The 122024-nt window shown below is 36.7% G+C and overlaps 10 protein-coding genes and 1 pseudogene across 11 annotated transcripts; 4 read left to right on the top strand and 7 right to left on the bottom strand.

Moving 5' to 3' along the window:
* Positions 1-2494: 2494 nt before the first annotated feature.
* On the top strand, positions 2495-2824 carry LOC137742914 (uncharacterized). Its single transcript, XM_068482853.1, has one exon. The coding sequence runs from the start codon at positions 2495-2497 to the stop codon at positions 2822-2824; it is 330 nt and encodes a 109-aa protein (XP_068338954.1).
* Positions 2825-3482: 658 nt separating this feature from the next.
* On the bottom strand, positions 3483-6522 carry LOC137743526 (pirin-like protein). Its single transcript, XM_068483438.1, has 5 exons — positions 6339-6522; positions 6163-6212; positions 5897-5964; positions 5457-5623; positions 3483-4125 (listed from the first exon to the last, which is right to left on the bottom strand). The coding sequence occupies exons 1-5, from the start codon at positions 6452-6454 to the stop codon at positions 3627-3629; spliced, it is 900 nt and encodes a 299-aa protein (XP_068339539.1). The 5' UTR covers positions 6455-6522; the 3' UTR covers positions 3483-3626.
* A 2466-nt stretch (positions 6523-8988) lies between these two features.
* LOC137742913 (exopolygalacturonase-like) lies at positions 8989-12407 on the bottom strand (annotated as a pseudogene).
* A 2187-nt stretch (positions 12408-14594) lies between these two features.
* Positions 14595-19555, bottom strand: LOC137742658 (glycerophosphodiester phosphodiesterase GDPDL3-like). Its single transcript, XM_068482581.1, has 9 exons — positions 19311-19555; positions 18397-18690; positions 17792-17907; positions 17174-17675; positions 16809-16847; positions 16379-16663; positions 15787-15929; positions 15154-15637; positions 14595-14995 (listed from the first exon to the last, which is right to left on the bottom strand). The coding sequence occupies exons 1-9, from the start codon at positions 19408-19410 to the stop codon at positions 14700-14702; spliced, it is 2259 nt and encodes a 752-aa protein (XP_068338682.1). The 5' UTR covers positions 19411-19555; the 3' UTR covers positions 14595-14699.
* A 20230-nt stretch (positions 19556-39785) lies between these two features.
* Positions 39786-41031, top strand: LOC137742912 (uncharacterized). The gene has a single exon (XM_068482851.1). The coding sequence runs from the start codon at positions 39826-39828 to the stop codon at positions 41029-41031; it is 1206 nt and encodes a 401-aa protein (XP_068338952.1). The 5' UTR covers positions 39786-39825.
* Positions 41032-62160: 21129 nt separating this feature from the next.
* Positions 62161-66211, top strand: LOC137742740 (sodium/hydrogen exchanger 4). Its single transcript, XM_068482681.1, has 14 exons — positions 62161-62360; positions 63015-63133; positions 63249-63346; positions 63494-63553; positions 63684-63730; positions 63823-64017; positions 64127-64173; positions 64281-64347; positions 64549-64649; positions 64798-64899; positions 65014-65158; positions 65225-65287; positions 65393-65476; positions 65645-66211. Exons 1-14 carry the CDS (start codon positions 62199-62201, stop codon positions 65924-65926), a joined length of 1572 nt encoding a protein of 523 aa, XP_068338782.1. The 5' UTR covers positions 62161-62198; the 3' UTR covers positions 65927-66211.
* Positions 66206-67074, bottom strand: LOC137742742 (putative lipid-transfer protein DIR1). The gene is made up of 2 exons (XM_068482684.1): positions 66479-67074; positions 66206-66385 (listed from the first exon to the last, which is right to left on the bottom strand). Exons 1-2 carry the CDS (start codon positions 66969-66971, stop codon positions 66378-66380), a joined length of 501 nt encoding a protein of 166 aa, XP_068338785.1. The 5' UTR covers positions 66972-67074; the 3' UTR covers positions 66206-66377.
* Positions 67075-67202: 128 nt separating this feature from the next.
* On the bottom strand, positions 67203-71075 carry LOC137742741 (upstream activation factor subunit spp27-like). 2 transcript variants are annotated; one of them, XM_068482683.1, is made up of 6 exons: positions 70555-71075; positions 69649-69760; positions 69379-69550; positions 69063-69253; positions 67759-67887; positions 67203-67559 (listed from the first exon to the last, which is right to left on the bottom strand). In XM_068482683.1, the coding sequence occupies exons 1-5, from the start codon at positions 70983-70985 to the stop codon at positions 67765-67767; spliced, it is 1029 nt and encodes a 342-aa protein (XP_068338784.1). In that variant the 5' UTR covers positions 70986-71075; the 3' UTR covers positions 67203-67559; positions 67759-67764. The 2 variants fall into 2 exon arrangements, with proteins under 2 accessions (XP_068338784.1, XP_068338783.1); XM_068482682.1 differs by having other exon boundaries at positions 67203-67507; positions 70555-71073.
* An 8768-nt stretch (positions 71076-79843) lies between these two features.
* Positions 79844-86230, top strand: LOC137742329 (fimbrin-1-like). The gene is made up of 15 exons (XM_068482169.1): positions 79844-80053; positions 80668-80834; positions 80987-81157; positions 81610-81848; positions 81950-82121; positions 82206-82244; positions 82379-82447; positions 82568-82684; positions 83117-83325; positions 83726-83881; positions 84019-84218; positions 84653-84810; positions 84911-85007; positions 85121-85212; positions 85557-86230. The coding sequence occupies exons 2-15, from the start codon at positions 80748-80750 to the stop codon at positions 85848-85850; spliced, it is 2100 nt and encodes a 699-aa protein (XP_068338270.1). The 5' UTR covers positions 79844-80053; positions 80668-80747; the 3' UTR covers positions 85851-86230.
* An 834-nt stretch (positions 86231-87064) lies between these two features.
* Positions 87065-91020, bottom strand: LOC137743662 (pentatricopeptide repeat-containing protein At1g33350). Its single transcript, XM_068483591.1, has 2 exons — positions 88451-91020; positions 87065-87689 (listed from the first exon to the last, which is right to left on the bottom strand). Exon 1 carries the CDS (start codon positions 90463-90465, stop codon positions 88909-88911), a length of 1557 nt encoding a protein of 518 aa, XP_068339692.1. The 5' UTR covers positions 90466-91020; the 3' UTR covers positions 87065-87689; positions 88451-88908.
* Positions 91021-107343: 16323 nt separating this feature from the next.
* LOC137742654 (abscisic-aldehyde oxidase-like) lies at positions 107344-117275 on the bottom strand. Its single transcript, XM_068482575.1, has 10 exons — positions 117096-117275; positions 113916-115595; positions 112657-112913; positions 112304-112513; positions 111834-112052; positions 109766-110731; positions 109115-109210; positions 108837-108935; positions 108262-108451; positions 107344-107989 (listed from the first exon to the last, which is right to left on the bottom strand). Exons 1-10 carry the CDS (start codon positions 117256-117258, stop codon positions 107772-107774), a joined length of 4098 nt encoding a protein of 1365 aa, XP_068338676.1. The 5' UTR covers positions 117259-117275; the 3' UTR covers positions 107344-107771.
* Positions 117276-122024: the final 4749 nt, after the last annotated feature.

The raw sequence follows: 122024 nt of genomic DNA, 5'->3' as shown, positions 1-122024 counted from the left end.
GGAAAAAGTAATCTAAATTTCTAATTATATGGTCATCTAAAATGTGTTAGAAAAAAACCAGGTTAACTAGGTAAAAAACAAATTCAATAAATTAAATAATTGATTATGGCGATCCACCCATATTTGGGGTGAAGGAACCCATATTAAACTCCATGATTTGCAAGTGGGCCTTTACTGAAATGGTGGAAATGTGTTGAGCTCTTATATGACGACGTGGGTTCGAACCCCGTCAATAGTTAATCTAATAAAATCTATCGTTTGAAAAAACAAAAAAAAAAAAAAAAACCTATGATTTATCAATTATGATAAACCAAACATTTTACGTCCTTTCTAACTTTTTTGTTCTAAGACAATAATATATTTACACCAAAAGCGTAGGAGAATAAATTATTGGCGAACTTACCATTTTCGATATTTGAACTTAAGATTTCTCACTTACAAGTGAAGACATATCACTAAAGACTTATTTTTTAGCTACACCCCCTATAACTCGATTTTAATCTCACTTTACTCCATGTAACTCAAAAGTCGCAACTTTACTACTCGAAACTCAAAGTTCGCTCCACTTTGCCCATTGAAACTCGATTTTGATCCCATTTTGCCCCCTAAAACTTGAAAGTCGTCTCTATAAAACTCAAAATTTGCTCCACATTGCCTTAGATCTATTAATTTCTTATGTAGATTTGATTTGGATGCGCCAGGCTAATCAATTTCTTTCTTATTTTTTTCATCTCTTCAATTTCTTTTAAGCTTAATATTCTCTTATTGTTGGATGTTAATGCATAATGGGGATTTATAATCAAATTTATTGCAAATGTGATATAGTCTCAGGGAGGAGAGAGTCTACAAGTCAAATGGAACAAATTTTGAGTTCCAGGGAGTAAAGTAGTGACTTTTGAGTTCCAATGGGCAAAGTGAAATCAAAATGAAGTTCCAAGAGGTGTAGCTAAAAATAAGCCTATCACTAAATTGTAGTGCTAAGTGGCTACCTCCCTTCGAACCTTAATCTAACCAGTATATAAGAGCAACTCCAACTATCCACACACCCCTTGTTAATTTCTATCCTTTGATCTTCTTCAATTTATCCGATCCGACAGTTGAAAATTAGAAGGATGTGTGAGAAGTAAAAAAGAGTGTGTGGATATCACACCTCGTACACCGATTGTAATGACAAGGGAGAGAAGAGGGAGAGGCCACCTCAAAGCCAAAAATATCATCCTTATGTGGAGAAACAAAGTGCTTCAGCACCTCCCACCCTCTGCCCCCTCCAAGTTACTTTCTCAAATAGTTTGATCACCTTTTAGAGTTATCACCTAGAACCTTTGGATTTGTGGAGGCGAAAATCCCAACCGGACGACCATCAAGACACCTATAACTTTGTAATTGCGAAGAAAAGTTGTGAATTACTTGCCTTTCGTACCTATATTTGTCTTGTACAATATGCCCACTAGCAGAGCCAATGTGGGGACATTGGGCTCCCTTGACCCCAATAGCTTTGTAACTTATCCCTTTAAAAAAAATTTGACCCTTTTAACAGCACTGCAACAACACTAGCAACGATTGTGTGGCCCATAATGGCCAACAAATATTGACCCAAGTTGGGTCACCCAACATGGAACTAGTGAGCCCACATGTAACCTCTTCGGCTAAGCAGCAACAAAATATAAGAAAATAAAAAATAATTTTTAATTAATAATTTTTCTATTTTAACATTGAACAGCTGCTCCACCACTACACATTTGAGGTTTTCTCTCTGAGCGAGCGACTCCACCATAGCACTAGCGCTGTATCCATTCAAATTTCAAGTTTCTCTGTTCATCAAGTTTAATCAGGTACCTCCACTCCAAGTTTCCAATCATTGACAATTTTGTTATCTTAGATTTATTGTGGTTTTTAGGGTTTCATTCCATTTCAGTTATGAATAAAATAAGGATTAGGTTTGAGAGTAATTCCAGTTTTTCATTCAATTCTAGTTTAGAATTAGGTCTGAGAGGGGCAGAGTGTCATCCTCGTATCCATTTATAACATCGGGCATGAAAAAAGTTCTTGAATGTAGTATAATTTAGCCAAATTATATATTCTTTTAGTGCATATGCAAATATGCTCATGATTTGTTTATTCCAAATTTCATTAGTTAATTATATAATCCCTAATTTTTCATTAGTTAATTCCAAATTTCATTGGGCATTGGACATAATTTTCCATTAGCCAAGCCTCAATCACTGAAGACAAAAATTGCCTAATAGTGTGTTTTATTGCTTATAGTTTGATTGAGTCAATTATTGTTAATTTGATCAAATTTATATTATGTTGTTGATTCTTTTTGGTACTATTTAAAACAGTTATAGAGAGGTGTTTTAAGAGAAAACCAGCCGAAGATAACCTCTCACCCTCTACAACGGATATTCTTGAAAGTCCAGTTGACTCATTCTCAACTTTTAACATTGAAAAGTTAGTTCGTCTTGCTCAATTTTATCCAAAAGATTTTTTTGATATGGAGCTCACACTTCTTGAAGATGAACTGAAGAATTATATTTTTGATATGCGTTTGCATACTGAATTTTTTGTGTTGAAAGGAATTAGTAGCCTTGCACAAAAGTTGGTGGAGACGAAGGATAGACAGTATCCCTTGGTGTACTTGATAGTGAAATTAGCATTGATTTTACCTATTGTGACTGCTTCAGTTGAAAGAGTTTTTTCAGTGATGAAAATTGTGAAGGATCCACATCGTAATAGGATGGGTGATCAATGGTTGAATGATAGTTTGGTTGTGTACATTGAGACAGAGATATTTGATTCTATTGATAATGATGTTGTAACATGACGTTTCCAAAATATGAGAACACGTGTGGACAATTATAAATGAAAGTATGATCGATGTTTGAAATCTATTTTTTGATCTCATTGTCTTAAATTCCTAGCTCCACCACTGAATTTGCCATGGATATTTCTTGGAAACAACATGAAGACAAGATTGGGAAACCACGTTCTATGTCGCTTTGCTTTTTGTGTACTTTAATGCATAATATTCTTTCTTTTGCCTAGAAAACTTGAATTTAAAATTGGAAACTTTCATGAAAAGGCTTGGGTTAAGTTTATTTTAATAAAAAATCATGTTATAACTTTATTTAATGAAAACAAAATTAAATATTAATGAAAAACCCTTAAATTTTTAGGGTTTTTAAAAAAAAAAAAAAAAAAAAAAAAATCTTTTGTCCTTATCATTAAATAAATTAGTGAATGGTTTTTTTTATTTATTAAAATGTAAAGATTTGAAGTCATATTCACTAGTTTTCCTTTTAAAATTTTGTGAAGAAACTCTAAGAGGGTTGGTAAAAAATTGGACCAAGAGAGCTTAATTGTATTGTTGACCAATGTTAATATCATCTCTTGTGAACAGAAGTACTCGCTTGGTTACTTCGATCGCACCCTTTCTAATGGATTTTTCATGGACTTTTTACATGCTTAAAATTTGACCAAGAGGGCTTAAGTTCATATTTCCTGTGTCTTGGAAGTCTTTTGTGGCCCAGAATTTGATCTAATTAATCAACTACTTTTATTTCCATTTAAAGGAAAAACCCAACAACAAATAAATTCTCAAATAATACAGTAACTAAAAATCAAGGCTAATCAAGTAAATGTCCAGATCTCCAATGTCTAGCCTTCTCAAATCCATTGACACAATTGTCAAAATCATCAATGGTCTGGTCAATCTCTTCCTGACTGTTCATCACAAAGGGGCCAAATTGCGTTATAGGCTCCCCCAAAGGCTCACCTCCAACCAAGATAAATCTTAGGGTTTTCGAAGACTTGTTCCATGTCTCCAAGCCATCCCCAGATATTCCAAGAAGAAGAAGGTGGTGGGCAGTCACGGGCAAAGATTTTGAACTGCCAAAAATTCCCTCCCCCTCCAACACATAGACAAATGCATTCCATGATGTTGGTATTGGTTGTTCCAAGTGAGCTCCTGGTTTCAGTGTGAAGTCTAAGTACATGGTTGGGGTCCTTGTGTAAATTGGTGACTTTGTTCCCAAGGCTTCTCCTGCTATTACTCTAACTTCGATCCCATCTTTTGAAGCCTCTGCAACGTCCTTGCTCAGCAGTTCTTGATACTTTGGATCAATCCTGTGTTAATTTGCACAAATTACGTCACGATCAAACAATGATAATGTTATTTGGACTTCATTTACCGACTAACTTACTCAACGTAATCAATAAAAATAGAATGCAAGTAGCAACACCCTTAAAGCTAACTAATTGCAAAGGATGTATGCTAATTGATTGTAATTTGAAAGGGACTTTCTGCCACGTTTGGTTTGAGTAAAAACTAAAAATTCCGGGGACAAAAAAGCTAGCCAACCATTATAAAAGTCTTGACTCTGGGTGTCGAATCTTATCCAAATTTCCCAAAGTACCATGGAATATGAGTAAAAAGGGCCATAGTTTCACAGCATCCAAGATATTTTAGGTTGATATGCACAAAAATACACAAAGTGTGCGCAGCAATCAAAGCACTTTTAGAAAAGGATAATATCCTATGATGACCAACATATGATGATTGCACATGCTTATGTAGAAAAAAATTTCAATGTATTTAGAACACGAAATTTTACTATATGTTATTAATTTATGAATAATGTTAGGGAAATCAAACTTGCAAATCAAATGATGTGTCATTAATACGAATTAAACACGTTAATTAACACTTAAGTAATAATTCACTCATCAACATCAACATTATTTGGTTTTAGAAATTTGATCTCTTTAGCATTATTCTTAGATTATTATACAAGTGAAAGAATTTTTCTTTTTTTTTCAAGTGCCACTCCACTTATACAACGACATATGTCTTATATGTCCATGTTCTGGGCATAATAAAATATCTCTCACTTATTTAAATAGTTGGAACCTTGTCACTATCAATCCTATCTATGTAAGTATATAAAGTTCTTTAACGAGACTTATATAATCAAATAATATTTATGTTGTCGATCTGTAACTAATCTTATTTTACACGGAAGAGGATCCTCTCCTGAGCATAGGATGAGGATCCTCCTGACCACAAAATTCGAGCCGTTCAATTTTAATCCAACGGTTGTAATTATTATAACTTTTTAAGAAACCTCCTATTTAGAACTGTTGGATTAAAATTGAACGGTCTGGATTTTGTGGTCAGAAGGATCCTCATCCTGAGCGCTCAGGATCCTCTTCCATTTTACACAAACTAACTTAGAAGGTATTTATAGATTCAATTGTTACACAATCGTCATTATACTGTTGGACTGTCTGGAAATAAAAAGGGTCAAACATATAATGATTATGAGGCTTATAATGTATGATGCCCAGATGACATCAAGCGTATGTCATGCAGCCAAACCATACTAGTTTGTTAGCACATGGTCGATGTGGTCCAAATGAATTAATAATTAAGGTAGGTATGGGTAATGTATACATACATTTTATGCTTGGAGGAGAGGTTTATCCACAACTGTAAACCCTTTTGGGTTCCCTGGGCGGCAGGCATTTCCGAGTGAAGGATGCCTCTTCCGGCGGTCATCCACTGTAGGTCACCGGCTCCTATTGTCCCTTTGTGCCCTTCAAAATCTTCATGCGTCACAGCTCCCTAATCACCCCAAAAACAGCAATTGCGTTCAACTAAGGTAATTAATTAAGTTCAGTACTCATGAATCCCATTAGTCAAAATGGCTATTTCACTGATTAAGGTAATTCAGATGTTAATCGCAAAAAAAATAAAAATAAAAAAATAAAAAAAAAAATAAAAAAAGAAAAGAAAAAGAAGACAAGGTTTTGGAATAAATAAGAAATGGGTTAGCTGGAAATGTAAATGATGCACCTTTCCAGCACAGAGAATGAATATAAATAATGGTTTCTATACCTGCAACATGTAGGTCACTGTCTCAAAACCTCTGTGTGGATGATCAGGGAAACCAGCAGGAGCAGTAACTGCAATTGGAAGAGCAATATTAGAAAATAATTAACTACATATTGAAACAAAAATTAACAGTTTTCTTTTACGGAATGATATTGGGGATGAGAATTTTTTTTTTATGAAAAATCGAACATAAGACATTTGACTTACAAGTCGAGATTATAGATCTACATTCAATAAAGAAACATGGAAAAATTAACAGAGATACCCACCTGAGAACTCATCCAAAACAAGAAAAGGATCAAAGTATTTCAGCTCAAACCTGCAAAGAACACAACACCCCATTAATTCAGACATCTCAAATCCTTCAATAGATCTTACATTTAATAATCTATGAAAAACAGGCAGAAACTCTACAAACTGGCTTTAGAACTCAGTGATCACTTACCTCCCTATGCTCCTTCTAACAATGGCTCCAACTCCTTCAAGCTGAGGCCTCGCCAAGAACTTCCTCACCACAACACGAGGTTTTTTCAGGACACTTGAAGCTTCCTTCTCAGGCATTTTTTCAGTCTCTAAAACTTTGGCTTGAAATTTGAAAACTGCTGCAAAATAATGTGAGGACAAATGAAAGATATTTGCAGCTCTATATATAGTAGTAATGAGAGAGAGAGAGAAAGAGAGAGAGAGAGAGAGAGAGGTCGGTGTATTTTTGGAAGGTCAAAGTGAATTGTTATTGGCGGCCAATAAGACCAACATGGCACAAGTTTGCTTGAGCTCCAGGGACTTTTATGATACACCTCTATAATATGTATGACCTCAGTATGACGTTGTGGTGATGTTGGGGGGCTAAGGATTGAGGTTTGGGGAACCTTAGCTGTTTTACATGAGTGCCACACCTCATCACATGGTCAAACGTCAATGCCACTATTTTAAGTTTTGAGGGAAAAAGAAAGAAAAGACTAATGGCTTATGGGATCCCTGGGTCATGCTTACGCATGCTTTGTATGGTTGAATATATTGTGGGGGACACGCTATTTCTGGGAACAAATCTTTGATGTAGGTTCATAAGAAAACCATGGCCATATATTTTGTCTTTCCATTAAAGAACCTTCCTACGAGGTGATTCTGTTGATTCATTGAACTTGAGGGTATATTGTTAGCTTTCTGAGATCGTATAGTTGATGTGGATGCAAATTTCTTTCTCCTTACTCCTTGAACAAAATTGTACTTATAAAACAAATAACACTTTAGGTCAAGGTCAAGAGTTTCACGCACCCATGATGAATTTTTTTTTTGGGGGGGGGGGGTTCCGATGCCAAAGTTAGAATTTGAGGGAAAATTGTTTGGAGAATTTAGAGAATTTAGCAAGAGAATTTGAATTGAGTTTTGAAGAAAATGAAATGGTATTTATAGGGGTGTGGCCGCGGGCGGCGGCGGCGGGGGGGGGGGGGGGGGGCGCTTTGATACCAGAGTTAGAATTTTGAGGGAAAAGTGTTTGGAGAATTTAGAAAATTTAACAAGAGAATTTGAATTGAGTTTTGAAGAAAATGAGATGGTATTTATAGGGGTGTGGCCGGCCCCTTTGGGAGGATGGGGACCGGCCACGTGGATGGTTTTTTGAGAGAGATTCATGATTTGTTTGCTAATTAATATAATTAGAAATGAATGATTTGGAGGTTACAACACCGGCTCACCAACTTCAAAGCCCAAGCTAGGATCCTATCCTAGAGCTCGGCGACTTGCTCACATCACTCCACAGCCATCCGAGGGCTCGAACTCATCTATCTTCGAAGCGTGTATGCCACGCAGACGATCATATCTGGGAATATCTCGCCTCCTTAAATGTCGATGAATGCGTCATTCAACAGACTAATGTCACCACAAAAGTAGTGTAAAACGCCACAAGACATAGTTGGAGGCCACCAAACAGGATTACAGTAATTGACAGTGAAAAATGAACGAAATCTAATTGATGGGATCAAGCTATTACTCAAATTCATTACTTTCCGATAGCAAGGCACGTGCCTTAGACACTAAGCTCACGAACACTCAATGTGAAACATAAATGGATAGCCAAAAACTTCAATCCGAATAGGTAGATGACATGAACCCTAATAATTCGTATACTTACGATGCACTCTTTATCATTTTGGATTGAGAGGGACTGCCGGAGCTTATGAGTTGCGTCCACGATGATTGAGTTAATCACCCATTTTTTTCTTAACTTTTCTAATTTAATTTGTCATGTTAGACAAGAACATGACGTTGAAAACAATGTTATCCATCTTGCCAACAGGAAGGCTACATATGCTTCTTTCCGACCAATTTCGTATAAAAGGTAAGTTCTTTAGCTAATGGAAACATCCGAAAAGTGAACTGATTACCAAAAGTGCGAAAATAGTTCTAAATGTGAAAGCCATTTTATGGAAAAATAGTTTGTGAAATGTGATAACTATCGTGAAAATATTTTATATTATATATTTATTCACGAAACACATATTCATAAAAATATGTGAAAATCGTACTCAAGCTTAAATAAGGTGACCAATATCGATAAAAAATATATAATAATGATATCTTTCTAACTACTGTTCAATTACCTAATCGTATATGGTGGACTGCATTTATCATGTGAACAGAAATCTTGATTAAGGTCACATTTCAAGTCATTAATGAGTAATATAACTGGAAAACCTTGTTTACTGACATCATTCATACAAAAGCATTACGCGAGGGGCAACCTTTGAAAAATGGGAATAAAGATGGAATAGAAACTGAGTTAAAGAAAGTGAGGAAACAGAGAAAAATTTCCCTTTGTTCTATTTCCTTTTCAGACGTTCACGTATCATGATTTAAATTGACTCATCGAACGATAATGATTTAAATTGATTATTTTCTAAGATTTTTTCGATTGAACCTTTATTAAGTTTATTTAACTCATCCAATGATAATGATTCAAATCGATATCGTTAACACTGAACTACAACAGATTTATTAGGGAATGATTGGGCGTAGAAATAAAAAAAAACTATGATATATATGGTTCAAAGAGTTGCATAAAGAGTAGTTATACAGTGGACACTATTTTTAATTAATTAATCAAAGATTGAGGGGTATAACGGCTCTATCTTTTCTGTGCAAGGATGTGGTTGTTGTTGGCCATAAGTTACAACATCTGCGTTTGTGCATGCCGAGTGAGCTGGTCCTTCAGGACCGTTGTAAGCTAGGTTGATGTCCCTCATCTCAATCTTCTGGCAGGGGTTAGTTTGGCTACATGTCAATGTAATAGCGCTCTGTGTGGTTGAACTACTCCATATATTACTGAACTTAACATCTTGAATCTGTACCCTCGAGGATTCCTGCACACAGTAAAATCAACTGACCCAATTATAATCAAAGTTCTACATAAGACCTAGATAATCATACATATTAATAAACATGTTGGTCTAATATCCAAGTGGATAGGGTGTTGAGTTTCTAACCATGCGCCTCGGTTCGAAACTTCTTCCTCCTTTAAATTATTGTAATAGTTTTGAATCATTCTTTTTCCCCTAAGTAATAATATATATACATACACACACACACACACACACAATACATATTAATAAGGATCATATTGTATATACAATGCACATCTTTAATTTTGTTATCAATTAATATACATCTTTAGATGGTCGTACTCCGATTAATTAAAATAATTAGATTTTTTGGATGTGAGTCGCACTTGTATTAGAAAGTGGCTAGCAAGAGTATCAACTTTATGTGTTCAAACAACATCACTTTATTATTAACCTCGTGCCAAAGTAGATTTTGATTTTGATATTTCGTTATAGGGACATTTTCATGTAATTATCAACATGTATAATCATAATAAACGTAACTAATCAAATGGCCAAAATCAAAATATGATCGAACACTTAGGCTTAGTCAAGAAAATCATCTTACCAAAGAATAAAAATGCAAATGCCCCTAAACCCTTTATATTTATTATTTTCCGTTAAAAAAAAAAAAATGTTGTTATTATTACGTACCGTTGTACTGCAACCACGTGCAGGGCAATATTGTTGATCGATGATGATGGGGTTATCGACCTTATCGATTCAAACGTACTCAACGGTAAGATGTGAAACAGCGCCTGGTTGGGAGGGAGCCCATGTCTTGACTCTCACTCCATTTGTAGTACCAACGAAGGTGCAGTTTCTTATGTCCACGAATGACACATCGTCACCAGCACCCTTGCCAAGGCTTCCAATGCTGATTCCGTGGCCCGGACCGCAGTGAACTCCGCTGATTTTTATCTTGTTTGATACAAAACTGAAGGATATGCAATCGTCCCCGGTGGCGATCATTGAATCCAAGATTTCGATGTGGTGTGATGTACCAATGTGGATTCCGTCGGTGTGAGGGTTGTCACCGGGAGCTGATATGGTGATGTTGTGAATCGTTATGTCATGGCTCGCAAAAAGGTTAATGTGGACGTTGTTGCTGTTGATCGATGTTATGTCATGGATCTTTGAATTTGTGACGAAATCCAATCTCAAAATCTGACATAAAAAAATGAAAAGGAAACAAAAACATTAAAAATCAGCAATATCCGCACATTCAACGTAGTACCATTCAAACAATATTATACAGAACTCGTCCATTCAAAAAGATTGATGGTATAATAAGAAAATCAACGTACCAGTCACATATGTAAGTGAAAAGTTTTATATTCGAATTTCACAAATAATAAATTTGATACCAATTGATTGTTGATCTATTATGAAGCTGACATAAATTTTTTTTCATTATTATCGTTGTATTAAACAATAAAATAAAAACCTCTTTTTCTAACTAATATTGCTTGCTCATTTCTTGTTTAAGGAGTTATCTCATTACCTACAAATTAGTCGCACAAATTACTAATTAAAATGGAAGAAGTTTTACGCACATATCAAACTGTAAATGGTAGGTAATAATTAAGAAAGCAATCATCTATTATTCAAGAAAGGGGCAAATTATATTGCTTTTGACTACATTTATTTACAATATCTTAGTAATGATTGATTTTTTAAGAATCACTTTTGTCAACTATATCTTTATAATAAAAGCACGACACTTTTAAGAATAATGTTAGGCCGATCATTTAAAAAAAAAAAAAAAGTCTTTTAAATTCAACCCAATTTGAGCAATGATTTTTTAACTAAAAATTTATGATCTTTTCGTAAACTCTATTGGAATCCCCGTCAAAATAAGTTATGTGTCACGCATATGAGGTTGAATTAAGGGGCAAATATGAAAAACCAAATGAAAAAAATTATAGCAATGGTTCCTCAACTTTAACCCAATTGTAGCAATGATCCCTCAACTCTAGTTCAATTGTAGCAATGATCCTTCCAACGTGAGTCATTTTAACGGAATTTTGACGGTGTTGACGAAAAGGACCATAGATGCATATTTTAATGAGTTAAGGGACCAATGATCATGAATTTTTAGTTTATGAACTATTACTCTAATTGGGTTAAAGTTGAAGAACCATTGCTACCGTTTTCTCTATTAAAAAAAAAAAAAAAAAAAACATGATACTTTTATGAAAAAACATAATATTTCTAGCATTATTTGATTAGATCCAGAAAAAATGGCCAAGCAGCATGAGGCAAGACTTGACCTGTTCTCATGCAAGTTCAAAATATTATATATTTAACAAACCCGGCAATGGAACTTACGGTAGGAAGTCGCTTGCAATGTGGATCGTTCTTGCAGTTGTTATAAGACCAAGCAGAGGGACCTTGGCACTATAAGAAAATAGGGCTTATGTGACGATCGATATTTGTCACAAAAAGAGAAAATGTGTCACATTTGATAATATGTGACGCATTTTCAGCATCACAACGAGCGTCACCTATGAGGCGTCATCGAACGTATACGTGGTGAATGTCACACTCGTCACATATTTTATGTATATGTGACACCATTTTCGCCACCTATTAATTGATTTAAATACCAAATTCAGGAGATATGTGATGAAGTAAGCGTCACAAAGAACATAATTGGGTGACGTATAAATCCGTCACGTATCGTATGTATCAATGAGGCTAAAATCGTCACCTATTTATTTGATATGTGAGGCGTGGTGCGTCACATATGTCAAAGTCAGATACCCATTTATTTCCAATATGTGATGAACTAATTACCACATATTCCTTTTATAATTTGAAATTAGAATTCATAACAAATTAAGATAATACTTGAGTAAATCACATTTTTATTAATCAAGAATTTAATCACACAAGTCGAAAACATACACCAAGTGACGTCTCAAAATCTAACATGAACATGCACAAAACTAAAAGGTTTTAGTAGGATACACTCATGGTCTCTCATTTCAACTTAATAGCAATTCAACACCTTTAGACATTGAGGTGCTTGCTAACCAAAAAAGTCTATCCTGTGCTATTCGTCTACCCCTGACTTGCAGCCAAAAGACCTTCAATTGTGCGATAATATCTTCATTCTCCTTTTGCAAATCCATTGTGCTCTCAGCTCTTTGTTCTTCTTTTACGGAGCTCTTATAAACATACTAGACACTTCGTCAATATTATTCAACTAGCAATGCAAGAAAAATCAATTACATAACTTGTAGGTTCAGGTTTTAGTAGATAAAGTTATACCTATTTATATAGCTGCAGTAACGGGGAGCGCAGCTTGGCCGTACGAGAGAGAGAGAGAGAGAGTTGTGTCCAGGGCCCTTTCTTTTTCCAGCCTCTGTGTAGGGTGGGAGGGGTGGGGGGCTTTCAAGTGCTCCACCCGTCGATGAAGCGTAATAGACTTCCCCAACCCAAACCTCGACTTACAAGTGTGAAATTAACTTCTACAAGATGCAATGTGGAACCTAAACACCACTATATTAAATTCAGCCCCAGACTCAGGACACAAGATGACTGGTGAGGTTTTTCGTTATCCACACGTTAATACCACTATTTTCACAGCATTTGGGAAACTGAAGTTGACTACAAGGTTATAATATATATCCAAAGATTAGCCACAAATGCAGATAAAGGGAGGGCTTCTTGAAAAATATGTAAATTAAAATCCATATAGGATGCACGCATAGAAAGCCATTGATGGTCCATTAGCTTGAATGTGATGCAATAGATAAGATTGAAAGCTGATTCATTTTCTGTCAAACGAAAAGAAAAAAACATGATTACATTGAACAAAATACATGAAATGGCACATTCAAGCTGAAGACAAAGACACAGAGGAAGCAAGCACGTATAATTAATTTGCAATTAATCATGCAAACAAGCAATCGACCAATCGAGATTAAGAATTTAACAAGGGGTGAGTGTCTGTCCATCACTAATCTAGTTAAAATCCTCCACAGAAAACAAGACCCAGCACATGAACATGTATGTAAACACCGACTTCGAATGGTGATTATATTGAGGAAAAGATCTGGACCTTCCACTTTTGACCTTATGGCTGTGTTTTTATTATGCAGTAGGAAAAACCAAGATGGATATTCATCCGAGACAAAGGAAGAGCAACAAAAAAATAAAGACAGTTAAACTTGGAGTTTCCATCAAAAGCCAAGGGAAACTGCACAAATCCGCACAGCCCCTAGCTAGTTCCTTACCATGAAATCTAACCCGTCCACATGCCACTTAATTATTTTCCTCCAAATTACAAAAGCATGTAAAAACATATAATATTGCATATATGAAGATGTAGTTGCAATAATTAAATATGGTCATAGAAATAATTAAATATTTATTTTTTGCTTTGAATTTTGTACAGACGACAGGCCACAATGGGGGAGGTGAGTTGTGCATAATTCCTAATCTACCATGATCATAGAAACCGTTCAGTACAAAAAGGGCCAAGCCATGCACCCAGGACCCAGTAGGATTCCCTGTATCTGCACCACCATTGGCCCCTTGCATCCACCTGTGAAAACCACAGGCTCCACCTAAGTATTTCCCTGCTGGGAATAAAACCACACCACCTCCATTGTTTTGACAGGTTGAGTCCATGCATCAATGAAAGCCTAGAAATAAATGAAAGAGATTGAAAAACAAATCCAACAGGTAAAGTTGATTTAACTAAACATTGATGTACGTGACTCATTGATGTAGCGCCATCATCGGCATGAACTTTGGTAATGGAGCTGCGCCACCAAAAATTGCCTTAACAAATGTAATTTTATCTTGGGTTTTTTGAAATGGGTTCAAAGTAACTAAAAATTGGACATATTTCAAAAGTCAAAAGTCATTAAAAATTGGACCTATTTCAAAATGTAGTCTATAAAATTAGATCTATTTCAAATTTTTCTTTTTATATATTATTTATTATCTATTACATAACATAATATGCCGATTTAATCAATGGTGTATCTGGACCAAAATTATATATATGCTTTCAGTTTAGATCATTTTACCTATCTCTCCTAGTTGTAACGACTGGAATACGTGCAATTGAAGACAGAGTGCATACAATGGGCCTTAATAAAATTCTCCCGAGAATTTCAATCCGGTTTAAGGGAAAAAGAGTGTCCAATTTATTGATATTTGGAATAGAATCAAGATTTATGAGTACAATTACATCCACGAAATACGAAAAAAATACGGCATAAATTTACGAGGAGAAGAATGAGGAATTTAATTTCCTACAACATCAAAAGCCTGAATGCACAGCTATCCAGTAATCGAGTTAAAAATAAAATAATGATTAACCCCGGTATATTCATTCAGCAAAATGCTCCAAAGCAAGAGCAACAAGATGTTTAAATTACAATATATGATCAACTCGTGCCTCAACAGTTTCAGACCAGGAAAAGAGCGGCAATTGCCATAGCCAGATACGAGAGGAAGAAGCGTACGGCAATCTTAGGCTGACCGGAAGGTCGAGGTGAAACTCCCGCTGTGGATCCACCGGTTGGCGCATGAGCCAGGGCTGTAACGGAAGGCAAAGGTGGCTCAATCACATCACTCTCCGTCAGGACTGGATTTGGAGCCTCTGCAGGTGGCAAATATGAAGGGGTAATGACTTGTACCAGACTGGCTGGCTGAACAGGACTCATGTAGCTGGGTATTTGCTTTTGACGTAAACACAGGTTCTCTGCAACAATCAAGCACCAAATATTAGTCGCTAACGTATGTCCGGTAATCTTAGTAGCTAAAAGAAAAATGGACTTGCACTCTGATTATAATCTTCAAAGCGCTAATGTATCTAACATCATTCAGACCTGAAAAAGATGTATAGACGTACACACTTACTTTTGTATCTTGCGGCGGTTTTGGGAAAGTCTGTGATAACGCCATCAATATTGGCCCCTAAGACAAATGAATTGATCTCCACAGTTGGATCTGAGAAGAAGTCCCATGCTTGAGTTACAAACTCATTGCTGAAAAGTTCAACATAAACCGGAAGCTTAGCGGCTTGTAGTTTTGATACAACATCTGTTACTCCAGTGATAAATGCCTCGCTTTCGGGAAAGATAGAGGCCTTGTTGACGACCACAGAGTCCGCAAACTTCTTGATGTCCTCAACAGTTGAACTAAGGGTATCACCAATATTCTCTTCAATTTTGTAAACAAGTTCGTAACTGGTTTTCTCCTTGAACTTCATCAGAACAGAACTATTAGTGGACTGAATCTTGACATTTAGCGCTGTCTTATTATCAAAACCTGCTTTGCTCAAGGTATTCATGACTGCATCAGTTACACTTAATCTCTGCTCCTCTGCAAGATACGCTGCATACTGAAAGAAAGCAGTACAAAATGTTACCACCATAACGACATGGTGAAATTGTATTTGAAGTTCCAAATTGGAAAAACAACTACTGAAGCTTCCAACAAATAAAGCATGAAATCATAGGCCAAGCAGTGAAACATGAAGCAAATACCCACCTCTATGCCGATCAAGACACCAGAAAGAGAGTTTGACTTCTTTGCCAAGGCCAAGAAATCAGATAATGTCAAGTACTTGCCACCAGTTTTGAACCTTGGATTCCGGAACAATGTATACGTTGATGAGGGATTTGATATTGTCGCTACAGTTACAATATGAAAAAAATAATAGAGCAGATGTCAAATTATTGTTCAAGAAAAGTGTTCTTGTTTGTGAATTCTTATGAAGTAACAGTTAATAGCACTGGTGACAAATGTTCCTAACAAGGGTCTCCCTACATGGCATATAAGGATTTAGGATGTCAAGGGAAGTGGTTATGTGTAAGATTAAAACACAGTGACACTCAAGAAATTTAAGTGTATTAGAAAGTTGGTAAACTTTTACCATTGTCTTGTTTAGAAGAAAAAAAAGGAAAAATATTTATCACCAGTCTGAGTTATAACATAATCTGTGAAATGGATGTCTTAAAACGAAAATCTCGTACAGACTTAAAGGTTCTATGGTTTGTGAAGAGATCATATAAATACGTAAAACAATAAAATTTGAACGTCGCACTGATAAGCAAGCAAATGACACTCTATTTCTACTTACGGGTCAGGCCTTCAATGTCTTTCCATGCTAGGCTAAAGGTATATATTCCACTGCCAGCCTTAATTTCTGGAACAAACGTTGTAAGGTTGCTAAAACCTGATTGAGCAACTGTCGTGCTATCTATAAGATTTATAGAGCTTGCGCAAAATGGTATCCCATCCTTGGATATTTGTACAGGACAATCAAGTACATCTACCCCATCTGCAATTGCTTTTGTGTATGCCAAGTCAGTACAACCAGGGAAGTCTCCACTTGCTCCGTATTTTGAGATAACCAAGGGCTTGGCTGGATCATAAGATAGATGAAAGAAATACATTATAGCAAAAATGCTCAGATATTTGCGTATATCAGTAAAATAAAGTCACAATTTATGAATATCAACTCAGCAGGGCCAATTTTTAAATCTAAACACCACAAAACAATGATGTACCTTGTCCTGAAGCATTACTTGCAAGGTGAGCAAAACACTCTGCGGTAGTCAAGAAAAATCATCGTCATCAAGACAACTTTAATGTTTTAAATTGGAATAAGCAATAAATATTAACAGCTAAATCAACTCTCCAAGATTTTTCCTTGTGAACCCCTGTGAGACATTTCTAAATAACATAGATCAGTTAAAAGGGATCATAGTAGAAAAAAAAATGTTCAGATTAGAAGATATGTTGAATTCAGTTCCTAAAAATGTTAAATCATTCATAAGCATCCTATCATGCATTAAAAAATTTAATCTTCTTTCAAACATATAGAGTTACGTACTAAAAACTAAATCTTACGAACAGGAAAAAGATAAGTTACCTATGGCCTCTGATGGTGTTATTGGGAAGTCAGATAGTACACCATCAACACTGAAGTCACCATTGTCAACAAATTGCAGGTACTCAGACACTGGATCGTAACTGTAATTGTAGGGTAATGGAACGTCATTCACAAAATCTGACGCAAATACTGTTAGCCCTTCTTTATGAGCATCCAAAACAACTGAAGTGTGAGGCACTAAATAATTATCATTCGTGACAGGCCATATGTAAGTTTTAGGAATTAGAATTCCTGAGGCAAATGTCTTGATAAATGTGAGATTCTTCAATAAGGAACCATAAGTTTGGTTGGTTGAAGGCTCTGTCTCATCTTGTGCCAAAAACCGAAAGACCAGCTTTGTTACACTCGGACTAACCCGTGATTTAATACTGTTCAGAAAAGCCACCTCCGGTGATGAGATATAACTGACAACCACTTGTCTAGATACAGAAAGCACATAGCTTCTCATGCTCAAGTTGTGTTGTGAGAAGAAAATATCATGCTGCAAAAGCATTAGAGAAAAGACATCTCTTCAAACAGATAAAGAAATCTAAACGAAAGGTTAAAACGTGACTTCACAATTCTAAAGACAAGAGAAAGCTATAGTTTATCTTATACCTGAATATTCAACCATAAGCCTGGAGGTTTGAACTGCGTAGCAACATCTTCGACAAGGAGAATTGGGTACATATTGCCATCAAACCTATTAGCTCGAGAATATATCCCCTGAGTAACTGTATGGGTGACAAAAAATCAGTAAGACATTATAGGAGTTAACGTGCATTGTTTCTCTTACCAATAACAAATAGTAGTTAACATATACATTGTCTTTTGCTTTCAAAGTGATATATACATTCTATGCACATAAATATATCTAGTGTATGCGGTGGTCGAGCTAGCATGTTATCTCAGATATACTTTTAACATTGTATGTGTTACTTATTAAATTGTACATATGAAATAGTTTATACGACATAATAACATATAGAATGTCAGAAGTGTATCTAACATGACATGTTTGGATTGTAAAGTTTATACGACATAATCTTCAAATTCAGCAGTCACCCTTTCATAAAAAATTAAATAAACAAATAAAAAAGGGGAAAAAAATGCAAATTCCTTTTTAGCTACTTCTGTATTCAAGTAACTTGACATGCACAGCCTTGTTAAAATCATGGCCATTAACAATATAGCAGAAACAGTTTCAGACAATCTGCACTCACCAGAGATATTTACTAGGCCATCCGAAGTATAATCCACGGTAAACCATCCTTTGGTACTAACTCCATTAACTAGGTAAGCTTTCTCCTTTTGCGGCAAGACCTCGTTAATATTGGAATTATTATTCAACAAGAGATCTGGAAAGCAAATTCCAGCTCCATCCTTCGTCAACTGAACATCACACCATAAGATCACATCGGGTACACTTGTGATCAATGCCAAATCGAACGCCGCGGAACTAAAACCTGGAAAGAGCCCTGAAAATCCACCGCGTGCTACAACCTTAGGTGCATCTCCTGCAAACCAGATCAATCCAGTTAGCTCATTGAACATATAGTTGGGAAAAATTGTCCCACAATAATACAGATTCCCAATTGGGAGCACTAACAGATTCTAGCAATTGTTCCCATTTCAAACCAATGGGAAATTATGAAAACTTTCAAAAAGATCATCGTTTAAAAGCGCCGAATTTTGAAACCCATGTTTCACATTTCCTTAAGTTAATTTTTTATCATACATCTCCTCAAAATTAATACAGTCGGGATAGACCAATTCTCCTAGTCCGATTTCGAATTCAATCTCAGTATCAATCAAGCGGCTTTTCAGCTTCGTAATCAAAAGCAAGGAAAAACTAGTACAAAAAAGGAAGGCCAGAAAGCTTTTTTCTCCTTTCTTTAATGAAATTGCAAACTTTCTTCCCCTATTCAACAAGAAATACACTTAATTCCACTAAACACGTTACATGCACACTCACTATATAATACGCAATTAAGCAACTACTTTCTATTTATAACTTCCGCCGTCTCAATATTTCCCGGATTCCTCCATTTTCTCAGCAACCAAACATAAAATTATCAAAAATTCAAGAAAAATTTATACATGAAGCAAAACAGAGGCCGGTGGTTTAGAGGATTACCGCTAAGTGTTTTCCATTGACTAGATCGCTGAGCAGAGACGAGAGCTAATACAGAGTGAAGAAGCAGAGCAGCTACAACCAGAGCGCGTAAGTTACACATTGTCCGGAAATATTACAGAACTGGACAGCTTCCGGCGATCTCAGAACGGTGTCGTTGAGGCCTTCTTGGGAAATGTGCGAGATTTGCTCAGCTGAGATGGAGAGAGAGAGAGAGCTCTGAGCAGCTCTGGAACCTTTCAGGCTGGCTTTTCAGTGTTTATATTTATATTAGTTTAATTCATTTTAATTATTTAATTTAGATTAATTAATTAATATTTGGACTGTGTCTGGGGGTGTTTAATTAATTAAACGAAATGTTAACATCAATGTAGAACCTGGGTCTAACTGTGTAAGTGTGAACTAAATTAATACGCGCTTCCACGTTGTGTTGATTCGAGCGAGTCGGCTAAGGGATCGGCTTGGGTGAACCGGGAGCGCAGTGCGCACCACCGGTCCTAGTCGGAACTCGGCCTTGTCTTTTAGTGGAGATGTGTCTGGGGGAGAGAGGATTCGAAGAGGAAGATCCTACGTGTTTTGCCGTGAGCTCTCGTTAGAGTCGTTACGATTACGCGGGTAGCTGTGGCCTTGCCAATTGTCAACCGTATACAGAAATTTGGTTAGAGGATTATAAAATAAAAAAAAGCAATACTAAAATTTTGTTTCTCGTAAAATGCAAATTTCAACCACATTGTTAGACCTTGGTGAGGCTTACCCCACGCTTTCACCCCTTATTACTAGCTTATTTTAACGGAAGTTTTAACAGAGTTGACGAAAAATACTATAACTGCACATTTTGAAAAATTAAGAGATCAATGACCATAAATTTTTTATTAAGTGGCCACTATTTCAATTAAAATAAAATTAAGAGACTAATGCTACAATTTCTTTTCTCCAAATAATGGAAAACGCTGAAATCGAGATGTTCTCCGCCACAGCAGATCGGAACTCTGCGAATCAATGAACAGGTACATGAAGGGTGGCTCGAGCCGGAAACCGGAAGCTGTTGCTTGGGTGCGCCAATTTGATGATCAGCTGATTGGAGACAGCTAGATTTGGGGCCCACAACATGGCGATCACCCAACTGGCAAATGCCTACGCGGCTGCCGAACGAGGTCAGTGGAACATGGTTCATGTTCGATGTGGGACGCACCACCAAAATCTGTTGTGCGCTGCGCGGGCCATAGCAAACCCAGACTTGGGTATAGAAATGAATTATAATTTAGTTTTAGTTTTAATTTTTCTTTTTGGTACAATATTACTAATATTTTCCTGTCTCCAACCAAAAAATAAACATTTTGCAGTCTTCAAGATTATAGGAATTTATCAACACAATACAAGTGGTAGCAAGAGGATAAAAATTGAGGAATATTTTTGTTCAACATTTTTAAGTGACGTTGATGTTCATCGTCATATTTATCATCGTTAAATAAGTTTAAATTTCGAAATTTTTGTAGTCGATAAACACAAATTTCAAAATTTAAATTCATTCAACTGTTAAATAAAATGGTGAGCCTTAAGGATGTTGAAAAGATGCTGTGCTTTGTTGTAAAAATTGAATGAAAAGTGAAAAGAGATGCCTTCTTACCAATAACAAACTTTATCTAGGTGGAAAAGGTCCTCCATAAAATGCCCATGTCACATACTTGTTTAATTAGTAATAATTAATCAGTCTCAGTTGTATATTAGCAGGCATCTGACAATGACTACCTATTCCCTTAATTATGCTTCTCTATTTGCTTTTGTTAGGTTTGTTATTCACCAAAATTTCAAATTAAAAAAAAAATACAATAATTTATAATAACATCACCGATTAAATTTGAAGATTCTTCGAACTAACAAGAATTTAAATCATAAAAGAAATTCATTTTAGCTATTTAGTCTATGAGTTGTAGAATATAAACAGATTTTTTTAATGTATTTTCTTTGATGTCTACTAAAATAAAAATATCTTCATCATATTACCGTGCTAAAAAAATCGAAGTCTCGCCCATCCCAACTCATACATTTAGCTACCGTTACCATTTTTACCAATCCCAGATGCTTCCGTAGGTATGATCAACTAACCAAAAACTCTCAATGATCTTCGAGGATCCAAATCGCCGTACATTTTCAATCCATGCATATTCAAACCTGTAAATCAACACTACATATTATGAAGATGACAAGTAGAAGCAGGGTCAAAATAGGAGGCTAGCTAGCTGTGTCCTCTTCATGTGAATCTACGATCCTTCTATGGCAATTGCAGTATTGCACAATTTGAGATTTTTTTTTGTCCAAAACCTCACCTAACCCATCTTAAATTAACATAATAATAATAAACAGTCTTACCAGAAGCCAAAGTCAAATAGTGTGACAAGAAGAATGACCTACACTCCACCCCTCCCCTCTTTTTTTATGCTTTTATTTTTGAGATAGGATCCTGATCGTATTTTCTTTGTGAGAATCTCAATGATTCTTTAATTATGTATGTTCATTGTATATTATGTCATCAGTTTTCGTTAGGTAGTGCTTGTGTTTAATTTTAAATAATATAATTTAAATTGATTTCTGACCGTACAATATATGATGAAAAAACATGATTAAAGGATCCCGGAATCCTCACAAAGAGGATCCGGCGAGGATCCTATCTCTTTATTTTTAATAAAATACAAAATTTAAACTCTGTTTAATCTGAATACTATCTGTCTGGATCTACGCACGTCTTATTTGAGCAGGAAGTTCTAACACACCAAAGGAAGTTCCAACAGTCACCAGCACATGGAATGGGAAATTAAAAACGATTAAGATATGATTTTTTTTCTATTAAGAAAATAGTTCGTTTTGGCTCACCCCATAACTAGGTCTGGCAAACGGGTCGTGTCTGTCGTGTTCGTGTCGTTTTCGTGTAACACCTGTTATCTTAACGGGTCGTGTCGTGTCACACCCGTTATGACCCGTTAAGAAAAAAATATTTTTTTTTTTTTAAATTTGCACATATCACACATTACCACATAAATATTACTTCAAAACATTAAAACATTTGTTGTTTAAGTACTATATCTACATTCGAAAATAAGAGCCTAATAAAAAAATAATACATACACTACTAATCTATTACAAATATTAAATGTGCAAGGATATGCAAAATGAAAGAGTTTTTGTTTTCAAGATTGTAAGTCTTTCTCAAAAGTTTACACCTCTATCTACAAAATCTTCAATTTACATCGATCATCATGAAATTGTATTGAAACTTTGGCTTCATCTATTGCCTTGAAGAGTTATGTTGAAGATGTTTTCAGTAAGGTTTTCCACGTCAGAACTCTCTTCCGCATAAACTAAGTATAGAAAAACCAAACATTAAAAATCATTCAAATTATGAGAAGTTTACCAAAATAATTATGAAAAGAAATAAAATAATAATACTATACCATATAAAAATATATTAAAATAACCGTTAAATCGTGATTTTTCGTATATAACCGTCGAAAAGCTTTGTTCCATTCCTTGATCTCTGAATGTTTGTTTTTTGTGATTTTTTGTTGATGTGATCTCCAAGCATATACAAACAAGTTTGACGGTTTGGATCGTTGAAATTAGTTTTGGAGAATTCGTATCCCAACAAAACGATAGATTGACTAACACTTAGAGTTTATTTATACTTTCATCCAGTACAACATAAGATTTTGTGGTATCCACTTGTGTAAATATTTTAAATTGAAGATCGAATTCATTCATTGTATTCATATAGGGTCAGGAAGTGTATCTGTAAAAAAATTATCAAAATCGAAGTTAACATAACCGTTAAATCGTGATTTTTCGTTTATAACCGTCGAAAAGCTTTGTCCCGTTACTTGATCTCTGAATGTTTGTTTTTTGTGATTTTTTGTTGATGTGATCTCCAAGCATATACAAACAAGATTGACGGTTTTGATCGTTGAAATTAGTTTTGGAGAATTCGTATCCCAACAAAACGATAGATTACCTAACACTTAGAGTTTATTTATACTTTCATTAAGTACAACATAAGATTTTGTGGTACCCACTTATAAAAAAAAATTTAAATTGAAGATCAAATTCATTCATTGTATTCATATAGGGTCAAGGAGTGTAGCTGTAAAAAATCATCAAAATCAGAGTTAAAATAACCGTTAGATCGTGATTTTTCATTTATAACCGTCGAAAAGGTTTGTCCCGTTACTTGATCTCTGAATGTTTGTTTTTTGTGATTTTTTGTTAATGTGATCTCCAAGCATATACAAACAAGTTTGACAGTTTGGATCGTTGAAATTAGTTTTGGAGAATTCGTATCCCAACAAAACGATAGATTGACTAACACTTAGAGTTTATTTATACTTTCATTAAGTATAACATAAGATTTTGTGGTATCCACTTGTGTAAATATTTTAAATTGAAGATCGAATTCATTCATTGTATTCATACAGGGTCAAGGAGCGTAGCTGTAAAAAAATCATCAAAATCAGAGTTAAAATAACCGTTAAATCGTGATTTTTTGTTTATAACCGTCGAAAAGCTTTGTCCCGTTACTTGATCTCTGAATGTTTGTTTTTTTGTGATTTTTTGTTGATGTGATTTCCAAGCATATACAAACAAGTTTGACAGTTTGGATCGTTGAAATTAGTTTTGGAGAATTCGTATCTCAACAAAACGATAGATTAACTAACACTTAGAGTTTATTTATACTTTCATTAAGTACAACATAAGATTTTGTGGTATCCACTTGTGTAAATATTTTAAATTGAAGATTGAATTCATTCATTGTATTCACATAGGGTCAAGGAGTGTACCTGTAAAAAATCATCAAAATTGGAGTTAAAATAACCGTTAAATCGTGATTTTTCGTTTATAACCGTCGAAAAGGTTTGTCCCGTTACTTGATCTCTGAATGTTTGTTTTTTATGATTTTTTGTTGATGTGATCTCCAAGCATATACAAACAAGTTTGACAGTTTGGATCGTTGAAATTAGTTTTGGAGAATTCGTATCCTATCAAAACGATAGATTGACTAACACTTAAGAGTTTATTTATACTTTCATTAAGTATAACATAAGATTTTGTGGTATCCACTTGTGTAAATATTTTAAATTGAAAATCGAATTCATTCATTGTATTCATATAGGGTCAATGAGTGAACCTGTAAAAAAATCATCAAAATCGGAGTTAAAATAACCGTTAAATCGTGATTTTTTGTTTATAACCGTTGAAAAGGTTTGTCCCGTTACTTGATCTCTAAATGTTTGTTTTTTATGATTTTTTGCTGATGTGATCTCCAAGCATATACAAACAAGTTTGATGGTTTGGATCGTTGAAATTAGTTTTGGAGAATTCGTATCCCATCAAAACGATAAATTGACTAACACTTAGAGTTTATTTATACTTTCATTAAGTATAACATAAGATTTTGTGGTATCCACTTGTGTAAATATTTTAAGTTGAAGATCGAATTCATTCATTGTATTCATATAGGGTCAAGGAATGTACCTGTAAAAAATCATCAAAATCGGAGTTAAAATAACCGTTAAATCGTGATTTTTCGTTTATAACCGTCGAAAAGCTTTTTCCCGTTACTTGATCTCTGAATGTTTGTTTTTTGTGATTTTTTTTTGATGTGATCTCCAAGCATATACAAACAAGTTTGACGGTTTGGATCGTTGAAATTAGTTTTGGAGAATTCGTATCCCAACAAAACGATAGATTGACTAACACTTAAAGTTTATTTATACTTTCATTAAGTAGAACATAAGATTTTGTGGTATCCAGTTGTGTAAATATTTTAAATTGAATATCGTATTCATTCATTGTATTCATATAGGGTCAAGGAGTGTACCTGTAAAAAAGCATCAAAATCGGAGTTAAAATAACCGTTAAATCATGATTTTTCGTTTATAACCGTCGAAAAGCTTTGTCCCGTTACTTGATCTCTGAATGTTTGTTTTTTGTGATTTTTTGTTAATGTGATATCCAAGCATATACAAACAAGTTTGACGGTTTGGATCGTTGAAATTAGTTTTGGAGAATTCGTATCCCATCAAAACGATAGATTGACTAACACTTAGAGTTTATTTATACTTTCATTAAGTATAACATAAGATTTTGTGGTATCCACTTGTGTAAATATTTTAAATTGAAGATCGAATTCATTCATTGTATTCATATAGGGTAAAGGAGTGTACCTGTAAAAAATCATCAAAATCGGAGTTAAAATAACCGTTAGATCGTGATTTTTCGTTTATAAGCGTCGAAAAGGTTTGTCCCGTTACTTGATCTCTGAATGTTTGTTTTTTGTGATTTTTTGCTGATGTGATCTCAAAGCATATACAAACAAGTTTGATGGTTGTGATCGTTGAAATTAGTTTAAGAGAATTCGTATCCCATAAAAACAATAGATTAACTAACACTTAGAGTTTATTTATACTTTCATCAATTATAACATAAAATTTTGTAGTATCCACTTGTGTAAATATTTTAAATTGAAGATCAAATTCATTCACTGTATTCATATAGGGTTAAGGAGTGTAGCTATAAAAAATCATCAAAATCGAAGTTAAAATAACTGTTAAATCGTGATTTTTCGTTTATAAGCGTCGAAAAGTTTTGTCACGTTACTTGATCTCTGAATGTTTGTTTTTTGCGAGTTTTTGCTGATGTGATCTCAAAGCATATACGAACAAGTTTGACTGTTAGGATCGTTCAAATTAGTTTCGAAGAATTCGTATCCCATCAAGTTCCAATGGTATATATATATATATATACACACACACACACATATACATATATTTATTTATTAAGTAGATTTAAATCTATTTATTTTGTACGTGTAATTGATTGGTACACGGAGTAGTATATCACATGTATCATTATAAAAATAGTGAGATATGTCATATGTGTGATAAAAAGTTAATAACTTAAAAAAAAAAAAAAATTCTCACCACTTCTATTAATTTTCATTTTTCCCTCTCTTTTTTGTTTCCTTTTCAACTTTTCTTATAATTTTCACTTTTCCCTCCAACATCTTTCCCTAATTCCCTCGCTTTTTTGTTTCATTTTCAACTTTTCTTATCATTTTCATTTTCCCTCTATTTTTCTTCAAAAAGAGCAGCATGAATGGAATGGAATCAAATCAATGGATGCATCATGCATATTAATTAATAATTATTATAGTTTTTATAAAATTTAATTCAAAATTAAATATATATATATATAATTATATAATTATATAATTATTATAGATAGTTAATATTTTGGGGGTATAATTATTATAGTATATATAATTAATATAATTATTATAGACTTTATAGTTAATTTAATATATATATATATATTTATTATAGTTTTTAGGGGTATAAAATTGTTAAATTAATGTATATAATTATTACAACATTTTTTTAGGGTTATAAAATTATAAAAATAATATTCTGCTTATCGTGTATCGTGTTACCCATGTGTATACCCGAATCAACCCGTTATCTTAACAGGTGCTTATCGGGTTACCTGATAACGACCCGATTCGTTATCGTGTCGATCTGAACACCTGTTAATTTCGTGTCGTGTCGTGTCGGGTTATCGGATCGTGTTAGGAATTGCCAGGCCTACGCATAACCCAAGATGACCGTTTCACCACTTCAGTTTTTTTTTTTTTTTTTTTTTTTCTTCCTCTTTTTCTGTTATGTAGAGCAGGCATGAACTTTTATTTTTTTTATTTTTTCTGCCCAAAGGTAGAATTTATTATAATCTAATATATATGTTTACATTTTCCATCAAAATATAAACAGAAATTCCAGGCTAATGCAATCTAAATCAAAAGAACGAACCTCATTAAATACGTACGTAATCATGATTTGTTAAATAGACACTTGGTAAATTTTTGAAAACGGTATAAAGTCGGGGTGAGCAAAAACGAACTCCTAGAAAAAATAAAATATGGTCCCTAAGTGTAATTGTGGACCAAACCAATTTTGTATCTTTATTTATTTTCAGTTATTTTTTTTATTTATTTTTTTTGTCTAGGAAGAAAATGGGATTGATGTTTGGAGGAAGCTCACTAGAAGCCGCGTACGGGCGGCAGCTGGGGTCGGAGTACAAATAAACAAAGGGAAAGGGACGTACCGACTGAGACGACTGAGGACGATGTGAATGTTGTATGTTGATGCCAGACCAACCTTCCTTCCTTCCTTCCCTCCCTCCCTTAAAATTTAAAAATTCAAGACGTCGGTGTGCATGTATGTATCTGTGTTAAATATTAAATATATATTATCACGTAATACTACGATTTAATGATATTTTTCTTTATTTATAAGTAATAGGTCTTATGTTCGATTATGGAGGCTTAGCACACTCTCCCATTAATATATATATATATATATATATATATATATATATATTGGATTTTAAGACGTTGGTGTCCTAAAAATCCTCACAGCCTAGCTGTTTATCGTATATTGTGCGATCAGTTTTCGTTAAACACTATTTGCATTTAATTTTAAATAAAAAATTCAAAATAATTTTTTTACACGATATACGATGAACGACTAAGATGTGAAAATCTTTAAGATCCCTACAATTTGGATCTGGATTGTTTTAGTTTTGTTTGTTATTTTGCTTAAATACTTAGAGCGAGAATTTGGTGGTGACTTTATTTTTTTAAGGGTGTTTTACATTTGGAATATCCATACACATTGTTTTTGAAGGATTGCGTGTGAAGCACATGAATTTCCTAACAACAAAATGAATAAAACTGTGTTGTAAGTCGGATATTATAAACAAATTTTATCTCAAGTGAAAAACAATCAGCAAACCTGAGCGGAGAGACGGCGTGGTGGGTGTGCAAAAAGTGGAGTGGCACAGGGCCTGAATTCAAGAGTTGAAAGTGAAAATGGCACATGTAGAGTTTAGGTATGGTGTTCTCTTATTAAAAAGAGGCATGAAAATAAATCCTAAACAAATTGAGGTATGAAAGATGAAATTGATCCTAAACAGTCTATAAGCCTAAAACTTTCGAACAATTTAGTAATCTTCTCATGCAATAATGGTATATAGGAACACAACAAAACTAAATAAAATTTTAAAGAAAAAACGATCGCGATAATATATTGATGAAATCAAACAGCTACACTTGGTATAAAATATGGGATACGTTATCCTATGTGATCAATTTTTTGATATAGAGAATATGTAACACTCTCTTACTAATCGCCAACAACACACGTGTCACCACTACAGATCTACGTCAAAAAACTAACATGATATTTCTATACCATACCCATCATGTTTAACTCACGCTGCTTCATTTTTCCTCTTATTTTCTCATGCGGTGAAAATTAATTTGCATTTTGTTTTCACCTTATTTTTAGATTGAAAACAAAAAATCATCAACAATCACATTTAGAAACTACATTGGCTCATGTTGGGAGATAAAAGAAGTCATAAAAACTTTCTTTTCCCCCCTAATTTCCAGCTAAGGCTGCGTTGCTCCTTCGATTAGAAATCCCTCTAGGCATAAGTTTATATAGGATTCGCCCCACCATTTAATTATTAGCAATATGGTGGTCCAAAAATACCTTTTCCTATAATCTTAAGATCTTAATAGCTTTGTATTGTAGAACAAAGAAAAAGCCCAAATTCTAAAAGAGTGCTCCGTTTTTTGCAAGTTCTTGTTTTGGGTTTGGATGCTGGAATTTGTCTTCGGTGATCTAACCTATCAAATAATTTAACTTTTTAAACAATCTTCATCGTTATTTTTCTAACTATTCAGTAATCCCCGACTGTTAAAGAAAAGTGATGATAATGAAACGAAAAATAGCAATTTAATTGACTGGCCTTTAACCATGAGCGGACCAACTCTCAATAATTCCTACCAGTTGTGTGGAGCCACATGGAAAAATAATAAAGTGGCCCAATAATATCAATAGATTTGCAGTATTTGGCAGAGTGATTTGGTTCACTTTTGTACTACTCACTACTATTATCAGGTTTAAGCATGCTGCACGTAATTGCCAACCAGATGAATGAAAATGAGGATGGTAAATATCATTAGTTTCTTCTTTGATCTGCTGCTTTTCAGTTTAAAATTTTCTTTTAAATTAGTGTAGAATATCATTTGTAATATTATTTTATATTTTTTTTATACACATGTACTTAAGGGTAGGAGATTTAGCATAAGTCATATAATAGACTCATCATAATAATATTGAAATTGAACTCGTCATTAATGTGAGTCAAATCTTAAAATGCTCACTTACAATAAAAAAAAAAAGTACAATTATGTCGTATTACTAAGTGGTCCTAATTATGTTGGAGAAAGCTATAAAAGTCTAAAGCAAAAATAAATAAGTCAAGTTGAAGTGAGATCCTTAATATTATGTTATTACTAGTCCATTATATGTGGTTTAATCTGTTCCCCCACCCTTAAGCGTAAATAATATTTTTTTTGTTCCAAAAAAAATTTGAAGTGAGATGCTCTATACAAAACAGGCCTAGACGAGCCCAAACAAGCAACCGTCAATTTGCCAACCATAGCTCGGCACTAACTTTAAGACCTTTTCTTTTGGACCCGGCTCCAATTTTGTTTTTAAGTTGTGACGACATCACGACTATGCATAAAGCTCGTTATAAAATTTATTGATTTTGTGAGTCAATTTTTATACATCTTCTAATCAACTAGAGAAAAATAACGCATGACTAACTAGAGGTGGTTTTTACAATGATCGGATCTGAAACAAAATTTCTAATTTTCATTCCAAACATTTCATTTCGGATGAATTAGGGAAACAATTTTTTTTTTTAATTTTTATTATTGAAATGGTACATTTTTATTATTGAAATGGTACGACGGCTTTATCGATAAAATAACTCAAATCAAGTGTACATCTTGGTGAAGTATATCCTGAATAATATCCGCGGGTTCCTCAAACCAAAAGAATGTCCCACCACTAGAAAACCAAGACTTAGCAAGGCGATGTGCCACACTCTTACACTGACGTGGGATGTATGAAATGGTACACCCACCAAAGTCAGCCATCAACACCTGTATATCATTGGCAATAAAACCAAGATTTGACAGGTCCATGTTCCTTTCATTGCAAACCGCCATTGCCTCTAAGGAGTTAGTTTCGACCACCACTTGGGTACAGCGAAGAAACCTCGCTAGTTGCAACCCCGCACGGAGAACAAGCAGCTCGACTTAATTAACCGACGATAGCCCCTGAAAACGCCACACTCCCGTTGCTCTGAAACCACCATTACTCCCCTTGATAACTCCACCTGCACCTCAAATCCCCTTCGCCATTTTTGCTGCTCCATCAATGTTCAACTTCAACCATCCATCGCTAGGCGTTATCCATCGTTGTTGCCGAAGCTCCTTAACTAGGGTGGGCAGTTTATTAGTCGCATGAAAGTCATGCAACCAAGACAAAGACCGTTGAACCACGTAGAAAAGGCCGTTAGTACGCCTCTCCCAGACCATACAATTCCTTTCCTTCCATAGACCCCAAATTGGCATTAATACTACCTTAAAATCCACCGTCTTCTCCTCCAAAAGTCTAAACAACCATTCTTTTAAAGGCTCATCGAAACTTGACATTGTACCCAGGCCCAAAGGCACAATAAACCACATTGCACTCGAGAAATTGCAGTCCCCTAACACGTGTCGCTATTTCTCGGAGCCCATCACATCTTGGACAGGAAACATCGAGCCTCACTCATTTGGTAATCAGATTTGATCTCGTTGGTAAAGTATTAGTGCACACATTTTCACTTTAGACGGTACACGGGCCTTCCAAATGACTTGCCAAAGCCTAACGTAAGCACTCCTCCCCATGAGAAGAAGAGGACACCATAACAGATAGGGACGCACAACCAACACGAGCCACCTTATATGCACTTTTGACGGAGAAAAGGCCCTTATTATCGTAATGCCACATTACTTGATTTGTAGGCCTTCGAAGACTAAGAGGGATCAAACATATCAATAGAACTTCTTCCTCCGAAAAAAAGTTGGTGTGGCAAATGAACTCTCTAAGCCATACCTTTTGGTGTAATCTAATCCTTCACTGAAGCTTTACAATATGAGGAGAGGACGGTGTAAGAATCTTAAAGGTAGATGGTCTACGCAACCATCGATCGTGCCATACCTGAACATCATTACGATTGCCAATCGCCCACCATGAGCCCTGCTCCAACACACTCCGTGACTTCAAAATACTCTTCCAAACATACGAAGTTGACACCAATGCCAAGGCATCCCACAATGATCCAATTGGGAAATACTTAGCTTTCAATACTCGAGCTACCAAGGACTCCAGATAGTGAACTAGCCTCCAAACCTGCTTTGCCAAAAAGGCTAAATTGAATGCATAAAGATCCCGAAAACCCAATTTGCCTTCTTGTTTAGGACAACACATCTTCTCCCAAGACATCCAATGAATTTTACGGGGATTCGATATCACTACTCCACTAGAAGCCTACCATTAGTTGTTGCAGTTCTTCGCATAAGGTTTTAGGCAATAAGAAGCTTTATATGGCATATGCCTGAAAGGCTTGGGTCACCACCTTGATAAGTAGCTCCCGCCCTGCATTACTCAACATTTTACCCTTTCATCCATTAAGACGTTTAGCAACCCGCTCATTGATGAAAGAAAAGGTCTTTTTACCCACAAAAGTTGGCAAGCCCAAATAACTCTCATGGCGCTCAACGCACTGGACTCCCAGAAAAGAGGCGAACTGACCTTGCAAGTGTGGTGCAACATTAGCACTAAAGGTCACACTGCTCTTAGAAAATTAATTGCCTGACCGATGATTAAGAGTACACATCTAACACATGTTGGACCACTCCACAGTCCTCAACCGTAGCCCGTGTGAAGAAAAAACTATCATCTGCAAACAACAGATGGTGAAGACTTGGTGCTGATTCTACCAGCCAAATCCCATCAAACAAGCCCTCTTTTTCTTTCGTAGAAATAAGGGCAGATAACTCCTCCACGCAAAGAAAAATGAGATATAGAGAGTGGATCACTATGTCGTAAACCTCTCGAAGGAATCAAATAACCTTTCATATCCTCGTTAACATGGAAAGAGTACAAAACTGAAGACACACAAGCCATAACAAGAGCCACCCAAGCATCAGCAAAGCCCATTTCCTTCATCATAGTTTCCAAGAAGCTCATTTCCACCTGGTCATATGCCTTACTTCAATCCAATTTAAGTGCAAGGAACCCATCTTTCCCACTTTTTTTATTATGAAGGAAATGACTAACCTTGGATGCTAACAAAAAATTATCAGAAATTAACTATCCAGGGACAAAAGCACTTTGAAATGGCAAAATTAGTGATGACAACAAAGCCTTTAACCTATTCGCCAAAACTTTAGCATAGATTTTGTAAAGAACGTTGCACAAACTAATCGGACGCAATTGAGACATGTCTTGAGGTTCCTTCACCTTTGGTATCAGCACCACATGCGTATAACATATCTCTTTCAGTAGCCTTCCTGATGCAAAGAATGACCGCACCGTACCCACTACATCATTGCCCACAATATGCTAGAACTTTTGATAAAATAACGGTGACATTCCATCAAGCCTTGGGGATTTAGAAGGATGCCTTTGAAACAAAGCCCTTCAAACCTCATCTTCTATAACTAGACTAAGTAAGCTAGCATTCATTTCCCAGGTAACACTTGGAAATTAGGGAAACAAAATCTAAATTTTGAATTTTCAAAACATAATTCCAATTCATATGTTTACAAGTTATTGAAACATAATATAGATTTTTGGATTGTTATTTCTTAATACTTGGTATATGTGTTTGTGTATAAATTTATTTAATTTTTTATATGCTACCAGAGGCGGATGCACACTGGGACCAATGTGGTTTCTGGATACCCAAAGTTTGACAATTATACATGTAAAGGTCTTCTGAGACTCTTCGAATGTTTTGTACAAGTCTCTTTTTGTACCTATCAAGTGTTTGATGTAATACTTGCTAGTTTATCTTGACAAGTTATGTCGACAACACTCGACAAATTCTCTTGATATCACTTATCACATTGCTTTGACATGTTGATATTTGTTGGCATGTGTGCATCATTTGACTTATGACAACAAGCCCACCAAGTATTAGACAAACGCCACGGTGAATAAACTGAAAACAAATTTGCATGCTTTGTACTCTGTTTTTATCTAAAAAACTTGAACCTTTCACACTAGGACCCCCAAGATTTGAATGATAGATTTGCCACAATATGCTACAATGTTTATCACTTTTATGAGTATATTCAAACTAACAATGAATATGATGAAAATATAAAGATAATTACTAAATAAATAATTTTAGTAAATCATTATAAGAAAAATTAGCATAGTTTGGAATTTTTTAAGAAATTTTTTTAAAATAGTTTGGTTTGGAAATTAAGAATTCTCTTAATCTCTAAATGCATTATAATTTAAAGGGATTCGACTCTTGCAGTAAATAGTTAGGAAAAGGAAATGACTCGATACTATGAAGATTGCAAAACAAGGAAAGCTATGCTTAGGCAGGCAACATGCTTGATTCAATCAAACAACAAACAACAAGAATTGGGCAACCACGCAATGTGCCAATATATTCAACTCTTAACAGTAGCATATAAAATTGCAGAAAAACAAAGAAAGAACAATAGAAAGAATATCGAATGATAGAGAAAGAAAGTATGAGAGATTTTGTATTTGATGAAATGAAGACTCAATACAATCAATGAGCTGTGATGAGCATTTTATACAAGTCTAATAGCCTAACTAACTTTCTTACAGTGTAAGCTACATATAACAGCTCCAACTAATTCTCAATTGTATTACTGATGACATGGAAAATTATGTGGCATTTCTTTAGTCAATATAAGTCAACATCCCCCCTCAATCTCAACTAGGTAACCTAGCTTGAGATTGAAACAATGATGAGTGAATGTTGGACTATGTAACCCTTTAGTAAGGACATCGGCTGTCAGTTCATCAGTAGGTAGATATTCAACTAACAAACCACCTTTATGCACTCTCTCTTTCTGATAAAATAATAGTCAGTATCGAGGTGTTTTTATGTTTGAATGACAAATATAGTTAGCACTAAGTGCTATTGCTAACATGTTGTCGCAGTGTATAGGTGGTGGAACAGTAGCACTATCCCCAAATCTCTCAAAATTAACTTCATCCATGCTACATCTGTTGCAGTATGCGCAAGTGCCTTGTATTCTGGCTCTGTGGAGTTTCTTGAAACTGAAGGCTGCTTCTTGGATTGCTAAGAAATTTGATTACTCCTAAGATACACTACGTAACCAGTCACTGTGTTTAAGTCAGCAGCCCAGTCAGCAACAGAAAATGTTGTTAAGTGAATATCAGTATCAGATGAATAGGTAATTCCACACTCTGCAGTTCCTTGAAGATATCTAATAATTCTCTTCACAGAACCAAGATGTATATATGTTAGAGCTGCATAAATTTACATACTAAATTCACAGCATAAGCTATGTCTGGGCGTGTAAATGTAAGATATTGTAGTAAACCAACTAAGCTCCTATAATGTAGAATCCTGCAATGGTTTGCTCTCATTAAGTAGCATCTGATTGTGTGGTTTACATGGAGTATTTGCTGGTTTGCATAACTCCATTCCAGCCTTGTGAACAAGATCTTTGATATACTTTGATTGGCTTACAAATATGTCTCCATTGTCTCTGTAGTGAATTTGTAAACCTAAGAAGTATGTCAGTTTACCTGTATCCTTTAAGTCAAGCACACCAGCCAAATCTTCAATAAGTTGTTGTACTTTAGTAGCATTTGACCTTGTAAGAATAATGTCATCCACATATAGTCGGAGAACAATAACATCCTTGTCATCACTTTTCACAAACAAACTAGTATCAGGTGAAGATGCAATGAATCCCAAAGCTGGTAACTAACTTGTAAACTTCGAATTCCATGCTCGAGGTGCTTGTTTTAATCGATATAATGATTTGACTAACTTGCATACATAGATGGGTTTAGATTGGTCAACAAATCCCTGTGACTGTTTCTTATGCACCTCTTCCTGAAAGTTCGCCATGTAGAAATGCATTTTTGATGTTTAACTGTCTCAATTCCCATTTGTGGATAGCTGCTAAAGACAAAATTAACCTCACATTAGTGTGTCTTACCACTGGATTGAAGGTTTCTAAGTAATCAAGCCCTTGTTCTTGTGAAAAACCTTGAGCCACAAGTTTGGCTTTATACCTGGAAACATTTCCATCAAGATTTTTCTTGATTTTGTATACCCATTTCCATCAAGATTGTAGTAATAAAACTATGGACATCGAAATTTCGGTGAAATGAATGTTGACCAATAATTAAAATTTCAACGCTCACGTATCACATAAATTTTACATGTAGCGTGTGACTCAACAAAAAATCGAAATAAATTGGAAAAGTCATCAAATAGGACACATGTCAATACCTGGCAGAAATGATTTATTTCATCTGATTATTTAAATCCAAAAATCAAGTTTTGGAATTCTATAAATAGGAAGCCAAGGCATTCATTTTGGAAAGAAAGAAAGAAGGAAATTTACATTACACCAAAACTTTGAAGCTTTGAAACTCTAAAGCTCTCAAGCAAATCTCAAAGGACCAAGAAAGCTATCTTCGTTCTTCGTCAAATCTGAAGAGAAGCGTTCATCATTCGTTCATCCTAAGATCAAGCCCCAACGGCCCTTTGGATCAACAACCTCAACAAATCCACACATCCAATCGTTCTTCAAGATTAAGCCCAAAAGCCCTTGAAGATCTGCTCATCCATCAACCTTCAAGATCAAGCCCAAAAGCCCCTTGAAGAAATCCATACACCCAGTCTTCAAGATCAAGCCCAAAAGCCCTCGAAGATCCGTTCATCAACTGTTCATCCCTAGATCAAGCCCCGACGGCCCTTTGGATCAACAGCTCATCCACAAACCCATACACCCATTCTTCAAGATCAAGCCCAACGCCCCTCGAAGATCCGTTCATCAACTGTTCATCCTTAGACCAAGCCCCGACGGCCCTTTGGATCAACAGCTCATCCACAAACCTACACCCTACGAAGATAGAATCAGAGGATCAAATTACAAAGAGATTGTAACCCAAAAATCATTAAACACAAAAATATATTTTGTACACGTATTCTTGTTTCTTGTTTCAGGAATTTTTCGTGTTCACAAATTTGGCACGCCCAGTTGGACCATCTCTACCTCTCATCTCTGTCTCCGTTCAAGATATTCAAGCACAGTCCATGGCTTCAAACAAAGAACAAGTCATGACTATCGGCACTACCTCCATTGAAAAACAGCTGGTTCAGATGAAGGAAACAATTGCAAGGCTGATAAAGACTGCAGAGGAGAAAAACTTGCAAACCGCCGGACTCATCAACTGTCTGGAGGCGCAACATGGTGTCATAGTGAAACCAAGCTCTCTTCCAACTAAGAGGACTGAAGAAGGCTTCAACCCAAATGCCTACGAACTCATGTCAAAGGCTAGGCATGACTTTGCTTCCTCTTCAAATCTTGGAAAGAAGGTTTCGAACACCGTCAACGACAAAGATCGCTACCTCACCGAGACTCAAAAGAAGTTGAAGGAGCATGATTATGGAGTTGACAACAACAAAGCTGGACTTGGCTTCACACTAAATGCACCCGTGAAAATTTCAAGCAAAGTGAAGAAAACTAGCGCTCAACACATCAGCGTGAGCATTGAACAAGACCAAGAAGAGCCTAAACCCTCCCCTCGGACGTCGGTCTTCGATAGGATGAGCCATTCAAGCTCCAGAACTTCAGTGCTTAATCGCATTGGTGGTCAAGACCGAACCTCTGTCTTCAAGAGGCTTAACGCGCCGACATCCCAAAGCTCTGTTTTTGAAAGGTTGTTAAAGCCTAAGAAACAAAGCAACACAGCTATCTCTCCTCTGCGACGATCAACTTCAGAAAGATTTGAAGATAATGGTAAGCCTTTTGGAAAGAGGAAGACAACACCAAAGGAAGAAAAGCTCGATGGGTTAGGAGAAAAAGACGACACTCGAAGCTTGATTCCTTCAAGGATGAAGCGCCAAGCAATCCTAGAGGTCGACACAAAAGGACCACTGAAGGTAAGGAGGCGCATCATCATCCACACTGGCAAATCTTCATGCCAACAAACCCAAGAGAACGGCACTGAAGAGGAGATCCAAGATGTTTTCTACATCACGGTTCAAGAAGGTAAAGAAGATGAAAGCCCGAGGAAATACTCAAAGTCCCTACTCTCCGACGCTAATTCGAGCGGCAGTACAACCATGCAAGTCATGACCACTGGAGCAACTTCAATCGAGGAGCAGCTAGCTCAGATAAATGAAGCAATCGCAAAGCTCACACGGACTGTGGAAGAGAAGGACTTGCAGATTGCCGCACTTGTCAACACAACTCCAGTCAAAACCCATACACGAGGCAAGGCGATTCAAACCGAAGCTTTTCGTGATCAAGAGATACGTAGACGCACTTTGAAAGAGCTTGAGGAGAAGACTTATCCATTCCTCGACTCTGACGTGGTTGCCATGTTAGATGACTTGCTGGAAAAAAAGGTGATCGACCTACCTGAGTGTAAACGGCCGGAAGAGATGAACCGTACTGACAGTCCAAGGTACTGTAAATTCCACCGCTTCATTGGTCATCCGACGGAAAAGTGCTTTGTGCTAAAAGATCTCATTATGAAGTTGGCTCAGAAAGGGATCATCGAGCTAGATCTTAATGATGTGGTGAAATCAAACTATACCTCCGTCACTTCTGGCTCTTTGAACTCAAAATCTTCACCGCAACCGCTGGGGGCATGCTCCAAAACCATGTCAGTCAAGTCAAGTGAAGTTGAAGGATGGACTTATGTCACTCCAAAGAAAATGCACAAGAAACATAGGTCTCCTCCACAAGTTCACCAATCGGAAAGGGGGCAAAGCAGCTACTGTCAACCTTCAAAGCTACATGAAAGTGTTGAGGATGATGAAGTTATGACACAAAGATCGTCCGTTGCCATCACGATGCGCGATTTCTTCCCCAAAGACTTCTTCAATCACTCAGTCAAGACTCCTTGCTATGAAGATTGCAAGGAATGCCTCTCTAAGATCGTTTGATAAAATCATCAAAAAAAAAAAAAAAACGCTCCTCGTTCGCACGAGCCTAAAAGGCGATAACCAAAGCTCCTCGTTCGCACGAGCCTAAAAGGTGACAACCAACGCTCATTGCCTGCATGAGCTGAAACTGCAAACGGCAACCAAAAGCTCCTTGTCTGCATGAGCTGAAACTGCAAATGGCACCAAACGCTCCTGGCCCGCAAGAGCATAAACTGTGTACGGCAAAATCATCATCAAAACCATCACTCATTTGAACTACGTTATGACTTGATCTCTTCTTTGGAAGAGTACGTAGGCAACTTGACACTTCAAAACTTCAAGTACAGTCACATCAAAATAAATAAATGTTTCATTAAAGAAAGTCAATTTTATTACAAAAGAAAAGAAAAAAAAATACATATGTTACTATGTATTAAAAAATATATATATATATATATATATATTTATTCTCTACTCAAAAAAAAAATAAAATAATAAAATAATATAAATAAATAAATAAATATATATATATATATATATATACATGTTAAAGTGGGTTTACCTACACTTAAGACCCATGCCAACTCAAAGAAACGGAAGTTGAAGTCCACAAAAAAGGAGCAGCCCAAATCCAGGCCCAGCTCTCTCTCCTCTCAGTCAGTCGCACACAGAAACCAAAACAAAAAGAAATCCAGGAAAACAAAGCATCTCTCTCTGTGTCTCTCTCGCCTTCCTCTGACAGACGAGACGATGCAGCTGCAGCAGCGGTCTACAATTCTCGACGTCCCATTCATCTGAGACGAATAATCAGAGCAACAGCAACCCCTGATCTCAATTTTTCTTCTTTCTTCCGCAAATGGCCAGGAAAGGTTTCGTCTCCGGGGAGGGAACTGTGACCGACGCCGATGCGTCCACGGCAGCGGAGAAGGCGAAGGCCGTGGAGATAAAGAAGCAGCTAGAGAGGCTGGTGAAGGCCATTGTCGACAAAGATGACTACAGGGTCGAGACAGTCGACGAGGCCATCAGAACCTTGGCTTCTTCGAAAGACTTGAAGTCCCAAAAGTTGCCGTCCCTCTACCCATCTTTCTCTTCACCTCCGCTGCCTCTGCTGTTGCCGCGCCGTTCGATTCATCATCATCACTTGCGAGACCCGTACCTCCTCATGGGGAGTTGGGTGTCTTGAGAAGTTCTCCTCGATCTCATCCTAAGTCGCCGTCTCACCACCTTCGTTTTAGCCAACTGAAAGGACCGGCGAGATTCCTGGATGTGTCGCACCTCCATCGCCAAATCCATCATCAAATTCGCTAAAACGCTCGCGTCCACTAGGTATTCTTCCTCGATACCCCACACGACAATCAGTCCTCTCACTTAGTCTCTCATGGCGTCGAAGCTGAAGATTGCAGGGACATGGGCGGGCGTGCTGGAGGTTGAATTGGAGAATTGGACCGTGCCCATGTTGAGAGACGAAGTTGCAAAGCGATCAAACTGCGACCGCAATTCGATCAATCTGATTTGTGCCGGGAGGGTCTTGAAAGACGGCGGCGGCGATGAGAAGCTCGCCCAAGTGGGTATCAAAAACAACGCCAAGATTCTTGCCAGTCGGGTGTGCGTGGAGGAGAGTAAGTCGTTGAAGGAGGAGTTGATGGCTGAGGAGGAACGCTCTCGAAGATTGACTCGAGTCAAGGCAGCTGCCACTGCATTGGCCAAGAGACATGCAGATGGATCATTGCCAATTAAAGACTTCAATATAGTTCTTGAAGATCAAAGTGGAAAGAAAGTAGAGTTGGGATCCGAGACTGATCAGAGGGCAATTATGATGGGCCTGATGCTTCATACGAATGCAAAGCAACTAATTCAAAGACAAAATTACAAAGACGCGTTAGAAGTGCTTACCATGGGAGATGAGGCTTTCTCTCTTTGTGACCCGAAGGTTATTGAGCTTGTTGACAATCCTCCTATACTCCAAATCGATATGGTTTGGTGCTATTTCATGCTCCGATATATCAGCTGGCTTGCAGTGGCAGGAGTTCGCCTTGAAAAAGCCAGAAAAGGTATTGAGAGAGCTCATGGAAATGACTCTTCTCGTGTCAGACTCCTTCAGGGAGGTCGCTATCCAGAGCTTGCACTATATTTGAGACTGGAGCTACTGGAAGGGGTGGTTGCGTATCATAGTGGCCCGTACGATAAATCAAGGAAGGTGCTGACTTCTACACAAGAAAAATTCACCAAGCTACAAGTGCCAGATGAAGCTCTATCGCTTGTTATGAGCATGGGATTTAAAGAACGAGATTCTAAAAGGGCATTGCGGATGAGCAATCAAGATGTATCTAGTGCTGTTGATTTTCTTGTTGAGCAGAAGACAAAGAGAGCCCAAAAACGGGAAGAAGATATTCAGCGACAAAATGAAATTATGGAGCAAAAGAAGTATGGGAACTCACTGCTGTGGATGTGCTTGGTGGTTGTGCTCGGTACTCGTGCTCAGTGGCTGTACTCCTTGCTTGTGCTCAATGGTGATGGTGGAGCTTTTCCCTTTGTCTCCTCACGCTGCCAACAAACCTTGAGCTCGTCACCCTGGCCACCATGATCAAAATCAACGAAGAGCTTCATTGACCGCTGTCAAACGACTAGCCGGTCTTCAAACTCGACGCCTTACACTCTGCCTCAAGCTCTGGCAGCTTCTGCACCTCCACCATGGTTGCTGCCTTTGAATGTGATCAACAAAACCAAAGTTTGTCAACTCACACCCAAAGACCTCACATCTGCTTGCCTCTGCTGCTGCCTTTGAATGTGATTGACAAAACCAAAGTTTGTCAACTTACACCCAAAGACCTCCTCTGTCTTCTCTCGGACTCGGCCTGGGTTTTCACCCACAAACTCAGCCTTGCAGATCACCATATAAAAGAAAAAAATGATGGAATCTGGGTGGACAGCACTAAAAAAAAAAAAAAAATATATATATATATATATATATATATATAATAAAAACAATGATGGTGCTTCTAGAACCATGTGCAAAAAGAAATATATATATATATATATATATATATATATATATAAAATAAAAAGAAAGAAAAAAACAATGGTGGTGCTTCTGGCACCATCTGAAATATATATATATATATATATATATATATATAAAAATAAATGGTGGATTAGTGCCACCGAAAGCAAAGAAAAGTAAAAAATAATAATAATAATAATAATAAATAATAAAAAAAAAATAAAAAGGAATGATGATGGACGGTGATGTATATGTTTTATCTGTATTTAGCACAATACACTGAATAAAATAAAGCATGTCCATTAATCTCCAAGAAATTACAAGTGCATACAAAAAAAAAAAAAAAAAAAAAAAATGGAGCTTTCACAAAGGATGTTCACTTGAAGCCCCATTACTTGGCAAAACTCTCGGAGCAGGAGGCATCGGAGCTAGAGCATTCCAGGCCTCAATACTGGGTGGAACGCTAGATGACCCAGGAAAAAGGTGCCTCTGGAGATAAGCCGCAAGCTTTTGACGGTCACTTTGAATCTGACCTTCAGATTCTTGCAGCTCATCAAGCTTCCTCTTCATGCCCGACGAATAGTTATTTGCAAGCACGTGCAAACTTCTATTCTTGTACTTAAGCTGTTTGATCTCCTGCTTAAGATTTTCCACCTCTGCCATCAATGATTCCACCTGACGGGACCGAGCAAGCATGCGTTGGCCCATGTTGGACACAGAGCTCGCACACTGAACACTAAGAGCAAGGGACTCTTGAACGACCAACTCATCGGACCGTCCTGACAGCAGCCTACTATCTTTTGGAGTGAGGAGGTTCGTAGCTATTATTGTAGCTGTTGTGGCGTCCTGCATTACAGAGTCTTCACCTGTAAGAGGACCGTTAGAAGATAAGAAAGAAGGGCGCCATACGTTACCTTGACGCGGCGCGCCTGTATCACTGCTGAGACTCAATTCTAAGCTAAGGTTCGATGGGTTTGCCATTTTTCAAAAGTGTTCAAAGAGAAGGGGTGGATGGAGTTAAATTTCAAAGGGCCGGAGACGATTTTCACAAACGGGCGATCTTCAAAGTGTGCATGTTGGAGGTGATCGATACCTCTATAAAAAGCCAAGGCGACACGACCACCGATTCAAAAAAACTGGATTTTCCTGCGTGAAGTTCAGCGACGCTTTCGCGGCTTTTCAGATAACGCGTTCAACTTTGTCAAAAAATCTCTGACAAAGTTGAAAACACGTGAAGGTTATCATCCCAACTACGCGCCTTTGCCAACAAGCGTGGTGACAGAGCCGCACCCGTGACTACTTTTTCGAAGAGGCGCTCGCTCAGAAATCGAAGAGACGCTTGTTAAAAAATCGAAGAGACGTTTGTCGACAAGGGTAAAAGAACAGTACCACCACTTGCTGTTGGGAAATCCCTATATATGTCGACCTTCATCTTTTATGGCAAGACAGACCTGAAGAAAATGCCCAACTCTTTCTCACCTCTGAGGGTGCACTCCCAGCAAAGCCTCTCGAAATACTCAATTTGTTCTTCTTCCCCAAAGAAGATACCAGATACCTGGAGTACAGATGAGCCAAGAGGAGATGGTAGATCGAAGCATGTGGAGACAAGCACAACAAATATATGTGCCGATTCATTCGCTGCTTCTTCAAAAGCAAAAGTATCCCATATCATCAAGGGCGAAAGCAAAGGTATCTCATATCATGCTTTTTCCCTGTCTTTTCCTTTGCCCTTGTTCTCACTTACCAGGACAAGGACAGAGAAAGCAATATGTCGGAACCTCCACTCAAACTTGCGCTGCCACCAAGAAGTGATGGTCCATTCAAATGCAAGGTTTGCATTCAACTCCTGCATCAGAGGACAAATACTACAAGAGAAGATGCCAAACCTGCATAAGGAAATACCACTTCTGCAAAGGGAGCAAGTAAGGCAAGTGAAAATGATACATCGAAGCATGTGGAGACAAGCACAACAAATATATGTGCTGATTCATTCGCTGCTTCTTTGAAAGCAAAGGTATCTCATATCATGCTTTTTCCCTGTCTTTTTCTTTGTCCTTATTCTTACTCGCATGGCAAAGTGAAAGAAGCAATCAGCCGGCACTTGGAGTCAGTCTTCTGATCTGGAACCAACTGCCTGGAATCTATTCCCTGGTTGCTTACCTAGCGTTGCTCTCGAGTAGTCATCTTCAACGGTTGATACACTTCCAGAGAAGGGACCACTTCTGCAAAGGGGAGCAAGTAAGGCAAATGAAAATGATACATTGAGGCATGTGGAGACAAGCAACAACTGCATATGCTGAGCTATCCTCTAACCCTCTTCAATACGAATTGGAGAGATTAAACAAAGAAACAGATAAAAGGAGTAAGCTCAGACCTTCGGGGGAGACCAAAAGTATCCTGCTGCCCAGTTCAAGAGTAGCACAAAGGAAAATCAACGATTGGAGGAAACCAGAAAATCTTCCAGTCGAACTTAAGATCAAGCCTCGATGGCCCTTGAAGAAATTTCTAGCCCAATTCAAGATCAAGCCTCGATGGCCCTTGAAGAAATCTCCAGCCCAGTTCAAGGTTAAGCCTGTGGAAAATCAACGATTGGGGGAAACCAGAAAATCTTCCAGTCGAACTCAAGATCAAGCCTCGATGGCCCTTGAAGAAATTTCCAGCCCAATTCAAGATCAAGCCCCGACGGCCCTTGGGTTGACATCTACATTAAGGGACTTCAAAACGCATCTTTTACACGTGACAAGCACATGTCTACGACGCGCCTTGAAGTGGGGGCATTTGTGGACATCGAAATTTCGGTGAAATGAATGTTGACCAATAGTTAAAATTTCAACGCTCACGTATCACATAAATTTTACATGTAGCGTGTGACTCAACAAAAAATCGAAATAAATTGGAAAAGTCATCAAATAGGACACATGTCAATACCTGGCAGAAATGATTTATTTCATCTGATTATTTAAATCCAAAAATCAAGTTTTGGAATTCTATAAATAGGAAGCCAAGGCATTCATTTTGGAAGAAAGAAAGAAGGAAATTTACATTACACCAAAACTTTGAAGCTTTGAAACTCTAAAGCTCTCAAGCAAATCTCGAAGGACCAAGAAAGCTATCTTAGTTCTTCGTCAAATCTGAAGAGAAGCGTTCATCATCCGTTCATCCTAAGATCAAGCCCCAACGGCCCTTTGGATCAACAACCTCAACAAATCCACACATCCAATCGTTCTTCAAGATTAAGCCCAAAAGCCCTTGAAGATCTGCTCATCCATCAACCTTCAAGATCAAGCCCAAAAGCCCTCGAAGATCCGTTCATCAACTGTTCATCCCTAGATCAAGCCCCGACGGCCCTTTGGATCAACAGCTCATCCACAAACCCATACACCCATTCTTCAAGATCAAGCCCAACGCCCCTCGAAGATCCGTTCATCAACTGTTCATCCTTAGACCAAGCCCCGACGGCCCTTTGGATCAACAGCTCATCCACAAACTTACACCCTACGAAGATAGAATCAGAGGATCAAATTACAAAGAGATTGTAACCCAAAAATCATTAAACACAAAAATATATTTTGTACACGTATTCTTGTTTCTTGTTTCAGGAATTTTTCGTGTTCACAAAAACTCCAAGAACTTCAACGATTTACCTAGAAATGCTTAGCGTAAGAAAAATTCTCAATCGATCGACACATGGCTCGATACCATCTTAACAGTAGCATATGGAATTGAAGAAAAACAGGGAAAGAACAACAGAAAGAATATCAAAGGATAGAGAGAGAAAGTGTGAGAGATTTTGTATTGATGAAATGAAGACTTGATACAATCAATGAGCTGTGATGAGCTTTTTGTACAAGTCGAATAGCTTAACTAACTTTCTTACAGTGTAAGCTACATATAACAACTCCAACTAATTCTCAACCGTATTAATGATGACATAGCAGCTTACATGACACTTCTTTAGTCAATACTAGTCAACATCAACCAAGGACAAGCTAAACTCAAAAGCTTGATTCAATCAATATGGTCCAAAACTATAATCATGTATGAACTTTTGAGTGTGATATTTCCAAACTAATATTGTAAAATGTACGACTTTCACAATTATTGAACTCACATTTGTGTAACAATAATGATATAAGTATCACATTCATTCAAACTACTGTAAAGTGTGTGCTCAATATATTTTATACAATCTTCAAAACTTGATTCTCCGTATGACACTTCTAATCTAATCAATCATGATTTCTACAACATACACATGTTTAAAGATAGGGAATGCTAGAGTCTAAATTTTCTGCACCCAATTACCCATGTGGCCCCTATGTGCCCCTCTAAATATCCGACATGTGTCCACCTACTCACTAATCCTAACTTTGTTATTTTTTTTGTTATCCTTAAACTTCTGTTATCTGCTAAATTTTTGGAAAAAGAAATTGCAGAAGGCATGCACATTTGGACTCATTCAAATATCTTTGTCGAACGACTCTCCTTCTTCCTCACTATGGCTTCCAAAGTTCTTCGTTTCCATGTCCAAGCATTGAACCATGGAGCCAAATATTCATATGCATTGATGCGAAATATATTAAGCACACAAATTAAACCCTCTTCTGACAATTGTAGCAAAGTATGTAAGTAGGGATCGTTCAAAACCGGGGATTAGGAGGGATTGCTAAACTCTTGAAAACTGACCTAAGGACTCCAAAACAAAATTAAAAACACTAATTTGGACTCAAAGAATGAAAAACCAAAGTTAAAACACTAAAACAAAACAAAAACTCAAAACAGCAACTAGAAGACTCAAAACTGCCTAAAAACCACTTTCTGGGCAGTTTTGAGCACCTACACTAATTTGGACGAAATTGGTTGAAAACTTGACTCAAAACACTTAAAAACATGAACCAAAACAATTTCTAACTAAATTGAGACTTCAAAGTAAAGGGGGATTTGATTTGGACGAAATTAAAGTTGAGAAAACAGATTGCAAAGTAAAACTGATTTTGAAACATTTTTGGGGTTTTTAATGGATGATGGACTAGTTAGGGGTTCTTTCTCCACACATGACAAGTATGCAAATGACTCGATTTCCAGTTATTCCTTCATAGAATTATGAATGACAATGCCCCAAATTAACCGTGACATCACTAGTTAATTCTCAAGTTTTCCTTGTGTTATTGAATTGGATGACATCATACGACAACCCAAAGCATTCTTCAAAAGTTCCTTACATGACATCATAATAAAGATACAATCAAAGATCATTACGTTCAATGAAAACTATAAGCATTGACAAAGCACTTGTGACTATGACATCATGACACTTATGCTAGGAATTGAACTTAACGCGATTGTGACTAGCAACCTTCACTACTTGTGAATATAAGTGTGTGACAATTATGTGAAACAAACTTATATTCTAGCATCATATTCATGCAAGCCAATTAAGTGTCGACCCCTAATTAACAAACACAAATACGTTATTACTCGCACAGTTAAGCCAATTGCATTCACGATTCAAGAACTCATAACTGGAATTTATCAAATCAACTTGCACACATAGTTATGGCTTCGAAATCACCCCTAACCAATAGGGGTTTAGCCACTCATGTTCATAGCAAAATGAAAGGAAAATAAATTAAACATTGAAATCATAAAACAAATTACACCTAGAATGCACCAACGACGAAGCTTGAGCATCCAAGAGTCTTTCCTTCTTTCTCCTTACTACGGCACAAAGGTGGATGGGATGGTTGGGATGTGTTTTAGGATCAGGGATTATGAAATTGGATGGAGGATAGGCACGGCAAGGTGTAGTGTTTGGCTGGAATTGTGTTTCTAGGATTTTAGGATGTGTAGAGTGGTGTGGCTAGATGAATGGACGAAAATTGGGTGAATGAGTGATCCCCCAGTGCCTTGTTGCAAAGCCTTATTTATAGGGCTAGGAAAGGTTTTGAACTTAGTTGAAACCAAAAGGTTTTTTGTACCAGAAATTCTATACATGAAACACATAAAGGATAAATGTGTGTAGCTTGGACAAGCTAGGAAGGCTAGGAGACAAGGTAGGACGGCTAGGAGACAAGCTAGGACGGCTAGTGACAAGCTAGGACGGCTAGTGACAAGCTAGGACGGCTAGGAGACAAGGTAGGACGGCTAGTGACAAGCTAGGACGGCTAGGAGACAAGCTAGGACGGCTAGGAGACAAGCTAGGACGGCTAGTGACAAGCTAGGACGACTAGTGACAAGGTAGGACGGCTAGGAGACAAGGTAGGACGGCTAGGAGACAAGGTAGGACGGCTAGTGACAAGCTAGGACGGCTAGGAGACAAGGTAGGACGGCTAGGAGACAAGGTAGGACGGCTAGGACAAGGTAGGAATTAGGCACCATGTGTGAATAGATAAAGCCTTCTAGAAATAAGGTTTTTAGGCCCCCTTGTAGCTCCCTAACTGAATTCAAGCCTTCAAATTCGTCCATCCTCATGCCTCCATGCTTGCACTATCCAATCTTGGCCCAAAAATGCTCTAGAATGCTCCAAATTGCTTCTTTTTGCTTCCTTAGCCATATGAACCTAGAAACACACGAAAATGGCATAAAGGACTAAAATAACTAAAGAAACACAACGTAAATGCATGAGAACAAGCCAATTAAGTCGCATAAATATGCTCCTATCAAATTCCCCCACACTTAGCTTTTGCTAGTCCTCGAGCAAAACAAAACGAAAGAAACTAAAAACAAACCAAAACACATTCTAAACCTTCCAACATGTATCTCAGGGATTTCAAACGAACATGACACAATATAGAACATCATTCCCACGACATTTAGCTTACTTTACACTTCAACAAACACTTAATCATAGTTACCACTTATTATTTCACATTTAATCAATGAAAACAACATTTTGAATGTAGTAACATGCCTTAGAGAATTCCCTCAATTCCTTACTAGAATGCACTCAATTTTCACACAAATTTTCTAACTCCACACCCTACACTAGGTATATGTGAGGAGATTGATGAAAATATGAATTCTAACACTCACATATGTTATATCAAAGAAAGTATTTTCTGGATTTATGACAATGACATGAATATGATCTCATGAATGGAATGCTACTACTTAGAATGAGGACCAGTGATTCCATATGCTCATACCAAATTCAAACTCCACAAATTGAACACATAACATCAAGATAGAAGTTGAGGGTTGTAACGGGGCTAAGGGTAATGGTTTAACAAAGAAAGGTAAAGTAAAACAAAGGTTCTTAAAGTAATAGGAAGCAAAGTAATGAAATTGACACTTAAACTCACTTTTAATGGCAGAAATCAACTTTTAAACACAAGGGAAGATTCATGCAACAACTAGGGTCAAATTCACTCTTTTGGACCCTTCCTTCAATAACCAATACTTGTGAGATCATTCTCTCTTATTTTTCAACTCTTTTTCTTTCTTTTCAACACTTTTCTATTTTCTTTTTTTATTTTTCCAATAATTTTTTTCTTTTTTCTTTATTTCATTCTTTGGCCGTGCCCTATTATCTTCCCCCACACTTATTTTCTGCAATATATTGATCAAAAGGAGTTCATGCTAAGTCATGCTTCACTATCCTTTAAGAACAAGGGTATGGAAAGTCCTAATCTAGGCTAGGTGAGGATAATGTGGTTAAGAAAGAAAATAAGCTTGAAAAGGCTCAAAAGGTGTAATCCTACAATACATGTGAAAAGGGATAGGCTTTTTGGCTTTGGCTTGACTAACAACTTCATCTTATTGTATGTTATGCAATCAATATCATGCTTTGAATGAATTGGGCATGAGTTCTAGTATTTGGAACTACAATGAAATGCATTCCAAGTAGCAACCAAGCAAATAATGATGAGATCATGCAACGACTTTAGAAAACAAGAAATCACAGATTTATACTCTCCAAAGAACGTTATAGGCTGAAGTCTCACAAGGATGTAGCTTTAGTTTAAGTTCCTTCGTTCAAGCATGTTACAAAAACAGATTTTCTCTTTGTAATATGTGAATTCATAAGCTATAACCATAACCAAGCATAAACCAAAGCATAAATCAACTTCCAGCCATGTTTACAACATTCTTTAATAGTCATGTAATTTAAAACCAAATCCTCATCATAGTGTTGGAAGGTGACCTAAGACCCAAACAAACACACAAAAACAACTTTAAAACAACTCTTTTTGGGGTTTTTCAAAACTCTTTTGCAATTTTTTTTTTGTAAATTTTCGGATTTTCTGATCCAAACACATAAAAACACTTCAAAACACACTAAAAACACTTAAAAACAGTGAGAAACAACATGATAAGTGATAGGTGATAAAATCCCACGAAAATCATGTAAAATCATACAAAAACACTTGTTTACCCCCCCACACTTAAATCAAACATTGTCCTCAATGTTTCAAGCATAGACTCACACAATTAACAAACAAACAAACAAAACAACAACTAAACAACCTAACATGGCAGAAACGAAATAGCAACAAAGAGAAGAGTTTAGGAACGCAAATCTGGAATTGGAGTGCTTTCTAGGTCTTCCTTTGTTGAATGCATGGGTTGCCTCCCAAGTAGCGCTTGCTTTAACGTCGTACAGCCGGACGAAGAACCCAATCACTCCAGGATATGTTCACGAATCGGATGAGAACTCCGAGTCATAAACTAGTACCTAAAACAAGAAACAAAACAAGATTAAGAATCTGGAATAAAATAAAAACAAACAAAAATAAAACAATCCAAGGGATTAGCAAAGTTGCTAATCCCCGGCAACGGCGCCAAAAATTTGATGCGAAATATATTAAGCACACAAATTAAACCCTCTTCTGACAATTGTAGCAAAGTATGTAAGTAGGGATCGTTCAAAACCGGGGATTAGGAGGGATTGCTAAACTCTTGAAAACTGACCTAAGGACTCCAAAACAAAATTAAAAACACTAATTTGGACTCAAAGAATGAAAAACCAAAGTTAAAACACTAAAACAAAACAAAAACTCAAAACAGCAACTAGAAGACTCAAAACTGCCTAAAAACCACTTTCTGGGCAGTTTTGAGCACCTACACTAATTTGGACGAAATTGGTTGAAAACTTGACTCAAAACACTTAAAAACATGAACCAAAACAATTTCTAACTAAATTGAGACTTCAAAGTAAAGGGGGATTTGATTTGGACGAAATTAAAGTTGAGAAAATAGATTGCAAAGTAAAACTGATTTTGAAACATTTTTGGGGTTTTTAATGGATGATGGACTAGTTAGGGGTTCTTTCTCCACACATGACAAGTATGCAAATGACTCGATTTCCAGTTATTCCTTCATAGAATTATGAATGACAATGCCCCAAATTAACCGTGACATCACTAGTTAATTCTCAAGTTTTCCTTGTGTTATTGAATTGGATGACATCATACGACAACCCAAAGCATTCTTCAAAAGTTCCTTACATGACATCATAATAAAGATACAATCAAAGATCATTACGTTCAATGAAAACTATAAGCATTGACAAAGCACTTGTGACTATGACATCATGACACTTATGCTAGGAATTGAACTTAACGCGATTGTGACTAGCAACCTTCACTACTTGTGAATATAAGTGTGTGACAATTATGTGAAACAAACTTATATTCTAGCATCATATTCATGCAAGCCAATTAAGTGTCGACCCCTAATTAACAAACACAAATACGTTATTACTCGCACAGTTAAGCCAATTGCATTCACGATTCAAGAACTCATAACTGGAATTTATCAAATCAACTTGCACACATAGTTATGGCTTCGAAATCACCCCTAACCAATAGGGGTTTAGCCACTCATGTTCATAGCAAAATGAAAGGAAAATAAATTAAACATTGAAATCATAAAACAAATTACACCTAGAATGCACCAACGACGAAGCTTGAGCATCCAAGAGTCTTTCCTTCTTTCTCCTTACTACGGCACAAAGGTGGATGGGATGGTTGGGATGTGTTTTAGGATCAGGGATTATGGAATTGGATGGAGGATAGGCACGGCAAGGTGTAGTGTTTGGCTGGAATTGTGTTTCTAGGATTTTAGGATGTGTAGAGTGGTGTGGCTAGATGAATGGACGAAAATTGGGTGAATGAGTGATCCCCCAGTGCCTTGCTGCAAAGCCTTATTTATAGGGCTAGGAAAGGTTTTGAACTTAGTTGAAACCAAAAGGTTTTTTGTACCAGAAATTCTATACATGAAACACATAAAGGATAAATGTGTGTAGCTTGGACAAGCTAGGAAGGCTAGGAGACAAGGTAGGACGGCTAGGAGACAAGCTAGGACGGCTAGTGACAAGCTAGGACGGCTAGGAGACAAGGTAGGACGGCTAGTGACAAGCTAGGACGGCTAGGAGACAAGCTAGGACGGCTAGGAGACAAGCTAGGACGGCTAGGAGACAAGGTAGGACGGCTAGTGACAAGCTAGGACGACTAGTGACAAGGTAGGACGGCTAGGAGACAAGGTAGGACGGCTAGGAGACAAGGTAGGACGGCTAGTGACAAGCTAGGACGGCTAGGAGACAAGGTAGGACGGCTAGGAGACAAGGTAGGACGGCTAGGACAAGGTAGGAATTAGGCACCATGTGTGAATAGATAAAGCCTTCTAGAAATAAGGTTTTTAGGCCCCCTTGTAGCTCCCTAACTGAATTCAAGCCTTCAAATTCGTCCATCCTCATGCCTCCATGCTTGCACTATCCAATCTTGGCCCAAAAATGCTCTAGAATGCTCCAAATTGCTTCTTTTTGCTTCCTTAGCCATATGAACCTAGAAACACACGAAAATGGCATAAAGGACTAAAATAACTAAAGAAACACAACGTAAATGCATGAGAACAAGCCAATTAAGTCGCATAAATATGCTCCTATCATGCATATAGTAGAGCAAGACTTTGGAGAAGGAGACACCGTAAGTAAATTTTTGTCTTATTTTATTTGTGAATGGGACATGTGAAGAGGTTAAGATAGATTAGTCAGTGGAGATGGCTGTTGGTTTTTTTTTTTTTTTTTTTTTTTTTTTTTTTTTTTTTTCCATTGTTGGCCTTTGCCCATATTTTGGTCTTTAATTCCATTTCGAATTCTCAGTCTCCATGTCCAAGCATTGTACTGTGCAGCCAAAAATTCACGTACAAAGTGTTGAGCATAACATAGAACAACAAAAGCTAAACTATGGAGCCAAAAAAGCATGTGCAAAGATATTCATCTATTGAATTTCCTCCCACAAATGATCAAGTAGAGTATAAGCATAGAGAAGCGCCATGAAAAGATTCATCGAAACCACTGATGTTGTGCATGGTTTTAATCGAGCACAAACATGTGTTCAATTACAATCGAAGTGTGATGAACATCTATGAACGAAGAGGCTTTAAGTATGTTCAAATTCTGGAGTTTTTATCAAATAATTCATGATCTCATCCAAAGAAACTGAACTACTAATTGATATCGACTAATCTGTGCTAATACAAATTGAAAGATCACAATACCTTGATATAATCATAATAGATGAAAATACCAATAGCTCTGGTAGCAATGAAACTAGATACATGAGTAAAGGTCATGAAATTGCATTTATAAATTGATGGCAACAATTTATGTGCTTGTCAGCTTAGGAATATCACAAAAATATGACAAGAATTGAGTGAAATCCTGAACCCAAGTAATTTTACTCACTCATACTCTACTATGCGTCTAGAACATATTAGCATTACTCTTTGAAAAAGACATGGTCAAAATTGTTAGTGCTACAATCCTTTTCCTCTCATCCTTTAATCTCATCTCACTTATCATCTTGTACGTCCATAGGATGACTCTTATTGGCTTGTAAATTGAGATCCAAGCAAATCTAGTTCTTCTTCCAATCATGTTTGCATTAATAAAACATAGAATGAAATAAAATGTATCATTGTTTATGTACAAATTACTCAAAATAAAGTAGTTTAAGTTTTTAGATTAACTATATTACTTCTGATAAGGTAGCCATGTTCGAGTAACATTGTCGATAACTGCCATCGGTAATAGCCTCTCATGTGGTTTTGCTGGTGTAGATATGTGGGCAAACAACATAAATAAAAATAAGTGCAACAAGTAACATACTTAAAATAATGATAAGGTGAATTACTAAATACACTTTAAAGTGATAATATCTGAGCAAATTGAAATGGTTGTCTAAATTGCATTTGTGGAAGCATTACATTTTGCTCATGGATTGGAAAACTTGTGTTTAAATTATTGCCACCATGAAGCTATGCAGTGCATGGGTTGGACAAAGAAAATAAAAAATGACTCAATAAAATTAAGAAGAAAAAGAAATGATAAGCAAACACATGTTAAAAACTGATAATGAAACTTCATGAATACCTGAACAAAGTTTGTAGGTAATTGATTCATAGTTTGGATTGGCACACTCATGGTTAAATTACAAGCAGTCTGTTCATGGTAGTTGATTAATACAAATAAGTAACTAATTTTAATGCACCCTTATGAAATCATGTCAATTAATTAAAGATCAGGCATACCTGTTGGATTGGGAGGGTGGAAGCCATAACACTTTGTGTGGCTGGAGCACTTAATATGTGCAATGCCTTTTTTCTAGCACTTTTCTTTTTTGTGGCCTTCTCCAAAGCACTTTTTGGCCTACTAGATTCACTGATTGATCTTTCTTTAGTTTTAATTTCTCTTACTCTAGTGTTATGATTGCCATCAACATAAATACTTTCTTCAAGCGGAGACACATTATTAACATCTGGGTAGAGGACTTGAGGTGCTTTTTGAATTTTGTTTTCATTGAAGGATGCATCGATATCTGCCAATGTGTTTGTAAGTTCCCTTATAGCAATTTCATATGCTTGTTGAGATTATGTTGCCCTTGTTGCTAGTTGAATATTCAACTGCATAACTCTCTATAGCGCCTTGCTACTTCTAACTTTGGGTCACTTCACTTATAGTCATGCAAGTAGATTTCACGTTTTTATCCTTAACGTTTCTTGTCCATTTGTTCATAATGTATTGAGTCATGAGCACACAACATTCTGACAAACTTGAACTTCTTACAACTACAAGATATGGTGTTGTTGATTGAGTCATATGTAGACCTGGCAATTTCTGACACGACTCGATAACCCGACACGACACGACACGAAATTAACAGGTGTTTGGGTCGACACGATAACGAATCGGGTCTTATCGGGTAACCCGATAAGCACCTGTTAAGATAACGGGTTGGGTCGGGTATACACGTGGGTAAACACGATACACGATAAGCAGAATATTATTTTTATAATTTTATAACCCTAAAAAAAATACTGTAATAATTATATACATTAATTTTACAATTTTATACCCCTAAAAATTATAATAAATATATATATATATTAAATTAACTATAAAATTTATAATAATTATAATAATTATATATACTATAATAATTATACCCCCAAAATATTAAGTCTATCTATACTAATTATATATATATATATATATATTAAATTTTATAAAAACTATAATGCATATTAATTAATAATTTAATATGCATGATCAATGCATTTGCCAACTTGCCGCCCTTTTTGAAAAAAAAAATGGAGGGAAAATGAAAATGTTAAGAAAAGTTGAAAATAAAACAAAAAAGTGAGGGAATTAGGGAAAGATGTTGGAGGAAAAAGTGAAAATGATAAGAAAAAGTTGAAAAGGAAACAAAAAAGAGAGGGAAAAATGAAAATTAATAGAAGTGGTGAGAAATTTTTTTTTTTTTTTTTAAGTTATTAACTTTTTATCACACACATGACTGTCATGACATATCTCACTATTTTTATAATGAACACGTGACACGTGATGTATGTACTATTCCATGTACCAGTCAATTATAATTTATACGTACAAAATAAATAGATTTAAATCTACTTAATAAATATATATATACACACACACACGGGGAACTTGATTGATGGCATACGAATTCTCCAAAACTAATTTCAACGATCCAAACCGTCAAAATTGTTTGTATATCTTGGAGATCACATCAGCAAAAAATCACAAAAAAAAAACATTCAAAGATCAAGTAACGGGACAAAGCTTTTCAACGGTTATAAACGAAAAATCACGATTTAACGGTTATTTTAACTCCGATTTTGATGATTTTTTAAAACTACACTCCTTGACCCTATATGAATACAATGAATGAATTCGATCTTCAATTTAAAATATTTACACAAGTGGATACCACAAAATCTTATGTTATACTTAATAAAAGTATAAATAAACTCTAAGTGTTAGTCAATCTATCGTTTTACGAATTCTCCAAAACTAATTTCAACGATCCAAACCGTCAAAATTGTTTGTATATGCTTGGAGATCACATCAGCAAAAAATCACAAAAAAACAACATTCAAAGATCAAGTAACGGGACAAAGCTTTTCAACGGTTATAAACGAAAAATCACGATTTAACGGTTATTTTAACTCCGATTTTGATGATTTTTTAAAACTACACTCCTTGACCCTATATGAATACAATAAATGAATTCGATCTTCAATTTAAAATATTTACACAAGTGGATACCACAAAATCTTATGTTATACTTAATAAAAGTATAAATAAACTCTAAGTGTTAGTCAATCTATCGTTTTACGAATTCTCCAAAACTAATTTCAACGATCCAAACCGTCAAAATTGTTTGTATATGCTTGGAGATCACATCAGCAAAAAATCACAAAAAAAAAACATTCAGAGGTCAAGTAACGGGACAAAGTTTTTCAACGGTTATAAACGAAAAATCACGATTTAACGGTTATTTTAACTCCGATTTTGATGATTTTTTATAACTACACTCCTTGACCCTATATGAATACAATGAATAAATTCGATCTTCAATTTAAAATATTTACACAAGTGGATACCACAAAATCTTATGTTATACTTAATAAAAGTATAAATAAACTCTAAGTGTTAGTCAATCTATCGTTTTACGAATTCTCCAAAACTAATTTCAAAGATCCAAACCGTCAAAATTGTTTGTATATGCTTGGAGATCACATCAGCAAAAAATCACAAAAAAAAAACATTCAAAGATCAAGTAACGGGACAAAGCTTTTCAACGGTTATAAACGAAAAATCAAGATTTAACGGTTATTTTAACTCCGATTTTGATGATTTTTTATAACTACACTCCTTGACCCTATATGAATACAATGAATGAATTCGATCTTCAATTTAAAATATTTACACAAGTGGATACCACAAAATCTTATGTTATACTTAATAAAAGTATAAATAAACTCTAAGTGTTAGTCAATCTATCGTTTTACGAATTCTCCAAAACTAATTTCAACGATCCAAACCGTCAAAATTGTTTGTATATGCTTGGAGATCACATCAGCAAAAAATCACAAAAAAAAAAAACATTCAAAGATCAAGTAACGGGACAAAGCTTTTCAACGGTTATAAACGAAAAATCACGATTTAACGGTTATTTTAACTCCGATTTTGATGATTTTTTATAACTACACTCCTTGACCCTATATGAATACAATGAATGAATTCGATCTTCAATTTAAAATATTTACACAAGTGGATACCACAAAATCTTATGTTATACTTAATAAAAGTATAAATAAACTCTAAGTGTTAGTCAATCTATCGTTTTACGAATTCTCCAAAACTAATTTCAAAGATCCAAACCGTCAAAATTGTTTGTATATGCTTGGAGATCACATCAGCAAAAAATCACAAAAAAAAAACATTCAAAGATCAAGTAACGGGACAAAGCTTTTCAACGGTTATAAACGAAAAATCAAGATTTAACGGTTATTTTAACTCCGATTTTGATGATTTTTTATAACTACACTCCTTGACCCTATATGAATACAATGAATGAATTCGATCTTCAATTTAAAATATTTACACAAGTGGATACCACAAAATCTTATGTTATACTTAATAAAAGTATAAATAAACTCTAAGTGTTAGTCAATCTATCGTTTTACGAATTCTCCAAAACTAATTTCAACGATCCAAACCGTCAAAATTGTTTGTATATGCTTGGAGATCACATCAGCAAAAAATCACAAAAAAAAAAAACATTCAAAGATCAAGTAACGGGACAAAGCTTTTCAACGGTTATAAACGAAAAATCACGATTTAACGGTTATTTTAACTCCGATTTTGATGATTTTTTATAACTACACTCCTTGACCCTATATGAATACAATGAATGAATTCGATCTTCAATTTAAAATATTTACACAAGTGGATACCACAAAATCTTATGTTATACTTAATAAAAGTATAAATAAACTCTAAGTGTTAGTCAATCTATCGTTTTACGAATTCTCCAAAACTAATTTCAACGATCCAAACCGTCAAAATTGTTTGTATATGCTTGGAGATCACATCAGCAAAAAATCACAAAAAAAAAACATTCAAAGATCAAGTAACGGGACAAAGCTTTTCAACGGTTATAAACGAAAAATCAAGATTTAACGGTTATTTTAACTCCGATTTTGATGATTTTTTATAACTACACTCCTTGACCCTATATGAATACAATGAATGAATTCGATCTTCAATTTAAAATATTTACACAAGTGGATACCACAAAATCTTATGTTATACTTAATAAAAGTATAAATAAACTCTAAGTGTTGGTCAATCTATCGTTTTACGAATTCTCCAAAACTAATTTCAACGATCCAAACCGTCAAAATTGTTTGTATATGCTTGGTGATCACATCAGCAAAAAATCACAAAAAAAAAACATTCAAAGATCAAGTAACGGGACAAAGCTTTTCAACGGTTATAAACGAAAAATCACGATTTAACGGTTATTTTAACTCCGATTTTGATGATTTTTTATAACTACACTCCTTGACCCTATATGAATACAATGAATGAATTCGATCTTCAATTTAAAATATTTACACAAGTGGATACCACAAAATCTTATGTTATACTTAATAAAAGTATAAATAAACTCTAAGTGTTAGTCAATCTATCGTTTTACGAATTCTCCAAAACTAATTTCAACGATCCAAACCGTCAAAATTGTTTGTATATGCTTGGAGATCACATCAGCAAAAAATCACAAAAAAAAAAACATTCAGAGATCAAGTAACGGGACAAAGCTTTTCGACGGTTATAAACGAAAAATCAAGATTTAACGGTTATTTTAACTCCGATTTTGATGATTTTTTATAACTACACTCCTTGACCCTATATGAATACAATGAATGAATTCGATCTTCAATTTAAATTTAAAATATTTGTAATAGATTAGTAGTGTATGTATTATTTTTTTTATTAGGCTTTCATTTTCGAGTGTAGATATAGTACTTGAACGAGAAATGTTTTAATGTTTTCAAGTAATATTTATGTCGCAATGTGTGGTATGTGCAAATTGTAAAAAAATATATTTTTTTCTTAACGGTTCATAACGGGTCATAACGGGTCGGGTCACTTTACCCGTTGGGTAAAGTGACACGACCTGTTAAGGACCCGTTAAGATAACGGGTGTGACACGACACGACCCGTTAAGATAACAGGTGTTACACGAAAACGACACGAACACGACAGACACGACCCGTTTGCCAGGTCTAGTCATATGTGACAATATGGTATACATGTCTTCCATGAGGAGCAAGTCCATATTTGCTCATTGTACCACTCGCCCAAGAAGTTCAACACATAATCATGAGCTTTACATAGCTCATTCTAAAATACACTGAAATAAAGTACACTTTTAGTGTGTAAATGCTAGTTGCATGCTTCAAGATTTCAATCGGAAATGACAACGCTAGAGAACTTTGACTTGCTTCAAAGTCGACCTTTAATTCTTCATAACTGTGATCCTCAACTAGTCTTTGAAAATGATTGAAAAGACGCCACAAATTATGTTTGTAATTGGCATACCTCTTTAGAGAACTATTCATGTTTTCACTACGTTAGGTGGTGGTGATATCAGCACAAATATGATATCGTCCATAAACCAAAGCCCATTTCTCTTTTATATGAACCATTCCACATAACCAATCATCACTTTTGAGATTATATTTTTCAAGCATGTCACTCCAAGCATTTATAAACTCTTCTTCCTCCTCATAATCATGTATGCAATGGCTAAAATCTTTGGAAAAATCCTTAAACTCTTCAAAAACACTACTAAGGTGCTTCGTAGCATTTTGATATATATATGCCAAATGCATAATCGATGATATGGCCATGTTTCAAGTAATGCTTTAGCCATTGTAGCATCTTTGTCTATAAGAATGGTTTGTGGTCTCTTTCATGACATAACCTTGACAAAAGTATCAAACAACCACATCAAAATTGAGGCAGTCTCAACATACAATAATGCAGCTCCAAATATAATTGTTTGCTTATGATTATACACACCAACAAACATAGCAAAAGTCTTCCTTCTTTATTTTTCCTATAGGTTGTATCAAAACATACCACATCACCAAAATAATCATAATCAAACCATCATTTTTGCATCTGTCCAAAAAATGTTAGTTATCAGATCATCTTCATCCACTTGTATTGCATAAAAAAAAAATTGGGATCATTCAATTGCATTTGTTGCAAATATTCCAACACTCTGCCAGTATCCCCTATCTTTAACCCTCAGGAATAAACCCATGATTTTCACGGCCACTAGCTTGTCTACTCAAAAAACCAATGGTTGCTTTTGGAGGAATTCCTGAACTATCAGCTATATCAGCTAAGGTTTTTTGAGCAACACTAATGCTCCTGTGAGCTCTAAAAAAATGTGTGTTAGATGGACTTGTCCTATGTGTATGCTCGACAGCAAAGTCAACCACATGATACTTACCAGGTATGAGAGAATTTATTTGCAGCTTTGCTTAGCACCCAAATCTAATCTCAAGACGATGATGTTGAACATTAGCATCACGTTTATCAGGTCCACGGTAACCTTAAGCAAGAGCAAACAAAAAGCCAGTCTTTGAACGTGTCGTCTTCCCTTCTACGTGCATTACTTCTTCTAATGCCAAAGCCAACATGATATGCATAAGTCTTGTAAAAATTATATGCTTGAACTTCTGTTTCAAACTCCAAGCCAATTGTTGGAATGAATTCTTTTTATATTTTGGAATGAAACACAACAATCTTTTCACTATCCGTTATATCTTCTAACATTTTGTCATTGCGCGCACTCGCCTTCAACAAAATTCTTTAGGGAAATATCACCTTCAAAATCCAGGTTATGATGTGCTTTAGTTTGATACTCCATAAAGTTCTTTGTGATGTCCATATTATGCAAGTAAAAAGAAAGATTGTGCACAATTAATTGTGATGTTTCTGAGACCATAATCGAAATGGAATGAAAGACCAAAATTTGGGGAAAGGTCAATAATGAAAAAAAAACAGCCATCTTCACTGACTAATCTATCTCAACCTTTTCACATGTCCATTTTTCAAATAAAATATTAAAAAAAAAAATTACTTACAGTAGCTTCTTCGCTAATGTTGTGCTCTACTCTATGCATATGGATATTTGGCTCCATAATTCAATGCTTGGACTTGGGAACGGACAACTTTGGAAACCATAACGGGGAAGAAAGAAAGTCGCGCGACAGAGGGATATTTGGAAGAGTCCAAAAGTTGTATGCCTTTTGCAATTTCTTTTTCCAAAAATGTAGTAGATAAAAGAAATTTAAGGATAAGAGAAAAAAATAACAGAGTTAGGATTAGTAAGTGTGTGGACACATGTCACAGATTTAGAAGGGCTACAGAGGGGCCACATGGGTATTTGGATGCAAAAAATCTGGAATCGAAATGCTAGCACCCTTCTTAGTTTATCATTTTTATTCTAATTTTTTAGTTTTTTTTTTTCTCGTTTAGAAAAATGTTGGTAAGATGATTTGACCTTTATTGGTCTCTATCGATTTAGTCACCTAACAGTTTTTTTGGTACATTGATATAATTTACATTAAGGGGAGGAGGAGTTTGGTTAAACCATACAATGAGCAACTTAATTTGACATCGAATTCGTCATTCACGAGATTCGAACCTACGACCTCTCATTTCACAATAAACAACCTAATTTAGCATCTTACAATTATCCTAATACAAAAGAACCATATTTCTCCTTTAAATATTAAAATTTTAATACCATTAATCGAAGATATTGAACAATTTCTATTTATTTTTTTTCAAACTAATTATATAAAAATGTCTAAAAATTAGACAGTCCCAATTCTTAAGCAACAATGCAACATAAGGAAAGGAAAACAACAAAAAATTGGGGAATCGAGCAAATTGGACAAAAAATATCCAGGCTTAAATAAAGACCTACAGTGACAGTGATCATCGATTTGTATGGGATATGACGTGACATATGATTCTCTCCACTCATCAGAATCTCCATGCATGATAATTTGACCATATCCTAGTCCCCAGACTAATGTGATGGGCTACCTCCACGTGTCACTCACATGCAAATTTTCACCCACGTGTCAACCTTAACTGCGAACACTCAACAAAACTGCGTTTACCAGGCAAAACAACAAACCTCGTCGGCTCATCTCTCTCTCTCTCTCTCTCTCTCTCTCTCTCTCTCTCTCTCTCTCAGACAGTACAGATCACAGACAGTGATCAGATTATCTCACAGGAAAGCCTCTGTTTTTAACAGTTCTGCAGTTGTCATATATACTCACGACGTCGGTTAGTGGGGGATGCAGATGTACTACAGCTAGCTGGTTAATTTTTAGTTGAAGGCTGAGAAATGGAGGCAGGAGCGTCTGAGTTTGCAGAGAACTTGGCCCGGGGGCATGCGCAGGTGATACCAGTCTCACTCTTTGTGGCGGTTCTCTGCCTTTGCTTAGTCGTCGGCCACTTGTTCGAAGAAAATCGATGGGTTAACGAATCCATCACCGCCATTATCATCGTATTTACTTACTTAATTAACCCCATTTTCTTCAATTTCATTTGCGTGTGTGTGTTGGTTTTCAATGGTTAGAATATTTAGGTTAATCTATACTCTAATTAACCTCCATTTTAATTGTTTTCCCCTATGTTATTTAGCCATATCATCAATTTATAGTTTACACTAAATACTACATCATGTGTGCGGATGCCTCGGCTAGACCAGAAAATCACAGTTCGAGATATGTGTACAGGTCTACATATATACATATATATATATATATATATATATATATATATATATATTGTTGTTGTTTTAGTAAGAGTTACTTTTGCACATGTATCAAATTGAGAAAATGTGCGTTGTTAATGTTCACCAAAATGGGTGTACTAACAATTTGCTGCGACCTTCATATATAACAAGCTTAATGAGTACCCTTATTTTTTTCTTTTTCACCTAGTCTACTACAAAATTAAGTTTTCATATATGTAGGTAAAAAAATGAGCTAATGAATTTGAAATGCCTAATTCAGATAGACCAGTAGCTGAGAAGTATATTGGGGATATTTAATTTGCATTTGGAAAGATTGATAGGTTCGGTGCCTGCCCAAGCATGTTCATTGTCTAAAGTGTGTTTTTCCTTTTTTTTTTTTTTTCTTTTTTTTTTTTCAAACAGGGATGCATAACTGGAACAATAATCTTGCTTGTGAGCAACGGAAAGAGTTCTCACATCCTGCGATTTAATGAAGAGTTGTTCTTTATATATCTCCTCCCACCAATTATATTCAATGCTGGGTAATTCAGCTTTCGTATTGATTATAATATTCCTGTTTTAATTAATTTGCTTGCCGGATTCATAGAAACTTTTAGCGACAAATTCGCTTACTTAGTTAATTTACGACCAATGCAGATTCCAGGTCAAGAAGAAAAAGTTTTTTCAGAACTTCTTAACCATCATGATGTTTGGGGTGATTGGTGTTTTCATTTCAGTATTCTTCATAACAGTTGGTAACACTTTAATCTGTTCTTTTTCATATATTTTATACTAGTTTTATTTCGATTCGTTAACTTAATGTCCAACGTTTGATTTTGCATTGTGCTAGCTACTATAGATTTCTGTAGAACTGAACGTTTCTGCATGTTACTTTTGATTAGGAGCCCGGTGGCTGTTCCCGAAGTTGGGGTTTGGTGGCCTGAATGTGCGAGACTATCTCGGTTAGAACTGAGAATCGTTTCGATGAAACAATTAGCTATTTGTATCATATGAACTGACACTTTTATGCTATATAACAGTATAATCGTGTAGACAACTTTTGTTTTACATCAATCTTTTGGCTTGAAACAGCTGTTGGGACAATTTTTTCGTCAACTGATACAGTGTGTACGCTGCAGGTTTGTCATGTTTTAGATGTTCTCTTTCATTTCATTTGGGTGACCCGCTCCTGTATTTGGATTTGCTGAGATATTATATCCACCTTATGTAGATTCTTCATCAAGACGAAACTCCTTTACTGTACAGCCTAGTCTTTGGGGAAGGAGTGGTAAATGATGCAACATCAGTTGTCCTGTTCAATGCAATTCAAAAGATTGATGTTAGTAAGCTTAATGGCACGACTGGACTTCGTGTCATTGGAGATTTTCTATACTTATTCTTCACAAGCACTGCTCTCGGAATTGCAGTAAGTTTACCATGTGACCGATTATGGCAATATAATATCACTAAAGATTATTCAGAATACTCCGCTCACTTATCTGTGGCCTCAAATTGGTTTCGTGTTTTATTTTCAGTTTGGACTTGTGGCAGCATATGCCCTTAAAACCTTATGCTTCGGAAGGTTAGTAGAGCATATTTACAATCCCTCAGGGCTAGGACAGTTCGGATAGATGTTGTAGGGAATCTCAGATGGTACCTATACAAGTCTTATTTTATTCTCTCTTACAGGCATTCAAGCATCCGCGAGATTTCCTTAGTGGTTCTAATGGCTTATCTGTCTTACATGGTGGCTGAGGTAAAAAAGTGTACATAACACTTCACATTTCTTTGAACTTATGTTTCATTATGTATTCCAAGCTCAATAATTCATTCGCACGTGTGGGATTCTTCTCTTATATGTTATTATATATTCTGGAGAAATGAACTTGGAAGCTTGTTTGTCATCTCACCGTGTAGCTGAAAACCTCTCTTATTTTGATTGACGATTGACATACAGCTGTTCGACCTGAGTGGAATTCTCACTGTTTTCTTCTGTGGGATTCTCATGTCACACTACGCATGGCATAACATCACTGAAAGTTCAAGAATCACAACCAGGCATGTATCGTGTATGGACAATTCATATTCAATTCAAAAAGTGCCCATAACATCCTTTCGGGGGCCATCTGATAAAAATTGAAATGCTACAAAGGTTCCCATAATTTCCCAGCTATTTCATCTGACTGCTCTGCCTTCCGATTTTTAGGCATGTATTTGCGATGATGTCATTTATAGCAGAAACATTCATATTTCTTTATGTGGGGATGGATGCTCTTGACATCGAGAAGTGGAAGTTAACTGAATTAAGGTACTCTTCCTCCTGAATTTTGATGAAGTTATTGATTTACTAAATTCTGTATGCATTGGATCATCCAACTTTGTGTACCTTTTCTTGTTTCCCTTGAACTTGTAATTCTTGCAGTTTAGGGTCTTCGTTGGGCATCTATAGTACGATACTCATGTTAATATTGATTGGACGTGCTGCGTTTGTATTCCCTCTGTCAGCAGTCTCCAATTACATGAATAGACGGGCTGAAAGATCATCATCAATTTCATTCAAGAACCAGGTTAGTACCTATGATGTTAATCCTTTTACTCGTTTAGGAAAGGATTTAAACCTGATATTGATGCAGGTAATCATATGGTGGGCCGGGTTGATGAGAGGAGCAGTCTCTATTGCTCTGGCTTTTAAACAGGTGCGAGTGCACGTGCATATTCTTTTTATTTCAAGTAATTGGTAGTATCTGTCATGTGAATAACCGTACTCGTGTGATCACTCGGACTGCTTTTCACTCGTGAAGTTCACATATTCTGGTGTCACATTGGATCCCATCAATGCCACGATGATTACTAACACCATAATTGTCGTCCTCTTCAGTACGCTGGTATGTAAGACATTGTTCTTGTTATGATTTCTATTACAATTTAAACAACCTTCAAGTTGTCGAGAATCTTGTTTGTTTTTATCAGAAAGTTATAGCTAAATGTCAGTAGGTATGAAATCTGCACCTCAAAATGTTTTATGATGTCTTCATTTTGCTTTTTGACATTAGGTGTTTGGCTTTCTGACGAAGCCGCTTATAACTTATTTGCTTCCGCACGCTGCAACTAGCAACATTCAGCGTAAAGAGTCAAAGGACAGATCGGATGACCTGAATCTGCCTTTGCTCTCCTTTGAAGAATCGGCTTCCACGAATATCAGTCGTGCAAAGGACAATTTATCCATGTTGATGGAAAGTCCAGTACACACCATACACTCTTACTGGAGGAGGTTCGATGATGCCTATATGAGACCAATGTTCGGAGGACCAATTCGCAATCACTCCGCATGTTAAAATGAAAGCCTTCGGTTTAAGTTCGTCAGAGCCTTACAATCAAAGCACACAATCACGAAACACAGCCGTGCCCGGTTGCTACAAGTAGGTACATTACCTTTGAGGATGCTTATTTTGTAGAATGGTATAAGCAAAACATCAGCATTATTTGCCGGAATATGAGTTTGAGGGGTTCAATGTTACTTTTGTTGCGGCAGGGATTCAATGTTTACTTTAGTTACAGGGCGGAATTAATCGTCGAGGCTGCGGAATAAATTCGTGGAATAACGTAACGCTATGTGTATATTGAGGTAGTAACCAAACTTTATTCATTGCATAATGCATAAGGTTCCAACAGAGAAAATCACAGAGGTAAGTGACTGGACAATAAAGCAGGTAAATGTTCCCGAAATATACGTTGAAAACATGGTAAATATTTCAATCAAATGAAACCATCGGAGCCTCATGTGCTTCAAACAACTGCAGTGAACCCAAGAAAGTAACAGTTAGAAACCAATGTAATTCAACAAAAATCGACAAATATTGATCACTGAGGAAGCTTAGGCATCTTACCATGGCATTCTCGGGGCGTTTTCAGGCCACACTTCTTAGGCAACGCCATAGCCAGCGCAGGGTTGATCCCAATCGAAGGGAGGACGGACTTGAAGTTGCAGAGGCAGGGTAAGTTGGCTTGGCGGACAACACTGCAACATCTCTTGGTTGGTGGTTTTGGTGATTTGCCGGTTACTGCCGGGCGACACTCCTTCAGTTGGTTGGATTCAATGTTGCATATGGAAACCGCCGTAGATCCGGCAACAAGTGCAAGCAACAAAATCACTGGCGCCCACGACACCACGCTGCTAGTCCTTTCCATTGTCTCTCTCTCTCTCTCTCTCAAAGCAGCACATTTTGTTCTTGTAATTTGAAGCAGATTTATAGCGGAGGGATGAGGGATGTTTATAATTTTGTGTCGAATTTCGGGATTGTCATGTGAACAAGTTGGTAGGAACCAAGTCACGGGACGCCGAACTATTAATAAAGAATTGCAAATTCTCAAGTAATACATTAGACAAACTATAACATATTCTTAAGTAATAATATTGTCTTCCACAACGATTGTAAAATCTTGTTTTATTGAGTCCGTCACGGGAATTTCTGCACATACATGACAAAGACATTTTTTACACAGAAAAGTCTGTTACTTTTATTTTCCCCGGCAACGGTAAAAACAACGGAGATAAGTTCTGGAAGAATACATTGTTAAACATAGGTAAAACAGTGAAGGTAAACTCCGACATCGACTAAATAAATACATTAGTAAACTGAAATGAGTTAAAAAACATGAGTACATTTGGTTCTGTTTTTTCTAGTGTCTGCTATTTTACAGGTGTTAGAAACTCCAGAAGCTGCTCACTCTAAACCTACCTGGCCAAGTCAGACGAACCATGGCGCCATCGGCAAAATAAGACCTGCCGTGCCGTTACTCTACTTACAAACATGACCTAAAAATAAACATATGCTACATAACCGTTCAAAGTACAAGGAGATGCATCACCTTCTAACAAGGTTTGGCGCAAATTTTATCGCACCTGTGACCTCCAACTGCAACCAATGACCAACATTGCATCAAAACTTATGGACCGAGATTTAATACCTAATTAAAAGGAAAGAAGAATGGAAGCAATGATGTTGATGAACGGTCAAAATGAATCTACTAAGAACTAAAGCGGGTAGTACAATTAAGAGATAAATAAGGAACAATTACAACAACAAAACAGAAGAGTGATAAATTTAACATCCACGAACCTACTTGTAAAAAAGAAAAAGCGAAAAAGGGATTATGGACTACAAACCTATTATCATCTCCTGAATATGTGATGACGTTCCAAAATATCAGGTATTTCCAATGCATTGATGGTTTCACAACCAAAGATCTCTTGAAGCTTTGCATCACAATGTATAGCCATTTGATTTTGAGGATCCTGGATATGCGTTTAAACATTAATAATAATTGATTTCTGAACTTATGAAGTCTCAATGAATTAGTGGAGAACGGACCAGCAAAAATTTTCTGATTAGCACAGAAAAATTAGATGCTTGCACAACCTTCATGCCATTAAGTGTAGGTGCAAATTGTTTTGTTTTTCAATTTTGTAATTGTGTTCTAAAAGTATCTTAGGGCCTGTTTGATAACCATTTCTTTTTGTAGTTTATCGTCTTCATTTTTTGTGCTAGTGAGAGAGGGGGAAAGTATATGGGAGATATTCGGAATGGAAAAAGGGAGGTGGTGGGAGGGTGGAGAAAGAAATGAAGGAGATTACACTAAACAAAAACTTGAAAGTGAAAACAACTTAAAATTGTCTTCAGCTTTTGGTTTTTAGTTTTCATTATGTGTATCAACCCATACACATTTTTAAAACTTTTTTCCACCATCCTTCCTTCTCCCTTCTTCCTTTTTCTCCCACATACTATTCCCGTACTAAACAAATAACAAATTGGTTATCAAATGGACCCTTAAATAATCTTAGACAGACTATTAAGTAAACATTTGAGAAACGCAGAAAACATCCCGACCACTAATCATCATGCTTCATATAGAGTAAACAAAAGAGATATCCCACATACGATATAAATATTGGCACTACTCGAACAAGCGATGCTCAAAGAGACCATAGTAAACAACTACTAATGGTGTGACAAACTAGACTAAACACACTATACTACCAAAGGTCAGCAATGGAACAGAGATTCAGTTATTCAGACCATGTTGATTTATTTAGACCTCAAGAAAAATAACAAAGGTAAATATACAAAGCAAAAACCAACTGGAGGATGACCAATATGAACTATAAGATTAAAACACCACCCAAAAGTTCATATCGATTAAAACACCAACCAAGAAATAATTCCATATGCTAAAAATTCTTCAAAACAATTCTTACATCAACTATCAAATTCAAACTCATTTGTATTTACATACACCTCAAGCAAATTTTTCTTAAAAAAGTAAATAGACAAAGACACCCAGCTGGAGGATGACCAATGCAAACTATTCAGATATAAAGACTCCACAAAACTTCAATATAACAGTCACTGAATCAAAATAAATTTATAATTTTCTATTTATTTTGAGAATGGGGAGTCGAAGTCAACTTACCTCCAGATGGTGGACCTTTATGTACTCCCAGATACGCGTTACAACCTCTGATTGGATCATCTCCCTTACACCAACACCAAAAAAATTTGCGAGTGCTTCAGATATTATCAGGGAAGGACTCGGTTCTGTACTTTTCGTTGCAGACTCCACAGCATTCTTGGGCACCTTGGGCTTCTTGGGAACTACTGGTTCTGAGAGCACCAAAACATAAAATCCTTAGGCATGTATTATATTTTATACCCATACCACAAAACACGCAGAAATAGTGTGACCCCCATACACCCGGATAGAGGGAACCGTTATATGAAATACATACTTGATGGTTCGAGTGGAATAATATGTTTAGCAAGCAACTTGTTCATCTTAAACATGTCAGTACAGTCTGTCTCAAAAACCACTCGCAGCTCATCATTGCAAATAATTCTCCTCTTGTTACCGGGATCTTGGAGATTGTTCTTCCTTATGTAAGCCCACAGTTGTTTAACAATCTGTACTCAACATTAAATATAAAAGAGAATAAAATAAAAAATCTCGTGGCAGATAACAAATAAACTTTAACAAATAGCACAAATGGATGAGTCTGAACCTCAGTCCTTGGGAGAGTTGGGTGGCCAACAATGGCCTGAAGCTCAGGCGAAACACCACAAAGTTTGTTTAGACCTCCTGGGCCACCTTTTCTCTTAGCTTTAGGCTTAGGGCTGCAAATAAATGATAAAAAGCACAGAAACATTAACCCAAACATCAAACAACCATTACGCACCAACTTACTAGAATAACTACATCATGTAAGCAGCTTTACCGGTTAATTACTTCCAAACCAAGACTTAAATAAATAAAACTTGATGCATGAGAGACCAAACAGCCTCTGCAAATAAATGCATCTTACATACAATATAAGACCGACGCAAAACATATTATACGAGACCAAAAAACATCTAGAGCCGTACGGGTAGAATTGAAAACGGCATTCTACAGTAAGCCTAAATACCAATGCCGGGCATAGGAAGCAAATGAAAACGGCATACTTTTCTCTGCGCAATTTTCAAGTTTTTAGTTCCACTATTTCCCATGCTCCAAACAGCATAAAGCTTATACTCCTAAAAAGCATACTATCCATTTTCTTTCCATTGCTTAAATTTCATTTCCCAAATGGCATAAAGCTTAAGCCTTCAGCCTACAATATTTTCGCAATTTGTTGCTCAAATTTTATTGGAAACCAAACAGCCGGCAAGAAAATACTAAGGAATTAAACCTAGGAAACTAAATGTGAATGTGCAATTTCCAATTTCCTTAAACCCTAATTGTTACGTAAATACAAAAGTGTCCGAGAAAATGCCAATTTCACGCTAAGCAAGCTGAGACATAGCAAAATTAACCAAACACAATACGACGTGCCAAGCCCCTATAACATTATTCCACTTTCCCCTCCCTCAATTTTCTCGGAAACCAAACAGAAATTATCCAAAAAAAACAAATAAAAGCGGAAACTAACCTCTCCTTGGGCGTGTTAGAGCCGGAAACGGGCGGAGGACCGGCGGCGGAGACGGGCTCGGGCTTCAGGAGTGGAGGCGGGGGCTGAGAGGAGAAGGTCTGGAAGGCGGAGGGGGCAGGGTGATGGTAATTAGGGGGTTGGTGAAGGGCAAAATGGTCTTTAGGGTGCTGAGGGTGAGGAATTTGTTGAGGTTGGGGTTGGGGTTGGGGTTGGGGTTGAGGATGGGTAGTGGGTGGGTGGGATCGGAAGAGGTAGTGGATCTGAGCCCGAATGAAGTCGGTCTTGTGGGAGAGGTCGACGCCGAGGCGGGACTGGAGCTGCTGGACGACGTCGTTTAAGGTGGTGAAGGTCGGGGTGGTGGTGTTAGGGTTGGAAGTGGAGTCGTGGATTAGGGCTTGTAACGCTTGCGATATCTCTTGTTCTGTCACCATTCTGATTCTCTCTCCTTCTCTCTTTCTCTCTCTGCCGAGTGCTGTTCAGAGCTTATCTCTTTCTCTCTCTTGGGTTTTGGATTTCAAATGACCCAACTGCCCTCCCGGAAGTCGGGTGAATCAGGTGGTGACCTGTTTGACGTGTTTCTTTTCCACGTCGACACTCCTATCACTTGCTCCTAATTTTACTGTCTTAAAAGTAAAAATAATAAGGGTGAAAAGTCAAGGTCTGTGGGAGTTACTTTTCTTTTTTATGTGTCGTTGTTGTTACGGATATTAGACACTTTTTGGCTCATTTTCTCTATTGATGATGACAATGTCATGTACGCACTTCGTCATTTGAATTGTTCCTTCTCTTTCATTTTGGAGATCATCAGCTATTCATATAAACAAATTGATGATTCCTATGAGGATGTTATTTGATATCCTAATGTAACTGACGGTCTTCAAATTGTAGAATTTTTTTAGAGATGATCTTTAAAAATTATAGAATGAATGAATGGTTTTGATTATGACTTTTGTGTTGTGAGTTAGGAAGGTTTTTTGTTTATAGTCCTGCTGTAATTAGTTTTTTTTTTTGTAATTATTTGTAAACAGTTTTCTTGTAAATTCCATACATACCTCCACTTAGGATAAAAATAATACAATTCAGAAATTCTTTGTGAAGCTAAAAATTAATCAAAAACTTCTGGAATTGGCACGTGGACTTTTACGAAAAAAGACATGAATGCTCTCATTAAATTGGCGAGGCTCACATTTGATCCATGCGTAATTCAATATCCCTAAAGGCTTGAGTTGTGGACTATAACCTTACCAAGCTCTTTGCCATGAAAACTAGAACTAAAAGTAAGAATCTTATAGAATCTAGAAGATTATTTTCTTATATAATTTGTATTACTTGGAGGACAAGTGAAGCCCGTCTATTTAACATAAATAATGTACAAAGCCACGGAGAAATCAATAAAGCTAGAGATTGAGCCCCTTCTTCCGTCTCTTTGCCGTCCCTCTCCTGTTTCTCTAAAATATTATTTAATATAAGTTTATAGCATAGTGCCATTTTTAGGAAGGAAAAAAAAACAGAAAGAAGAGAAAAAGAAAATTTCCAAGTTAATGGGCAAGAGTATGGGAATGATGCGGTGGTCGACTGTTCGGTGGCCGCTACTTAATTAAGGGGATGAATCTGTAACCAAGCTTTGTTCCGTCCAAAATATTTAAAAAAAAAAAAAAAAAAAAAAGCATTAACGATGAATACTCATTGACATACCCAAAAAAAAAATGGATAAGTGAATAAATCATAAGAACCCTAATACCTTGGACCTCACGGAACCAGATTTTTTTTTTTTTTTTTTTTTTCAAAAAATTTACCAAATTTGAGCGACACACATTGCAACAGCATTTATACTTTGAAATCTAATAAGGAAAAGATTAAGGGAATGTTATTGGCACTCCAAAAATCTTATTCTACATTCCTCATAAGTGTATTTTTTTTCTTTCCAAATATATAAGGTTTGGAGTATAAAATGAGATTTTTGAAGTATCAATAACAATTCTCAAGATTAATTATTAAAGAACATAAAGAAAACATCCACCTTATTGAAATTTTATTTTATTTTAAAGCAAATTACATTTTATACTTTTGGGTCGCAATTGCAACCTCATACAGTATTTTTAAAATATTTTAATCTCATACATTTACTATTATTTCAATTCCATTTAATACATCGGTTAAAAAAATTGTTTATTCAACCTTTCAATGATGACGTCATAAATATAAGATTCACATTTGTACAAACATGGCTCCCAAACTTATGCCACGTGGCCAAACAACTAATTAAAAACTAGTTTTTTATAAATATTTTTCATCACCCCCTTCTCCACTAAGGCCTTGGAGCCCAACCCTTTCTTCCTCCGCTCCTTCCCTTCCTTCGCCTGCCACCTCGTTGAGCTGGAACGCACCCTCGAATCCATCTCCTTCTTCTCCATATGCTAGTCGGCGTCTACCGTGGTGGTCAATAATCTGAGGACCTTCATGCAAATCATCGATGTCGCTTCAATTACGGGGTTGGAAAACGACATCTCGAACCACACTTTAGAACCAAATCTACGCACCTCCGTGACCGACGGTTAAACACAAATTTGTGTAATCTGGAACAACCTGTAAAACAGTGAAACAACCGTAAGAAAACCTTAGGCCTAGAAGGGTACCGGCCAAAAGCTCTTTGACGGTCAAGTTAGTGAATCATTTTAGTCTCAAGTAATTGGCAAGAGAATTCAAGTGTACAAAATGTGTTACAGTAGATAAACCCTAGATGGGTGTATTTATATGATGAGAGATATACCTTTTTATGATAGAATCCTTGTTATAAGCCAGAAGAATCCTAGAGGATATCTAGTAAGTAAATATTGCATCCTCTTACGAGTGTGATTACTTGCGGCGCACGCCTATCCCTAGATTGTAAGGACTCCAAGGCTTATAAGATTTGATTAAGTTCATATCCAGATCAAATCGCATGTCTATGGTCATCTAGCAGAGTCGTTTGGACTCCGCCTAATGCCTGGAGCAGAATGACAGCGTCACCCTACTCCGTCTAATCCAGCTCTGCCTTGAGCTGGTAAGTCCATGACCGGAGTTCTGAGGTAACATTATTCAAATCAACCTTACCCTAAACCTGGAAAATCATGGTCCACCACTTGCTTGTGGAATCATAGCATTGAAGCTTTTTCGCCACTGCTGCTCTGGTTCACACTATCAATAAGGCCCAAAAACCCAGCACCCTCCAGGTAGTTTCACTTATTAGTGCTAATTGGGTTTGTAATGGATGTGTTTTGAGTTGATTTTTTATTTATTAAAAATATGGATTTTGATGATCAAGTTTCGAGTTTTATGGTTGTTTTGAGTTATGGAGGTTGTTGTGAATTGGCATTTGATTTCTGTATTGTTGGAAATCTCAATTGCAGCAAATCTGTCGCAGAAGAAAATTGGTAGGAAGGAAGTTTGAGAAAGCTAGAGAAAAGAGGAATAACAAGAGTTTTGGAGTTTAATCCGATTAGGATTGCAAACGCTATTTCTGAATACAGTATATTTCAGTTCACCATAAGAGAACAATATTTAGTGCAATTTATGAATGAGTTGAAAGGGGCACCCAAAAAAAAAAAATCCAAATAATTAGGTATAAAAAAAAATGTCCAGAGCCCAAAATAAGGGCTGGAGGGCAAGAGCCCAAGTTTGACAATAGATAGAATGGCCCAGGTTTTTGGCATTAAAAAAAAAATAACATAAAGGGGATCACTCGTCCCCCAATTAACCCTAAGTTCCTAACGCATCTACCCTTTTTCCCGACTCCCCACCCCACCTTGTTTCCCCACTACCCTGCCGTCTCTGTTCCTTTCTCCCAATTCCATTGGCTGCAAGTGCAGCACTTTAACTCCCAAAATTCATTGTTTCCCAATTCCCAACTGCAAGTTGTTGCAGTTTATGAGCTCAACAGGTCCTTCTCAACGCCATTCACCATTCAGTGCATTCATCAACGCTTTTGAATTTTGAGGTAAACTAATTTTTAAATTTGGAATTATTAATTCATAATTTAATATAAAATTTTGCAATTGACATAGAATTATATGATAATTGATGTATAGAATTGGTTTTGTTGATGAATTATCAATTATACGATAATTGAAGTTTAGCGGCAATCATTAAAAAAGTAAAAGAAGCCAAATTTCTTTTTCTGTCATTCTTGATTGTACTCCTGATGCAAGTCATGTGGAACAAATGACTTTAATTTTGAGATGTGTGGACTTCTCAAGTAGGTCAATAAATATAAGGGAGTATTTCATGGGTTTAGGTACTATGTCCCCCCCGTTGTATATTTTCTCAAGTAATATAATCTGGGTGTGAGGGTCTGGCCCCCCCAACTTCGATAGGGTTCCAGCCCTCGTTAAATTTTTTTTTTTTTTTTAAACTTATGTTTCTGTATTAAAAAGGGCACATTTTGAGCTTTCGCATTGGGCACCAAAAAACTCAAGACCAGCCCTGCCCATCAACAGCAATCTAATATCGGTTTGTATGCCGTGGTTGAGAAATTGAAGTCTTGGGAGGAGGTGGATGAGCAAGATGAGGTCTTGACCGGAGAGGTTTAGATACGAGATGGAGCAGTGGCGAAGATTCTGCGTCGGAGCACGATTGGTGCTACGAAAAAGAAAGAGTCTTGAGGAGGTGGTCAACAAAAACGTGAAACAAAAAAAATCAAAAGAAAACATGGCGAAAGGAAAGTTGTTTAGCAGGAAAAACGGAGTCGTACAAAGCGGAAAATAGAGATACAGAGAGAGAGAGGGGTTGCTGGAGAATAAGATGGGGTGAATAATTTTTTTAATTTGTTTTTTTTATTCACAAGTTGGAAAGTTGAATCCATGTGAGCACAAATGTGGACCTCATATTTGCCACATCATCACTTAATAGTTAATTTAACATATTTTTTATCGGAGGTGTGAAATTGAAATGAAATAATAGTAAATGTATAAGATTGAAATGGTTTAATGATATTGTATGAGACTGCATATGCATTCATGTCACATCCCGCCCCGGGGGGGCGGGGGGACCACTTCCTGAGCCCAACTCCACTACCGTAGCACGATATTGTTCGCTTTGGGCTTACCATTCCCTCACGGTTTTGTTTTTGGGAACTCACGAGCAACTTCCCAGTGGGTCACCCATCATGGGATTGCTCTAGCCCCTTTCTCGCTTAACTTCGGAGTTCCCACGGAACCCGAAGCCAGTGAGCTCCCAAAAGGCCTCATGCTAGGTAGGGATGGGAATATACATATAAGGATCACTCCCCTGGGCGATGTGGGATGTCACAATCCACCCCCCTTAGGGGCCCGACGTCCTCGTCGGCACACACGCGGCCAGGGTTAGGCTCTGATACCATATTGTCACATCCCCGCCCGGGGGGGGACCACTTCCCGGGCCCGACTCCACTATCGTAGCACGATATTGTCCTTTTTGGGCTTACCACGAAATCCGAAGCCAGTGAGCTTCCAAAAGGTCTCGCTAGGTAGGGATGAGAATATACATATAAGGATCACTCCCCTGGGCGATGTGGGATGTCACAATTCAAACCTAAGAGAATAAAATGTAATTTACCTGTTACTTTATCAAAAGATAGGACTATTATTTATTTAAATTATTGAGTAAATTATATTTACTTACTCAGATTTTCTTCAATTTCAAATTGATACAATGTTTTCAATTGTTACCAATATAATACAACCGTCTCATTTTCCATCAATTTCGAGGTCAAAGAAGGCCTCAATTCGTACCATGAACTGATTTGATTTTTTTATTTATTTTCTTTCACGCCAAACGATTCACTCGCCCCACTTTCACCTTCTTCTTTCATGTTCCTCCAACCTGCAAAAATCTTAGGCACTAAATTCTCTATGTTTTCATGCAATTAGTTTAAGAGGCTAAGTGCACCCAGAGTTTAATGTTAAAATAAAACAAGATGATGCATGGCTTCCATAATTGAATTCGACTGGGAGTTTGTGAGGCAAAGGCAAAGAAAAAACCAATGGGGAAGGGTCCCCCAGGAATTCCTTCCAAGACCTGTTGAATAATTTTTACAGATTCTATCATTTCACCAATTCGAACTAGATAACGAGCCAATGAATCTTCTTTTTGCCACTGTACTTCCCAATCAAATTCATCGTAACATTCATAATGATCAAGACGCAGATGGAGATGACGATGATGATAGGGATGTGGATGAAGTGGGGGTGGTGCATATTGGGCTAGTAGGTGTAGCACAGCCAGAACCAGGGCATACATCCTAACACCACCACCACACTATACCACACGCCACTAACATCGCCTTTGGATTGCCACTGTATTTGTTTTTTGCTAGAATTAAAGATCGAAAATTGATTATCTGCATTTTAGTAAATTGTGAGCTCATCATTTTGATAGTGGAGTTCACTTAGAATAGACAGTCGAACACTGGAAAATGATAGTGGTGAAGAACCAAAGGTTATAGGGGAGGCCCTCTCTCATATATTCCTCTTTGCCTTTGTCTCCTTCCCATCTCGCTCTAATTCTCTCTAATTTTTATTTTTTTAATTATGAAGAACCAAATTTTTATTTTTTTGGAATAAATTAAGAAAAAAATAATGAAAGAACAAAAACTGGAAATGCAAATTTCTCGATTCCCACTTCATATAGTCATTTAGATCGTGTTTATGATTGTTGCTTCAATTTTTTCAGCTAAGAGAGAGAGAGAGAGAGAGAGAGAGAGAGAGATCAGGTTGCAAGCATGAAGATGAAGTAAGAGAGGAAGAAGTCTATGGGGAGGGACTTTAAAATGGCCACATAAGTAGTAAACAAAGGAACTAACAGAAACGAGACAGTTGCACGACGTTGGTACGGAATAGTGAGCTTGTATGATATTGAAAAAATTAAAAAAAAAATTGTATGAATTTGAATTTAGATGAAAATTGAGGGGGCAAACTGTAATTTTATCTGAGTTCTTTTTCATTTTTACAATCAAGAGTGGGAAAAGGAGAATCGAGATCGGACTTTATTGAGTTTGAAAGATTGATGAGCCAATTTGATCCTTCATCTAAAGAAAAATTTAGTTCAAACTTAGCCAATTGAGTGTCGCTGAATTGATCAACTTTGATTGGGTTATTTCCAAACCAAACAGTTTATAATTGGTAAAAGTTGCTTTAGCAAATGAGCTTACGGCGTGTTTGTGTGTGTGAAGAATAACTGACATGAAATGAGCTTAAGTGCGGGAGTGGTACCATGCTCCACTTGGGAAAAAAAAAAAAAACCGAATTGAATAATATGGTTAATCTCGTCCTTACCAATACATATTGTGTTGCAAGTAAGTAAGTTCGTCTCTTGTATAAGGCTATTGCAAAATTTCTAACAAGAAGAAAAAAAAAATTGTTGAAAATGTCAGTGTCTGAAGAGATATTAAAACAGTGTTAATATTAGCAAACTTAAGTTTTAAATTGATATTGGCGTTTATGTGATTGATAAATCTCCTGATTGGATTGAATAAGCGCTTGTTGATGCAAAACAATCACACGATCAAAGACCTAAGCTTCACGCGCCCACGAGGTGGGGAGGTTAGCCAATGGATACTCCAATGCCTAAGTTAGTTTCTTTGAAAATAATGTGTTTAGGGCTTTTAGGGGTAGCAAAAACATACAGAAATTTGGTAGAAATTGAGAAATATATAGTAGAGAGGTTAGGGTTTTACCCTACATATGACGGCATCCTATTGGCCAAGGTGTATGGAAATAATATTCTCCAAATATTAAATAGGAAATAATATCTTGAGATAATGGTGGAAGTATCTAATTGATTAAAATATGGATTACTACTTGAGTTGAGTCAATCTTCAATTGGGAATGTATTAAAGATAGGATTTGGTAATTAATCCTTATCTTTAATGCCTTAGAGTTTACTTGCCATAAGCAGGTAAGCTGTGAGCAGTCGTATTCAACTGTTTGGACCTTTAGGAGAGCTAAGTTGCACGTAAGAGCATTTGAGAAGCCTGCACATTCAATGAGGGTAATCTTGTCTTTCTCAAGCGAAAGTCTACACGTCGCCCTCTAGAAATTTTGGAATTATTTTAGGCTTCACATCGATTATAGATATTATTTCTGAGATTTTTCGATCTCACTTTATTTTCTCTGATGTTGTGAGTTAGCTCTGGCTTGTATTCCCCATTTCTTTACTAACCAAAGAAAAAAACAATATTGATGTCAACTAATCTCTTGAAAGCAAGAATAGTTGTAGAAAGCACGTACTTGCTATACTAGCTTACTATTTTAATCACCAAAGACCACTCTTTCTGGTCCATATTTTTATACATATTTGTTTCTTTTGTCATTGGATTATAACTTACTTCAAAGGAGCTCAGGGTGGGACAAACCAAATCTTCTGTACGAAGTTGACATGCAATGTAAACCATGGCACCATCATTTTATATTGTATAATAAGTAATGAAAAATGCCAGTCAATACAATTATACTATGTAAACTTTAATTATACCATCTAGATCTACGTTTGATGTAACTTTCTGCCTTCCCCAACCCTCTAACCATTTATTCTTTTTCCCCAAGTAACAATAAAATGACCTAACATTTGTCTCTCACTTTAAGTCCTTTATGTGAAATTTTGTCAATATCAAAATTTTCTTATTCTGACGTTAATTTAAAGGTCTTATCTGGATGTGTGGCCGTTGACCTATAAATTGATTTGTTATATCTTATATTGTCAATAGATTTTAGTCGTCCAACACACATTAATGTAACTGATTACAATATTTACATATATTTAATATGGTCTTCATCTGATCGTTGAGATGTTTCTATTGAATACATGTAAGCATTGTAGCCAAATCTCACATTAACATATATGTTTTTTTTTCTAATTGAGAAATTTGCAATGATTGACCAGGAATATAGCAGAAATTACACTATCTTGATATACAACGAGGGCTGAAAATGTTAATGTTAACTCAAAATGTTATATATTAACGTGCCTAGGATCCCGCCCCCAACCTGATCTTCAAAAATGGCAATATGCTTTGGTATGTGTCATCAAATTTTTGTGATGACAAAAAATTGAGAGTGAGTCCAAAAAGTCACCAAAAGTGGTTTAAGAAGAAACCAAACAGGTGTACGCCCACCCAATGCGTTGTAAAACAGAATGAGCGAGTACACGAAACGATAACATACACGCGCGCGTACCCTCACCCCTGCTTGATTCGGGTCTCTCTGAGACAATAAGCTCTCGGCTGTCTTCGTATGGACTACAAGCGGTTCCTTCCTCATACAAGAATCACCTCTCTCTCTCTCTCTCTCTCTCTCTCTCTCTCTCTCTCTCTCTCTCTCACTTTGCTCTCCCACGAAGAAAAATCGATCCCGTTTCTCTCTCTAGAACCCATCTCTCTGTTTTCTGCATTATACGTGTTGGATGGTTCTTCGGCACCGAAATTCTGAGGGCAAGTAATTAATCCATTTGGGCGTTAATTTCATTGCATGGTCTTGATTTTGTGGAGGTATGGAATTCCGGGTTGCCGTAGGCTTCACGTTTTCTTTATTGGGTTTTGATTGGTTTGCTAACTTTGTTCATGAAAAAGTGCTTTTTTCATGATTACCGTAACAGAGGACGAGCAGGCGCAGAATTGTACTCGACTGGATGTTTTAACGTGTTTTTCTTACTGTTCTATTAGATTTGATGCTTCATATGCATATAATCTATATATCTGATTCGGATTTCTGGTTCGCATTGAATTATATGCCATAGAGCCAATCTTTGTTCAATTCTTTTCTTGTTTTCACTGTTTGAATTTCGTTTTGTTTGCATTTGTAGGAACCTTTCGAGTTTATGTGTTTGCTGTAGTGTTGTGCACTTGATGTCCGATATCTTGACAAGGATATCGGTGATGATATTGTATCTGTATTCCTTTGATGTAGTAAATAAATTTATGCCTTAATAGTATAATCATTAGGGAGAGAGTGGGAGAGGTTGGTGATTTTATAGAGCAGAATCACTAGGCTGCTTCGGTGCTTTGTGTTTATTGATTAGGTATACGTTAAATGGATTTGATGTGATTCTGATTCCGGAATTGGGTGTTGACTGCTGAATTGTTGCTTGATATATTTATGCTAGATTTTTCTCCATCGGTGGAATCTGACGAAGACTTCAAAAACTGGGAAATCAGTTTCTTCTCCACTTGGTAATTGGTGGAGATGTCTAGTTATGTGGGTGTTCACATTACAGATCAATCGCTTCAAAGCCAGTTCACGCAGGTTGAGCTTCGCAGTCTGGAATCCAAAGTATGTATATTTTGTTCCCTAGCCAGTTGATGTTTAAAGTATAGGAGGTTTATCTGAATTTTGGTATCGTTTGATATTTGTGGATGTTATTATGGATAGTTTTTCTTTAATATGCGGCTTTGAGTTAATTGCAAACTTTCTGTGCTTTTCAGTTTAATTCAGTGAAGAATCAGAATGGTAAAGTTATGGCTGGAGATTTGCCACCTCTAATGGTTAAATTAAAGGCATTTAGGGAAATGTATTCTGAGGAGGAGATTAGAGGTATCTTAAGTGCGTTGGATTCTGACTTCAGTGACGAGATTGATTTTGAATCCTTCCTTAAGGTGATTCATATTGTTTCTTTGTTTACTTTTTCCTATCTCTCTCTCTCTCTCTCTCTCTCTCTCACACACACACACACACACACACACGCACGCACGCTCACATACATTTACATATGTAAACGGAAATCAGAATACTAAAACCCCAGAGAATTAAAGACTAAAACACCCTTTGATTTAGGGCAGCGTCCACTTGGGTTCTGCATTACAGGCTGCATATGTATGTTGCCCTGTCTAGATTCAAATAAGTGTGTGGTAGTTTGTAGTGTCATAGTACTATACCACCCTTTTTAATTGAAAGAAGTCCCAAATCAGAAGAAATGTTTGTTTAAGTTTTTTATTTTCCTTGTTGTTTAGTTAGGTGTATATGACGTTGCATGTAAATTGTAATTTGCATACATTTACAAGGGAGTTTATAGGATTTCAAATATTAATTTATTGCACAAACTGCACAGGCATACCTAAGTTTGCAAGGGCAAACAACAGCAAAATCGGGTGGTTCAAAGAACTCTTCATCATTCTTGAAGGCCACCACAACCACCCTCCTTCATACAATCAGTGAATCAGAGAAAGCATCTTACGTGGCTCACATAAACAGCTATCTCGGGGATGACCCGTTTCTAAAGCAGTTTCTCCCATTAGACCCAGCTACAAATGACCTATTCCATCTTGCAAAAGATGGAGTTCTCCTCTGGTATTTAATCAGGCTTTGGTTTATCAATGCCTATGCAGTTACGTTTGCTAAAGCTGTTTTTTAAATTCATTTATGAAGTTCGTGTAATTGATCAAATGCAGCAAGCTTATAAATGTTGCTGTGCCTGGGACAATAGATGAACGAGCAATTAACACCAAAAGGGTTATCAACCCGTGGGAGAGGAATGAGAACCATACTCTTTGCCTCAACTCTGCCAAGGCCATTGGCTGCACAGTGGTTAACATTGGCACGCAGGACCTGGTTGAAGGAAGAGTACGTTTAAAATTTTGATTCTGAAATTAGTTCGGTGTATATTTTTGGGATACAAGAATTTATGTTTTGGTTATTTATTTGCAGCCTCATCTGCTACTGGGGTTGATTTCGCAAATTATAAAGGTAGGTAGCTAAAGTTTGTTTTGACACTAAATCTAGCATAACCACGAAAAAATTAAGTTAGTTGCAGTCTTGATGATTCATTTAGTTGACTCTTTCCCCTTTTGCCTTGCTTGAAACCAATATGGAAACTTCAGATCCAACTGTTGGCAGATCTCAACCTTAAGAAGACGCCTCAGCTTGTAGAATTGGTGGATGACAGCAGGGTAATACAGTTTGGAATTTTTTTTCTTGTATTCTTGATTTCCAAAACCTTGCAGTTAATGAGTTTTTGGAAAAGAAGAATTTGTTAAGGACTTTCTCTTTCTTGTATTATTATGTCACAGGATGTTGAAGAGCTTTTGAGTTTACCCCCCGAGAAGGTATTGTTGAAATGGATGAATTTCCACCTCCAGAAAGCCGGCTACAAGAAACCTGTTTCAAACTTTTCTTCTGACGTGAAGGTATTTATCATCCCTCTTGTATATTTAGCAGCATGTAGCACAGTAGCAGTGTCATTATCACTCCTCTTGTATTCTTTTTCTCTCTTTTTGCGGGTAGGCGGTAGGGAATTTAGAATGCTTAATGTGATCCCATTCTCTTTCCAAAGCAAATTAACTTGAAAAGAAATGATCAGATTGATTTATAAAACAGGTAATATAACACAGAACATTTTTCCTGTTATAGAATAGAGTGCCAAGGACTAGTACTGTTAACGAGACTCTTTCCAGTATAATTATTCGCAAATGATATCCCCCTTCCTCACTTATCTCTTTCATTCAATCAGAACTTGCAGTTCTGTAATCACTACCACTGTTTCATTATTGATTTCTCATCAATTGAATAGACCTATAAACCAACTGATTATTTTTTCATAATTTGTAATCCAAGCACAGGATGGAGAAGCTTATGCTTACCTACTTAATGTTCTTGCTCCAGAACACTGCAATCCCGCCACATTGGATGCCAAGCCCAATGAAAGGGCAAAGTTGGTTCTTGATCATGCCGAGAGAATGAACTGCAAAAGATATTTAACTCCGAAAGACATTATTGAGGGTTCTTCAAACTTAAATCTGGCATTTGTGGCACAAATATTCCATGAAAGGTTGGAAATGAACTATGACTACTTTTTATAGTCAAATTATCTTTGTGTTAATTTTATATGGGATCGAAGTGACTAGGTAGAGAACTGAGAATAAGCATAGGCATACAATCCTGCATATGATATATTGTCAAAAGAATTTGTCGAAATCATTCTTCTAGTAGCCTAGCCTTTTGTTCTTGTCGTATATGTGAAGTATATCTCTCTTGCTAGACAGTATGGCACACTATGCTGTTAGATTGTTAGCGAAGACCACTCATAAGGCCAAACTTTGACATGCGAGCATTGCATTGCACACTCTGTCTCTATCTCTCTCCCTGGATGTGTGTGTTGTTACTCTCATGATTTTTAAACAAATTGTATTATTTTAGTAATTTGTTGACCAAGAATATACCATGTACAGGAACGGCCTCTCCACAGATAGCAAGAAGATTTCTTTTGCAGAGATGATGACAGATGATGTGCAAACATCTAGAGAAGAGAGATGCTTCCGGCTGTGGATCAACAGTCTAGGAATTGTTAGTTATGTTAATAATGTTTTTGAAGATGTGAGAAATGGGTGAGTGTTCCTAGTTTAAGCCAGAGTTTATCTGACAGAGATAGATACATTGCTTTTCCTTGATGTACTTTTTTTCATTTAATTTATGATTTTGGCACTCACAATATGTGCTTTACTTTCATAATTCGTGTATGCAGATGGATACTATTAGAAGTACTCGATAAGGTTTCTCCAGGATCAGTGAACTGGAAGCAAGCATCAAAGCCTCCAATTAAAATGCCATTTAGAAAAGTAGAGAATTGCAATCAAATTGTAAGGATTGGAAAGCAACTGAAATTCTCGCTGGTGAATGTCGCTGGAAATGATATTGTGCAGGGAAACAAGAAACTCATACTTGGTAATTTTCACTGTGTTTCATATGTGTGCACACCTTCCTTAAGGTGTTTCATATGTGTTGCATGAGAATGAAATGATGAAAAGGCTACCACCAAAAGGTCCCTTAGCTTTTCATCATTTCACTGTGTTTCATATGTGTGCACACCTTCCTGGTCCCTTAGCTTTTGAGCTTAACAGATCTACTGGAGTAACTGGTTATGTGCTAAATCTAATTTTTGGTCCGTCTTCACTCTTTATTCCTTACTGGTGTCATTTATGTAGTTATTTGATGAAGTACATAATTCTGCATCCAGAGGGTGACTTATTTTTTTAATCTGACTTTACGTTAAAGCTTCTTCTTTGTTATTCTCAAGAACAAAATGCTGTGCAGTTGTTAGCTACTCCCAATTAATTGAAATATTGATTTTTTTTCTTTTTTTTTTCTTTTTAACCCAGCGTTCCTATGGCAGTTGATGAGGTTTAATATGCTTCAACTTTTGAGAAATCTAAGATCTCACTCCCAAGGAAAGGAGATGACGGATGCTGATATTTTAAAGTGGGCTAACATCAAAGTCAGAAGCACAGGCAGAACTTCTCAAATGGAGAGTTTTAAGGTTCAAACCGACTAAACCTGTTTTCGTTTTAAATGTAGGTTCGATCATTATTCTAGATATGTTTATATGATGTATTCTGAGACCTGAGATTTCTCTCCAGGATAAGAGCCTGTCAAATGGGATTTTCTTCCTTGAGCTTCTCAGTGCTGTAGAGCCGAGAGTTGTTAATTGGAACCTTGTTACTAAGGGTGAAAGTGGTAAGCTTCTCTGCAACATTATCGTTTACAATTGAGCAAGAAAAGCCTTTGACCCATTAACCAAGTTTGAGTAAAGTACCGATGAGAAAAGTGCTTTCTTGTTGCAATGATAGCTGATGAAAAGAAGTTGAACGCTACATACATAGTCAGCGTTGCCCGGAAGCTTGGCTGTTCCATATTCTTGTTGCCTGAGGACATCATGGAGGTAACTCTAACCTGCAATTGTTCCGTTGCCTCATTTACCTCATTTAATACGACTAAAGTAGTGACACTTTCTCATTACTTTGATGCCCTACACGATTTATGAGAATGATATTGTCACGCCATTCAGAGGAAAAAACTACAAAAAATACTTCGCATTTTGGCGTTTTTCTCCTCTTGAATATTGTGAAGAGTTGTTAATTGAGTTGATGGCCAAATTTTTTTTAATTTTTCTTTTAAAGAGAGAGAACACCGACGTGGCCTTGAAATTTATAGGTTTCGTACAACTTCACAAAACTGCAGAGTTCCACTTAACACCAAGAAGTCATTATTGTGATGTTATTGCAGGTGAATCAGAAGATGCTTTTGACCCTAACAGCCAGCATTATGTTTTGGAGTCTGCAACAGCCGGTTGATGACACAGAAAGATTGCTATCCCCTGTTGACGCTTCACCGGCGACATCCATCAGTGGAGAGGATGAAAGCTCCTCTTCCCTTGGTGGTGAGATTTCAAACTTAAGCATTGACGACACTGCCTCGGACACTACAGTCTCTTCACAGGTTGAGAATGACGGCCGCAACGCTCCTCTGGGAGGCGGGATCGGGGTGGAAGGGGAAGGAGGGTGCATAGCTGTAAAGTAGGTCGAAGGAAAAGCGTAAACAGAGAGTTCCATAAAAATATGGTTTGTTGTCAAGAGAGGAAGAAAAAGGGGACAACATTGTAAAGTATTTATACAATGTCGATAGTAACTTTCTTTTTGACAGTATAATTCACAAGATACGTTTGGCGATTGGGAATACAAGTGAGATAGGAAAAGAAAATAAAAGAGAGTAAAGTGCAAGAGCTGAAATGTACTTGTATCGATAAAGAGCATATACGAGTGTTTTTTAACGGATCGGGTTGGAAACAACGTTTTTTTATTTTCGTTTCAAAATTTCGGATCCGATTGAATCGATTCACAATTTTTAAATTTGGAATATCCGGTATTTTGGAATCAGAGTAATCTCATAAATTTCAAAACATAACTCAGAGATTCATATATTGACAAGTTTTTTAATATTCTTGATTTTTTTTTTGGTAAACACATTTTATTGTTTTCTTCATAATATTTGGTATATGCTTATGCATAAATTTAGTTAATTTTGTAATATACTACATGCTTAGCATTTTTAATATACAAGTGTGTGATTAATATAAAAAAAATGAACAAACTTGATTCCAAAATACATAATTTTAATAAATAACTATAAAACATCGCAAATATTTTAGAATTTTTTAAATATCAATAAGTTCAGCGAAAAAAAATCATAAAATTTGGAATTCTTTGAACCTCTACATACATTCGAATTTCCATTCCTAATTTCTTAAAGATATTTGGATTCAGAAACTTTCGAGTTCGAGTCTGAAAGTTTTAATGCTGGAATAGGAAACACTTTCAGACTCGAACTCATATAAAAATACTTTTATATTTTTATTTCAGAATGAAAGTGTCTGAAAGTTTTAAATTGTATGTAGATTATAAGTTCTAACTTGCACCCTAAGCTTAACTCATATAATCTACATTACTCTTTGAGAGAAGAAAGACAAGCGAAACAGTAACTTAACTCTGACGAGACAATTCTCGAGTTAAACAGTAGCAAGGAATGATCATACCTTCTAAAAAGCAGGGCTTCCTTCTCTCATTGAGACTAACACAATCATAAATTTCCTTGCTACTGGTTTTCTGATCCCTGCAGAAGTTACGAAGGAAAGAGAAAACGGGGGAAAGAAAAATTACTGCTCCAGTTATTGCACCTGCAAGTTAGAAACGACTAGACTGATGGGCTTTTCATTGAATACAGCATTCTATGAAGCAAACCACAGGATGGAGACTGGAGATGTTGCCCTCACACAGTTGCTGTATGTCGTTCGTAGTTCATTTTTTAAAGCTTGTGAGCAATAGGATAAGAAATATGAAGCAAACCACAGGATGAAACTCGGGCTAGTAAGCCACTTGCCAACAGCAAGTCTCTGTATATTTGAAATGATAGTGTAGAGAAAAAGAAACTATCATTCCAGTGCACCAATGAATAAAGAATTCTCATATGGAAAATGTAAACACAACATAAAGTCTAGTACATCTGTGAATTATTCAATTTGATGAAATGGAAAGAAGAGAAAATTGTCCAGAGCACACCGTCTCGGATTATATAGAGACCAGAACAAACCAGAAAGTGTCAGCCCATGAGAAGTAGCAATATGCCGACCCCTCTCTCCAGAAAGTGTCAGCCCATGAGCGGTAGCAATACGCCGACCCCTCTCTCAGCAATCGAGCAACAAACAAGAGTTTTTTCCGTGCCAATCTTATTGACAATGCTCACTTCAGGCATGTGGTTTTCAACTGCCTCTATCATAATTTTGTGTTGGCATTATGTAGGTCAAGTCCAGATAATACTAACTTCTGATGCGAAAAATTATAGGAAGACTAGGTACAGAAATCCCTATCAATATAAAACGATGAATATATAAGTATAGTTTTCTCCCTTTCACTCAACAGACGTAATTTCTTCTGATATGATACAGCACAACAAGAGACGAGGAACCGGAGCTATCATATAACCATAAAACTCTTGTATTTGTAACTTAATGTTTGTTTTTTAAGTCAAAAGAGACTAGTAGCAAAATGAATTGATGAAGTATAGATAAAAAAATTCAGTCCCAACTAAGGAGTCACCAGTAAATAAATGGATACAAAAAAAAAAAAAAAAAAAAATTGGATGATTGGGGCCTTTGTCAGACCTGTCAAATGCATCCAAGAAATGTACTTGACTGCAACACATTGCCACCCTCTCTTAAATAATTTACTAGAAATGGCAACAATGTTTAAATAATGCACGTGTGTAAATAAAATCCTACTTCAACTCTAACTTTAAACTGCGATCTTCAGCCTGATTGGAAGAAAGAGAAAGTCTACGGATTAAAAAAGACATCGCTGCTTTGGGAAGGAAATTGCTGTCTAGTTCTATTTAATCATACAAGAGCTTAACTGATGATAGCAAACAAGTTCATATCATGAAGCTCCATCAAGAAATAAACAAATGAAAGCACACATTGGTTCTAACTAAACATTCAATGCGACGAGGTACATGGGAAGCATAAGAATCATATGTGTGTGTGTAAGGAACAAAGCATGCAATTGCCGATACTACAAATGTTATCTGTCAAAATACCAAAGACAAAAAAAAAAGGTCAAAACTCTTACCAGAACAAAAATGTTGTTACGAATTATCACTTGGAAAGCAGAAAGACCACTGGTGTTGTGCGTTGGACACTACCAACTAAGCTACAAGACTCACTAATGCAAAAGGGCGGTCCAGTATAAGAAGGTAATCACCTGTACGAGGCGCACAAAGCTAAAGACATCTTCAGTCATAACCTCATTTCCAGTTAAATGGAGGGCCAATTCAGGTGGCTGGCTGTATTCCCACAGCCGGCAAAAGGAAAAATATATATTTCCACAACTTGAAGTGCCGCAGCAAGTCACTTGGGTTAAGTTACATGGTTGCACTGAGACACACTTTAGACCCTTGAATGCAACTTATAACACAACATTCGTTCTCTCTCGCTCTCATCCTTACTTTAATGGGTAGGAACCAGGTAAGCTTGCTTGAACAGTTGACTATATTTGGGCTTTTAAACACAGTTCATGTCAGGAAGAAATCAGAGGAGAATGTCTAGGATTTGGTAGATCTCTTCCGTTCTAGGATGTGATTTGTCAATTGAATAAAATTGGTAAACTTGATTATCAACCTCAATCCAACTGCAACCTGGGGTTTTATAAGCATTTCGCTCCCTCAGCATCTTTCTCACATTTCGGACATCATCCCACTTCCCCAGCTGCCCATATATATTGGCCAACATGGTCCCATACGCACCATTATTTGGTTCAAGTTGAATCAACCTTTTAACTGCAATTTCTGCGAGATCTGTGCGACCATAAATCTTACATCCATTAAGCAGAGAACCCCATATGACCTCATCGGGTTCAATTTTCATTCCCCTCACAGCTTCCATGGCTTCCTCAAATCGACCTGCTCGACCAAGAAGGTCTATCAAGCATCCATAGTGTTCTATCTGAGGCTCAATCCCATAACCCAGAGTCATCAAATCAAAATAAGAAATACCTTTCTCTACCAACCCTCCATGCGTGCAAGCATTGAATAAGCCTACAAAAGTGACCTCATCTGGTCTTACATCAGCCCCACACTGTATCATGTCCTCAAACACACCAATTGCATTGTCACTATCACCGTGCAGAGCATAAGAGTTTATCATGGAATTCCAAGAGGTCAAGCTTTTTTGCGAGGTCCTGTCGAAAACCCTTCTTGCCACTTTCAAGCTCCCACATTTCCCATACATATCTACTAAAGCATTGGAAACATATGAATCTGGACCAAGCGCATTTTTGTAAACATAGTTGTGCATAGATTTACCAAGCTGCAGCATGCCAGTGTGACTACAAGCCGAAAGAACACATACAGCAGTAACCTGATTCGGCCTATTTTCTCGCTGTTTCTCCCCATGTGCAATATGAACCATTGTTTTGAACAGAGAAATTGCCTCCGAGAACTGGCCATTCTGCGTGCACCCCGCAATAACAGCATTCCAAGAAGGGACATCTCTCTCTGGCATTTTCTCGAACAACAACAGAGCACCACCAATGTCCCCAACTCTAGTGTACCCAGAAATCATAGCCGTCCAGGTCACGACATTTTTCTCAGACATTTCATCAAACACCCGCCTTGCTGAGCCAACATCGGAGCGGAACCTCGAGTAGGAATCAACAAGAGCTGTTTGCACAACAGGGTATTGGCCAAAACCCGATTTCATAATGTGGGTATGCACCAATTCAGTCCCGTGAGACTTAAAAACCTCTGGACTAGATTTCAAGATGTGGGGGTAGATAAAATGGTTGGGTTGAGGGCTTCCTTGACAAAACATACGTCGGTACAACAAAAAAACAGAATGATGGTGGGACTGAGAGGCATAACCGGCAATCATGGCAGCGTAATGGTATACATTCGGGTAGTGGAGGCAGTCGAAGATGAGGCGAGCATAGGGAAGGTTGGCATTGGGGAGAGTGACAAGGCAGAAGCGGACGAGCTTGAAGGCGTAGATTTCACTCTGGCCGTAACCAAGAGTGATGATAAAGATGTGCAGTTGCTTTAGATGGTTGAGGGTTTTGCATTTTGCAAGTAATTGGTTTACATTCAACATCTTCTTTCCTAACGTTGTGTACAAAACTGGAAGACATACACACAAAAGTTTACACTAATGCTGCATTTGCTCTTCGTCAGACCGGTTAAGACTCCAGTACCGAACCAGCAGCAAGCATTGATGAATGCCCAACAATCACATACAAGCTACGGACATAAGTTTGGATTAAACCTGAATTAAATCTTAAAAGTCACACTTGGTACATATTAAATAACAAATCTTCAAAACCTAACACAAAATCCCCTAATTTCCACAAATCTACAACGAAAATTAGCTACAAATTTAACTTAAATTGCACTCTTAATTATACAAAGCTAATAGAAAATAATATAAAAATACCTGAATTTATAAGTGTCTTTGATTGTTTAGAAGCGGAAGAAGGTATCCAATAATTCTACAAAAATAATAAACAAAACTCAGAGATACTGGAAAGTAGAAAGAATGCCTAGAACAATCCAAGACAAGAGACGAGTGAGGAGAGTGCGTGCGTGCGGGTGAGAGCCTTGAGCGTGACAGATGCTCATTGGGAGACGGGGTTTAAGGTTTAACAGGAGTTCCTTTTCATTTTTAATTTTAATTTGGACAAAGGTTTAAGGTTGTTTAAAACAAATGAGGATTCTCTTTATGAGGATCTTTAAATTGTTTGTTTATCGTCCATAGTAAAAAATTATTTTAAATATTTTTATTTAAAATCAAATATAAATAATATCTGATAAAAACTGATCGTATAATGTACGATGAGCAGACACGATTTGAGAATCCTTGGAATTCTCGCAAAAATGATCCGGAGAGGATCCTCATTAGTTTAAGACCATCTCCAACTTGGGTTAAAACCAAAAATTTTAAACCCATAAAATTAAGGCATTAACCCAAAAATAGTTTTCCTACTCTAACTCTTTTGGGTTAAATTTTTAGTCCGAAATTATTAAAAAATGAATTTAAGATTTTTTTTCTTAAAGTAACTTTTTTAAAAATAAATAAATTATATATCCTAATTTAATTTTATGAATATTTTAACCCAAAAATATTTAGATTCCGATAAATATTAAAAAATCAAAACTGACATCATAAAACTCGAGGAACACTATGAAAAAATATGAAATATTTTTTAATTATTTTAGCCGTTGGATTTGAATTGGACCATTAGGTATTTTTTTATTACTGTTGGATTTGATAATATTAGATCTTAACCGTTGATTTCAATGAATTTATAAATATAAAACTATAACAAATAAAAAAAAATAAAAAAAACGTATATGGTGGGCCAGTCTACTAACTCAGGATGAAATCTTAACCTAAATTTGCTCTAGAAATGAGGTTTTAGTTAAAACTCATATTTAACCCAAGAGTTTGAGTAGGTCTAAGAATTGAATTTAGCCTTAAATTTGCTATTCCCCATTGTATTTTGTGCAGAATCTCATTTTACCTAGTATACTCTAGTATTCTTTATTTTTACATTTGAGACATTGAAAACCCTAAACTATATTAACACGAAAAACGAAAGAAACCAAGCCCTAGGTTCCCTCCGTACGAACCCTAAATGCCTCAATTTTTTTTTGTATTAGTTCTATGTATAAATGAATAAGTTGTTATTAACACTTCAAAATCCTCCCTAGTGTTAGTGAAGTGAATTTGAAAAGTCCTTCCTAGTAAAGTGAATATGAGGGGTGAAGGGGTGCATAAGGATTTTTACTTTTATTTTTTTAATAATATGTCCTCTATTTACTAACAAGAAATGAAAATGCGAAGTATGTGTATCACTAACATTATGTGTGAGTGACCGGAGCTTTCTGATTTTGTTTAGCCTCTGGCCCTAGCAAGGCCTGGGTCGGTGGCAGCCTCCCCTTTCTTCCATCTCTGTTTTCTTTTCTTCCTTTTCTTCTGCTTCCATTTGATTCTGACCAATCTTTCTTCTTCCTTTTGCATCAGATCTAATGGAACCTTGGCCTCCATCAGAAATTTCTCAATTCTGACCATCTTTTTTCTCTTCCCCTGTTGTCTTCCAACATTCATGACTCTTTTCAACCCATCTTCTACCCATCTCTTATGGTTCTAGCCTCTCTCTATCCCACTATTTCTCAGATCTGCAACCATATTTTCTAAGTGTGTTTCGCAGGTCTCTTGGAAGGTATGTAGAGCGTATACTCAGGTGGTCACACCACCATCTTCCATGAGTTTCATTTACTTGTTGGTTGCAGATTTGGATTTTGTGGTATAATGGAAGAGGGTGGAATCAGCTTGATTTCTAGTTTGGAGGCTTTGTTTGGTTGGATTTCTATGACTGCAAGAGGCGGTGATTCGTTGTCAGCATTTTATTTTATTTTGGTGGTTCATTGTCTGTGTTGACTGCATCTATTTTCTTAGGATTTTTTATTTTGTTTTGTTTGTTTTGGCTCAATCTTTGGGTTGGGTCTTTTGCTTTGGGATTATTTTTGTACTTTTGGGCTCTATTTGTATTTGAATTCCTGTATGTAAATTTTTCCTATGTTGGTAACAAAGAATTTACCCTTGTACCAAACAAAAAAAAAAAAAAACAATTTGTTCCTTTATAGTACACAAAGAATGAATAAAGAAGTAGGTTCAATGTTAAAAACATGTGTTCTATTCCCAATTTTGATAACCAAGAGGGAATATTATAGGAATAAGTAGGTTTAATGTTAAAAACATGTGTTCTATTGCCACTTAGTATTACGGCCTAATAGTATTCCTTTTCACTTGTAAGTGAGAGGTCTTAGGTTCAATTCCTGCCAAAGGCAAATTTGAATTATATTATTGCTAGCTCATTGTGAGGCCCACCCCTTCCCCTTAGTGTAGATAATATCGTTTGTTTAAAAAAAAAAAAAAAAAACATGTGTTCTATTCCCAATTTTGATAACCAACAACAACAACAAAGCCTTTTCCCACTAAGTGGGGTCGGCTATACGAATCCTAGAACGTCATTGCGTTCGGTTCTGTGTCGCATCTTCCGTTAGATCCAAGTACTCTAAGTCTTTTCTTAGAGTATTTTCCAAAGCCCTTCTAGGTCTTCCTCTACTCCTTCGACCATAAACCTTTGTCCTGTAATCGCATCTTCTAACTAGATCGTCAGTAGACATTCGTTTCACATGTCCAAACCACTGTAACCGATTTTTATCTTTCCTACAATTTTGGCTACTCCTACTCTACCTCGGATATCCTCATTGCTAATCTTATCCTTTCTCGTGTGCCCACACATCCAACGAAGCATTCTCTGCTACAATTGTTTTATGTACGTGTTGATACTTCACTGCCCAACATTCCGTGCCATATGGCATTCCCGGTCTTATTACCAATAGGGGATAATTGGACAATTTAAGTACCACGTGTTGTAATCTTATAAGCCGTCCAATGTGTGGATGGCAAACTCACTACAACCCACTACAACTCTACATGTTTGTCCACTAATCCACTTGCTGCCTCATCATTCCATATAAAATCACACACAAAAACACAGAGCTTTACGACTGGAGAAGAGAAAAAAAGAAAGAAGGAAGAAGAGAGATGCCACAAGGCTTATGGCAGAGAGAAGAAAAAGAAAGGAGATAATAGAGAGAGTTATCTTTGTAATCTTATGATTTCAGATTATAAATAAAAGCACTGCTGCTGCTCCGAGGACGTACTCTAATCACACTGATTGTAGAGAAACCTCGTAAATTCTATGTCTGGTTTCATTCATTCAACTACACACACCATCGATTTTACAACATATTATCAGCACGAAAAGCTCTTGTGTTAGTGGAAAGCATAATGTCATAAATCTTGTTCACCTCTGCCGCCTGGAATCTCATGGATAAGAAAATCTTTTCATTTCATCTTAAAATCTTTGTACTATTGATTTTCCTGAAGCATATATATATATATATATATATATATATATAAATGTTGTTGTATGACTGTATATCATCCTTTGCATAAGCAAAAGAATACAGACTCAAAATTTGTAGAGAATCTGACAGCCATGTAAACAGTCTCGGAACTCCAACTTTCAGACCTTGGATTGAAATACTTTCTTCATCAAAGTTGTTCTTATGCCCAGTACCTACAACATATCAAATTGTCAGAAATTTCCAACGGTACAATCATCCCAGATGCCTGAAATACCATACCAGTTTTCAATTTCCGCAGAAAATTGGACATGCAACTTTTGAGTACCAAAACTCTATTTCAGTAGCTCATATCGAAAGTGTTTCTACAAGAAAGTTGTTCAGTATCCTCTGATCCATATCATACTGAAATTTGAGCTAAATCTAATGGTTTGATCTTCTCATAAGTTGCAGACACTCTTGACTCCAAAACTTATGGGAACCGTTTCGACTTTTTCGAAATTCATTGGAGGAGGAACACCTATTGGAACTTATTGTTACTATTACTTCCTAAATAACTAAAAGGAATTATTGCTGTGAAATGAAAACAAAATATAAAAAGAATGAAACAAAAGAAGTGGCAGACCAAGAAAAAGAAAAAGCAAAAGATGAGGACTTCATCATTGCATTTTTTGTTTTGACATATTTATGTGCATGGTGTTGATTTAAGGCCCTATCACAAGTTCCATTTATTTACAATGGATATAATTATTACCTTTTGCTTTAAAGCTTTGGTATTTATGTGAATGGTGCTGAATCAAAATCCTTGTCACAAACTTTATTTACTTAAGAACAATTTATTTATCATGGCTGGAATTACCGTCTATTGTTTTAATTCATTTATTGTACTTCTTTTTGTTACAATGAGTACATACAGGACTTGGAGTTCATTGATCAGATCAGAACCTGAAGTTTGTTGATCCTCATCACATAAAATGATTGGACTCGAAGTTCCATCATGCAAAAAGATCAGGCATGAAGTCCCTAAATCCTCAAGATCGGACATGAAGTTCCTTGATGAGTACCTTAAGTTTGAAAAGCTGAAGTGCCACAACTTAATTGTAATAAAGCACATAAGAGTCTCAGTCTGCATACTATTAAATAAGGACCAGAAGTTCCTTGATTTATGTAAATGATGATATAATGCATATTTGCTGGAGAGTTTACACCTCAAAGTCTTGATGATTATTGCACATCACTGGGCATTGATGTTGAACACCATGTTCCTCATGTCCATACCCAAAAATGGTTTAGTAGAAATATTTATTAAGCGGATGAAATTGATTACCCGCGCTCTGCTCATGAAAACAAAATTGCAAGATGAGTACATACCATTTTACATAATGCATTATTAGTTCAGTTGAGACCTGTTGCCAACCATCAATATTTCTCAGTACAACTCGTGTTTGGGCACTGGCCAAACATTAACATTTACGAGTTTTTGGTTGAGTTATCTATGTGCCTATTGCACTGTCACAACATACTAAAATAAGGCATCAACACAAACTGGGAATTTATGTTGAATTTAATTCACCATCTATCCTTCAAAATTTGGAACCCTTGACTGGGGATATGTTCACCACGCAGTTTGTGAACTGTCATTTTAATAAGACAGTTTTCCCACTGTTAAGGGGAGAAAATACTGTTCCAGAATAATGACAAAAATTGTCGTGGGCTTTACCCATTTTGTCTTATTTTGATTCACAAAGCAATCAATATAAAAACGAGGTGAGAATAATTGAATGATGCAACGATGTGCAAATCAAATGCCAGATGCATTTAATGATGCAACGAAAGTAATAAAATCACATGTACTTGCTACAAATGTGCCTACAAGAATTGATGTCCCTGTTGGACAAAATAATGTGGTAGCAAATGATTTATCTGTTACACACCTAAAGCGTGGCAAACCCTAAGATTCAGAAGGTTCAGTCATTCGAAAGAAGAAGAATATGGCACTACTGAACTATTGCATTCTCGGAGCATAACTGTTACATGCCGGAAGCATGATAGTCGCCGCATGGATACACATCCCAAAAAGGACAATCCGCAGATATGAAAATTTTGATGTCTCATGCATGAGGCATGATAGACGTATAGGTTCCAATGACTCAACTCCCAGAAGTAGAAATTAAAATTCAAGCTCTATAATGCTCTAGAGGAGCTTATGATCCAAATTCTCAAACAATTCATCTAATAAGAGATGATTGTCCTAGAAGGGACAATGTAAAGTCCCTAAAGAGGCAAGGATATCCAAAGTAAATGAAATGCTTATAAATATGTATGCGCATGCACATGAGAATTATGGGATCACAAATTGATGATTACCAATGTTAATTTTGGTTTTTTCAGTAGCTACTAAATTCATCAATGAGCTGTGTTGATATTGAGTACGTTCTTTTTCGTCAAAGAAAACAAAAATTATTGGCCAAAAATGGAGAAAGGTAACTCCATTATAATTTTGTAAGAACGTGGAAAAATGAACCTATATATATGTATACAATACAAATAGCCAAAAGATGTTGAACTAATAATGTTACATATGGGCATTTGTAATACAGTGAAATATACTTACATGATATGACACAAGGTTATTAATTGAAACCTGAAATTATACTTTTGTAAACAAGTTCATATGAATGAAGACTTATATACGAAGGGTTTTAAGTTGCCCGCATCCTATCTCCATAAGTAAATACCTGAAGTATACATAGAAGCAAGTTGCTCTGTATAAATTTCAAAGAAGAATGTGTCATGAAATATAGAAAATCCCTGAAGGATTCAAATTGCTTGAAGTAAGCCCCGGAAGAGTAAATCATAAATTATGTACTCAATACCAATGGATGATATGAATTGCCTTAGTGAGTACTATCATTATGATATTGTTACAACATACTAAAATCTCTTGATATTATTAAATTGGAACTCCTAAAGAGTCAAGAGAGATTATAAAGTGTTGAAAGAAATATTGTCTCGAGCTGCAGATCGAACAATATGCCAACACAAATCTTATCCATGATGTTTATGATATTAAAGAATCATATGGATTGAAGATTATGAGTTGAAGACTCAAATTTTTTAGACATTAAGAATGATCATTTATCATCGTGAGGGTAAAGATAAATTGATATTTGGTCCAGAAGTACCACATCTTAGTGAAGTATATGCTTTATTGTATTTGACACAATACATTGAATGAAATAAAGCTTATCTATTAATATCTCTGAGAAATTACAAACATGTACATACACATGAATTAAAATGAACAAACAGAAGGGAGCCTTCACAAAGATTGCTCATGTTAAGCCTCAGTACTCAGAAGTACTCTAGAAGAGGGAGGCACCGGAGCTTGATTATTTGGAGTCTCAATAATTGGTAAAACTTTGTATGGTGAAGGCAATAGGTGCCTTTGGAATAAAGCCACTAACCTCTCATTATCTGTAAGATCCCACATCACCCAAGGGTGTGGATCCTCTATGCCTTATATGTATATTCTCATCTCTACCTAGCACGAGGCATTTTGGGAGCTCATTGGCTTAAGAGTTCATCAGAACTCCAAAGTTAAGTGAGTTCGGGTGAGAGCATTCCCAGAATGGGTGATTCATTGGAAAGTTCTCGTGTGAGTTCCTAGAAACAAAACCGTAAGGGTGTGGTCGGGGCCCAAAGTGGACAATATCATGCTACGGTGGAGTCAAGCCTGGAATGTGGTGGGGGCCCGGGCCAGGATGTGACAATTTGGTATCAGAGCCAATCCCTGGCCGGATGTGTGTCGACGAGGACTTCGGGCTCCTAAGGGGGGTGGATTGTAAGATCCCACATCGCCCAGGGGTGTGGATCCTCTATGCCTTATATGTATATTCTCATCTCTACCTAGCACGAGGCCTTTTGGGAGCTCACTAGCTTCGGAGTTCATCAAAACTCCGAAGTTAAGCGAGTTCGGGCGAGAACATTCCTAGGATGGGTGGCCTACTGGGAAGTTCTCGTGTGAGTTCCCAGAAACAAAACCGTGAGGGCGTGGTCGGGGCCCAAAGCGGACAATATCGTGCTACGGTAGAGTCGAGCCCATGATGTGGTGGGGGCCCGGGCCGGGATGTGACATTATCACTTTGAGTCTAATTTTTGGATTCCAGTAGTTGGTTGAGCTTTCTTTTCATGCTCGTCGACTAATTATTAGCAAGCACATGTAACACTCTATTCTCGTGCTTGAGCTCTATGATCTCTTGCTTAAGACTTGCCACCTCAACTATTAATGATTCAACTTGGTGAGTTCGAGCAAGTAGGCGTTGGCTTATATTGGAAACGGAGCTAGTACACTGAACACTAAGAGCCAATGAGTCTTGAACAACCAACTCATCAGACCGTTCTGAAAGGATTTTATTATCCTTTGGAGTAAGAAGATTCCTAGCTACTATTGTAGCGATTATGTTATTCTTCATCACAGAGTCTCCGACTGTAAGAAGGCTTTTAGAAGATAAGAAGGATGATCGCTGTATATTATCCTGATGCGGCTCATTTGTATCCCTCCCTAGACTCAAATCTAAACAAAGGTTAGATGGGCAAGCCATTTTCAGAAATGATGAAAGAAAAATGAAGTCAGATAAAATCTCAGAAGTGCAAGAAAGAGAAAATTCTACAGGCAACAGTTTTTCCGAGCATACGTTTTGAACACAATTGATGCCTTTATAAAAGAAAAAGCAACAAGGTCACTTGTTAAAAAATCGAAGAGACACTGCTCACCGAATTTCAAAAGCCGGATTTCCTAGATGAAAGTTTGTCGGTACCTTCCACACGCAATCTCAGCTTTTTTGGATATCACGTGCAACTTTATCAAAAATTTCTGACAAAGTTGAAAACGCGTGAATCTTACTGTTCTAATTACACCATAGTTGCTGACAAAAGTAAAAGCACAACATCACTACTTACTATTGAGATAACTCTATATATGTCGACCTTTGTCCTCCATGGCAAGACATACCTGCAAAAAATGTCTAAACTCTTCCTCCTCTCTGAGATTGCATATTCAACAAAGCATCTTGAAATACTCAGTTTGTTTCCTCTTTGAGAATACCTCTTCAAACAAGTCACACCATAACAAGAGTGTCTCATATCATCAGGGTCGAAAGCAAAAGTATCTCATATCATGCTTTCCCTTGTCCTTTTTCTTTGTTGTTGCTTTTACCTTGCATTACACTTGAGTATTCATCTTCAACTGTTGATATGATGTTGGCTATTTACACTAAAGCTGCCAAGCATGACGAGTTACTGAGAAGTGATGTTCTGAAAGACCATTCAAATGCAAGGGTTGCATTCCACTTTTGCATCAGGGGACAAATATTGCAAGAGAAGATGTTACACCTGCATAAGGAAAAACCACTTCTACAAAGGGAACATATAAGGCAAGTGAAAATGATACATTGAAACTCGTGGAGAATCAACAAAGTGCAACAAACACATGCCGATTCATCCCCGACAAAGCCGAATATCACTTATCACGTGAAGCTCCTCGTGGTCCAATTTCATTCAAGATCAAGCCTCGACGATCCTTGAAAAAACCACAAGTCTGATTCAAGATCAAGTGTCTATCACCCTTGAATCAAATTTAGCTCCAGATAAATGAAGTAAATTTAGACCTTTGGAGGAAACCAGAAGGCCCTCTAGCCTAGTTCAAGACCAAGTCTGTGGAAAGTTAACAAGTAAAGCACTTTTTTTGGCAACTCTCCTCGCTAAGAGACTAAAGCAGAAGAATCAATGATCAGCCTAAAGAATTTGAAATCAGAGAGAGATACTCATTAGGGAGAGTATCCAAAATAGATCAAGATTTTAACAAGTCAATTGAAGACTTGACGCCATCCATGAGGGAATGTTGTAATCTTATAAGTCATTCAATGTGTGGATGACCAACCCACTACAACCCACTACAACTCTACATGTTTGTCCACTAATCCATTTGCTGCCTCATCCTTCCATATAAAATAACACACAAAAACACAAAGCCTTATGGCTAAGAAAAGAAGAAAAAAAAAAAAAGGACGTGTTTGGGCCCAAAATATTATTGCTGGGCCGAGCAGCAGGATGTGCTCGGCCCAAGGAGATGATAAATACTATAGGCCGAATAATAGGGCCCGGGCCAGCTAACAGGGTCGGCCAAATCCTATCATAAGTAGTCCAGATAAATAGAAAGGTCGAGGAAGTCCTGGTACAACTAGGATTCTCGACCAACAAGGAATGAAGTCCCGAAAAGAAGGAAAATTCAGAATCCCAGTAGGAGTAGGTTTGTTCGAAGAAGAAGCGAAATGGGACAAGGACTCCCAATCCAAATCGGAGTCGGTTTCAAGGAATAGGGCACTATAAATACAAGAAATCATGCAAACAGAGAGGACCTTAAAATCAGCATACAATTGCCCTGCGCAAAACCTCTCAAACACCTTGAGAATTTTTCCTTTTCTTTTTCCTGCCAACACACCTTCAGTTTGGATAAACAGCACTGTGGAAGTACCCGGCGAGCACCTTCAGTTTGGATAAACAGCACTGCTGTCGCAGAATCAGCCGACCGAGAAGCATCTTCAGTTTGGATAAACAGCACTGCGTCGAGGTCGACCGATTATCTATCCAAGTCTCGGTCGAGGAAGGTTTTCGAACCTTTATTGGCAGAGGTCACCTTGCTAGCCTTCTCGGCATAGTTAGGTGTTACGAATTACATTGCTCGGCGTACTGGTCGCCGAGTGGTTTTATGATTGGATACTCACAAGTGAGTTTCAGGGTTCGGCATTCCGACGGCCGAACTACGTTTACCATCAAGACATACATCACGTTCGAGTACCTGTGCCCATACACCTTGGTCTCGATTCGACGTGCTTATACTCTGACGAATATAATCACAGTGACCGAATCGGGCTCGGACGGTTTGTGAACTCCGCAAAATTAGCAGCCTTGTCTTCAGGCTGTAGAACCCAGAGATCGAGAGTGTTCCTTCCTCGGTCGCAATCGTTAGTTAAAGAAGTCAGCGATGCGCTCAAAGCTACATCAACAAATTTTACTCCTCGGCCAGGCTCGGCCGACGAGTTGGCACGCCCCGCATTCGACCGAAGGACGTAGTTAGCTTATTAGTTACTCGGCCTGCGCGCCACGTAGGTTTTGTAATTTTTAGGGTCAACAGGACGAAAAGAGGAAAAAGAGAGAAGTAAAAAGGCTCACGACAGAGAGTAAAAAAAGAGAGGAGATAATAGAAAGAGTTATCTTTGTAATCTTATGATTTTAGATTATAAATAAAAGCACTACCGCTGCTCCGAGAACGTACTCCAGTCACACTGACTATCGAGGAACCTCGTAAATTTTGTGTCTTGTTTCATTCATTTCACAGCACACACCATCGATTTTACTACACCAAGATGATTTTTTGCAGTTTCAAATGTTTCAAAATATTAAAACGACATGAAAAGATCAAACAACCTCTATCACGTTAATAAAATTAGGGTAAATCTCAGTTTACTACCTTTAAGTTTCGTGGTTTTCAACATTGGGTACATAAAGTTTTTTTCGTCCCAGAGTCATACCTAATGACACGCCTCGATCCCGATATTGCCCGAATACCAGGATAGACACGTGCTGGTCGACACCCGAGGGTGACGAAAGCCATTAATTGATACAAAAGCTAAGAATAAGAAATAAATAAGGGTTATGAAATGAAATACAATGATATGATTCATACCTGAGCACATACATTTCATTATGAGGTTTTGACATGGCATATCTTGAGCATGATTGGCATACCCTTGAGCATGTTGGGCATATCTATACATACGTATATGTTTATTTTCTGGGAAGTATACAGGTTTTACGGCGAGGGGTTAGAATGTATTTTGCTAAATGGTTTTCAAAGAGCTTTGTTTTTGCCCACTCACGCTTTTGTTTTTTTGCGCCCCTCCAGGTTCTAGTTGCTTAGCAGGTTCGGTGGTTTCCCAGAGGATTCTCCCGGTTTTTCTGACAGATACTCACCAGCATAGGGTCACCTTCGGGTGTACTTCTATCGCAACTTTTCTTTTGGACTGCTGTAGTCTTGCTCTGAATTTGTACCTCACTTACGCTAGCACTTGTCTTAGTACTTTGTATGCTAGTTTTTAAATTATTCGTACTTTTATACTACTATCTTATTAGCTTCCGCACGTGCACATGGTTACGTCACCTTAGTGTGACGGCCAGCACGCCCTGACCTCGGTCGGGGTGTGTCATCATGGCTTCATCACCCACTTGGGTGGTGACCATCACACCACGATTTTGGTGTCTGCTCGATATCAGGGTCGGGGTGTGTCACTAATTTTTTGAGCTATTGAAAAACGTGGAATAAGAAACCTGTAATATATACACCAAATTATTCTTGGGTGTTTGTAATTAGTGAAATAAACTCACTAGTATGGCATGATGCTTCATAATAGATATGAGCATTTTTTTTGTCATCATATATGTAGCCATATTTCTATAAGTACAATGTTACTTTAGATGTGAGACTTATGGCATGTGGAGACTGCATACTAACCACTTGAGAATTTATCTCTCAAAGCCATTTCTTAAAGTATGAAAATGCCATAAAATTTGTATCCAAAGATTTCAATTTAAGAGCATAAAGCTCAAAATATGTACTCAATACCTATTCTAGATAAATTTGGTTTATATTACCTCAATGAGTACTTTTGTTTGTTTGAACTAAAATTATTGTTGCAACATATTCTTGAAAGAGTTAAGAGTTACGGTAGAACTTTTGGAGAGTCTATAAAGCGATTTGTGTATATGGCGTGTATTCGCCGGAGTTATTCATTAGGCGGAGTCTTCGACAATATGCTATAATTAGGCCTGGCAATTTCTGACACGACCCGATAACCCGACACGACACGACACGAAATTAACAGGTGTTTGGGTCGACAAGATAACCAATCGGGTCGTTATCGGGTAACCCGATAAGCACCTATTAAGATAACGGGTTGGTTCGGGTATACACGTGGGTAACACGATACACGATAAGCAGAATATTATTTTTATAATTTTATAACCCTAAAAAAATACTGTAATAATTATATACATTAATTTTACAATTTTATACCCCTAAAAATTATAATATATATATATATATATATATATATTAAATTAACTATAAAATTTATAATAATTATAATAATTATATATACTATAATAATTATACCCCCAAAATATTAAGTCTATCTATAATAATTATATATATATATATATATATATATATTAAATTTTATAAAAACTATAATAATTATCAATTAATAATTTAATATGCATGAATATGATGCATTGCATTGCATCCATTGAAATTTGATGTGATTTGTTTCCATTCAAATTTGAATAATGAATTTCTTGCCGTTGCCAACTTGCCGCCCTTTTTGAAAAAAAAAATGGAGGGAAAATGAAAATGTTAAGAAAAGTTGAAAATGAAACAAAAAAGTGAGGGAATTAGAGAAAGATGTTGGAGGGAAAAGTGAAAATGATAAGAAAAAGTTGAAAAGGAAACAAAAAAGAGAGGGAAAATGAAAATTAATAGAAGTGGTGAGAATTTTTTTTTTTTTTTTTTTTTTTTTTAAGTTATTAACTTTTTATCACACACATGACTGTCATGACATATCTCACTATTTTTATAATGACACACGTGACACGTAATGTATGTACTATTCCGTGTACCAGTCAATTATAATTTATACGTACAAAATAAATAGATTTAAATATACTTAATAAATATATATATATATATACACACACACACACGGAACTTGATTGATGGCATACGAATTCTCCAAAACTAATTTCAACGATCACAACCGTCAAACTTGTTTGTATATGTTTTGAGATCACATCAACAAAAAATCATAAAAAATAAACATTCAGAGATCAAGTAACGGGACAAAGCTTTTCAACGGTTATAAACGAAAAATCACGATTTAACGGTTATTTTAACTCCAATTTTGATGATTTTTTATAACTACACTCTTTGACCCTATATGAATACAATGAATGAATTCGATCTTCAATTTAAAATATTTACACAAGTGGATACCACAAAATCTTATGTTATACTTAATGAAAGTATAAATAAACTCTAAGTGTTAGTCAATCTATCGTTTTACGAATTCTCCAAAACTAATTTCAATGATCCAAACCATCAAAATTGTTTGTATATGCTTGGAGATCACATCAGCAAAAAATCACAAAAAAAAAACATTCAGAGATCAAGTAACAGGACAAAACGTTTCAACGGTTATAAACGAAAAATCACGATTTAACGGTTATTTTAACTCCGATTTTGATGATTTTTTATAACTACACTCATTGACCCTATATGAATACAATGAATAAATTCGATCTTCAATTTAAAATATTTACACAAGTGGATACCACAAAATCTTATGTTATACTTAATGAAAGTATAAATAAACTCTAAGTGTTAGCCAATCTATCGTTTTACAAATTCTCCAAAACTAATTTCAACGATCCAAACCGTCAAAATTGTTTGTATATGCTTGGAGATCACATCAGCAAAAAATCACAAAAAAAAAAACATTCAAAGATCAAGTAACAGGACAAAGCTTTTCAACGGTTATAAACGAAAAATCACGATTTAACGGTTATTTTAACTCCGATTTTGATGATTTTTTATAACTACACTCCTTGACCCTATATGAATACAATGAATGAATTCAATCTTCAATTTAAAATATTTACACAAGTGGATACCACAAAATCTTATGTTATACTTAATAAAAGTATAAATAAACTCTAAGTGTTAGTCAATCTATCGTTTTACGAATTCTCCAAAACTAATTTCAACGATCCAAACCGTCAAAATTGTTTGTATATGCTTGGAGATCACATCAACAAAAAATCACAAAAAAAAAACATTCAGAGATCAAGTAACGAGACAAAGCTTTTCAACGGTTATAAACGAAAAATCACGATTTAATGGTTAGTTTAACTCCGATTTTGATGATTTTTTATAACTACACTCCTTGACCCTATATGAATACAATGAATGAATTCGATCTTCAATTTAAAATATTTACACAAGTGGATACCACAAAATCTTATGTTATACTTAATGAAAGTATAAATAAACTCTAAGTGCTAGTCAATCTATGGTTTTACGAATTCTCCAAAACTAATTTCAACAATCCAAACCGTCAAAATTGTTTGTATATGCTTGGAGATCACATCAGCAAAAAATCACAAAAAAAAAACATTCAGAGATCAAGTAACGGGACAAAGCTTTTCGACGGTTATAAACGAAAAATCAAGATTTAACGGTTATTTTAACTCTGATTTTGATGAATTTTTACAGCTACACTCCTTGACCCTATATGAATACAAAGAATGAATTTGATCTTCAATTTAAAATATTTACACTAGTGGATGTGGATATCACAAAATCTTATGTTATAATTTATATACTTAATAAAAGTATGAATCAACTATTTGGAAAATGAGGTAATATATTTTTATATGGTATAGTATTATTATTTTATTTCTTTTCATAATTATTTTGTTTAACTTTTCATAATTGAATGATTTTTAATGTTTACTTTTTCTATACTTAGTTTATGCGGAAGAGAGTTATGACGTGGAAAATCTTACTAAAAACATCTTCAACATAACTCTTGAAGGCAATAGATCAAGCCAAAGTTCCAATACAATTTCATGATGATCGATGTAAATTGAAGGTTTTGTAAATGGAGGTGTAAACTTTTGAGAAAGACTTACAATCTTAAAAACAAAAACTCTTTATCCTTGCACATTTAATATTTGTAATAGATTAGTAGTGTATGTATTATTTTTTTTATTAGGCTTTTATTTTCGAGTGTAGATATAGTACTTGAACAAGAAATGTTTTAATGTTTTGAAGTAATATTTATGTGGCAATGTGTGGTATGTGCAAATTTTAAAAAAATATATTTTTTTCTTAACGGGTCATAACGGGTGTGACACGACACGACTCGTTAAGATAACAGGTGTTACACGAAAACGACACGAACACGATAGACACGACCCGTTTGCCAGTCCTAGCTATAATGGACATATAAGCGTGTTGTGCTCTTTTTCCCTTCAACCAAATTTTTATCCCATTGGGCTGTCCTATCAAGATTTTAGCGAGGCAATATTATACGTGCCCAACACCATACCAATATTTCATAATCATGGTGCCTGATTTCTAGTTCGCTTAGGTGTTTTCCCACTGGGTCTTCCAAGTAAGGTTTGTCGAGGCAACTACCATTGGTTGGTGAACACCCAAGGGGAGTGTTATTAACAATATTTATTATGTTGTTCAGTTCTGGGTCAAATATGTAATATCTTAATAGTTGAACACCTTTCTATGTAAATCTAACGCCAATAAATAGGCACTCTAATGAGAAAGGAGACACACCTTGATTTCTCCTCAACTTGCTCACTTGTCTCTTTGTATTCTCTCTTACTCTCTATTTTATTTCCAACAATATATGAATTATAAAGTACTAGATCATGTTGTAAATATAGGGAACAAGGATATAATGAGTGTTCATACAAGTATCTAACAAGTCTCCTACAATGTATTGAAAAGATAAAATGTAAGATGAAAGATATCTATGCTCGCCAAGGCGGGCTAGGCGGCTTAGGTAACTGGACGGGCATCTAGGAAGATCTAGGCGCCCTTTCTTATTTTTATAAATAGATAGGGATTAATCGTGGCAGTAGTCAACCACCTAGCGCCTAGGCATCCCTAAGAGGTGGCTACAGAGCATGAATAGAGTTGATTATTTTGAGATCCTCCCTAAATTATAGCTAGGAGCTCATTTAAGGAGCCCAAATGCTCTTATGTTTTACTATTATTGTTATTCTCTGCAGCTTACTGGGTTCCTTCACCAACCTAGTACACCGTTTCACGGTATAGGGGTTTAATTCAGCACTCTTGGGGATGAGTGTTTGAACAATAATGACCCCAATTCTAAGCACTCTCACTGCATAGAATTTTCCTCAAATATAAATATAGACAGAAAACAACCCAATCTCCGAGATTACGAACCATTCTCCGGTCGAATGAACCTTGGTCTAACACAATTTGTCTCAATACAAGTTGCAAACACAAAAGGTATAATAAGATGGTTCGTGTTTAGTTGTCTTACAGATAAAAGCTTATTCAACAGTAATGTTCAAAAACTGGACAACGAACCTAAACACAAGTAACGTGAGATGGAATGGTTCATCTATTGCCAATTCTCGTTTTTTTATTGGTTTTGCACTATAAACAGACCTAAAATCTGTTGAAAAACCTATATTCGTATCCTTATTGAGATCAAGTGACGGCGATTGACTCACATTTTAGGTTCTTTGGCTGTGATGGACAAATTAACTAGCATGATCATGCCTTCCAGCCATAACGTACGTTTATTCTCTGCCTACAATCCATTCCAAGTACCTCTCCACAGCTTCCAGTCCACACAGCTCCTTCACAACAGGCATGGTAGCAGGAACATCTAACTGGAATATTGATGCCGATCCATCTAGGCCGCCCCACTGAAGAAGCTGTTTTCTTGATTCTTTAATGGCAGCCCTTGTAGCGCAGTGAACAGAAACCGCAAGAAGTAATGGTGGCTCACCAGAAGCTGCGCAAACGATTTTCAATGTGTGAGTTTCACACAACACTTTTCAAATTTTATGATGAAACATGCTCTTCTTTAATTGAAATGTTCATACTAACATAAAATTTTCAGCTTTCCAATTTATGTAATAACACAAAATTTTCGACTCTTCAATTTTTGCATCAACATAATCTCAATTTTTTCAAAATTCGCCTACTTTTAATCACACAAAATACTTTTCTGGTATCAGTTGTAGTTGGGATAAGTAGAAGTATGCAAGGAACGGCATGGCAGACCTTTTGAAGAGAGCACGTGTTTTTTATGATGTCCACTGTTCAATACTTCAACATTGAACTGTTTGGGTATGGTGTCCACCGTAGGAATCTTATATGTCCATGTACCTTCTGAAATCACCAACCCATCAGAGTTTTCCGAGTATTCTTCAAGCATGAAAAACCCAATACCCTGAACAAAAGAACCTTCGATCTGCAAGAAACATGTAATGTCAAACTTAACTAAACCACATTAACTACGTGCCAGTGAACTGGCATTAGGGATCTTAACAGATTGTAGAAAAGTTGAAAACTAGGATTCTTATTCCAAAGATGACTAGATGATGAAAATGCTACACTTCTTCGAACGGAGAAAGCCTAAAGACGCTAAAGAATGAAAGTACCTAAAAATTTATAAAATAAACCGAACTACTAACTTTTCTTACAATGGAATTTGAAAAATTCTCCAAGGCAGAACCTACTGATTAGCGATGCAAAAAACAAAATCTAGGTAGAGCTTAATTAAAAGAAAATGCAAAAAATAAAAAAATGTATGTAAACATTATAAAAATCTGAGTAGCAAATTCAATCATGCTAACCTGTCCTAAATCCACAGCAGGGTTGAGACTCTGACCACAATCGTAGATAATATCCGATCGCAGAATTGTGGTTTGTCCAGTCAGAACGTTTACCTCCACCTGTGATCAAGTAGTTTCAATGTTATTAATCTATAAATTTTAAATGAGAAAAAACTGGTCTCTATGACTGTGACGTTGCACTATGATTTGCTCTGCATTATGTAAATCTGCATCTTGCCGAAAATTCAACAATACACATGAATGAAAATGAAGGAGTAAGACGGTCAACACAAACTTGCCTCACTCACAGCAGCACCATAGTTAAGGTATGTCCTGGAAGCAGAATCAGGGACATAATAAGAACTTGCTGATAAGTTCACATCTTGCAAGGATGCCTGCATTTTGACAGAAGAAATATAAACTGTAACAACTACATCAAATTTGGGAATAAAGAAAAATGCAAGTTAAAGAGAGGTTTTTTTATTTTTTATTTTTTATTTATTTTTTATTTGATTTTTATTTTTGTTTGATATATCTTTCTTGGAGAGAGTTTGGTGTTTCAGTGGCCTTCAAAAGCTATAAGGAGAAGCCACTGGGAAGTAGGGCAAGCTTGAAAGTTTGAGAACTCATTAAGTTTTATTTGTACTCATAAGAAAATTGTGGCTCAATGTCAATTATTCTGTCTGGGGTTGAGTTTCTTGGGTTCTTCCAGATTCAGTGTGTGAACTATTGGAGCGCCATGGCATGGATTTGAAACAAATCAATAAGTTAATGAAATGTTTCAAAAGAAAAAAAAATGATGCATCAATAATTTCACGGTGATTGCTATTTTTGCTCCCTGCACTCCTCTGGGAGACTGCAAATAACATGCTATTATGGCAGTGTTATTTGCATTCCAACAAAGGAGCACACGAGTGAAATAAGCCCTCCCCTCAATCCAAATAGAATACCTGCTGAATAAGAGTCTCCCAGTTAATAGAGCCCATTTGCTCCTTCAATCTCCCTTTGAGAGTAGCTAACCTCTCAACCAAAATATTACAGCAAAGTCTAACTGCCTCACAGCTTGTCTCAGATGTAGTGCTCCCAGCAGTCATTCCCCCTTGAATTAAGCTCAATGTATCTGATTGCACCACCCGTATTTTATCCAAGAAATCTCCACTACCATCACATTGAATCGAACCAAGAGCAAAAGCTGTCACCTGTTTTACCTTCGTCCAGAGCCCCTGACCCAGTTCAATTCCTCCAACTTCAACAACAACAGACCCATCACTTAAAATGCCTACTTTTCCCGGAGTTGGCCTCAATGACACTTCATACACTATCGGTACTCGAGAAATTCCTCTTTTCTGCCATTTATTACACCTATTAAATTCTTTTACAATCTCAGTCCTTGGGTTAAAGCTTGAAGACATGGACAACTTGTTCCATATCAATGGTAAAGTATACTCCAGGGGTTCACCAGCGCTCTGCTCGTAAAACAAATCAAGGCTGTGAGATGTGTGAAGATTAACGCTTCTCACAGAATCTACTTCTATAGAAAGGATGGATGCTACATGTTCAATTACAGCTTCAGCGATAAATGACCCCTGCACCTCCCCAGGGGCCCGCATAGCAGACCTACTTGGAGTGTTTGTTTTGCACACCTTGATATCGAAAGTCAGAGCACCCCAGTCATACTTCTTAAGCGCAGTCACAATACTTTTTGGCAATAATGGACTAAAGTCTATGGAAATCCCTGCATTTATCAATATCTCAAGTTCTAAAGCTGTAATCTTCCCATCAGACTTGAATCCCACACTGTAAGTTATCTTCATGGGATGCCTTCCTCCAGCCATTATCATATCAGTCTTGCGATTGAGATATATCCGTACAGGTCTATGTAATTTGTGTGCTGCAAGAGCACATGCAGTTGCGACCTAAACATCAGAATTGCAGCAGCTTTATATTCTATTGAGCATTGGGAATCAAGTACTCAAAAAACCATAAACATAGCAAGTGATATATACATATATATATATATATATATATATATATATATATGCACGTATATATTATGTGTGTGTGAGTGTGTCTGGTGTCTGCACGCATGTGTAAGATAAAGGTTATTGGTTTACTATTGATCCTGAAGAATCGTAATTTATCAGGATACACACCAGCAATCATTTATATTCTAGTAGGCCTCTCACCACCGCTAAAGAACACAACACCCTCTCCCCACCACTAGAAAGCTCAAGATCTGAAATTTAAAAAAAAGTTGGAGGTTTAGAGTAGTATGATCAAAATGATATGCGTCGAAGGTCTCCAACTCTAGCAGCACATAGAACAATTTGATTTACCACTATTCCCAGAACTGACACTAAATGCTAACTATTGCTTTATTTTCTAAAACTTCGCCTCACGTGTACACCTCTCTGCACCACTAGAGAGCCAAGACATTATATTCAACAAACATTTTTTAACTTGAACGTTATTTATCGTTTTAAAATCATACAGAGTTCAACATTCGCAGGGAGGTTGTAGTTGCAGGATCCTAAGATCTCCCACTTGACACCATGATCAAGTTTTATTGGTGCGCTGGTAAAAAACTTATATGGGTCAGAATCAAATATCATTTTATATATGAACTATATATCTACATCTATGTGTATGTGTATATATAAGGGCTTGGTTGGAAGTTCTTTGGTCAAAAAACCTCCTACACTCATTCCCAACTTATGTCTAAATTTCTAGGTGCATAATGAGACTACACCAGTATGTTTATCTTAATCTGCATTTGTGTACTCTCCACATGCAGGATAGGAGTTGTATGTGCGCAGCATGTTTGCTTAATACACAATGTTGGCCCGCTTCCTAGCAGCTTAAGTTTTTGGGTTCCATTCATTGTCTAACAGAAATATTATATTCATGTTCACTGTGATAACAAGTGCTTAATCTACAGTTAAACGGACAATCTCGTCCACGATTAGATAGACAGTAATAAAGAAGGAATATAGAGATTTATGTAGGTATTATACTCACAGGCATTGATTGCATGGCCTTTCCACCGAAGCCCCCTCCGACCCTTCTTGTAATTACACGAACATTATTTTCAGGAATACCAAGACATTTTGCAATTGTAGAGTGTGTAGACTCAGGCATTTGACTTGAAGTGTAAACCACCATGCAGTTGTCTTCATCTGGTACAGCAAGGGCTGTTTGTGTCTCCATGTAGAAATAGTATTGTGAACCAAGTTTGATCTGAAAGCAAGATATGCATGGATTTGTAAGTTAGTGGGCGGTTCTACTTGAAAACCAAGCCAACATTCTCTTATACTCGTATTTTCTCCCATTTCACAAGTCCTTTCTATGTATATAAATAAAACCAAGGAACAAAGTTGAATATCCAAAATCCAAATTACTGGAACATAGAAAAGTACAAAAAGGGCAGAACATTAGTGTGGGAAGGACACCGGGAAACAAAGAAAGAATGTCATATTGATTTCAATTACCTCAGCAGAAATAATCTTGTGATCAGCTGCAGCCATTCCATTTGATATGTCACCGACCTGTTTCGGATAGAAGAAAGGAGGGACCTCAAAAAAACTTGCTCTCTTAACTGCCTCTTCGACTGATAAGATAGGTGGATCTACATCTTCCATGTTATAATCAACCACCGCAAAGTTTGTAGCCATATCTGCATGTTTCTGCGTATCTGCTACCTACAAAACTTTCTTTTGATGAGTAAACTGACACACATCCAAAGAAAGGAGAAAAATTATGTGTATAGTCTACAATTATGGATAACGATTGGCATTCATCCCAACTAAGATCGTTAGATATAATCACAAGATCGTTGAATTACCACGAAAGCAAGACGCTGACCAGCCCATTCTGTATGATCATTAGCAAACAGAGGTTCTGTACCAAGAAAATTCTTAGACCCAATGTTCTCCCCAGACTTGGGAATATCTTTGAAAGATATCAGTGCAGTAACTCCTGGATGTGATTTAGGTTCAAATTTTATTCCCTTCACTCTAGCCAAAGGCTTTGTACTATAAATGAACGCTCCATGTAAGCAATTTTTCGGAGATGGAATGTCGTCTACATAGACTGCCTCACCTACAAATTGACGGTCATGAATGAGATAAGTACTTTTGTGTCACGAGCTAGAAGCACTCAAGAAGACATAAAAAAATGGAAAAGATACATAGTCAGTTGAAACAAAAGAATTATAGAAGAAACAATTAACACTGAAGTTGTAGCACACCCACTGTTTTGTGAAAACTGTCAATAACTATTACAAACGAGGAAACAAAACAAATTAAAACAAAAAAAGACAAAAGGTCAACGAAAGCTTGGTGCCATAAAGATACAAAGAGAATCATTTGAAACATGATCTGTTAAGAAATTATCTCTCTCTCTCTCTCTCTCTCTCTCTCTCTCTCTCCAGGGAAAGCAAGAGAGCAAAAGAGTGAGAGACAGCGGGAGGAGGACACAATACTATATAGCAGGTGAACAAATTGCCCACAACTGGTCATCACTTTGTATTCTGTCAATTTTGGTTTCATTAAGATTTTGTTTCTTATATAAAAGAATGATCTCAAAAGATGGAAAATGAGACCTTTCTATAAGCATATCATAAGTATATAATTCAAACTCCCACTACTTTTAGGTATTTAACGAATAAAACATAATTGTTAACGAATAAATCATACTACAATTTTCTCAACTAGATAAAAGTGATATTTTGGAGCAGAGAACAGGCCTGCAAACTAAGTCCAATACCAAAAAAAAGAGACAATGATCCTCACTTTGTTTAACTTGGGTCTCACACTATGGTTTGAAGGGAAAGAAAGCTAGGGTTATGGGGGGCACTATGATCCTCACCTTGTTTTGGGTGGTTTGGATGAAGAGGAATAGAAGGATTTTTGAAGATTTCGTGGGAGCTATTGGAAAGCTGCTATCTCTTGGTTCGTTAGCAGTTTTTAGAGTTTGGTTGTTTTTTTATTTATTTTGTTCGGGTTGTAGCGTGCTAACCCTCCCTCCCACCACCCATAAAAAAATAAAAGGATGCTTAGTAATTAGACATCCATATAATCATGTATGTGAAGGATAACTAACCTGAAGCTTGTATGAGACCTCCAGATTTTGTAATTGGTTTACCAACCGGATCATACTCTGTACTTAATTCAATCACCTGTTTACCAGATGACAGAACAGTTCTCATCTTATCGCTAGCACTTTTGTTCCTTTTTAACTTGGAAGCATCGGCCAACAAAGTATTTCCCAAGAATCCTTTGCAACTTTCACTGTCAATTAAGGGGCTAAAGAACTCGAAAAGAAAACCGGCAGCCAAGCTTGACCTGTAAGCAGGGCTCGTAGTTCCTTCTTCAGGAACCACAACATCCCTAACTAATTTAATAGCGTCATATAGAACACCAGGACTCAGCACTTTTCCAGTTAAAAATTCCTCGACCTTTCTTGCTCTAATTGCATGTTTAGTTCCATAAGCACCAAAAGCCAGACGACAACGATCCACCATAATTCCATTGGAAATCTTACCAAACGAAACCTCTGCTAGGAAGGCAGCATTTAAATAAGCTAATGCCCTTCCTAGGGGTCTTGGTGCAGCTCGATAGGTTTCAAAAAGCAACATGGTGTCGGTTTCTGGAGAAACTTTTCTAACTGCTTCCCAATTTGGGATTTTAACACTTAAAAGTACACTTTTCGGATCCAGTGGAGGCCTTTTCAGAAAATCCTCTAACATAACCGTTTCAGATCTAGCACCATTCATTATATCTACTTCTGAATCCACAGCAAGAAGTATTGTAGCAATATCTGAAGGAAAACATTTTCTCTGTGCCATCACCAAATTCCCTCCTATACTACCTGTATTTCTGATGAACCCTGAAGCAATTTTCTCCATATGATTGGCAATTTTTTTTGACACATCACCACCTCTTGATGGAGATCCACCGTTGTCTTTCTTCTTCAAAGACTCAATAACTTTAGAGATTGTTACAGTTGCTCCGAACTCAACCCCCACAGGGTCTTTCTTAACCATTGATAATTCAGGAACACATCTGAGATCAATGTATCTGTCATAGCGCTTTAGCTCCTTGTAATAGCCCGTCCCTGTGTTTCCAACAACTAATTTCATCTCGTTTGCATTATCAAAATCATTATCTTTCAATAAGTTTTGAAGCTCCTCAACTCTAAGAGGATTGTACCAACCATATCTCGTAGGATCCAAAGACATGGAAGAACAAATTTCTTTTTTTAAGAAGTCCGGAAATGTACAGATGTCACCATGACGGTTATATAGAGGTAAACTCTTTACTTTTACTTCCTTACTATCTCCCTTTTTCCAAAAGGAGTTGAACCCCAAATCCTCCATGTCAACATCAGATGCGAAACTTTTGCAGGCATCAACAATTGGTCGATACCCAGTACATCGACAGAGGTTACCTGCAATAGACTTTTCAGCTTCGGAAACAGAAAGTTTGGAGAACCCAGGAGGGGGATCAGGTCTATTCGCCTTTTCAGCATTGACAAGAGCTCCAAAGAGTGAAACACACATGCCAGGAGTACAAAAGCCGCATTGAGAAGCATGGAAACCAGCAATCCTTTGGTGAATTGGGTGGAACCCGTCTTTGATATTTCCAAGGCCTTCGGATGTTGTAATTGAACATCCATTTATACTGCAAAGCAGAGTGAGACATGAACTTGCAGTAAAATCTTTCACTTCGTCGACAACAGGGTCGTACTTGGACAGTAGCACAACACAAGCACCGCAACCACCTGCACCCGATTTTTATAAGTGCATATCACCAAACGTGTCCAAAGATTTTTAGTAAGACTTAGTTTTCCTTGAAAATTTTGAAACCCAAACTACAATCTCATTTAATATGATCACTGCAGAAAAAACACCTTAAATTACAGACATTTCATCACAAAAAGAAACCTCTTTAAGCATCAGTTGGTCACCTCGGAAGCGAGGTGAGTACTAGTTTCGTTTTCTGAATTACTTTATTTTGCAACAATTGTTCAGGATGGTAAACCAAAAATTCAGAATTCTTTATATGAGAAACACAAAGTTTGATCATAATTGAAAAAAGTTCAGATTCTACCATCAAACCAATTGGCAATATAGGGAGTAGTCCAACCTCTAATAAGCTCATACAAGGTCAATTCTCCCATCAATGTGGGACTCATTCTCAATACACGCCCCTCACTTGTGGCAAAAATTTTTCGAGCCGAACACGTGGACAACATAACGAGGTGACGTGGAGCTCATTCTCAACACACCTCCTGACGTGCGGTGAATTTTTCGAGCCTAACACGTGGACAACATAACAGGGTGACCTGGAGCACATGTGATCGTTTGACTTCACACGTAAGACAAACTGCTCTAGTACCATAAAGAAAGTTGAGGTTCCACCATAAAACCAATTGGCAATATGGAGAGTAGTCCAACCTCTTAGACCATCTCCAACCCTTAGGCTAAGACCTAAAATTTTTTGCCCAGAAACAGTTTTTTCTCTGCAAACATTATGGGTTAAATTTTCCTAGATCATTAAAGAATGAATTTAGGCTAATTTTTTTTTCTTAAAGCAACTTTTTAAAAGAAAAAAAATTATGTAGACTATTCTAATTTTATTTTATGAACATTTTAGCCTAAAAATATTTAGATTCTGATAAATATTGAAAAATCACTAACCGACACCATGAAACTCGTGAAACACTATGAAAGAATATGAAACATATAAAAGAAATTTTTTTAATTACTTTAGCTATTGAATTTAAATTTGGACTGTTAAATATTTTTTTTACGGTTGGATTTCATCAAATTATATCGTAACTGTTGGATTCAATGAATTTATAAATATAAAACCAAAAATAATATACATATATGGTGGACTAGCCCCAACTAACCCAAGGGGAATCCTGGGCTAAATTTGGCCCATGAATGAGTTTTGAGTTTTAACTCATATTTGTCTCAATGATTAGAGCAAGTTGAAGTAAATTTAGAACCTAAAATTTAAGTTCTACTCTAAAAGTTGAAGTAGGTCTTATAAGCCTATGCCAGATTTATGCTCCTACTCATTTTCAACAATAGCATGCAACACGCAATTTTTTTTTCATAGCAACACGCAATTTTTCTTTCATAGGACGTACGACTAAGTCGTCCAAAAATCCACAAATGATACTCATCAATCATCGTGTTTATAATATACATCAAAAAGCCACAGAAATTCATGATCATACACGCAGAGCACAGTCAAAGTTAGAGAGAGAGACCTTCACCGCAGCTGAGCTTGACACTTTTGAATCTCGTCTGAGAACGCAAGAAGGCGAGCAGAGTGGTTGAAGGATCAACGGTCGGGAGCTCAAACCTCTCTCCGTTAACTGCAAAAACTAGGCTGCCACCGCTTCCTGCCGCTGCGTCTCTTTCGTTGGCCATTTCTGTGAGCAAAGCGAGAGGAATCCAGCTGCTGTTTCAGAGGCAATGCTACTCAGCTACAAATTCATATATCGAAATTAAACTAACCCAACAACCATTGCAATAACAATGAAAAAGAAAGAAAGAAAACGACGACACCTGTATTTTAATGCAAGTATCGCATTCACATGGTCCTTTGAATTTAGGAGTGGAGACCACAATTTTGACTTTCCTTCTTTTTTGTGATTGGTAAAGGACAAGAATGTTCTCCGAAATTTTTTTGAGATTCGGGAATTATTTAATCGTGGTCGTTCATTATATATCGTATGACCAATTTTCATTAAGTATTATTTATATTTAATTTTAAATTTAAAATTCAAAATAATTTTTAATTACACGATGTACGAGACACAAATTCAATTAATTGATCATTCGGATTTTCACAAAGAAAATTCAAAAAGAATAGTATACCATTGGTAAAAACTAAAAAGGTGACCGTCTGACAAAAAAAAAAAATATATTAAATACTCAATCATCTTTCAGAATATTTGGTTTTTTGTGTTTTAATTAGGCTTATTATATTAATTCAACAGTATAAAGTATTGCCCTTAAGATGCACACTAAATGATATTTTATGCATCACATATCATACTCATACACCTCACCATTATCTGATCATCAGATTTTAGAACATGATTATGTGAAAAAGCATCACCATTATCTTCTTTGAGAAAGAAGGTGAGGGCTGTAATTTGACACCAATGAAGTTTAACCTTTATCCACCTCTAACGGTACATTTTGAATAAGGCGAAGCTTCGAAGTTCTATTAATCAAAAATAATTTTTTTCAATCAATGTGTTTGTAGTTTCATTAGTTAGACTTTTGTTCTATAATGGAGAGTGAGAATGGTTTAGAAAGTTAAAGAAGATAAATAATTTTGTGAAATACATGTTAAAAGTGATTTGGGATGTATTTAGTATTTTTTTTTAAAGGAAAACTAATGAAAATGACTTGAAAACTTTGAGTTTTAACGATAAGGACAAAATAAAGGGTAAAGTAAATAGTATCATGTTTGACTTTTTAGTGTAAAAATGTGGTTTTTCATTAAAGTAAACAGTATCATGGGCTTTTCGTTAAAACTCTCTTTTTTTAAACCTTATAAGGTGGAAATTGTCATTGCATATTAGACCTACTCCAACCCTTGTAGTAAAACTCAAATTTTAGGTCCTAAACTTACCAACTTGCTCTAACTCTTAGGGAAAATATGAGTTTTAACCCAAAACTCATTTATGGAACAAATTTAGGTTAAGATTCCTCCAGGGTTAGTGGGGCTGGCCATCATATACGTGTATTCTTTTTAATTTTATATTTATAAATTCATTGAATCCAACTGTTAAGATCTAATATAGTCAAATCCAACGATAAAAAAAAGGATCTAACAGTCCAAATTTAAATCTAACAGTTAAAGTAATTAAAAAAATTTATTTCATATGTTTCATATTCCTTCGTAGTGTTCCACAATTTTTACGGTGTCGGCTTAGTGATTTTGTCATCCCAATCTGAAATGTCCACTTGGACTTCGAATTAGCTTTGTTGGCCGACACAGGAAGGTGATGAAGCCATAAAGTGTAGTGATGTGAAAAAATGTAAATAAATTTAAACCTAAAAGTGCCTAAATGTAAGAGTGCGCATATGAGTGGGAATGGATCCATTTCACACATGATGTCAGAGCATAAGTATAGTTGTTTGGGCCCAAAATATTATTGCTGTGCCGAGCAGCAGGATGTGCTCGGCCCAAGGAGATGATAAATACTATGGGCCGAATAATAGGGCCCGGGCCAGCTAACAGGGTCGGCCAAATCCTATCATAAGTAGTCCAGATAAATAGAAAGGTCGAGGAAGTCCTGGTACAACTAGGATTCTCGACCAACAAGGAATGAAGTCCCGAAAAGAAGGAAAATTCAGAATCCCAGTAGGAGTAGGTTTGTTCGAAGAAGAAGCGAAATTGGGACAAGGACTCCCAATCCAAATCGGAGTCGGTTTCAAGGAATAGGGCACTATAAATACAAGAAATCATGCAAACAGAGAGGACCTTAAAATCAGCATACAATTGCCCTGCGCAAAACCTTTCAAACACCTTGAGAATTTTTCCTTTTCTTTTTCCTGCCAACACACCTTCAGTTTGGATAAACAGCACTGTGGAAGCACCCGTCGAGCACCTTCAGTTTGGATAAACAGCACTGCTACCGCAGAATCAGCCGACCGAGAAGCATCTTCAGTTTGGATAAACAGCACTGCGTCGAGGTCGACCGATTATCTATCCAAGTCTCGGTCGAGGAAGGTTTTCGAACCTTTGTTGGCAGAGGTCACCTTGCTAGCCTTCTCGGCATAGTTAGGTGTTACGAATTACATTGCTCGGCGTACTGGTCGCCAAGTGGTTTTATGATTGGATACTCACAAGTGAGTTTCAGGGTTCGGCATTCCGACGGCCGAACTACGTTTACCATCAAGACATACATCACGTTCGAGTACCTGTGCCCATACACCTTGGTCTCGATTCGACGTGCTTATACTCTGACGAATATAATCACAGTGACCGAATCGGGCTCGGACGGTTTGTGAACTCCGCAGAATTAGCAGCCTTGTCTTCAGGCTGTAGAACCCAGAGACCGAGAGTGTTCCTTCCTCGGTCGCAATCGTTAGTTAAAGAAGTCAGCGACGCGCTCAAAGCTACATCAACAAATTTTACTCCTCGGCCAGGCTCGGCCGACGAGTTGGCACGTCCCGCATTCGACCGAAGGACGTAGTTAGCTTATTAGTTACTCGGCCTGCGCACCACGTAGGTTTTGTAATTTTTAGGGTCAACATTTTGGCACGCCCGATGGGACAATTTGTGCTAAACCTTCGGAGTTCATGACCATTGAGACACGGTCTACGAAGCAGAAAACAACCATGGGAAAGTCAACGACTGACTTGCCAGTGCAAGGCCTTGGGCAGGATTTGCATTCTACAAAAAATCCGATCATAATTGCGCCGCCCGAGGCCACAAGTGTAACACGCCGAGAGAATGAAGTCTGTCTCGGCGGGCAACCTTACAACCCCGCAGTCCCGAATCAAACAGCTGGAATGTTCATGGAAGGGATTGTAGAAGATTGTGATGACGATGGTGGAGAAGGTTCCGATCCACCAACTAAGACATTCCTTCGGAGACGACTGGATGAACAATATCGTCAGGTCGAGCAGTCGATTGGTCAAAAGATGAATGATTTGCTAGACGCAATACGTAGTAACAGCGATACACATACCAGAATGCTTGAACTACTGGTCAGTAAAGCCTTCGAAGATGGCCAGGTCGGCCAACCGCGGCAACTCCCGACAAATGTGCCCATACCAGCCGAGAGAGGGTCCGCTCGGCCACAACCAGTCCCCCTAGAAAGAAGAGGACCAGGGAATAGAGCCGAGGGACCAAGCCAGGGAGAAGCAATCGCTTCCATAAACGTGACCGAAGTCCAGAGAATGATTGATTCGGCCCTAAAAAAAGGGCCGAAGTTTCCAAAATTCATTCACCCGTACCCGGCTTATGTGGAAAGGTTTGAATACCCATGAGGATTTAAGATCCCCGATTTCAGCCTCTTCGCCGGGGAATCATCTTTATCCTCACTAGAACATGTGGCTCGGTTCACAGCACAGTGTGGGGACGTCAATAGCGATTTCTACAAACTACGGCTGTTTAACTTTTCACTGACAGGCTCAACTTTCGCCTGGTACATTAATCTTCCACCCAACTCCGTGCAGAGTTGGGAAGAGTTGGTCGAAAAGTTCCATGAACAATTCTATCGGCTAGGGATGGAGATGTCCGTATCATCCTTGGCCAGGATGGCTCAAGCATCTGATGAATCTCCAATGGAATACCTAACAAGGTTTAAATCGGCCAGGAATTGGTGCCGAGTGCCACTCCCCGAAGTGGAATTCGTCAGGATTGCCCTCAACGGATTAGACGTGAAGTACAAAAAGAAGTTTCTGGGGGCAAATATTCGAGATATGTACGAACTTGCTCAACACGTCGAACAATATGAGTATCTGCTCCGAGAAGAAAAGATATCAAAGTCACCATCCCGGGGGACGTTGTATAAGAACCCCACAGTGAGCTATGCATCGGCCGAAAGTGAAGACCCTCAGTATGCTAGTGTGGATGCGGCCGAGATAATAATAGACAAACCCTATGTTTGCAAGGCTTTGGCGCAAGTAAATACCAAAGACGCCAAAACACGTTTGACCACCGAGGAAACGGCTAAGTCATCAAAAGTATACACTTTTGATATCACCAAAGCTGACGCAATTTTCGATCAGTTATTGGCAGCAAAAATCATCAAGCTTCGGCCGGGGCATACTATCCCCAAGGCCGATGAATTAAAAGGAAAGATATACTGCAAGTATCATAATTCTAATAAGCATGCAACCAATAATTGTGTTGTGTTCCGGGACACAATTCAAAGCTGGATCGAAAAAGGAAAGTTGAAATTTCCGGAAAAGATGGCGGTCGACGTTAATCCTTTCCCTTCAACAACGATTGGTATGGTGGATGCTCACCTTCCCAAAAACAAAGGGAAGGCCGAATATGTCCCGGTGCAGCATATCCGTCAACAAAATGGTCGAACAAGACTAAAGCTTGATATATTTTCAAATGCACCACCAACGGAACAATCGGTGCGACCCGCCGATGAGCCGATGACAAGGTCAAAATCTGACGAAACTTATGGATCGAAGGTTTTATGTGACCATTGTAA

Source organism: Pyrus communis, chromosome 8 (genome assembly GCF_963583255.1).
Source record: "Pyrus communis chromosome 8, drPyrComm1.1, whole genome shotgun sequence".
Lineage (NCBI taxonomy): Eukaryota > Viridiplantae > Streptophyta > Magnoliopsida > Rosales > Rosaceae > Pyrus > Pyrus communis.
This window is presented reverse-complemented; position numbering and strand designations above follow the sequence as displayed.

What these genes read in the sequence shown, in the direction of transcription:
- LOC137742914 (XM_068482853.1), top strand. Translation starts at nt 2,495, where the DNA reads ATGGAGCTCACACTTCTTGAAGATGAACTGAAGAATTATATTTTTGAT.
- LOC137743526 (XM_068483438.1), bottom strand. Translation starts at nt 6,454, where the DNA reads ATGCCTGAGAAGGAAGCTTCAAGTGTCCTGAAAAAACCTCGTGTTGTG. An exon ending in TGTTTTGGATGAGTTCTCAG is followed by an intron (nt 5,965 to 6,162) that starts GTGGGTATCTCT and finishes TTCCAATTGCAG; the next exon opens with TTACTGCTCCTGCTGGTTTC. An exon ending in CAGTGACCTACATGTTGCAG is followed by an intron (nt 5,624 to 5,896) that starts GTATAGAAACCA and finishes TGGGGTGATTAG; the next exon opens with GGAGCTGTGACGCATGAAGA.
- LOC137742658 (XM_068482581.1), bottom strand. Translation starts at nt 19,410, where the DNA reads ATGTGTAACTTACGCGCTCTGGTTGTAGCTGCTCTGCTTCTTCACTCT. An exon ending in TCAATGGAAAACACTTAGCG is followed by an intron (nt 18,691 to 19,310) that starts GTAATCCTCTAA and finishes TCTGGTTTGCAG; the next exon opens with GAGATGCACCTAAGGTTGTA. An exon ending in GTGTCTTGATCGGCATAGAG is followed by an intron (nt 15,638 to 15,786) that starts GTGGGTATTTGC and finishes GCTTTCTTTCAG; the next exon opens with TATGCAGCGTATCTTGCAGA.
- LOC137742912 (XM_068482851.1), top strand. Translation starts at nt 39,826, where the DNA reads ATGGCGTCGAAGCTGAAGATTGCAGGGACATGGGCGGGCGTGCTGGAG.
- LOC137742740 (XM_068482681.1), top strand. Translation starts at nt 62,199, where the DNA reads ATGGAGGCAGGAGCGTCTGAGTTTGCAGAGAACTTGGCCCGGGGGCAT. An exon ending in AGTATTCTTCATAACAGTTG is followed by an intron (nt 63,347 to 63,493) that starts GTAACACTTTAA and finishes ACTTTTGATTAG; the next exon opens with GAGCCCGGTGGCTGTTCCCG. An exon ending in GCACTGCTCTCGGAATTGCA is followed by an intron (nt 64,018 to 64,126) that starts GTAAGTTTACCA and finishes TTTTATTTTCAG; the next exon opens with TTTGGACTTGTGGCAGCATA.
- LOC137742742 (XM_068482684.1), bottom strand. Translation starts at nt 66,971, where the DNA reads ATGTATTACTTGAGAATTTGCAATTCTTTATTAATAGTTCGGCGTCCC.
- LOC137742741 (XM_068482683.1), bottom strand. Translation starts at nt 70,985, where the DNA reads ATGGTGACAGAACAAGAGATATCGCAAGCGTTACAAGCCCTAATCCAC. An exon ending in CAACTCTCCCAAGGACTGAG is followed by an intron (nt 69,551 to 69,648) that starts GTTCAGACTCAT and finishes TGTTGAGTACAG; the next exon opens with ATTGTTAAACAACTGTGGGC. An exon ending in TATTCCACTCGAACCATCAA is followed by an intron (nt 69,254 to 69,378) that starts GTATGTATTTCA and finishes TGGTGCTCTCAG; the next exon opens with AACCAGTAGTTCCCAAGAAG.
- LOC137742329 (XM_068482169.1), top strand. Translation starts at nt 80,748, where the DNA reads ATGTCTAGTTATGTGGGTGTTCACATTACAGATCAATCGCTTCAAAGC. An exon ending in AGGACCTGGTTGAAGGAAGA is followed by an intron (nt 82,122 to 82,205) that starts GTACGTTTAAAA and finishes ATTTATTTGCAG; the next exon opens with CCTCATCTGCTACTGGGGTT. An exon ending in AAACAAGAAACTCATACTTG is followed by an intron (nt 84,219 to 84,652) that starts GTAATTTTCACT and finishes TTTTTAACCCAG; the next exon opens with CGTTCCTATGGCAGTTGATG.
- LOC137743662 (XM_068483591.1), bottom strand. Translation starts at nt 90,465, where the DNA reads ATGTTGAATGTAAACCAATTACTTGCAAAATGCAAAACCCTCAACCAT.
- LOC137742654 (XM_068482575.1), bottom strand. Translation starts at nt 117,258, where the DNA reads ATGGCCAACGAAAGAGACGCAGCGGCAGGAAGCGGTGGCAGCCTAGTT. An exon ending in GTCAGCGTCTTGCTTTCGTG is followed by an intron (nt 112,514 to 112,656) that starts GTAATTCAACGA and finishes AAAGTTTTGTAG; the next exon opens with GTAGCAGATACGCAGAAACA. An exon ending in ACAAGATTATTTCTGCTGAG is followed by an intron (nt 112,053 to 112,303) that starts GTAATTGAAATC and finishes TCTTGCTTTCAG; the next exon opens with ATCAAACTTGGTTCACAATA.